This window comes from Pinus tabuliformis, chromosome 4_2, assembly GCF_031772625.1.
Source record: "Pinus tabuliformis cultivar Carrire ecotype Pingquan chromosome 4_2, CPIR1, whole genome shotgun sequence".
Taxonomy (NCBI): domain Eukaryota; kingdom Viridiplantae; phylum Streptophyta; class Pinopsida; order Pinales; family Pinaceae; genus Pinus; species Pinus tabuliformis.
The window spans coordinates 1,150,688,117-1,150,832,295 of NC_142304.1; positions in this window are offsets into that span (position 1 = coordinate 1,150,688,117).

Genomic DNA, 144,179 nt, shown 5'->3' on the forward strand with positions numbered 1-144,179 from the left:
AGTGTCTCAAACCACTCATACTGATCCTAGATCAGTTTCCATCAATGGAGGTCATCCTAGCATAGGGAGTACGGTAGATACAACGATGCATACATTGATAGTACTACTATGATCCCTAACCCCATTTCCTTGCTCATTGGCTAGATGAGAGGTACTTCCCATGAGTCCTAGACTGCATGGGTAGGATGCCTTGACAGGGGAACCACTCATCCTGTCCCTAAAGTCGCCATGGGGTGTCAGAGGGGAAGGTTGAGCCATTCACCCTATACACAACACACAATTAGGGGAGGGTGAGTCACCCTATGGTTGCTTGTTGCTCCAGTAAGTATCCCAAGCCCCCCGGAGCTCCCAAAGCTCAATGCGTGCAACATGCAGGACCCTCATAAGAGGGTCTCTCAACGACTCCAAGTCGTTCGGGAAAGTCACAAATTTGACCTTTCCCCGGGGCATTGACAGAATGTTTGCGACCTATACATCAGTCTCAATGCGATGGAGCCTCCTCGCTCATTGACGTACCATATCCCAGATAAGGTAGTATCTTGATCCAAAAATGGATCTTGGATAAACCTCTAAGTCTAAAAGACTTCATGCAAGAGGTAAAAGGTGCCAAATGGCACAAATCCTTTATAAATCAAAGGAAAAAGAAAATCACACGCTGCTCTCAGAAATAGTCTCATTGTAGGGATCCCTCTGTTCTGAATCCAATGCAATTTGAACGGACCAAAACGGACTCCAGATGAAGGAGTTATTGTAAAATGAAAATTGCCCAATGTCCTTAGAAAAGGAGGCAATTTCATTAAATTTTGAACTATATTGAAAATTTTGATTTTTAGTATAGGCTCACGGGCCAATCCATAGCTGACACATGGCAGGCTGGGATTGGGCCATATGGCCCTGTTTGATTGGTCAAAGAGGAAATATCGCATCGGCGGATAACACTATCGGAGGCTGAAAACATGAAGAAAAACCATGAAATAGAGCTATCAGAGGCTTAAACAATGGTTGAACAGGGGTCGTCGAATCTGGCCGATCAATGGTCTAGATCCGATCGGCATATCGCATTGGCGGTGATAGGCGGATTGGCAATCGCAATCGGTGTTGGCATGAACCATGTATATGGGGAGGCCTCAGACTTGTGCGATCTGCGATTGCGACTTGTCACATTGCAGTATCGCGTCAACACAACACATTGGAGCGGGGCCACATATGATATATACGGGCGATCCGATGGACCAGACCCAATAACATTATAAACCATATTGTATGGATCGTGAGGTCTGTCAAATGCCATTTTTTTATTGTATTTACACATGTTTCATTATTTAACGAAATACAAAGGGGCATAGCCATTGCGATAAGCGACATCGATTATGGGCGGACCTGATGGGAGTTTGGGACGCGATTATGAATATTTGAAGTCTGGGAACTGTGTTTTCTGCGGACTTTCCGATGTTTTCACAGCGTTCTCTGTGTAAACAGAGAATGACTGTTACTAAGGATTCCAAGCGCCGATTGCCCCTTACGTTACAGAAATGGTGGCCACCTCCCCTTTTGGTGTTAAGCAATGATTGTATAACGCCTGGAAGAGGGATTCGAAGTAGACAGAGGTCGAGGAGACTGAGAGACAAGAATCTGAAATGAACAGGCAACGCGATTTGGCTTTTAAGCCATGAATGTAAAAGACTGTTGGCTGCTGAGTTGTTGAATGGTGGCCAAGTTGTTGTGTGTTGCTGCTGAATTGTTGGTGGCCGAGTTGCTGTGGAAGGTTGCTATTGGGGTTTTGTTGTGAAGCAGAAGCCAAAGAGGTAGCATAAGAAGAAAAAGAGCAGCTGAGGGATCCTTTGGGGTCACTTGAAGTTCAAGTGAAAATCCAGAGAGCATGAAGAGCCAAAGAGCCAGAACCAGAGCCAAAGAGCCAGAGTCAGAGCCAAGAGCCAAAGAGCCAGAGCCAAGAGCCAGGAGCCAAGAGCCAGAGATTTAAGAGCCAGAGGGGATTAAATGGTGTCTGAACCCACTGTTTTTGGACAAAACAACAGGAGTTGGGCCAAGAGCTTGTAAAAAAAAGACTTACACCATAATCCCAGAGAGCCTAGTTGAGTTGAATAGAGCTCACGGAGACGTAGCCCAAGATTTGTGGGTGAACTCCTAATTTATTTGCTGTCTTATGTGTTTGTTTTTACTGCTGCATTATTCACTGTTATATGCATTTATATATCAGTTTAAGCACATTCACATATTAGCACAAACAACAATCTTTAAAACATATAATCAGTTTAAAACAATTATCAACATACACTATATTATCAAGCATCTCTCAATTTCGCATTGGTTAATTGTTAAAGACTTGGGAATATTCAAGCTTTGGAAGTGGGAGATGTTCTTGTAAGCTAGACAAGAAGCCTAAGTGCCCCATTTTTAGATCATATCTGATGTCTATATGCTAGAGCAATCATAGAATATGGGATTCTTCAACAATCGAATCCCCCCTTGGTTGACACAAAGGATCATGGTGGTATCCACCATGTGTACAAACGGCTCGCTGAAGAGCTTTCACAACCAGGCAGCTTCACACGAGATCATACTCGTAGCTATTTATTCGGTCTCAGCAGTGCTTATAGCAACCGACTTATGCTTCCTGTTCATCCATGATATTGAAGCAAAATCTAAAGAGAACCAACACTCAGAAGTGCTCTTGTGATTCTCCACATTGCCTGCCTAGTCAGCATTCGAATAATCATGCAGCTTCACATTTCTGACAGTGTATTTCAATTCATGAGAGATTGTGCCTCGAAGATATCTTAGAATATTCTTGGCACCAATCTAGTGAGGCTCAACCATATATGAGCTCATGAGGCTAACTGCAAAACATATGTCTGGACGGAAGTTCACCAAGAACATCAACATGAATGAGTTTATGAAACTCAGAGGCATTTCCCAAATCTGGTCTGACAACACTACCATATAAATTCTGAAAGTTAAGATCCTAGAGGTAGTCACGGGCTTGCAGTTTACCATTCCACATTCGGAATCCAACTCCCTCTTACTTCTACAAATGAGAGGGTTTGCACCTGTCAGAAATAGGTCGTGGTCAGAAGGTGCTGGTATGAGAGGTCTATCATCCATAACCTTCGAGCAATGGTTTGGATCTGTTTCACTCCTAGTGAATCTCAACTTCATCAGATAGCTATCAATCCTCTCATACTATGCCCGGGGTGTTTTGCTTCAAGCCATAGAGGGCTTTCTTCCAATTGTACACATGAGATTCCCGATCATGAATCTCAAACTCCTCGGGTTGTTCATGACCTGTGGACCTGCTATATGAGGGGAATGGTCCCCTTGTAAGATTTTCCTTTGGTACATCTCAAACATGTACCTTCATGCTCTTCTTGAATTTAGGCATTCCTGTCACCATCTGACTCACATTGGGTAGGGCCCCATAAGTAAACCTCCAGTGGTATAGATGAGATATGTTAATTGACATGATCCCCAATGGACCATCCTGCAACTTGATACAAATTTCCAACCCTGAACCCATGAGAAAAAGTATCTTTGAAAATTCTATTTTCAAACACGTACCTTTCCATCAATGAATGCCGCCCTGATTGACTTTCATTGTCAAAATGGACGCCAGGTTCTTCTTGTGATCAGGTACATAAAAGAGATTTTGTAAATGAATCGAGTTACCCTCATTCAATTGAGGGGTAACATTCCTTACACCCTTTCCAGGATAGGTGGCATCAACTCCAAGTATAATCCCATGATTGTTTCCATCTCTACCAAATTAGAGAGAGCACCCTTCTATCTGATGAAGTGCCTGGGGTTCCTTGCTTTCTTGAAGAGTTTGCGATTTCCTTGATGACCTGTATTACCTGCCATTCCTCTGATCATCGAAGATGTCCCTAGAATGATTGTCATCTTCATCAAGTGATGTGTCCCTACCTCAGACACTTCTTCGAATAATGACTGAACTATCTGCCTTTCCTTTTACCCTTAGATCCAAACTTCCCATTGAATTGATCTTTAGGTAGGCCATCAGAAGCTTCCGCTGCGCCACTTTAATAATATTGTCTGCTTTGACTTCACCCTTGGTGAATTTGAAGAGTGATGACGAATCCATTGATCCTTTTGTCCTTTCCCAACTGTCTTCGGTGATTTCTCTTTCACTCTTGCTTGGGTTTTGTCTTCACCTCAGCTCTGATTCCATGTTTATTTTAGGTATGTTCTATGCTTAGAGCAATTCATTTCAATTTTCACAGTTATCTCAATATCTTTTCCAGATTAGTAATCACATTAGCATTCAAGTACACTGCAGATAGAACATAAACATAAATCGCAGAAGACAAGCCAAGACAAGGGGACACAAGATGTGGCACTAGCCATGGACAAACCCCAATGTGGGGAAACCCTTGATCAATTCTTCTTATATTTTTTTCAATAGTTCAGCGGAGAGAGAGAGAGATAGTACATATACAACAGAAGCCAACACTTTGACTTATCTAAATAAGAGCATAGATCATCTCTAAGAAGATGATACATGAGATAACTGAACTCAGTTGAAGACATGCTGCTTTCACTCATTCTCCAAGGTGACTCCTTCACCTATCATTGTGCTACACCTCGTCATCATGCTGCACCTCACCGTGTTGCACCATGTTGCACCCATCATCACTAAGCTGGACCTCATGACTATGCTGCACACATCATACTGCTGCACCTGATGTTTCCATTATTGTCCCATGTGCCATTGTTGCACCATGTTGCCACAGTTGTCCCATGTGCCATAGCTACATCATGTTGCCACACTGCTGTCCCATGTGGTATAATGAACCATGTTGTCATACAACATGTCTCATGTGCTTGCCATGCTGTCCATGCTTTCCATGCTATCCATGCTTGCTATGTTGTCATGCTTGCCATGCTGTCCATGCTTGCCATGTTGCCCATGCTTGCTATTCTATCATGCTTGCTATGCTGTCATGCTTTCCATGTTTTCCATGCCTGCCATGCTGTCATGCTTGCATGCTTGCCATGCTTGCTATGCTGTCATGCTTGCCATGTTGTCCATGCTTGCTATGCTGTCATGCTTGCCATGCTATCCATGCTTGCCATGTTGTCCATGCTTGTTATGCTGTCATGCTTGTTGCTGTCCCATGTTTGCCTTAGCATTCCTTTGCTGTCCCATTTACTATGCAGCTGTCCCATGCAACTCCATGCTTGCTGCTGCCTAGTTATATTGTTGTAGCTGCTGTCCCTAACAGTCAACCCCATAAGGACTGCAACCAACTTTCCTTGACCAGCAGTTAGGGTGAGGCTAGAATTAGGACTGCGGCAGTTGATCTCCACTTATTGACTGCGGCTAGGGATCTTTAGAACAACAACATAGGACCTGTGTTTAGGCCTCTCCATATAGCGTCATAAGCAGCCCTTTCTTGCACTCAAGACACCTCTACGCAGCCCTGAAACAGTCTGCCCTACCTCGGCCTCTTTTACAGCAACTCGGCCCTCCATTTACTGCGGCTAAGACCTTCTTGTTTGACTGCGGTTAGGGCTGGATTAGATCAATGTTTAGGGCTAGATTAGACCAGCGTTTAGGGTTGGATTAGACCAACGTTTAGGACACCATATGCTTGCGGCTAGGGCACCATAGGTATGTTTAGGATAGCATTAGGATATCTTCTAAGACTGCGTTAGGGATGCCTTCTAGGATTGCGTTAGGGTTGCCTTAGGATAGTGTTAGGGCTACCTTAGGATAGCGTTAGGTTTCTTCCTTGAGCTCCTTTAGGTCAACGCATAGAACCCTTCCATCGCTTCGTTGGCTTGCCTTCTTTGCTGCGGCGAGGGCAACCTCTTTTCCTCCAACGTCTAGGGCTTCCACTCCTATATTTCTCTTCCACTAAAACCCAAGACAAGTGGAGAGAAATCAAGATAGAAGTGTGTGTAGAAATGACTATCAAGTCACCTCTTTTTATACTAAAACGTTGAGCACATGTGAGGGTTATTTGGTTGCTGGCCGACCTTGACGAATTGTCTTATAATGCAAATAAATTCATAACTCCATGAATACTTATCGGAATCGGATGATATTTAGATCAATCCTACACCTCTCGATGAGAGGGATCCAAGAAAAGTATCAACTACCACAAATAAGATGACCCACATAGAGTTTGGCCCTAGTTGCAAATTTTAACACTTATCCTTCATTGGCGACTCCATACAGACCGGGTCTCCTCCCACTGGTGAAAGTCGATAAATAGAAGAGAGCCTAGCATTTTCCCTTTAGGGATCCCCCTTTAGGTCCCCTACTAGTTTGAGCGGTAACATTTTGGCATCTTTGCCGAGAAGGGAGTCGGTCTACCTCCCTAGTGAATCATTGAGGAATTGATTCATTAACAACATTTATAAAATATTCCTCTGGAAACTCCACTCATTGTCTAAACCCCTAGTTTACTTGAAGGTGACAACATTCCTCCTTTCTAGGGCTGCTGCAAAAATGGGAAAGCGAACCCCATCACCCGTTGGAACCTCTCTTTTCCACGAATTCAAGAAAGTCAGTGATACATCTCCAAAGAGGCATCTACTTCAAGTACTGACTCCGAAAGATGACTATACCTATTCCCTTAAAGGAGATTGCTAAGGTTCCCGAGCAACAACAACAACTTAAGAAGTCCCTGGGGATTCAAGATGAAGAATTACTTGAAGAATTGCAAAACATTCATATTCATGACAGAAACCTCGGGCACGATCCTTTCTTTCTTACTTTGACTATCAACGACCTCTTCTTACACAATTGTATGTTAGACTCGGGGGAAACTGGTAATATCATGCCTTTGACTGTTATGAAGCAATTGGGTCTCAGCATCATTCGACCATATAAAAGGGTTTGTGGTTTTAATTCCAAACCTGTGGAAGTAGAAGGCATCATCAAATACCTTAAGGCCTCTTTAGCTAGTATTCTCGATATATCCCTCCTCATGGATGTTATTGTTATTGATATTCCTAATGTGTGGGGGATGTTGTTTTCGGAAATGGGGAGCTACCGTTGGGGGGCATGTTCAAATGGACCTATCATATGCAACCATCCCGCAATCCGATGGCACCCCTTTTATCCTTTATAGGGAGCCTACTTATTTTCCACATGTGATCAAGCCTGGACCATACTATGAGACATGCAAGGCCGAGAAACCTTCCCATATCCTTCCTACCCAGGAAATCCAAATCCTCAAGCGACCAATCTCTCAAACAAGCAAGAAGTGGAAGCCTAAGAAATAATATAAGGTTGGAGATTTAGTCTTGGTAGATAAGGATCCCGTACCTGTCAGGATTCATGGAAGGGTTGGGGATGATTATTACTACATTGCTAAACTTAACGATGAACTTTGGCCTGAGCTGGTCAAATTAAGTCGTATCACCTCCTTCCTTGAGACTTGACATTGTATCATATGCATGGTAGAGTAGGATGCATTGCACATTGATTTTTGCATTAGAAATAACATCATATGATTTCTCTCATGGTAGATAGATATTTGCATATTCTATATTATGTTGATTTTATGGCCTAACATATTAGCATGTGTGATCATTAGACGCTGCGAAAGCATGTTGCCCCGTTTTTTTTCTCCATCTGGTATATGTGTAGGTGACAGGTCTACAGTAACCAAGAGATTGTTGGAGTTCTAGTGACCTCCCGTTCGAATAATGTTGCCCACTTCTTCGAGAGATTATGTCCCAGTTGGAGCTAGATTTTACCCACCATTTTATGGGTAATATTTTTAGGAGAATTTTTTCTCCAAGATGGTCCTCAGCCGACAGCCAACAATCCCTTGCAGCCACCAGCTAGCCCATTGTGCCATTTTCTCTTCCACTTGAGCTAGCCATGCGGTCCTTTTCCCATCTGCCATGATCGTATGTTTGAAGGTGGGCCCCTCGAATCTAAAGGTATGCCTTGTCATTTGGAAATTGAGTATTGTAATTTGCTTATCATGGAAACTTCTGGGTGTGGATTAATGGGGGGATTTGGTGGAAAGAATGGGCTAGGTCTGTGCTTCTGCCCCCTAGACCCCTTTTAGGAATTAACCTTGGATTCTAGTCCCGTGGGATCTCTTTTACTGACCATTTGGTTCCAGGGATGGTATTTCACGGGAAACTGTGATTCTGTTGCATGGTCTCGCTCCCTTATCCGCTTATATTACCCTATTTCCATTCATTATTACCCCATCCATCATTTTTCTCGCTTGGGTCCACATTCCTCCATTGGTTCCACATAGGGTTAGCTTGCCCTTTCCCCCTGCCCACGCCTTGGGTCATGACCTGGAATGAAACTCAGAGGTTGATGTAGCTGAAAAGAAATTTAAAAGCATGTATGGCCACATTCAATAGGAAAAGTACCACAAAATGCAAAAGATGGCTGGGACAAAAACATTTAGCACGTGGGAAAAATCCAATACATGAGCTCTACCCCATCACCATGGCCTTCACTTTGGTTCCTGTTACCACTCAAACCAGTAGGGGACCTAAAAGGGGTTCCTAAGAGGGCAACTGCTAGGTTAAGGGCAACGGTGGAGGCTTAGCCCACTGTCACCATAGCTAAGTCTCCCTGCTCTTTACGGACTTTCACTAATGGGAGGAGTCCCGATAGTGTAGGGATCAAAGTATATGCCAATGGATAGGTGGAAAGTGACCCTGGAAACCCTTTCCCAAGGATGGAGTGAAGCATGGAACTTGCTTGCTCTTTAAGCAAAGGACTTGGTCCTCCAGGGGCAAGGGGTGAGGATTGGAGGGTTGAAGGAGAAGGAATAGGCCTATAGACGAGGTTCTCAATCCCTATAATCCTTGGGAAACTTGGATTCCCAAATGGTGCTTGACAAATAATCTTTATTGAGAAGTGGGACCACACGGGGCCAAGTGGACCCAGTTTAGGTTCAGGGATGGAATGTAGCAACCAATGATGTTCCTATCCTAGACAAAGTGAAAGGAAAGGACCAAACACGAATATTTACTTCAAAATGTTGAATTGATCCTATTGAGGTCTAACCTTGGGGATGCCTAGGCAAAATTCGATTCTAGAGCTAGGGCTTGGGATTCTCGGAGGTTCCACCACTAGAATTGCCTCAAATTTGGAGGAGAGGGAGGTGACCCGCCAGTGAAATAGCATGTAGGAGATCAAAATTTTTCCTTGGTCAATTCCCGGGAAATTGATGCCCTAGGTGACCTAATGGGGCTAGACCTAGGGAAAAAGGGTAAAAGGGTAACAAGAGGGTTAAAATGATCACCCTTTTTTAGGGATCAATGCCTAATTCACTTGGGGATATGCAGTCGACGATGATGATTTGTAAGAACTTGGTTTCTTGATCAAGGAGGGCTGGAAAGTCAGCTTCATCCAATGTTGAGAGAAAGAAACAAAAAGTGACTTTCAAGCATTTACACTTCAAAGCAAATGATGCAAGCTTATCGAGACAAATAATCTCTAAGGCATTTCATTCATATAACGTTGGCCCATACATTAAATTAGCTAAAACATGCTTAATTCCACATTTCAATTATGCAACTATTAGCCCTAATTTTAGCAGTATGCAATAACAAGAATAACAATGTCAAAATTTACTTACAACATTATAGAATATATCCAACCACATTTCTTTTGCAAGACAAAGCTTCAAGACAAGAAAAATAGCCCAAATCCATACATCAAAATTCATCCATCTCCAAAAAATATCCTCCGAGGAAAAAATGTGAAGTTTCTCTATGATTAGAGAGATCCCAAGTCAAATGATGATCCAAATGAATATATCTAACATCAATATATAGCCTTCTAAGGAGTTCGAATTAGTAGTATGGGCCCACATTATCCCCTAATGATAAAATAGTGTGCAAATAAAACCCTTATTGGTGACAGGCCCACTAAATTAGCTCACGAGCATAAAAATAAGCCTAACAAGGGGCCAAATAATAATATGTACATGTCGTGGGGCCCTCCAACGGCCTAATAATTTCCTGGAGTACCATACTGAGGACCAAATTCCTCGGAATATGATGGACAAGGGGGTGGCTCCTTGTTCTCCAAGTAGTAGAGCTATGGTGCTCCTAGTGGGTCTGAGGGCACATAAATGACCCCATGGGTCTCTGTTATGAAACCAGTGCAAGAAAAGATAGAAAAGATAGATCAACGCCTTAGAATTCAGCCTCTTCGAGGGGGCAACCTCCTTTACATTACATAAATGAACAATTATTGGATGATACAAATGACAAAAACTCCTTTCTATATATAGGAGTCTAAGGAGTCACAATATAATCCAACCGACCTAACAATAATAATATAAAGCCACAAAAATAACAATAGAGGGATTCTATGGGGCACAGAAATAACAATATGGGGGTAATAGGGGCACAACAATATAAATAAGGGGTATAACTACAATAGTAATGGGGTAATCACTAGTATTATAGGGACCCAACATGCCCCTCTCCTTCAAAAAAGTGTTGTCCTCAACGCTTGAGTAGTTCTGGATACTTCTGCATAAAATTCTCATCCTCCCATGTGGAATCTTCAGCGGATAAGTTCTTCCACTTGATAAGATACTCTGAAATTGATCGATTTCGTAGCTGTCGAGTTCTTGTTTCTGTGACTGCTTCCGGTTCCAATATAATTTTTCCTTCCTCGTCAAGTTCTGGCAATATTGTTTGAATTGGGAGCTTGTCGCCTATAACCTTCTTTAAACATGAAACATGGAAAACTGGGTGCAATCGAGAAGCTGCAGGAAGCTCCAATTTGTATGCCATAGTACCAATCTTTTGCAACACCTTGTACGGACCATAATACTTTGGTGATAATTTATTATCCTTCTTAGCTTGCTTTAGGGACATTTGCTTATATGGTTGTAGCCGTAGGAATACCCAATCACCTACATCAAAACTTCTTTCACTGCGATGTTGATCTGCCTGTTGTTTCATTCTATTTTGTGCCAACACGAGGTTATCCTTTAAGAGTTGGAGGACTTGTTGTTGATGTTCGATGTGATGTTCCACTGCCTGAACCTTAGAATTTTCTCTTAAATATGATGTGATGGATGGTGGTTGATACCCATAAAGTGCCATAAATGGGGTCATTTTTGTTGCTGTATGGAAGGAAGTGTTATACCACCATTCAGCCAGAGGCAACCATTTGACCCATTGTGTCTGTTTATCAGATACAAAGCAACGAAGATATCCTTCCAAACATTTGTTTACTATCTCAGTTTGCCCATCAGATTGAGGATGATAAGATGAGCTATGAGCTAACTGAGTACCAAGACAAGAAAATAATTCTGTCCAAAAATTTCCAGTGAAAATGGGATCTCTGTCACTTACAATAATCTTTGGGTTTCCATGTAGCTTTTGAACTGTTTCCATAAATGCAGTAGAAACTGTACTGGCTTTAAATGGATGTGATAATGCACAAAAGTGTGCATACTTGGTAAGTCTGTCAACTACCACCATGATGACACTCTTTCCCTCAGACTTGGGTAAACCTGTGATAAAATCCATTGAAACCTCCTCCCAACGTTGGCTTGGAATGGATAAAGGTTGTAATAGACCCGGTGTCTTAATTGTTTCAACTTTATTTTGTTGGCAAACCAAACATTCCGCCACAAACTTTTGAATATCTGATTTAAGGCCATCCCAAAAAAATTCCTTCTTAACCCTGTGGTAAGTTTTTAAAAATCCTGAGTGCCCTCCTAAGGGAGAAGTGTGCAATTCCATAAGAATCTTTTGTTTTAGCTGGGAATTCTTACAGAGGTATAAGCGATCTTTGTACCATAACGAATCATTTTGCCAGCTAAATGTATCAGAAGTACTGGAATCTTGTTGTAGCTTTCGAATAAGTGCCCACACTTCTTCGTCATTCTTCCATTCCTCCCTTGCTTCGTTTATCCAATCTGGTTGGATAATAGAAATGGCACACAACAATGCTTCCACATCCTCATCCTTTCTTGAGAGTGCATCTGCCACCACATTTTGCTTCCCTTTTTTGTAGATGATTTCAAAGTCATAACCCAACATCTTTGTGACCCACTTTTGTTGCTCTTCAGAGGATAATCTTTGTTCTAAAAAGTATTTAAGGCTATCATGATCCGTTTTTACCTTGAAGTGTCTTCCCATTAGGTAGGGTCGCCATTTCTTAAGTGCATGGAGTATTGCCAACATTTCCTTCTCATAAATAGCTTTGCTTAAAAACTTTCCCTTGATTGGACGACTTTCAAAAGCAATGGGTCTTTCATCTTGCATTAGAACAACACCAATTCCATTTCCTGAAGCATCACATTCCACAATAAAGGTTTTTGTGAAGTCCGGTGTAGCTAAGACCGGTGCTTGGCACATTGCCTCTTTAAGATGTTCAAAGGCCTTTGTTGCTTCCGGAGTCCATGAAAATGAATCTTTCTTCAATAATGTTGTTAGAGGTGCTGCTATTCTCCCATAATTCTTAACAAACTTGCGATAATACCCTGTCAACCCAAGAAATCCTCGCAGATGCTTTATGGATGTGGGGATTTTCCATTCCTTAATGGCTTTAATTTTGCTAGGGTCTACCTTAACTCCTTCATGAGATACAATATGACCCAAATATTCCACCTCCTGGACTCCAAAGAAACATTTGGATCTTTTTGCATATAATTGTTTCTCCTCCAATAGTTGTAGCACCCTGTCAACATGTTCAACATGATCCTTCCAAGACTTGCTGTAGATTAGTATATCATCAAAAAATACTAACACAAATTTTCTAAGGAATGGTTTGAAAATTGAATTCATCAAACCTTGAAATGTTGAAGGTGCATTGGTAAGGCCAAAAGGCATGACCAAAAATTCATAATGACCCTCATGAGTTCTAAATGCCGTTTTCGGAATGTCTTCAATCTTCATTCTGATTTGATGATATCCCGAACGAAGATCCAACTTGGTGAAGTAAATTGATCCATGCAATTCATCCAGTAATTCATCAATGACAGGAATGGGGAACTTATCTTTAATAGTGAGCTTGTTGAGCTCCCTATAATCCGGACACATGCGCCATGATCCATCCTTCTTGTGCACCAATACTACTGGAGCTGAGAAAGAACTTTGACTCGGTTGAATTATACCAGCCTCTAGCATTTCTGCAACCATACGTTCAATTTCACTTTTTTGGACATAGGGATATCTGTACGGCCTGATGTTTGGAGGAACACTTCCTGGAATCAGATGAATAGCATGATCATGATCACGCATAGGTGGGAGACCTTTGGGAGTCTCAAATACCTTGGAATGATTGTCCAGGACTTTTTGGAGATCTGGAGAAATAGATGATTCCAATGTGGAAACATCTAGCGAACATAATTGTGCAATTACACCTCTTTGCTCCTTTTTTAGAAGCTTTGTCATGCCATTAGAGCTGATTATCTTTCCTGGTTTCCCTGCAATACCCCTTAATTCAACTTCCTTTCCTTCCATAGAAAATTTGATGAAAAGTTCTTGAAAATTAAAAGCTATTGTACCCAAGGATTGTAGCCATTGGACTCCTAGTACAACATCAGCACCTCCCATTGGAATGGAAAGCATTGGGCTAGTCAATACATATTCTCCCATGGATAGCTTGATATTATGGCACTTTCCAGAGCAATTTATTGTTCCTCCATTTGCAATCATCACTTGACACTCTGGTGCTGGATATAGGAAGCAATTCAATTCTTTTGCTACCCTACAATGAATAAAATTGTGGGTGCTTCCTGAATCAATCAACACTATTACCTTTTTCTTCTTGATTTGTCCTTCTATCTTGATGGTTTGAGGAGTGGTAATTCCCGCCAATGCATTACAAGATATGGTCGGATTTATTTGTTCTTCATCTAGGCTTTGTTCCTGGAGTATATCCTCTTCTTTTGACCTTTCTTGCTCCTTTTCTTCTTCCTCTTCACAATCTATGTAGAATAATTTCTTCTCAGCACACTTATGACCTTTTGTGTATTTGCTATCACAATTGTAACAAAGCCCTTTTGCTCTTTTTTCTTCCAATTGTTGTGGTGTCAACCTTGTAGGTTGTGGAAGACTAGGGGCAACAACACTTCCGTCTTTATAGTTGTGAGTGGTATGCTTCCTAGTTGCCATAATTTTGCTTTCCATTTTTCTTGCTAACCTGAATGCCTTCTCTAATGAATCAGGTTCCCAAAGGCGAACATCATGTTGGATATTATCCTTTAAAGACCCTATGAACACATCAATCCTATGCTCCTCTGGAATATCTTTTACCCTTATGTTCAATTTTTGGAACTCCTCAATGTGCTCCATTATTGAACCCTTTTGTTTGAGACTTATCAATTGGCTAAAAAAAGTGTTGCTTTTTGTATCCTCATAATGTGCTATCAATTCTTCCGTAAAAATTGCCCAAGTGATAAATTGTTTACGAGAACAAAGCCATTGATACCATACAAACTGATTTGGTTCCAAATATACAGTTGCCATACGTACCTTTTGTGTGTTTTGCACATTATTGAGATCGAAGAATTGCTCCATCTGTAATATCCATGTGGCGGGATCCTTGCCATCAAACTTCCTCATATCGATTTTTGGAATATGGTGATTCTTCGATCCAACATTAAGTCTATGGAATCATGATTAACATTTCTTTTGTTCTCATCATGAGTTTCTTTTACTACCTTTTCACCATTAGTAAGTATTTCTTGTAGAAAATTTGTCAAATCTTTCTTCAAATCTGCCATGCCTGTCTTCAAATTTGTGTTAAAATCTATCTTCAAGTCCATCTTAGCTTCCATGCCATTCATCTTAGCTTCCACGCCATTTATCTTAGCTTCTGTTAACTTTTGTGAGCGTGACATTTGTTGCACTTGTTCTTGTAATTTTGATATATCATGTAGCATTTCTTCCTCTTCTTCATGAGTCATGCTAGAGCTTTCAGGTTCCTTACTAGGTGTTTGCATTTTCTTTCCTCGGGGCATCAGTTACCGATAATAATGCTCTACTATGCCCTTTGAATTCCTTCAAAATAAATTTTCAAACCAAGCTTAAGAAAAAATTTAAAAAAATCTACACATTTTTTCACTTTGTACGAGCTTGATATTGGCTCTGATGTATCTCTGTACTTTCCAATCATCTAGTTCTGAATTTGTGACCTGTAGTAGCTCTCTGTGTCCTCTTTCCAATGCCACCAGTCTAATCCAAATTGCATTCTCCAAGAAAGAGTTATGTACAATCTCCCAAGTGACCTGATTATAGACCTTTCAGTAGAGCGAACTTGTATGAAGTGCCACGTGTACAATTTTCGATCTTTGGTTCTGAAAAATATAGAAAAGAAACTATAGTCCGTCCTATTTTTTTACCTTCTTACGAAATTTCAATCTGATTCTTAGAGAGAAAGTTATGACGATTTTCCCCAGGTCACCTGTTTTGAATGTAATTCAGGAGTCTGCAAAAAGACCAACTTCCTCAGATCATATCTCCGCAAATATTGCGCGAAAAGCTCTGAAATTTGGACCCAAGGTTCAGCGAAATTTCTTCTCAAATGGGTTTTTTTTGCGAATTTTGAAATGTCACAGAAAAAAAGTTATAGCGAAAATTCCACGATGACCTGTTTGGAGCAGCGAAACCCTAGAATCCAAAGCTCTGATACCAAATGTTATGAAACCAGCTCAAGAAAAGATAGAAAAGATAGATCAACGCCTTAGAATTCAGCCTCTTCGAGGGGGCATCTCCTTTACATTACATAAATGAACAATTATTGGATGATACAAATGACAAAACCTCCTTTCTATATATAGGAGTCTAAGGAGTCACAATATAATCCAGCCGACCTAACAATAATAATATAAAGCCACAAAAATAACAATAGAGGGATTCTATGGGGCACATAAATAACAATATGGGGGTAATAGGGGCACAACAATATAAATAAGGGGTATAAATACAATAGTAATGGGGTAATCACTAGTATTATAGGGACCCAACACATATGAATCAGAGATGCCTGTAGATCCTCTGCAAGGGTCCGAGTGGTGGAATGAATGCTGCCATGACATTATACAAGTCCTGGGACACTTACCAAGAGTGTGGGGCTCCTGTGGGGGCTTGTTGGGCATAATGAACCAAGCATATCACCATCATCCAAAAGTGGATTGCTCGTAGTCTATGAGCATAAATGAAGATCCGTGGAGTGTTGTTTATTGCTGTGGAGGCCAATGGCTTTCTATGCACACCCTATATGTGCCAATGTAGACCTCTAGGGGTTAGGATCACGTATAGGGAGACCAAACCCAAATGGAAACCACATGTAATCCTGCATAAGATCCTAAGCGCCCCTAGGCTAACCAGTCATTAAAATGATCAGGTAAAAGAGTTTACAAATCATGGATAACAAAGTGGGAAGTTCATAATGGCATGCCCTTTCATAGTGGGCTTTGGCATGTGCTAATGTCTCCAAGCTCTAAAGGGGGTTAACCAAGTACCTTATTAGGTTGTTTCAGCCGTTAAAGGGGATAGTGTGTCCAAGGTACATCCCTCTAATGGATGTGGCAAGTGATAAATAAGTGGAATGGAATAAGGAATGAGAGGGACAACCCTGCGCCACATATTGACGCATAGGGGTAGTTGGATAAGGGGAAGCCCACACCTGGGTATGTAATGTGTAGGAGGGAGAAATCGTGGTACACGAGGTGCCCCAACCTTGATTTTTCCACCCTTCTTTATATGCCTTTTTCCTTTTATGAATTTTCTTTCATTAATTGCTTGGGGCTCAAAGGACAAAAGCATGATGTGTATGATATAACAATGATTACCCCCTTTAGGTAGGGCACTTCATTGCCCTCCAGGGGTTGGTACAATCATGGTTTCCTAAATGATAAAGGAGGCTCATCTAGGGCCTATGGAACCAGGGTGATGACCATGGATTGGGATTGAGCTCATGTATTGGCTTTTGCCCTGGCCATCTTTTGCATTTTGTGGTACAATTTCTTGTTAAATGTGGCCAATTATGCTTTTTTCTTTTATTTTAGCTGCTTCAACCTCTGGGGCATTATTCTAGGCCTGACCCAAGGTGGGGGTAAGGGGATAGGGAGGCTGGCCCTATGTAGACCCAGAATGGAAATGTGGACCCAAGTGGAAGAAATGATGAATGGGGGTATAGTGAGTGGAAAGGGAGTAATATATGCAGATAAAGGAGTGGGACCACACACCCAAAGTCAGGTTTTCCCAAGTAGTACCACTTTAGAACCAAATGGTCGATAAAGGAGATTCCATGGGATTAAGATCCAAGGGTAACATCCAAAAGAGATCAACAGGACAAGAGCACAAACTAAGCCCACTCTTTCTGCCAAATCCCCCCATCAATCCATACCCAAAAGTATCCATGAGAAGTAAACCCAATACTCAATTACCAAATGACAAGACATACCTTTAGATTCAGGAGGCCCACCTTCAAACATATGATCAATACAGGTGGGTGAGGGACCACATGGCTGGCTCAGGTGGCAGAGAAATGGCACAACGAGCTAGCAAGAGGCTGCTAGATGCTGACTTAGGTCCATCATGGAGAAAAAATTCTCCTGGGGATATCGACCACGAAGTAGTGAGTAACAGTTCCTATAGGTTCTATGAGCCTTTTTCATCATAAAGGAACCCATGACTATCCCAAACCTTGGTGGGCGACGAAGTGCTCCACCTTAAAAGGGGGAATTCACTACTATATCTTATGCATCATGCTCTAGCCGCTTTGAACCCCGAGCAGTTAATTAAAGAGAATCATAAGGCCTAAAGAAGGGTGGAAAAATCAAGATTGGGGCACCTCATGTACCATGATTGCTCCCTCCTATACATTATAAACCTAAGTGTGGGCTTCCCACTTATTAGCTACCCTTGTACTCTAGCATGTGACCCAGGGTTTCCCCTTCTCATCCACTACTTCATTCACCATGTTTGTCACGTGCCACCACCTCTTGAAGGACGTACCTTGAATACTATCCCCTCTAGAAGTAGGGACCACCTAATAAGGTACTTGGTTAACCCCATTGGAGTGTAGGAGACATTGGCACATCCCAAAGCCCATTATGGAAGGGCAGGCCATTATGAAGTCCCCACCTGTGGTCCATGACTAGGTAAGTTCATTTACTCAATTTCTCTAATGACTTGTTGTATTGGAACGCTAGGGGATGCATTGAATCTTATGTAGAATTGCAGATGGTTTCCATTTGGGCTTTGGTCTCCATATACGGGGTCCTAATCCTCCAGAGGGCTACATTGGCACATGTAGGGTGAGTGTTGAGAGCCATGGGCCTCCACAACAACAAATTGCACTCCATGGATCCCCACAGACACTCAGAGATTGATCGTGGTTCACTTATTAGACGAGGAAGGTGCACCTGATCCATCATGCCCACCAACCCCAGATTTATACCATACACTTGGCAGATGATCCAAGACTTGCACAATGATGTGGCATCACCTAAACCATCATCCTAGCCCTTGGCAACCTACAAGCATCTTCGATTTGTTTGGAGACCCACGAGAACACTTGTGTGCCCCCACATGTCATTTGGAGCACCACAAATTATTACAAGGGGCCAACCCCTTGTCCATTGCTTTTGAAGGCCCTATTCTTCATTATGGCACCCATGGACCCCATTAGGTCTCTTAGAGGGCCCTACAACATGCATATATTATTATTTGATCTCTTGTGAGGCTTATCTTTTCATTTATGAGCTAGTTTGGTGGGCTTGTGACCAAAAGTTGTATTATTAGAACATTATTTTACTTTTAGGGCTTATGTAGGCCAAGGAGGCTAATTTGATCTTCTAAGTTGTGTATAAATACAAGTGAGATGAGTTCATTTCTCATCATCACTTTGGTTTTGGATCTCTTATCTCTCTCTTGAGAATTTTACACTTTTTTTAAGGATGAATTGGAGCCTTATGGATGAGCTTTGATGTGTGGATATTGATCTATCTTCTTTTGGAGCTTCTTTATTATCAATTGTGAATGGTTGGATATACTCTGTTACATGCAAGTACACACTTTTTGATGTTATTCGTGTTTAATTTTGTCATATATGTTGGATTGGGATTTTTGTTGTTCTAGGGCTAATTGCTGCATGCATTTACTGCTTAATATTGTTGAATTTGTCTCTATTATAACATCCTTCAATGTATGAGCCATTTAATAGGAGCGAAATCTCCTAGGGGTAAAATTTGACCTTGAAAAGCCATTCCTATTGCACATCAAAGTATAAAAGCTGCAAGGTTGTTTTTCCTTGACCTTGAAGGCAATTGAAGTAATCTTGAGGCCTCCTTGACTAAGAACCAAGAAATCCTACTCTTACTCAACATAGACTCCATTCTCCCAGATATAAAGGCACTAATCTACCTAGGGTGGTCACTGAAATCCATATTTTCTCACATCCTTCCAGGACTAGCCACATTGGGGTACCTAGGGCATCAATTTCCCGACAAGATAGCTATAAAAAAAATTCGATCTCCTAGGGTCTTCTGCTCTGGCCTTTCTTCTATCTCTCCTCCATTTTGAAGCTATTCCGGTGGTGGAGTTGGGAGAAAAGTCAAGCCCTAGTTCAAGATCAAAACTTGCCCTGCCATCCCCAGGGCTAGTACCTCATACGGTCAAGACAACATCTTCAAGTGAAATTCTTTCCTTGATCCTTTCCCCACCTTGTCTAGTGTAAGAATATCATTGGTTGCCTCATACTTTTCTCATACCCTAGACCGGGTCCAGTTGGCCCTGTGTGGTTCCGCTCCTTTAAAGGACCATTCTTCAAGAACCATCCAAGATACCAATTCTAACAAGGTGTTGGTCAAGGTTGTCATTGATGTCAATATGGCATTGTTGGAGATGGAAAATATTCTTGTGATGCATGATGTTGCCCTAGATGCCCATGAAACCCTAGCTCTGGATAACTCTTGATTATTGATCATAATGCCCTAGTCCTAAATTCTTGTTGCAAGCCCTAGAACTAATGCTTGCTATATGATGTTCTAGCCTAGGTGAGAATGCCAATAGCCCTCTCAAATAAACAACCCATGTAAAAGAGCCTTTACCTTGTATGCCATATCGTTAACCATATTCATTAATGAAACCCTAGCTATATGATATCCTTGTTCTTGATGAAGAAGCCCCAAAGCCTAAATGCCTTGACTCATGATAATGATGATTTTTGAAGGTCATGAAGAAGCCCTAATCCTAATAAGCTTAATGGCCTAAGTCTATGATGAAGGAGCCCTAAAAATTGAATGCCTAAAACATAAAGATAAAATCCTAAAGGCTGCCATTGAAAAATAATGATGACAGTTCACAAAAATAATTTTATTGATGATAAAATGATCTTATTCAAGGATGAACTTGGCTTAAGCTTGTAGACTTTTCCCTCTTTCCAACGAGCTATCACTCGTCCTCTAACTCTTGCTAGTTTGTGAGAAAATGATTTTTTAAGATAAAATAATATATTTTATCCCAACCGACCTAAGCTAACTTGTGTAGGCTCATACTTCACGACCAAGGGATGCGTCTCTTCATCAAAAGAGAAAAATGTGTATAAATATGATGTTAAAACCTTCATTCTTGCATCAAAATTTCAGTGATCTATTTGTAGAAGAAGCACAAAGATAATAAGAGGCCGAAAATGACAAGAAATGATTGTTTGGGCAATTCTTTTAAGTTCGAATCACTGTTTAAGTCCTTGGAGGAATATTTAGGAGCTCCGAAACAATGTTACTGCCTAGAAGCTCAGACTATGGGCTAAACAGGACTGTGAAAAACATAGTTAAAGAGGACGGGGACATTAATATACCTGTGGAGGAGACTGCAGACAGTTTCTTGTGGCAGAGTTATATTTAGGACTATGAGAAGTTTCAGTTCTACAACTCGGTGCACCTCAAATTACCTTAAAAACTATGGTTAACCTGCTGTGGTGGGCTAAGGATATGTGCTTTTGAAACTTGGATAGTCACCCTGAGTTGGTGCTTGAAAAACAATCTCAGAGACACACCTACAATCACATTAGTTTGCAACCCAGTAATAGACATCTCGAACAGGTGTGGAAGCTACCTAGTGCAGTAAGCTCGGACAACCACCTTTGAGATAGCTCGGATCATAGTTTAAATAACATAGGAGTCTTGGTATATTGACTCAGTTTGAGAACCCTTAGACTTGCTTACAACTGTGTCTTGGACAACTACATTTGGAGGCTGGAACTATGACATATGTCCAATTTGGACAGTCACCATAGAAGCTTAGGTTTGGACTTCAGAAGTAACTCCAATATGCGGAGTGTTGGACTTGGACAGTCAGCCATTAGGCTGACCTTGGAGGCACGGTCTTAGAGTTCAGTATAATCTCAAACCAAGAAGTATTTGGAGTCTTGGACAGTGGAAGTTTGGAAAGGAATACAAGCTTGTGGGCCTTGAATAGTTTGAAGGCTTGAACAGTGGAGTGAAGAATTGAAGGCTCAGAACTTCAGAATTTGAAGATTAGTTTTGAAGACACTAGGATCACTTGTGAAGTGACCTCGAAGACTTGCTTGTGAAAACTCTTTTGGAGCAGTCCTAGAGCATACATCCTTGCTCTTGAAGCCATTTGAAGACCTCTTGAAGTATTGAAGGCCTTCATGATGCAACCTTGAAGAATTTTGGGTAACTTGAAGAGCAGTTGGAGCTGATCTTGAGCATACCTTGGAGAGTCATCTAGAAGCCTATTGGAGACATTATTGGAGACCATGATGCATTGTTGATGTCATCATGAGGTGACCTTGGAGAAATTGTTTGGGTAATATGAAGAGCTATGGAGACACCTTCATGAGAAGACAAAGTTTTCATTGATGAGCTAACTACTTTGGAGATCATTTGAGGGTAGTGTTGAAGGTGTAGATATTGTCAGGTCTCGTTGCAAAAGATATTGGGAGTCGTGAAGAATTACTAAACTTATCTTGAAGAATTGAAACTGTGGGTTGGAGCCCTAAAGGGCTCGTTGCAGAGGATATTGGGAGCCGTGAAGAATTACTAAACTTATCTTGAAGAATTGAAGTTGTGGGTTGGAGCCCTAAAGGATAGGAGTCCTCAAGAAGACCAGGTTGGAGCTTGTACCCGAGATAGGGTTGGAGCCCTAGAGGTTGGAGCCACATAAAGATGAGGTTGGTGCCTCAAAGTGGCAAGGTTGGAGCCCTAGAGGTCAGAGCCTCGTGAAGTCCAAGTCGGTGCTTGGAAAAATACAAGTTGGAGCCTAGTGGATTGAATATTGGTGTCTTCATTTAGGGTTGGAGCCCTAATTATTATTGTACTTGATTCATTTTAAATAGGATTGGGGTCCTCGTCATTGAATAATAAAACTATGATTTTATCATTGTTCTTTTTGTGTTCTAATTATAAGTGATCTTAACTGGTAAAAATAACAATTGAAAAGAAATACTGATTCACCTCCCCTCTCAGTGTTTCCAACAGAAGGGTCCATCTAAGGGAAAGCTTGATTGGGTTTTCCCCTTTGTGGGGTTTTGTCCTGGTCTCTGACCTAAACTCTGGTGTCTCTTCTTATCGTGCTCTATGATCTCCACTTTCTTTTAATTGCTATTTGTTGGATTTCTGAAGTATGATTATTTGATGAAGAAAAATGAATTAAAGAACCTCTAAATTCAGAAATAATTATCGATAGTTCAAAATTGTTCTTGTACACATTTTACTTGGATTTTTCAACATGGTATTAGAACATTGGTGAAGGTAGAAAGTTGTAGATCACATCTTAATAGAAGCTTCTCTTCATCTCTATTATCTTGATTGGAAATCATTCGTTTATTGCCCATGTATAAGAACAATGAAATTATGGCTCACTCTTGCAAAGAAGGAAACAAGCTTAATGGATTAGGAAATTTTAAGGCTTGGAAGAAAATAATCGATTTGGTCTTAGACGAACATGATGTTATTCAGTATGTCAAAGAAAAGGTTGATATTGGAAAGGCTAAGTTCAAAAAGGTGAAGTCAAAGCTCAGAGGATTATCTTTGAATCTCTCAAGGATCATCTAATCCCTTATGTTTCAAAATTACACACTGCTAAGGAAGTATATGAGAAATTGGTCAATTTGTTTTCATCCAGTACCACTAGGCAAATGATTTCATTAAGAAATCAATTTTGTGATTTGAAGCCAGCGAAGGGAGAATCTATGGCTGCCTTCTTCATGAAGATATCTAACATAAGGGATGAACTGTAATACATGGGAGAAAAGATCTTTGAATCAGACTTGGTGACTACTGCAATCAATGGTCTACCTGAACAATATGATTCTTTTACCGGAGGAATCTGTTCCATAAAGGAGAGACCAACATTTGATGAATTTTGGGCTGCACGTATGGAAGAAGAGTCAAGACTCAAAGCTAAAGGAAAGATTCAATAAACTGATTCTCAAGCATTCACTGCCATATCAAAGAAGTTTAATGGTAATAAGAAGTTTGGATTTCAAAGGAAGAACACCAGTAAAAGACCTGCCCCTATAGGGAACAAAGATATGTCAAAAGTTCAATGCTATGACTATCATGAGTATGGGTACTATAAAAATCACTGTCCTAAAGATCAAATGACAAGAAGAAGAAAGGAAGATACCAGGGCTCAACGATTGAAGAAGTGGGACATTCTAAGAAAATAAAGAATGAAGAAGATAATGACTTCTTCTACTTCTCTACTCTTTCAGATTCCTTTGATGATGACGACATGTGGGTCATTGACAGTGGTGCCTCAGGGCACATGACTAGGGATCATGATAATTTTTCAAAGCTATCAAGAACAAAGACATCTCACAAATTCAAGCTTGGAGACGATAGTTTCTATCTCGTGGAAGGTGTTGGATCTTCAACTATCACACTGGAATCTAGTGGGAATGTACATCTCAACAACATCCTCTATGTACCAGGTTTGAAAAAGAACTTGGTTTCTATTTCATGTCTAGAAGATAAAGGTGATAGGATAACTTTCATTGACGGTAAAGAAATGGTTTGGTCGAAGGGCTCTAGTATAGAAAATGCTAGAACCATTGGAGTTCGTGAAGGAAGACTATATAGACTTCTAAGCCAACCTCTTCAAGCTCTTGTCCATCATGATATTAATCCATGTGAACTTTGGCATAGAAGGTATGCTCACCTTAATTACAAAGAATTACCCTCCTTGAGTAATATGGTAACAGGCATGCCCAAACTACAAGTTGATCATGAAGGTATCTGCAAAGGACGTGCCCTAGGAAAGAACGTCAAGAAATATTTTCCTAGCAATGAAAATAGGGCTAAAGAAATTCTAGACTTGATTCATTTTGATGTTTGTGGTCCAATGTCTATAAAGTCTCTTGGAGGTGCTCTTTACTATGTACATTTTATTGATGATTACTCACAAAAGACCTAGGTATATCTTATGAAGGCAAGGATGAAGTGTTTCAGGAATTCAGGGCTCAAGTCAAGAATTAATCTGGAAAGAAGATCAAGATCCTTAGATCTGACAGTGGAGGAGAATTCACATCTAAGGAGATGATTGCCTTTTGTAAAGAAGCATGGATTAAGAGGGAACTGATAGTTCCCTATAATCCCCAACAAAATGGAGTGGCAAAACTGAAGAATAGACCAATTGAAGAATCCTCCAGGGCTATGCTTCATGACCAAGATATCCCCATGTTCTTATGGGGTGAAGCTATTATGGATGCTGTCTACATTCAAAATAGAAGTCCTTACCAATTTTTGAACAATATGACTCCTGAAGAAGCCTTCTTTGGTCAAAATCCTTTAGTGGATCACTTGAGAAATTTTGGTTGTCTTGTCTACATTCACATTCCTAAGGAAAACAAAAAGAAGTTGGATCCTTCATGCAAGAAGGGAATCTTGGTTGGATATAGTGAATCTTCAAAGGCTTATAGAATATACATCAGGGAGCAAAGAAATATTGAACTTAGCTGAGATGTCACCTTTGACAAAAGTGTTGCATTCAAAAGGTCCATTGAAGTTCCCATAGATGCTAATGAAGAGTTAGAACCTGAGGCTTCCAAGGAAGAAAACTTGGAACCTCTTGTTGATCACTTGAAAGTACTAGAAGAACCTTCTGAACTTGTGGATTTTGTCCTTGTTGCAGAAATCAAGAAGAGACCAGCTTGGTTGAAAACAACATTGAATGAAGCAGAAGGACATACAACTCCTCTTGGCACATTCAGAGAAAGTAAAAGGCCTAAAAGATACTTCGGGTATGCAACATTCATGACTAAGCTAATCAATTCTGAACCTTCTACATACGAAGAAGCATCTAGCCAACAAATTTGGAAGAACGCTATAATGGAGGAATATTAGTCAATCGCGAAAAATGATGTATGGGAAATTGTTCCAAGACTAGAGAAAAAGTTTGTTGTAACTTCAAAATGGATCTACAAGATCAAACATGCAACAAATGGAAGCATTGAAAAATATAAGGCAATATTTTTGGCTAGAGGATTCTCCCAAAAAGAGGGAGAAGATTACGATGAAACATTTTGCTCTAATTTCCAGGTATACAACAATCAGGTTCTTGTTCCCCTTGCAGCATATATGGGATGGGATATTCATCAAATGGACGTGAAGACTACTTTCTTCAATGGTGTATTTGAGGAAGAGGTATATATAGAACAACCTCAAGGGTTTGAGGTTCATGGGAAATAATCTCACATATGCAGGTTGAAGAAATCTCTCTATGGATTAAAGCAAGCCCCTACAACTTGGTACTCCCGCATTGATGCCTCCTTGTCAAGGATTGGTTTTATGAAGAATGAAGTTGATCCAAATCTCTATATCAAAGCGGTGAAGAATGAACCTGTGATCTTATTGCTTTATGTAGATGACTTGCTTCTAATAGGTGTAGAGCACCTCATTCTTTAGACTAAGAGGGATTTGGCTGCAGAATTCGACATGAAGGATCTTGGATTGATGTGCTATTAATTAGGTTTGGAAGTCTGGTAGAAACCCGGTGAAATTCTTCTTGGACAAGGGAAGTACGTAATCAAGATCCTGCAAAAGTTTGGAATGATGGAATGCAAGCCCATGGAAACTCCCATGATAAAAAACATAAGGAAGCTCAAGGAATCTAATTCTCACTCTATTGATCCATCCATGTACAGGCAACTAATTGGTATGTTAATGTACTTGGTCCATACTTGACTAGTCATTTGCTTTGCAGTAAACACATTGAGTCAATTTCAAATGGAGCCCAAGGATGATCACTGGATAGTAGCAAAGCATGTGCTCAAATATCTTTGTGGTATTGTTGATTACTTTCTAAAGCATGTTGTAGGTGATGAGATCAAGTTGCAGGGATTCTTTGATTTTGACTAGGTTGGATGTACTGATGATGGAAAAAGTACAACTGGTGGATGTTTTTATTTGGGCTCGACAATAGTTTCTTGGATGAGCGGAAAATGGTCTTCTGTAGCACTTAGTTCTACTGAAGCCGAATACATAGCTGTGTCTACTGTGAATCAAGAAGCAATTTGGCTTAGGAAAGTACTTTCCAGTATATTTGATCAGATACTGGAAGCTACAATAATATTCTGTGATAATCAAAGCTGTATGAAGCTATCAGAGTATTCAATTTTCCATGGCAAGTCAAAACATATTGGCATCAGGTATCACTATATTTGTGACATGGTGCAGAAGGGAGTAGTGAAGCTCCAGTACATCTCCACTAATGAGCAAGCAACTGATATTCTGACAAAGCCTCTCCCCAAAGGAAAGTTCATGTATTTCAGAGATAAGCTGGGACTTGTGGAGAATGCCTCTCTGGCTGAGAGAGAGCAGTGATCTACCTAGATCATGTTATTCTTCTTGAGTCACTTTGACTAGTATAGGGACATTATCCTTGTGTCAATGTGACCAATATAGGAAGAATGATTTGACATATTAGACAACATCTTGGACAATCATTCTCTTTGTGTCTTGTACTTTGACCAGTATAGGGATATTATCCCTGTGTCTTGTACCTTGACCAGTATAGGGAGAATGGTCCTGTGAGCATCTTCCTGTGTCTTGTACTTTGACTAGTATAGGGATATCATCCCTGTGTCAAGCACATTGACCAATATAGGAAGATGGACATTTTCCTGTGTCTTGTACTGAGACTAGTATAGGGTTGTTGTCCCTGTGTCTAGTACAACGACCAGTATAGGAAAATGAGTTTAGAGGCTACCTAGTTGGATAGGAGCCTCCCAGCATCTAGCTCAGATCTCATCTTAGAGAGAGCTTATTGATGGAAATCATGCATGGATTTGATTAATGTCTCTTTAGTAGACTATGTATGGATATGATTGGTACCATGATTATGAGACACTGGTTGATTGATGTCTCTTGGGGAGACCATGCATGGATATGATAGTACCATGGTGATTTGGTACTGGATGATTAATGATGTTGGTGATGATGAACTATTAATGATGTTGATCTAATCTTGACTCTTCCTTAAAGAACCTTTCAACTTGTTTGACATCTTGACTGTGATTATGAATACCTCCCTAGCTAAGAGGGAGTGTTGAAATTGTAGCTATGGTCGGTCTTTATAAAATTATTTATTTTCATTAGCATGTTATTCATATTTTTTGTTTTTGTCAAAATTGTATTTTGTAAAGAAGAAAAATATTATTTTATTTGTAATTACAAGTGGCTCCACATGTGCTAAGTCGACCCTTCTAGATGGTTGAGTTGGCTTGCCTAGAAACTCACTCATTCGGATCAGATCAACCTTTCTAGATGGTCGAGTTGGCTTGCCTAGAAACTAACTCATTCGAATCAGATCAACCTTTCTAGATGGTCGAGTTGGCTTGCCTAGAAACTAACTCATCTCCATTAGATCAACCCTTCTAGATGGTCAAGTTAGTTTGCCTAGAAAGGCACCCATTCAGATCTCATGATGGATATAAGAAGAGCTCCATTCATCCTCCTTCAAGGGAAATTGGAACACACAAACATTACTCATCTGTTCTCCTATGTGAAGTAGTTTGAGATCTGCTCATTATTTTTGTGATCTGAAGTCCGGTAGTCCAAGATCTACTTCCTATTCTTGTGATCTGAAATCAGGTACTAGGCCAAGATCTAAAAGGATACTTCTATTAGCTCTCAAAAATTCCTCTTGGCTGTGAGAGAGAAATTTCTAAGGTAACCCTTTCAAACAATCTTGTATATTGAAGGCTAGCCACTTCAATCCAGAGAGGGCTCTCTCTGACAACCTAATCACTAAGCTTAGCAACTGGCTGTAACTTCAAATAATGGCTAGATATTTAGTAGGCTTGTGTCGAAATAGGGTTTGGTTGGGTATGAGGCAATTAATCCATTGGGAAATGGAGTCAACAAACTAGGTTTTAGATCCAATTACCAAGACATTGGCTGCATGATCAAGATGGATAGAGGCAGGGTAGATGGCAGACCTTAGACCTATCAAAATATCATTTGAGATGGCAGTAGAATATAGAAATAACAATCCACTACAGGGGCATGAAACATGAATCCTAGTAGCTTTAGAAGAAAGAGTGCAGATGTTTAGAATAGATGAAACAGAGCATTAAATCAATGAATTTTGTCACATTACCTTTATTCAAACATTAGAAGATAAACATTAAATGAGCATCACATAGAAAGGAAACTATAACTTGAAGGAACATAGACTAAGAAAATAATCACAATAATATTTGTATGAATAATCACAATCTTATGGTCTTGGCACTGTAAAAATCATATAATTTGACCAACGCACAACAAAATAGACTTCTTTTGCTCAGAATCCCACCTTTTTTCCTCTTTTCTGATGTATTATATAGGAAATTACATAAAGTTTTCAAGATCCACTAATTCTAGAAGTTTAACTGTTAAATATTACAAAACTTGATAATAGAATTTACAAAATGTCATAAAACCTATTACAAAATGTACTGAAATTTACTATCCTAGCTATCTAAGCTATTCGAATTTCTACTTGACATATAAACATTGGTCAAAGAATTTTGAAACTGTTGTACGCATCCTCTGCTATTCTTTTGGGAAAGGATGAGTCATAACTATAATGTAGGATCTGGAACTGCTCACACCTTTGTAGGCTTCATATCTGGAACTATAACTCTCACTCCTCTCTTGTAGAAAAACTGATACATGAACCTGTGAAATCTGCTGAAACTGTGCAACTGTCTTGTGTAACTGTTTACACCTTTTAAGGTCCTTTTCTCTTGTGTTGACTCGTATTCTCTGCTCCTCTTCATTTACAAAAATTTATTGACATATTACCATAATATATTGAAGATAAACCAACTGTCAAAAAGATAAAATGGAGCATACCAAAATGTTGAGGTAAAACTAGGTGTTTTTAGCAAAATTAGGGTTTCATACATTGCTCTGCCAACGAGGTAAGCTGATCATTCTTCCATAGCTTTTGTAGCCTGAGCAAGGAGGTTTAACTTGTCTTGGCTTCTTGTCATCCTTCTATTACCTTTCTGTATGGTTCTGCTAGCTTCTAGGGTTTCTTTCCCTTTTCTGCCTACATACTCTATTTTCTTCTGTTTGGTGGCCTTCTTTCTGCTCTTTGAAACCTTCACAATTTCTTCTTCTTCATCAACAATCACCACCTCCTTTAACTTAGGGTTGATCTTTGCCTTTAACCTTAGTCTTAATTTATTTGTAGGACGAGTATGGGGTTTTCTATAGTAAACCCTAGGCTCTGTTTCTATTTCTTCATCCCTTGTTTCCATACACTAATTCCTTGTTTCACTTTTTTCTATTTTATGTTTTGCCTCTTCTTATAGCATTTGCTTCTGATGTCTTCTCGTTCTCCTCTCATAGGCCCTAACATTTGCTTTATTTACAAGGCTTTCAGTGTGTTCTTCAATAGGGATATGACTAGGTTCTCCCTTTGTTTCCTGAGCTAGGGTTTTGACAAAAAATTTAGTTTGACCTCTCTTTTGCCTTCTAGGTGTAGGGTTTCTCATATTTCTTTGTCTCAGTTGTTCCACCTGCTTGTTCAACTCATGAGTGTATAGTATCTTTATCAGGCCATGATGACATATGTCATGAGGTAATAGCTCAGGTCTAGTTCTAGCTTTGGTAGACATTTTCAGCAGACTTTGATGAAGAAAATAAGGCAAATTCATTTTACTGAAACCTGCTAAATGACACAAAAACCTCATGTGATATAAATAAGCTTTAGAGTACCTTCCTTCACAGGTAAAGAAGAGATGCACAATCCTTAGAGCGTTAGACCATTCAGGTTTCAACATGTTCTGGAGGACTCCTACATTCCAATCTTGGTCTTGACAGTCTTCCTTCAAGAAGAAGTTTAGGTCCACGTTCTGTAGTCTCTACTTTTTAAACCATCTTTTGCCCTCAGTAGGAAAACCCGTGGCCTTTGCAATGGATTCCTCGGTGACTAGAAATTGTAGGAATCTTATTCATGCTGTGCTGCCATCAAAGGAATGTATAAAGTCATGACACCAACTCAAGTTATATCCATTGAAGCGATGAAAGACTGATTCCCAGCCTGCATTTCGGAATAGTGACAACATTTCTGGATAAACCTCAAAATACATTCCATTCGGCTCAAATCGTTTTACATGGCTTGATCTTCCCATCTTGCAAATGCTCTGACACTGTAAATGCTTCCACCACCTTCAATCCTCTTGGACAGATGCTGTAAACCCTTCCACAACCTTCTTGCATGCTGCAAATGGTTTTCTGGAAATGCTGGAAATTACCATTTAGGGAAAACTATGTGTTTTTAGGGTTTGATTTTAAACTTCTTTATTAGGCCTCAAAATGCTGCTAAGTGTCATATCAAGGATAACAAGGGATAAAACTTTGTGAAAAACCACTTAGGCATTTGAAATGATAAGGATAGCAGCTTGAAAACATAAGTTTTAATTTTTCCTGTGAGCGCTACGAAAATATTTCGTAGCGCCAACTATAGGCTTGCAATAGGCTGATTTCGTTACAAAAACTTAGGGAATGCTTAGGATGAAGTGAAATAACTTGTTTGGACATGTTCCTAAGCTTATATTGCAATTTCCATTTTTTTTTAATAGGCCCTTACACCCCTTGCACAATTAACTGAAAATCATAACCTGTGAACCTTTAGGAAAGGTACAAACTTGGTGCTAACAACTTTAAGCAAATTTTCAGTGGTTCGGGAGCCTACTTATTCAAGATCTTTTGTCTCTTGAAGGTGATCTCTAGGCCGAGCTCTCGAAGGATATTATAACTCTATCTGAGATCTTTAATTGGTCCGAGTTTGTAGCTACTTCAGGCCTGTAACTAGGCCGAGATCTAAGATCTATATCCAGGACTGTAACTAGTCCAAGATCTGAGATCTATCTCCAGGACTGTAACTAGGCTGAGATCTAACTCAGATCTATCTCCAAGATTGTGAACTAGGCTGAGATCTAACTCAGATCTATCTTTTTTCAGAGATCTAAACCAATCCATGATTGTGAATTGGTTCAATTTTTTCGTACCTCCACAGATCTGCATCTTTTCCAAAGTCAGAGCTTCAGAATGAACAAGATCCAAGCCTAGTTTCTGTGGTATGATGAGAGGATTAGCCTCTTGTTTGTGATCTTGATTGGAAGACTTTGTGAAGAAGACCCTTAGCACTTGTGAAAGCCATCTTGTGGTCAGTATTATCTATGTCTTGATGTATTGTTGAAGGATCTCTCTAAGGAAAGCTTGATTGGGCTTTCCCCTTTGTGGGGTTTTTCCTTGGTCTTTGACCTAAACTATTGTGTATCTTATTATTGTGCTCTGTGATCTCCACTTTCTTGTCATTGCTATGTGTTGGATTTCTGAAGTATAATTATTTGATGAAGAAAAATGAATTAAAGAAGCTCTAAATTCACAAATAATTATTAGTAGTTCAGAAGTGCTCTTGTACACATTTTACTTGGCTTTTTCAACATATCCAACATTGAAGGGTTTGCTCTCATTGCATGGTCCTTCAAGTATGGAATATCCTTGCTGATCCTGTTGGAAGTGATCTCCAATCTCAAAAACTTTTAGGTTTTTCAAGACAACGTTTTTGGGTGTCTGTATTTTCTTCGTCCACTTCCCTACGGACCTGCTGCAGATGTATATTTGGAATTGAAACTTTCAACTGCCTTCTAGTCTGAAATCCAGGGAGTCGGGACTCGTGGCCCCTAGCTGTCATCTTCCTTTACCGATTGTCAGAAACCCTTGTTGTCTACAAAATATCCTCCCTTTAGGTTCAATCTCTTACAAAGATATAATAAAGCTTGAAGATGCTAGTATTCTTGATTATGAACACATTTGGTTAAAAGCGACAATCTAGGATAGAAGTCAACTAGTTGAATTTGAAGGCAATTAGCAAGGATTAAAATATCAATTTTAAGGAATGTGATCATATGATAATTAATTGAGCCTAAAAAGTGTCAGAGATCCACAAAATCCATGACTGGAGTCGTCACCCTAAAGAGAAGTTCAGCCTAAGAATTGTCTGAGTGTGCATATTTTGTCACTGTATCAGAGGTGCAAATGTGTGCAAAAATCAGTGCGGGATGTACCTTGCAATGGTCACATCTAGGCGGATCTGAGTGATGATGTGTCTATGTCTATGACATGGATGTACTTATATCTTCTCATATGTAGTTTTGGTGCCATGATTTGGTTGCTCTATCTCAGAATTTGGTTGCACTTAGACTTTGTTGTGCTACCTAGGTGCATGCTTTTGGTTGTATTCTCTTGCAACTTAGCTTGGCATAGGTACACGGTTGTAGATGAACAACCCAAAAAATGATTATGAGTGGAAACCTTTAAGTCAAAACAAATAGTCCTTCTTTGTCTCTTCATCTTCTTGACACGTACACTAATTCAATTGTAAATATCTATGTATGGGATACCAATCACTGCTTTGTATTTCCTCTAGCTATATTATTTATAACCATTTTTGTGATGGTAAACGGTTCATTAGTTGTTGGTAGCTTGGCAATTTTATTATAAAACTTCATGTTGGTCTTAAAATGTACAGATTTATTTCTTCAATGAGAGTTTGGTGTTGATTTTTTTCCATATTAAAGGACTAATGTGTATGGATATTCCTAGAATTCATTTATGTTCCTGTTTGATTAGCTTCATTATTCTTGCCATTTTATGTATTCAAGCATCTGTGATCCATAATGAATTAAATAAAGTCTTTTGGTAGAAATCACATGAGAGAATTTTTTGGCCGACGCGTTTCGAACCAACAAGTGTGGTTCATCATCAGGACTAGATGAAGAGGCAAACCATGGCAAAGGCTTAAATAGAGAGCAATGTAGAGACATAATTTCAAGTATATTTGAACAGTAATGTTTAAATTATAATATTAATTTATTAATATATTAAAAAAAATATTATTATGTAACGACTATAATAAACAACTAGTTTTTGGTAAAAATATTTAAATAATGATATTATTTCATTAATTTATTCAAAATATTAATAGGTAACGACTATATTAAACAGATAATTTTTTATAAATAATATTTAAATTAATTTATTAAAACCAAATATTACTAGTTCTTGAAAAATAATATTTAAATAATGATATTAGTTTATTAATTTATTAAAATATTAATATGTAACGACTACTTTTTGAAAAAATATTTAAATAATATTAATAGGTAACGACTATATTAAATGGCTAGTTTTTGAAAAACAAGATTTAAAATTATTTATTAAAACCAAATATTACTAGCTCTTGAAAAAAATATTTTAATAATGATATTAGTTTATTAATTTATTAAAATATTAATATGTAACGACTATATTAAACGGCTAGTTTTTAAAAAAATAATATTTAAGTTAATTTATTAAAACCAAATATTACTAGTTTTTGAAAAATAATATTTAAACTGTGATATTAGTTCATTAATTTATTAAAAACAAATATTAATAAGTAACTGCTATATTAAATAACTAGTTTTTAAAATGAATAAATAAATAATCAAAGTCAAAATTTAAAGAAGGGGAGTAAAAAATTATAAAAACGAGTGAAAACCCTAATTGAGACAAGATCATTTGATAAATAAAATAGTTAATGGAAATAAAATACAATAAATTAAAAATAATTAATGGAAAAATAAATAAAATAAAACAAAATATACAAAAGTCAATATATATATATATATATATATATATATATATATATATATATATATAGAAGTAAATAAATAAATAAAAACAGAAACACACACACACACACACACATATCCAAAAGATGCCAATATCTACAGGACAAGGCAAGGACCCAACTTCTACTAATATTCCAACCATCATCTCTATTCAAATTATTGGGTCTTTTTTCAATTTCTAGGGCCTCCCTCAATTTACGATGATGAAAATGACTAACCTTAGCAACGACTTGGGCCTCCTCAATGCAGATGTGATGCTTAGATTTATCTGCATGCTCCGCCAAAGCAGAGGAGCAGGTCCTGCCATGCTTGATGTCAGCAGCATGCTCACGAATCCTTTGATTAATCGAGCGACCAGTCTCACCAATGTAGGGAGTCCCACAAGAGCATGGGATAACGTAAACACCCTTCATATTCTTGGGGTCCACTAGGTCTTTTATAGATCTAAGGGAGCTCCGTATGGTATTTAAAGGCCGAAAGGTTGAAGCCACCTTATGCTTCCTTAGGATCCTTGCAATCTTGTTAGTGGTCCCTTGGATAAAAGGAAGATGAACACCAGAAAATCGATCCTTGGTATCTTTCTTAGCACTAGGACCTTTTTCAGCTCTGAGGAAAGCCTTAGTACATTGGTGTCTACTATACCCATTATTAAAGAAAACACTTTGGATATGTGCTTTCTCTTCCTTGAGATGGTTCTCATCAGAAACTCTTAAAGCTCTAGTTGCTAAGGTGTTGAGAACACCAAGCTTTTGAGCTGGGAAATGATGAAAATTAGCATGAAGATATTGTTCCGTATGAGTTTTCATGCGATATATCTGATGAGAGAAAGAGCCATTATCATTCCTTGAGAGGAGGACGTCAAGGGAAGACTACCATTACATTCAAATTCTATGGTGAACTTTACAGAACTAGATTGACTGTTAAGATGGAGGAAAAATAGTTCCAACTTTTCTTTACCATGGGACTAGATGACAAAAGTGTCATCCACAAACCTCTTCCACAACTTAGGCAGAAGAGGAGAGGAGGCTAAGGCCTTTGATTCAAAATCCTCCATGAATATATTGGTTACAACAAGGGAGAGGGGGCGAACCCATGGCGACACTGCAAGTTTGTTCATAGAATTCCCCATCGAATGAAAAGAAAGTAGAAGACAAATACCAACTAAATAAGCCATATCAGGATCTGTGATGCACTTGATGACTTCGATGGCCTCGTTGATAGGGATATTAGTGTAGAGAGAGACCACATCGAAGCTTACAAGCTTGTGGATCAAGCTTGAAACTCTTTAACTCATTAACAAACGATGCAGAGTCCTTGATGAAGGATTCTGTATGGCCAACAAGGGGCTTAAGCTTCCGGGCTAAATATTTAGTAAGAAGATAAGTTGGCCCTCCTATCGTGTTGACAATGGGTCTCAGAGGAGTCCCTTCCTTATGAATCTTTGGCAAACCATAGATTTTGGGAAAAAGAGGACAACTTTCAATAAGCTTATGACTGAATGAGCTGACCGAGCTACTATCATTTATAGCAAGAGCCACACTTTTGGAAATATTCTTTAGAGGATCCTTGTTGAGTTTCCTATAGCTCTCGCCATTATGGAGGTGGTCCAACATCTTTCGATGGTAATCATATTTATAAAGAATAACCACAGAACCGCCTTTGTCGGCTTTGAGAACAACAATATTCTTATTATCGTTCAACGATTTGAGAGTATCAAATTCAGGTTTGCTTATGTTATTCTTGGGGGGCTTTGCCTTTCTAAGGACAACTGCACAGTCTTGACGAATGATATCTTTAGTGACGTCTGGTAAGTCTCTAATACCATATTCAATGTTACAGATGACATCATCGATCGGGATCTGAAATGGGGACCTAAAGGCTTCTTGTCAGCTTATAAGAACCTCTCCCACTCCAAAGCTCAAACAATTTCCAAGATCCATGCTTATATTGATAATTTGTGGAATTAAAAGAACTAGAAATGGGTGTATGCTTGTGTTTGCATTTAACTGACCAAATGCCTTAAGTTTATTCGCTTAAACTGATATATAAACACACATAATAGTAAATGCAACAAATAAACAAACCATAAAGACAACAACTTTAATTAGGAGTTCACCCTGATATCTTGGGCTACGTCTCCATGAGCTCTAGTCAACTCAACTAGGCTCTTTGGGATTATGGTAAACTTTTTTTACAAGTTCCACACACAACTCCATTGGTTTACAACTAAACCTATGGGTTTAGAATACCATCTTATATTTCTGGCTGTCCATACTCTGTAGACAGATCTAGGCTTCTCTCGACTAGATTCCTTCAATCAGCGCTCTGGGCTATCTTGAGCTCCTAGCTTGCACCAACTCCCTCAGAATTCTTTTACTGTCTCTAAAATTCCTTCTTCTGTATTCAACACTCATCAGACACCAACAACAGCTTGATCACTTGATATCTTTGCTGCTCTGTAACTTCATTACAGCCTCATGGCTCTTAGAAGTCTATCTTGAGCCCTCTTGCTCTACGGCTCTGCCTCTAACTTTTGGTGGCTATGCCTATGTCAAGCCTCCAACCTCTGGTGGCTCTTTCACTTTCCTCTCAACCTTTGGTGGCTCTCTGCGAATCCTTGGCTCTACGGCTCTCTGTAGCTATCACTCTCTGGCTCTCTACAACTATCGACCCTTTGGTTCTATGCAACTATCTTGCTCTCTGGCTCTGCGCAACTATCTTAAGCTCTAGATGTCTGGCTTTGCCTCCAACCTCTGGTGGCTCTACCTTTGCTCGATCTTGTTAGCCTTGTTGGAAAATGGCCCAAAAATGGATCCAAATATGCCTCAAAGTCTCCAAATTTGCTTAAAATCATGCCAATGGATCCATATATGCTCTTGAAGTCTTCAAATATTACTTAAGATAATCCAAAGATCGAAATAAGCGCAAGAGGAGAGCCCTTGCAAGGGCGGAAATACACTATTGGGAGGCTAAAACACTGAAAAATCAGTGAAAAACCAAGTATTGTAGTCTTAACAGTCCAAACACACAACATCCATTAGATCTAGCCAATCAACGACCCAGATCTAAGTAGCAAATCACAATCGGCAAATCTAATCGGTGGGCAGTGGCAATCGGCGCAAGACATCGCTGATCAACGATCTCCGATGATCGGATTGGCGGGTTGCATCGATGGAGCTTTCAATGATTACAGTATGGGCATTGTGATTGTGATCGGCGATTAAACATGGACCATTAATCGCGCACGCAGATTGATAGCCCACATCGCATCAATGGATCGTAATCGAAGAAACCTTAAGGAGTGGTGCGGATGCGATAAGTCCCAGACAAGACGGCATTATAAGTGTTATTTTATAATATTTTAGGTCCGCGGGTAAGCCTTTTTCAATGTATTTTTGTGTACATTCGTTATATAAAGAAATACAAAGGGAAGCCTGGCAGCACCGATAGCGATGAGTCTCGGACCCGAAAGGGTTCGGGAATGAAATCTATAATATTTGAAGTCCGCCAATGGCCAATTTGCATGTGTTTTTAAAGCGTATTTCAAAATACAAAGGGAGCAAGGGACCAAGCCACTTGCGATAGGCGACAATGACCCAAAGGGTGGACCCGATAGATATATATATGCCATGTTTAAGGACTTTTGAAGTCCGAAAGGAACAAATATGGGCGGGATTTTATAGTATTGTAGTGTTTTATGTGTAAAATAGAAAATGCTCATTATTAAGCATTCTAAAGGGAAAACAGTGGCCCAAAGACCCATTCTATCACATAACATAGGCTAAGAAGTGGTCATGGAGCAGCACAGCACAACACATCCAAACAAACAGAATTGTCATGGAGCAGACAATGCCGCTTGCCCAAAACAAAAAGAAACATCATGGGGCATCGACAACACTTAGCCCAAAAAAAATAGAATCGATTATGGGGCATCTCTTGCATGAAAGAGCTCCCTGCTAGCATAGAAAACCACCTGAATGTGGTTACTCTTTTGTCAGAAGAAGGAACCTCCGAAGCCCATGCTTGCCTAGTCAGGGCATCAGTCAGTTAACAAGACAGATAAGATAGATTAAGACTCCGAGCCTTTGAGAGCTCAAGAGCATTGTAAAAGGCCTATAAAAGGCTGAAAACTAAATGTAACAAGGGTTCAACTTTTGGAGACTGTGGAGACTCTACTCCTCTAGCTTCTCATCTTCAGTCCAACAATATAAGCTTCTTTTTCTGTTACATGTTCAATTCCCATTTTCTCTGCTATTCTATGCTTGCACTTGAATAGGTTATTCATGTTTTCTGTTGTGTCTAATGCCAGATAACTGTCATCTTATCTCTGCATTGATAAATTAGATTTTCAAGTTTCATTTACTTCCTGTACCTGGCCATTCATATGTGTTTATGTATGCATCTACTGGTATAGTAAGTATTCTCCATCTATCCATTGATTCCATAAACTATTAAGCATTAGCGGTCTAAAGCCTTGTATTGTTGAGGGTGTTCAGGGATGTCTTGAGTGAGAATAGAGCTGAAATGGTTATCTGAATTGATCCAAATCATCATCCACTCCAATATTTCAGAGAACAACATTGAATATTATATGTTACCAGGCATCTCCGAGCTACAACCTAGGAGAGTTTCCTGGAGTGATAACATAATGGCGCCGTTGCTGGGGAGAGGAAACTGAAGCTTAGCTTTCCTGGGAAACGATAGAGATCCAACTTTGATGATAGACAAATTCTGGGCACATTTTTGGTTGTAATCATCTATCTGGCGACTCTATTGAAGGACAAACCTCTTGGCGACTCCACTTCATAATTCTAGCTCAGTTTGTGAGGCATACTCAGAGAAATCCTTAAAAGCCACAAGATGACCCAATACCCGATCCTGAAAAATTCATCAAAGAAAGAAAGGTATTGCAGAAAGGAGCAACAGGTTCAGGTAAACCTAAACAATATTCTATATCTCTTCAAGAAAGGCCTATAATAGTACAAATACATGTTGAGAGTATAGCATTTAATACTAACAGTGAAGAAAAAATCTTAGAAATTCATAAAGCTCCTTATTATTTAGGTTCTCCTTTAGTTGTAAGCCCAAAGGAAACCTCACCTCCTATCCATCATACTCCTTTAGTCTTATCAGTCACTCCTCAGCCCTATATCATTCAGACTGCCAATACTCTTTTATCCACCACAGCTATGGCAGGTCCACAAGCACCTACCAAAATGGAAAGAATCATAGCTGCTAGGTATGGACCTCCAATACTGCCCACTCCTTTGAATGCCATGCCTACTGGAGAATATAAAAAATATAGGCCTAAGTTCACTAGGACTGAAGGTGTTACAGCTGAAGAACATCTTGAGTCATTCTATAGCTATGCTGATACCCTGGAAATTAGTGAAGATGATGTGTGGATGGGAGTCTTTGCTCAAAGCCTAGATGGAGAGGCTAGAAAATGGTTCAGAGAACTAACCCCAAGATATATAGCAGATATTGAGGCTTTAGATGATGCATTTCTAAAGCATTGGGGGGATAAGAAGGATCTCCTCTACTACCACACTGAGTTTGGGAACTTAAAGAGGGAAAATGGTGAGTTGTTGTCTGATTTTAATAAGAGGTTTAACCATATGTACAACAAGATACCAGCTGAAGTAAAACCCACTACTACCTCTGCTAAACTCACCTATGCCAGTGCTTTTGATTCTGACTTCTGCCTACTGTTGAGGGAGAGGCGATGTGCTACTTTGGCTGACATGCAGGATGCAACCTTGGAAGTGGAATCAAACATCATGGCTGCAGAGAAGCTCAAGGGAAATGTTGATAGAAGAAGACAGAGGGGCGAGTCTTCATCATCTTTAGATCCCAAGATAGATAAAATGACCAAAATGATAGAGTCATTAGCCTCTGAAATCTCCAATTTAAAAGTTGAGCAGCACCCTGGGAAAGGAAGAGTTCCTAATACCTTTGCTCCTGGAAATACAAATCCAAATCCATATAGAAGAACTAATGGGCAGTTGCAGATTTTGCAAAGAAGCAAAGATGCCAATGAAGACCAAAGGGTGAAGATCCCTTTCCAGAATATATTCATGGAAGAAGAGCAGTTTGAAGAGGATGATGAGATCCATTGTTTGGAAGACAAAGGCAATGCCTCCTTTTTGACCTCAGTTGCCTATGAAAATTCATTATTTAATGACTAGATTAACCAAGAATGGGATGGTGAAGCTGTTCTACAAGCTGAAGATCAACAAAGATATAATCTGAGGTCGAAGATCAATAATGCCAAGGAAACCCCTGTTCAAAGAGCTGTTGTCCCTACAATACAACAAGCTAATAAGTAGAAGCAATCGACAGTTGATCCCATCATCCTCAAAGCTCCAACTCATGAGGTAAGAGGCCTTGACAAGTCTCCTTATCCTTTTAGTTTTCAATTAGAAATTCAGAAACTAAGAATACCTATGCCTCTGATTGAACTAGTGAAGAATGAGTCCTTCAAAAGATCCATCCTCGAGGCCCTTGAGCCTAAATCCATCCTGATCTTGATTTAAACAGGAACACAACAAATTACAGATATAACCATAAACACAGAGATGCAACGGAAATAATACTTCATTTCATTAATGGAAAACACTCACATATGCTTATAACCAGAAATGGAAATAAACCAGCTAGGGCGATGGTAGCTTATCTCTAATAAGAGATGTGGTGGCTACATGCCTCTGAACTGTGTTACGATGAGGCTCGAAGGCGTATTTATTGTTGAGAAACAATGAAAAACCCTTCACATCCCGAAACCTAACCCTATAAGATGAAACACCAAATTATGGGCCCCGTTTGGGTAAATTGGCACATCAATTTCCCGGGGTCGTAACTTTGGCATATGATCTTTGTTTGACGCATACAATAGCTCGTTAGAAAGATCTCTCCAAGCACTACAAATTTGGGAAGGGAAGCATCAGTCCATGGATCCATGGTGCCCCCATATTTCCCAAAAAATGTCGTTTAGGGCCTCAAAACGGCTCCAGAGTTCAGGACCCGAAAAACTGCTAAAAATAGTAAATTGTGCTACAATTAAGGAAACTGAAAAACTGAAAGAGACAGTTGTGGGGGTCCAAATGGGATAGGTGGGTGGCCACCAACATCCACCTGGATCATTCCTCCCCCCTTAGGAAGCAATGGTCCCCATTGCGTTGAGTTCCTCCATCTGCTGAACTTGTTCCCGGGTGAGCTGTTCTGCAATCTCTGATGTGTCCAGTAATGGTGGGAAGCATGGTCGACGACGATCCACATTGAACACTTGGTGCAAGCGAAGGAATGGAGGAATGCTGTGCTCCAAAGCATTGTTTCCCATAGCCTTGGTAATGTTGTAAGGAACATGTCGGAGTGGTCGGAACTTCTGATGGGCTCTTGTAAGGCGTTCTTTCTGCAGATGCAACCAGAATTTGTTGCCAACTTGAAGCTTTTGTGGTACCCTTGTGGGTGAGGAGAAGTTGTTCCTGTGTTTTGTCATGATCGTATCCCTTTGCTGCTGCTGCTGCATGGAGGAACCCTTCACGGGGGTCATGGATGTGGTGACGATCTTCCCCTTACTTCGGGAGTGAACCAGACAGATGAATTTCATGGTCTGGGAGATGAGCTTGCTGCCTTTCTTAGCAGTGATCAAAGAGGTGGCGGTAGGTGGGGCTACCTCCAGTGTCCTGTATAATGAATCATCTAAAGAAATAATGACAGCGCGAGGCCTTGACTCATACACAGTGTGTCACCTCCACAAGTATGGCTGGCCTAGTAGTACATCGCAAACATCCAGAGGTGTAACATCACACAATACCTCATCTGTGAAAGGCTTGATGCTGTAGGGAAGGCGGCACTGCTGGCGAACTTTGAGATCTCGTCCTTCATGAAGCCACCCGATACTGTATGGCTGTGGGTGTGGTGTAGTTGGTAGGCTCATCCGCTTCATGACCTCTGCTGAAACGAGGTTCTTTTGGCTGCCATTGTCGACAATGAATTGTAGCAGTGAACCCTTCACCCACATCTGTGAGTGGAAAAGATGCTTCCCTTCCTCTGGATTTTCAAGCTCATTTTCCTGGATCTTTGTGGTGGCAACAGTGGCATTGGGATCTGCATCAATGATCTGCTTCCCTTTTCCATTCCCATTGTCGGGTTCTGGCTTAGGGTCGGAACATGCATTTGATTTAGAAGCCTTCAACTCAGCCACCAACGACTGCTTCGTCCGACACTCACTTGTGTTGTGAGTGGGGCTCTTGTGGAACTCACACCACTTTCCTGTGTCCTTCTTCGACTTCATGGTGTTTTTCTTTTCTTGCGGCTTTGACGGGTTATCTTGGGTCACCTCGCCTTGGCTTTGTCCTTTAGTCTTCGGATTTGTAGATCTAAAGTTTCGCTTCTGTTTGAACTTTTGCTCAATTTTGACAGCGTATCGGTACGTCGTGCCGAGTGAGGAGATGTTCAGGAACTCCATCTCTTCTTGGATGTATCTGTGTAGGCAGCCGTAGTATTTGAGTACCAAATGCAGTTCAGAGTCCTTCAACTATGTGTGAAGGGTATGAAAAATGTTTGTGAACTCCGGCACAACTTGGTCCCTTCCCTGCTGCAGTGTGGTCCATTTGATGTATATGTCCTCATAGCTTTTGACAGGGTAGTACTGCTCCTTGATGGCATCTAGGAATGAATCCCAAGTGGGTGCAGCTGAAAATAGTGAGCCCGTACTTTCATTCTTCTGCTCGCAGTAGGTTTCCCACCAGCCCTTAACGTGGGGGGCTACTTTGAGAAGAGCGAAAACAATCTTTTCTTGACTTGAAAATTCATGAACAGAAAAATACCCATCTAGCAGATTTAACCATTTATCTACGACATCTGCATCTATTTGATCCTCAAATATGGGGATTTCAAAATTAACTTGTACCTTAAACAGTGTGGTGTTTTCGGAGTAGCTGTTGGAAGCCGATGCATCACCTTTGGGTAGCCGCTGAAGGATCTGCGCAAAACTATCCATCATCGCATTCCTTTGCCGCTCAAGGGCTTCTTTGAGCAATATTTTGATAGGTTCTCCTGCCCCCACGTCTTTCTTTTCATCTGCCATGGGAGGCCGTCGGGATTTGCGAGGCTGGTCTTGCAAAGGTTCGACCAGTTCAAGCCCTAACTCCTTATATCCCGACCTCGTTGGGGACATGCAAAGAAAAATAGAGAAAAAACAGACCGCTCTGATACCATTGATCCAGATTTAAACAGGAATGCAACAAATTACATAGATAACCATAAACAAAGAGATGTATTGGAAATAATACTTCATTTCATTAATGGAAAATACTGACATATGCTTACAACCAGAAATGGAAATAAACCAGCTAGGGCGATGGTAGCTTATTTCTGAGAAGAGATGTAGCGGCTACATGCCTCTGAACTATGTTACAATGAGGCTCAAAGGCCTATTTATTGTTGAGAAACAATGGAAAACCCTTCACATCCCGAAACATAACCTTAGAAGATGAAACGCCAAATTGTGGGCCTCGTTTGGGTAAATTGGTATATCAATTTCCTGGGGTCGTAACTTTGACATACAATCTTCATTTGAAACGTACAATAGCTCGCTAGAAAGATCTCTCCGAGCACTACAACTTCGGGAAGGGAAACATTGGTCCATGAACCCATGTTGCCCCCAGATTTCCCAAAAAAACGTAGTTTACGGCCTCAAAATGGCTCCAGAAGTTCAGGACTCGAAAAACTGCTAAAAATAGTATGTTGTGCTACAATTAAGGAAACTGAAAAATTGAAAGAGACAGTTGTGGGGGTCCAAATGGGATAGGTGGGTGGCCACCAACATCCACCTGGATCACATCCAAGCCTCCACTGACTATGTAAATCTGCAAGATGACAAGCCAACTGTTATTCTCAGCCCAATGATTGAAAATTGTGAAGACAACTCCCCATCATTCTATGTCTCTCTGACTATTCATGATAAAATCCTTCACAACTGCCTTCTAGACACTGGAGCCAACCATAATCTAATGCCCAAGGTTGTCATGGATGAGTTGGGTCTTGACATTACCAAGCCTTATCATGACCTATTTTCTTTTGACTCTAGAAAAGTGAAATGTCTGGGATTAATCAAGGACCTAGCCATCACTTTGTCTCAACTGCCCATGAAGAGCATGACGATGGATATTGTGGTAGAAGATGTGCCCCCAAAGTTTGGCATGTAACATTCCAGAGGTTGGATCAAGAGATTAGGTGGATCATTGCAAAATGATCTGTCCTATGCTACTGTCCCAGTTTTTGGAGGTGAAAATAGGAGATTGTACAAAGAAGCTCAGTTGGCTTATATCATCAGTGATGAGAAGAATCCCACTAATCATCCCATCTATGCTGTCGACACTAATTTTGGAGCTTGTATTCTTCAGATTGAAGAATCTCAGATGCCCTCCACGCAGCTTAAGAAACCAGTTTGCCAGATCACAGAGGAAGAAGGCCCACAGATTTGGGACATGTTCTTTGATGGAGCTTGCTCTAAGGAAGCTACAGGGGTAGGCGTAGTCCTTGTGTCCCCCACACATGAAAAAATTCATTTATCTTTCAAATTAACCTTTCAGGTCACAAATAATATAGCAGAGTACGAAGCCTTGATTTTGGGCTTAAGCACCGCTAAAGAAATGGGTATCAAAGGCCTGAACGTGTTTGGAGATGGAGACCTCATCAACAACAAGTCAATAAAACATTCCAAGTAAAGCATCCAAGGCTGAAAGAATACATAGATGAGGTATGGAGGCTCAAGGATTCTTTTAATAATTTCAACTTTTCTTATATTTCAAGAATGAAGAACCAACTTGCCGACTCCCTTACTGTGTCTGCTAGCACGTTTATTCCTCATTGTCCTCCTAAATTGACGTATGAAGTTCAGGTAAAATATAGACCGTCTCTGCCTAACAATATCAAATACTGGAAAGTTTTTGAAGATGATGAGGAAATTAAAAGCTTTTTACAAGTCGTTGAAGAATTTTCTGAAACACACATCGACCAAGAAAATGAAACCATGGAAGAATACGGCCAGTCCAAGCTAAAGGACGAGATCGGTAGAGGAAGCATTGTCCAGCTGCCTAGTAACCATATACCCAAGGGATTGGTGCCTCTAGAGAAGCTGTTCGATCATAACGATGTGCCTTATAAGCCTGCCAATAAAGGAAATGAGTCTACTGTTTGTAAACATAATATAGGAAGCCCATCCCATCCGAAATACATCAATTTGTCCACTCATTTGTTTTCTGCCCAGAATTCCGAGTATTCCACCCTCATGAAGCAATTCGCTGATATTTTTGCTTGGGAATACAATGATCTTAAAACCTATAACACAAACATAATTCAGCATAAGATTCCACTGGAAAAGAACAGCATACCTTTTAAGCAGAAATTAAGACCTAACAGCCCTCTCTTATTGCCTTTGATTGAGAAAGAAATCAAGAAGCTGTTGGATGCCAAAATCATAGTTCCCCTAAGGTATTCAAAGTGGATAGCTAACCTTGTGGTAGTAAGAAAGAAAAATGGAGAAATCAGGCTTTGTGTTGACTTCAGAAATCTGAACAAGTGCTCTAAAAAAGATAACTACCCCCTGCCTAAGATGGAACACTTGCTGCAAAGAGTTTCAGGGGCTAGAGTCATGTCTTTCTTAGATGGATTTTTAGGTTACAATCAGGTTGCTGTACATCTAGAAGATCAGGAAAAAGACCGCCTTCACTACTCCTTGGGGAACCTTCATGTACTCCAAGATGCCTTTTGGATTGATGAATGCTGGGGCTACTTTTTAGAGGGCCATGGACATAGCCTTTATGGGAGAGAAGGACAATTTTGTCCTTATTTACCTTGATGACATAACAGTCTTCTCCAGTAGCCACAAGGACCATTTATAGCATTTGAAGAAGGTCTTTCTAAAGTGCAGATAGTTTGGAATTTCGGTTAACCCAAAGAAGTCACAGTTTGCTCTAGAAGAAGGCAAACTTCTAGGACATATTGTTTCTGCTGAAGGTGTGAAGATTGATCCAACAAGAGTTCAAGCAATTCAGACATTGTCCATCCCAAGGTCAAAAAGGGACATTCAATCCTTCCTGGGTAAGATTAACTTTGTAAGGAGGTTCATTCCAAACTTTGCAGAGCTAGTAAAGCACATCACTTCCATGCTGAAGAAAGGATCAAAAATAAAATGGACAGATGCTTCAAGAAACTCTTTTGAAGCCATCAAGCAAGCTATCATGGAAGCTCCCACTCTAATCAACCTAGATTACACTAAGGAGTTTTGTATCTTCTCTTTTGCCTCTTATGATACACTTGCAACAGTTCTGTTGCAGAAAAATGATGAAGGCATAGAGCACCCCGTGGCCTTTTTCAACAAAACTCTAAGGGATGCTGAACTAAGGTATGACCTTATTGAAAAAAAAGCTTATGCTCTCATAAAATCTTTAAAGGCATTCAAAATTTATATTCTGCATTCCAAAGTGGTTGCATATGTACCTTTAGCCTCAGTAAAAGATGTCTTAAATCAGCCAAATATTGATGGAAAGAGAACTAAATGGATTGCAAAATTCATAGAGTTTAACATAGAGGTGAAACCCACCAAGCTTTTCAAAGGCCAGGGCTTGGTTAAACTTATGGCTGAAGAAAATTGCAGCTTGTTAGACATAAATTGCATGGGTCTAAATTCAGATGATGAGCAGACAGAGGGAGCAGCAGAAGAGCAAAATCAGAATTAGTCTATGGCTGAAAATCTAGCCACATGTGAATGGTATTCCAACATTGTTCATTTTTTGCAGAAGCTAAAAGTCTCTCCAAGGATTAGCTCAAGTCAAGCCCGGGCCATTAAACTCAGATCAATCGAATTCTACATTAATAAAAATCTGCTTTATTGGAAAGACCCATCAGGAATCCTCTTGAGATTTCTAGATAAAGAACAATCTATGGAAGTCATACACCAATTCCATTCTAGCATCTGTGGAGGGCATTGTTATTGGAAAACCATAGCCCACAAAATCCTGAGGGCTGGGTATTATTGGCCTATTCTGTTCTTTGATGTGTTTTCTTTTGTTAAATCTTGTGACAAGTGTCAGAGGTTTGGAGGAAGACAACAACTAAAATCTCTGACCTTGAAGCCAGTACATGTCAAGGGTCCCTTCCAGCAGTGGGGCTAGGACTTCATAGGAGAGATCAACCCACATTCCAGTGGCCAAAATAAATGGATCTTAGTAGCCACTGATTATTTCACCAAGTGGATTGAGGCTATACCCACTAAGAATGCCAATCACCAAGTTGTCATAAAGTTCTTGAATGAGAATATTTTCACTAGATTTGGTTGCCCAACCAAACTAGTCACTGATAATGCAACAAATTTCAAGGAAAAAGAATTGGTGGACATGATTGAATCCATGGGAATTCAAGTGGTGCATTCTACCTCATATTAACCTCAAGGCAATGGCATGGCAGAATCATCTAAGAAGAGTCTGGTAAGGGTAATAAAAAAAACTGTTAGAGGACAACAAACAAGGTAATAAAAAAAATGTTAGAGGACAACAAAAAGAGCTGGGATTCCAAGTTGAAGTTTGCGCTATGGGCTGATAGAGTTACCATCAAAAAGTCCATAGGGAATTCTCCATTTAAGTTGGTTTATGGCGCTGATGCTGTTTTCCCTATCCAGCTGATTCTCCCCGTGGCTAAATTCTTGCAAGAAGAACAAGATGAAGAGAATGACATGGTAAGAAGAATGAATAACTTGGTTGAACTACAACAGATCAAAGAGCAGCTGGTTGAGAAGTCAAAGGCTCATCAGAAGAAAATCAAAGAAACCTTTGACAAGAAGACAAAAGTGGACAATTTCCAAGTTGGTGATTGGGTCCTCAAATGGGGTGCATTTAAAGAAAAGGAAGGTAATCATGACAAGTTTGATTCCTTATGGACAGGCCCATTTGTCATCGTTCAAATTCAGAAAAACAATACATTTATTCTGCACAGTCTGGAAGGAGGAGATACTTTTGGTAGCCCAGTAAATAGGCCGTTTTTGAAACTTTATTTCATTTAAGGCTTTAAAGCCTTGTTATTGTAAATATGTTTTTTCTAGTTTTTATTTCATTGCAAAATAGACTCCATACCCAATGGAACACTAGAAGGAAGATTTGATTTTGGTTTTATAAGAAAGGCATTGTTCTGTGGTTCTTGAAATGTCACAAGGAGGATTTCATCCCCAGAAGGAGCCAATGTTAGCCTTGTTGGAAAATGGCCCAAAAATGGATTCAAATATTCCCCAAAGTCTCCAAATTTGCTTAAAATCATGCCAATGGATTCATATATGCTCTTGAATTCTTCAAATAGTGCTTAAGATCATCCAAAGATCAAAATAAGCACAAGAGAATAGCCTTTGGAAAGGCGGAAATACACTATCGGAAGGCTAAAACACTGAAAAATCAGTGAAAAACCAAGTATCGTAGGCTTAACAGTCCAAACACACAGCAGCCTTTAAATCTGGCCAATCAACGGCCCAGATCTAAGTGGAAAATCGCAATCGATGGATCTGATCGGCGGGCAGTGGCAATCGGCGCCAGACATCTTTGATCGACGATCTTTGATGATCGGATCAGCGGGTCACATCGGCGGAGGTATTGATGACTACAGTATGGGCATTACAATTGCGATCGACGATTAAACGTGGATCGTCAATCGTGAGTGCAGATCGACGGCCCACATCGCATTGATGGATCGCAATTGGAGAAACCTTAAGGAGCGGCGTCGATGTGATGAGTCTCGGACCTGACGACATTACAAGAGTTATTTTATAATATTTCAGGTCCGTGAGTAAGCATTTTTCAATGTATTTTCGTGTATTTTTGTTATATAATGAAATACAAAGGGAAGCTTGGTAGTGTTGATAGCAATGAGTCCCGAACCCGAAAGGGTTCGGGAATGAAATCTATAATATTTGAAGTCTGCCAAAGGCCAATTTTCATGTGTTTTCAGTGTTTTTAAAGCGTATTTCAAAATACAAAGGGAGCAAGGGACCAGGCCACTTGTGATAGGCAACAACAACCCAAAGGGCGGACCCGATAGATATATATGCCATGTTTAAGGACTTTTGAAGTCCGAAAGGAACAAATATTGGCGGGATTTTACAATATTGCAGTGTTTTCTGTGTAAAATAGAAAACGCTCATTATTAAGCATTTTAAAGGGAAAACAGTGGCTCGAAGACCCATTCTATCACATAACAGAGGCCGGGAATAACTACTGGGGAACAGAGGCTAAGAAGCCGTCATGGAACAGCACAATGAAACACAACACGCACATCACATAAAAACAAACAGAATGGTCATGGAGTAGACGACGCAGTTTTCCCAAAACAAACATAAACATCATGGGGCATCGACAATGCTCAGCCCAAAAAAAACAGAATCGAGTATGGGGCATCTCTGGCACGAGAGAGCTCCCTGCTAGCACAACAAACCACTTGAATGTGGTTACTCTTCTGTTAGAAGAAGGAACCTCCGAAGCCCATGCTTGCCTAGTCAGGGCATCAGTCAGTTAACAAGACAAATAAGATAGATTAAGACTCCGAGCCTTTGAGAGCTCAGGAGCATTGTAAAAGGCCTATAAAAGGCTGAAAACTAAATGCAACAAGGGTTCAACCTTTGGAGACTGTGGAGACTCTACTTCTCTAGCTTTTCATCTTCAGTCCAACAATATAAGATTCTTTTGCTGTTACAAGTTCAATTCCCATTTTCTCTGTTGTTCTATGCTTGCACTTGAATAGGTTATTCATGTTTTCCACTGTGTCTAATGCCAGATAACTATCATCTTATTTCTGCATTGATAAATTAGATTTGAAAGTTTCATTTACTTCTTGTAGCTAGCCATTCATGTGTGTTTATGTACGCATCTGCTGGTATAGTCAGTATTCTCCATCTATCCATTGAATCTATAAACTATTGAGCATTAGTGGTCTAAAGCTTTGTATTGTTGAGGGTGTTCATGCATGTATTGAGTGATAATAGAGCTAAAATGGTTATTTGAATTGATCCAAATCATCATCCATTCCAATAGTTCAGAGAAAAATATTAAAGATTATATGTTACCAGGCATCTCTGAACTGCAACTTGGGAGAGTTTCCTGGAGTGATAACAAGTCCTCTGGCTCTAAATCTCTCGGCTTTCTGGCTCTCGACTCTCTGGCTCAATTCACGGGCTCTCTGTCCCTTCCTCATCCTGAGGACGCATCCTTTGCAATCGCCCCAACCTCTGGTGGCTTCTGCTTCTACTCGGCTCTCTGGCTCTGAAGCTCTCAGGATTTCTGGCTCTCGGTGCTCAAGTTCTCGGGCTCTCTATCCGTTCCTCATCCTAAGGACACATCCTTTGCAATCGCCCCAACCTCTGGTGGCTTCTGCTTCTACTCGGCTCTCTGGCTCTGAAGCTCTCAGGCTTTCTGGCTCTCGGTGCTCAAGTTCTCGGGCTCTCTGTCCCTTCCTCATCCTGAGGAATCATCCCTGGGCAATTTGCCCCCAACCTCTGGTGGCTCTATGCCTCTATCAGCTCTGTGGCTATGGGATGTTATAGCGTGAGCTCTCGGGCTCTGCTTTCGGTCCAGCACTCCGGTCGCTACATTTTTTTCAGCCTCTTGCTCTCTGAATTGCTGGCTCTCGGCCTTAGAGTTCTCTATTAAACTCTGTAGATGATCAAAATACCTTGGCTCTTGCTTTCGCGTGGCTCTCTGGCTTTTGTGAGGCATCCTCCTGGCTCTGCGACTTCCATGTCCGTTCCTCTCTATGCAATCATTCCTTTGTGGCTCTGTGGTTTCTTTTGCTCCCTGTCTCTTCGACTGGCCCTCTGGCTTACTGGCTTTGTGGCTTTGTGTCTGGCCCTTTGGCTCTATGGCTCTGTGGCTCTGCGCATTACATAACGTATTCCTGTTACAAACGCATGATTGTTTCAAAATGCCCGCTTACAACATGGCACAATGATTTTAGAACATGGACAGTTACAAAGGAATCGACGAGGACAGTTACAAAGGAATCGACGGCATTTCTTTGTATAAAATCCCGAAATGACCATACTTCTAATACACAGAGGTATTCAGATTTACACAGGAAAACATGAGCGAAGCGACTTACATCGGAACTCAAATAATATCAAGTCACATCTATAATCCCTTTTGGGTCTGCGCTTTATCGCATATCGCATTGGCATGGCTCCTTTGTGTTGCGATCCGATCGTCGATCGCATATCGCAAGTCACATGTGCATTGGCCCTTATATCGGGGATTCACTGATCACCGATCACCGAGCACCAATTGCACTATCGCAATCGCATGTTGGCGATGTTGCATATCGGTGCCATTACATTGGCATATGTGACATGTAATGGCCCTTTGCAATGCTATGGGTCCTTCCCCTTGGGTTATGTGCGATGCGATATTGCGATGCGATAATTGCAATTTCATACCATTGCGTCCTTCGGCCTACTGTCCGCTCCTTTGCTTTTCTCTGATGCGATTTCCTTAAGGACCCCTTAAGTCTCATTTTGACAAGAAAATGCCTCATTTTCTAAGGACATTGGGTAATTTTCTTTTTACAATAACTCCTTCATCCGGAGTCCGTTTTGGTCCATTCAAATTGCATTAGATTCAGAATGAAGAGATCTATGCAATGAGACTATTTTCAGGATCATGCTTTGATTTTCATTTTTGAGCATTTAGAAAGTCCTTGAGGATCATTTTTTGATCACGCCTCCCCACTGAGAATCTTTTGGACTGCACAAGACTGATATACTGATCTGCATAGTAGATGAGAGTAACAACACCCTCTTCTTTCAACCTTCATACACTTGCCTTGCATAACTAGTGCCTCTAAACCAAAACCTTTAAACACTTCCTTCCTAGATGTGCTGGTCCTCCGATTAAGAAGTCTTCCTCCTTGACTTCATGCGGAACTCCTGCTGAGAAGGTTACAAAAGGTAGTTTGAACTTCTCTTCCTTGATCATTGATCCAAGGTGGCTCAAACAAATGTGAAGTTACATCTTCTTCACAAAATTTTTCATTTGTATCTGTTTGACATATTGTCAACAACAACAGAATTACAGACAATAACTGGATGGCCTAAACTACTGCTTTAACAAAAGAAATAGATTTTACATTTTGTGAACACCTCCATGTATTTACATCTGCATTTACAAATGATGGACTAGATAACAAGCCTGATATTACATGCATGTTTAAAAACAAAGCAATCAACCCTTCAAGTTAATCACACATACATGTTCAAATACAAGGAAATCATCAACAACCCTGTGTTCATGCACATCATTCTCATGCATGCATTTCATCCTTAAACTTTCGCTTAAGCACACTGTACTTTTGAAGCTGAAATGAAATATAATGTTTCATCCTTCAACTTTTGCTTAAGTACACTGTACTTTTGAAGCTGAAATGAACATAATGTTTTTAGCAATAAAGTGAGTCTGCCTAGTCAACTTTTTCCACCCTGCAACTTTCATCTCATTAGCAAAGAAATGCAATAAATCAAAAGACAAGCATACTTTTGCAACAAACCTCTTGTGTTTCAATGATTGTCTTGGAGTCCTTCAGGATAAGGAGAATGCCTTCAACCCTTCTTCCTTCTTGTCCACTCCTGGAATTAGCTATCAGTAGCTTTCCCTTCACCTTTGCAAACTCAAACAATAGTCAGTTTACAAACAATCAAACACTGTTCAAGTCAACCAAGCATATGGATTGCTATGTCAATCAAGCATTTTGATCTGCTACTTCTTGCATCATGATACAACCTACTTCATGATACAACCTACTATGGTATAACTTAGCTCTGATATAACCTTCTTTGAAGGTGGGGTTAATCAACTTGATGCTCTGATATAACTAACTCTGATACCACCTGATATGAAATGGGGACCTAAACGCTTCTTGTCAGCTTACAAGAACCTCTCCCACTCCAAAGCTTAAACAATTTCCAAGATCTATGCTCATATTGATATTTTGCGGAATTAAAAGAACTGGAAATGGGTGTATGCTTGTGTTTGCCTTTAACTAACCAAATGCCTTAAGTTTATTCTCTTAAACTGATATATAAACACACATAACAGTAAATGCAACAAATAAACAAACCATAAAGACAACAACTTTAATTAGGAGTTCAGCCTGATATCTTGGGCTACGTCTCCATGAGCTCTAGTCAAATCAAATAGGCTCTTTGGGATTATGGTAAACTTCTTTTACAAGTTCTACACTCAAATCTATTAATTTACAACTGGACCTATGGGTTTAGAATACCGTCTTATCCCACTGGCTATCCATACTCTGCAGACAGATCTAGGCTTCTCTGGACTAGATTCCTTCAATCAACGCTTCGGGCTATCTTGAGCTCTTAGCTTGCACCAACTCCCTCATAATTATTTTACTGTCTCTGGAATTCCTTCTTCTATCTTCAACACACATCAAACACTAGCAACAACTTGATCATTGGATATCTTTGCTGCTTTGAAACTTCATTACAGCCTCATGGCTCTTAGAAGTCTGTTTTGAGCCCTCTGGCTCTGCGGCTCTGCCTCCAACTTTTGGTGGTTATGCCTCTGTCAAGCCTCCAACCTCTGGTGGCTCTTTTGCTGTCCTCCCAACCTCTGGTGGCTCTTTGCTAATCCTCAGCTCTACGACTCTTTGTAGCTATCACTCTATGGCTCTGCGCAACTATCTCGAGCTCTAGTTGTCGAGCTATGCCTCCAGCCTCTGGTGGCTCTGCCTTTGCTTGGTCCTCTGTCTCTGAAGCTCTCAACTTTCTGGATCTCGACTCTCTGGCTCAATTCACGGGCTCTCTGTCCCTTCCTCATCTTGAGGACGCATCCTTTGCAATTGCCCCAACCTCTAGTGGCTTTTGCTTCTACTCGACTCTCTGGCTCTGAAGCTCTCAGGATTTCTGGCTCTCGGTGCTCAAGTTCTCAGGCTCTCTATCCCTTCCTCATCCTGAGGACACATCCTTTGCAATCGCCCCAACCACTGGTGGCTTTTACTTCTCCTCGACCCTCTGGCTCTGAAGCTCTCAGGATTTTTGGCTCTCGGTGCTCATGTTCTCGGGCTCTCTGTCCCTTCCTCATCCCAAGGAATCATCCCTGGGCAATTCGCCCTCAACCTCTAGTGGCTTTATGCCTCTATTAGCTTTGCGGTTATGGGATGTTACAGCGTGAGCTCTCGGGCTCCACTTTCGGTCCAGCACTCCAGTTGCTACATTTTTTCAGCCTCTTGCTCTCCGCACTGCTGGCTCTCGGCCTTGGAGTTCTCTATTAAACTCCGCAGATTATCAAAATCCCTCGGCTCTTGCTTTCGTGTGGCTCTCTGGCTTTTGTGAGGCATCCCCTTGGCTTTGCGGCTTCCATGTCCGTTCCTCTTTGTGCAATCATTCCTTTGCAACTTTGCGACTTCTTCTACTCCCTGTCTCTTCAACTAGCCCTCTGGCTTACTGGCTCTGTGGCTTTACATTTGGCCCTCTAGCTCTCTGGCTCTGTGGGTTTGCGCATTACATAACATATTCCTGTTACAAACGCATCATTGTTTCAAAACGCCCTCTTACAGCGTGGCACAATGATTTTAGAATAGGGACAGTTACAAAGGAATCGGCGGCCTTTCTTTGGACAAAATCCCGAAACGACCATACTTCCAATACACAGAGGTATTCAGATTTACATAGGAAAACATGAGCGAAACAACTTACATCGGAACTCAAATAATATCAAGTCGCATCTATAATCCCTTTCAGGTTCGTGCTTTATCGCATATCGTATTGGCATGGCTCCTTTGTGTTGCGATCCGATCGCCAATCACATATCGTAAGTCGCATGTGCGTTGGCCCTTGTATCAAGGATTCACCGATTGTCGATCGCCGATCGCCGATCGCGCTATCGCAATTGCATGTTGATGCTATCGCATATCGACGCCATCACATCGGCGTATGTCGCATGTAACGGCCCTTCGCAATGCTACGGGTCCTTACCCTTGGGTTATGTGCAATGCGATAATCGCAATCGTATACCACTGCGTCCTTCGGCCTCCTGTCCACTCTGCTTTTCTCCGATGCGATTTCCTTAAGGACCCCTTAAGTCCCATTTTGACAAGAAAATGCCTAATTTTTTAAGGACATTGGGCAATTTTCTTTTTACAATAACTCCTTCATCCAGAGTTTGTTTTGGTCAATTCAAATTGCATTAAATTCAGAATGAAGAGATCTATGCAATGAGATTATTTTCAGGAACATCCTTTGACTTTCATTTTTGAGCATCTAGAAAGTCCTTGAGAATCATTTTCTGATCACTATATTTTGTTTTTTATTTTTTATTTTTTTAATTTCCATTAGTTATTTTATTTATCAAATGATCTTGTCTCGATTAGAGTCTTCACACGTTTTTATAATTTTTTACTCCCCTCTTTTAAAGTTTGACTTTGATTATATATTTATTTATTTTAAAAACTAGCGGTTTAATATAGCGGTTACTTATTAATATTTATTTTTAATAAATTAATAAACTAATATCATAGTTTAAACATTATTTTTCAAAAAATAGTAATATTTGGTTTTAATAAATTAATTTAAATATTATTTTTTAAACAACTAACCATTTAATATAGCCGTTACATATTAATATTTTAATAAATTAATAAACTAATATCATTATTTAAATATTATTTATCAAGAACTAGTAATATTTGGTTTTAATAATTATTTTAAATATTATTTTTCAAAAACTAACAGTTTAATATAGCCCTTACCTATTAATATTATTTAAATATTTTTTCAAAAACTAGCTGTTTAATATAGCCGTTACATATTAATATTTTAGTAAATTAACAAACCAATATCATTATTTAAATATTATTTTTCAAAAACTAGTAATATTTGGTTTTAATAAATTAATTTAAGTATTATTTTTCAAAAACTAGCCATTTAATATAGCTGTTACTTATTAATATTTTTAATAAATTAATGAAATAATATCATTATTTTTCAAAAGCTAGACATTACATAATAATATTTTTTTAAATATATTAATAAATTAATATTATAATTTAAACATTATTGTTCAAATATAACCGCCACTTGAAATTATGTCTTTACATTGCTCTCTATTTAAGCGTTTGCCATAGTTTGCCTCTTCATCTAGCGCTGATGATGAACCACACTTGTTGGTTCAAAACACGCCGGCCAAAAAATTCTCTCATATACTTTCTACCGAAAGACTTTGTTTAACCTTGCTACATTACATTGTGTTATATTATGTATGTAAGTTAAGATTTTAATGAAAAATATCTTTGGAATCCACACATATATTATTAGTTGGTCTGAAACGTCTATTTACAAATAAATTAATAACCTACGGAAGATATTTCTCACCCATTCATTATATTTCCGTAATGGGAGCTCTGATGATTATTGTTGTTGCCGTGGAGTGTCTTCAGTAAATTTCTATTACTATATTTTAGATCTTGCTGTTTGTCGTTTTGTTGGACCATACACTGACTTGAAACTATCATTTATATTAAGTAGCATAAGTTCTACGTCATAGGAATTGGTTGACCGTAATTAAATAAATTTGTTTTAAATGGTAGGGAAGTTTAGCCTCTCAAAATAGGCAAGATCACCCCTCTGGAAAGTTTTAATAATTGTTTAGTTAAGTCTTTTCTTTGAGCTGCGTGACAGGTACAAATTCTGAAGTTGTGGTTGTTGTGACCTTTTGGTATGCTCATGTTGTAAAATAATTAGCATAGATCCATCTTAAATAACAATCTAACATGAGTGGAGAGGGATCCAATTTCTTCATGTGCAATTTTTTTTAATGAGTCGACATTATTTAAATGTTTTGTATAGCTATTTATTTATTTAATTTTTTTTTCGCTGACATGAACAAAATTTCAACTTTAATGATGTACAGAGAGCGTTATACATCATGTTGGGCTATAGAATGAGCCTCTCGGCTCAATCACCTACAAATGTGATTGTACCTAGGCAAATGAATCTGGTTTGATCAATGGTAAATGATTATCAAGTGCAGTCTATGTGGTTACTATTCGTGGATAATCGTTTTGTATGTTATGTAAGGTTCCTTGGATCTACTCACTAAAAAAATGAGTTGCTTCCACCAAAAAACTGAATGCATCATTCCCGTTGATTTGTAGTTTTTTTAAGGCATGTTGGCAACATAGTATCAAGAAACAAGCTTGTTGATTAACTTCTATTCTTAAGGATCATACTTGCCAAGTTAGAGTTTGATATCTCTGTCAAGCGATGCTTTATATTATGCTTTTTTAGGGCTTGCTTATTAAATCTGTCAATTGGAATTTGAAGCTTAATGCTAATGACCAATTCTCTCTATTGCTCCCTAGGTTCCTTTTTGATTAATGAATAAAGTTACTATTACCACCTCTTGATGTTTCAGCTTGCCAGCCAACAACCCTATATGATCCATAGATAACTATCCTCAAATGCTTCTCATCCATTCTCTTATAAATAATGCTTTCTTCATATAGCTTGCTCATCCAATGAATGTGGGTCGTAAAATTTGAGGTACATTAATGTTGAAGGGAATTCTAGTATGGATCACAAGTTGAATTGGGTGATAGACCACATTTGACTATACACTTGTTCCCTTGCTTCACGTTGGTGGTTATCACTTGCCCCTAGTCCAATGTGCTTTGAGGCTTTTCTTTCACTGTCTAGGAGGGGCACAAATAAGAGGTTGTAATTGATGTTGTGTGTCCATGGTAATCCATACTTAATCCTGTCCCTCTACCCCATGTATTTACACCTCGTCTGTGGGTTGATTGCTATTTGTCACTAGAATTTGTTCCTTGTTTTCCTCATCCTTGAGTAGGGGCTAGAAAAATTTGCTTTAAGAGGCCGATGAAACAAAAAGAAAGGAAAGAACGTGAGCCATATGTTAAAATGCAAAAAATTGGAAGGGATAAATGAAAGTGCGCGGACAAGAGCCTAACTTGAGCTTCACTTCCCTCATTAGCCCTCACCTAGTTCCTGGCTAATGCATGAGTTATATAAATGAAAATAACTTTGAATATCCCAACCATAATGAGCAAGGAAATGCTTCATCTTTAAAGGGTCAATGATGAATCAATGAAAGCTTTTAATTTAAGCTCTATATGTGAAAATTAGTCATGAAAAAGGTTCACAAGAGGGTTGGTAAGAATAGGCCAAGGGAAGGGGTAATTCGAGTTCCACAATTGCTCCCTCTTCAGATCATAATGCTCAAGGATGTTGTGAAGTTCATAGATGGTACAAGATAGTGGCATCCTCCATTAAGCCCTACATATGTCATTGATCATTTTCACTCATTGATTGATGGGTTGACTTAGGAATGGTTCCTCCCCTTAGGGTTGGAAGCACCTAATAGGGCCTTATGATGACCTTCCCATACATAAGCAATGTAACTTGTTTACAAGTAAAAAGTTAGAAAGACATTTGAAGATGATGCTTGTGTGGAGTACATTGATGCCTTTAACATTAATATGGCCCATTTTGATACTCTTATGGTTTGTGAAGCTGTGATGTTGTTCTCACTTGATTTTGTGAGTATGTTGCTAGATCTTCGCTCCTGGGTACAATTTCCATCCCTTGATAGATTTTTTGATGCTTCTTTTACACTTCATGGAGGATGTTCAACTCCATGTGATGAATCCATTGGGAAATTTGACTTGGGACATTGACCACTTATTGAGGAGCATTGACCTTGGGATGTTTTCAACACAATTGATGACACTCTTCTCTCCCTCCATAACCTAGAAGGTTACAGTCTACAGCCAGGACATTGTCTTGAGTGTTGAGGTACTCAGAGTTCTTAGGATGCCCCCAGGCTGACATTGCACCTACTTGATGGACATTGACTTGTTTTTGAGGAGATTTGATGATGATAACTTGGAACCTCTCTAGAGGGGATAATACATGGTCCTATGTGATGATGCCATGCCCTAACTCTATAATCTCCCTTTTATGGTGCTTAGATTGATGAGGTGGGCAGGCTTGAGGATGAATTGTTGACGAGGGAGTCTTGCGTGATGATTGGACACCATTGATGAGATGTGACCTTTGGGATGAGATGTGACCCCTTGAGGTATCCATGGCACCTTTTGATGAGAGGCACCTTTTGGAGGATGACATCACCCTTAGAGGGATTTCAGCTCACAAGTGGGTTAAATGAGGCTTATTTTTATGTTTTATCATTGAGTTAGTTATCTTTAGGGTTTGGTTTGTGATCTATCCAACTTATAATCATAATTAAATATTATTTTAGGGGTTTTAAACTAATTCTAGAGAAAATAGACTTGGTTGCCCTCATATAAATAGAGGGAGGTTGCTTTCTCTTGAGATTGTTGTAACACACTTGGAGATCAATTCACACTACTTGTCTATCTCTCTTGTGCTATATGGAGCACTAATGTAGCAACTTCTTGGGGAGGATATCGTGTTGGATGGTTCTCTCTCTTGGATGATTATGGGTGATTTTGTGATGATATGTGCTATTTTTCTATAAGTATCTTCTTCCATCTTGTATTGATTGAAGAATTAGGGTTTAATGAGATTTTTGTCAAACGTTGTTGATATTTTATGGCTTTAACATCTCCATGAACAACATTTTCATCAAGTTTCTCGCGAGGAACCTAAGTGGAGCTTCCCTTTTAATCTCCTAAGAAGATAAAAGTGTTGGAAAATACAATATAACAACTATTAATTCTTATTTTCTTCAATCCTAATAATTGCTTGTGAACTTTATTTATCGTTTTTTTCTTTATTAGATCTTCTTCATCAAACAATTGTCAAAAGAAAAATAATAAAGACAATGGACATAAAAATTAGGCTCCAAGCGAGGGAAAAACCCCTTAAGGGGAAAACCTAGAAAATCTCTTCTCTTATTATATAATCTGCTTCAAGTGAGACAACCAAGACCCAAACCCTAGACCAAGTCCTCCAAGTACCAAGTCAGCCCTTCAAGAAAAACTTGCATCACCCAACTTCCAACTACACCTTCGACCCACAACTTTGATTTTGCAATTTCAACTTGTTGCTTCACCCTGCAACTTTGACTTTGTCTTTGTTGCAGAAACCTAAAGACAATTATTAAAGAGGTCTTTCTTGAGTAAGATGACGTTTCCCAAGAGCAACGAAGTCAAATTAAAATATTCGCTCTTCCAACAACTCGATCCTGTAATTCAGACCTGCAATTCCAACCTTCTTTGAAGCTGCAGAAACCCTAGTTTTCACATGTGTTAGAGAGATAAAGCCCAAAAACAAACTTTTCTTCTTCTTCTTCTTGGATTCTCCTTGTCTTCTAGACCTTCGCTCTTCTTTTCTTGCCTTTCCTAGGTTTAGATTGAACTTCCTCTTGAGAGATCGAACTTGTAAGTGAGTGACCGTCGAATGAGGTCGAATATACATCTATTTATAGCCTTTCCAAGGGGTCGAATTCCCTCCTTTAGGCCGACTTGTAGCTGCCAGGGCCGACTTTGGCGGTTTCCAGGACTTCTAGACTACGAATAAATTCTTTTACAAGGTACATCTTTCCCGAAAGGGTCTTATAATCATGATGTTGAATCTTTTGATTCATGACAATATATCCTATGACCTAACAAACCCTAGAAGCATGAAGAACATTCTTTTACCTAGAAGATCATCAATAAGGAGCATGAAACCCATGCTTTAAAATAAAAATTTTTTCTTTTCTTTTTTTGTTTGTTATATAAGATACATATTGAAATGAGTACAATAACAATTATGAAGATCGAAACTAGTTACATTTCCAACACTTGCTCTTAACTAGGGAGGTATTCATAATTGCACAACTAGTACAACATCATTCTCAGACTGAAGAGTTCTCATAAGTAGAGTCGAATTGATAAGCTAACTGTAAGCATCAACATTATAACCAGCGATGTCATTGAGGCCTAACTTTACAAGCTCAACTTCACTCGAGAGCATTAGGCTGGCAGGCTTTATGTGTGATACCGCACTACCTCTAAGGCACATACCTCGGTCCCCATCTGAATGTTCACTAGGTATGTCCTTGTAGGATTATTCTTATCTTGGATTTCCAATCCTAAATCCTCAAAGAATATCCATCCCCTTCGACTACCCTTATCATGGATACCTGTGTTATCCTCAAAGAGTGTTGGTACTTTTCCTTTCTTGGATTATCTATGATCCGGATTTAAACAGGAACACAACAAATTACAGAGATAACCATAAACACAAAGATGCAGCGGAAATAATACTTCATTTCATTAATGTAAAATACTGAAAAATGTTTACAAACAGAAATGGAAATAAATCATCTAGGGCGATGGTAGCTTATCTCTGAGAAGAGATGTGGCAGCTACATGCCTCTGAACTATGTTACAATGAGGCTCAAAGGCCTATTTATTGTTGAGAAATAATGGAAAACCTTAAACATCTAAAAATCTAACCCTAGAAGATGAAACGCCAAACTGTGGGCCTCGTTTGGGTAAATTGGTACATCAACTTCCCGGGGTCGTAACCTTGGCATACGATCTTTGTTTGATGTGCACAATATCTCGTTACAAAGATATATCAGAGAACTACAACTTTGGGAAGAGCAACATCGGTCCATGGACCCATGTTGCTCCTAGTTTTCCCAAAAAACGTCGTTTAGGGCCTCAAAACGGCTCCAGAAATCCACAACCCAAAAAATTGTTAAAAATAGTAAATTGTGCTACAATTAAGGAAACTGAAAAGCTGAAAGAAAAAATGGTGGGGGTCCAAGTGGACTTGGTGGGTGGCCACCAATGTTGTAGCTCTGATACCAATTGTTGTAGATCTAACCCAGAAATAATATGAAATGATACTTTATTGATCAAAACCCTTATGGTAGGGCAACACCATACATTCACTCCTTAAGGAAGGAGAACACTCCACAAGCCATATGCCTGTTCATACAAGAATACTTCTCTTCATCTTCATATCTCTCCATGTGGAGTCTCTAGCCTTTATATAGGCCTCATACATACAATACCATGCATCATTACCATGGTTCCCTCATACCATCAACTAATACCATGGGCCCATTACATTATTATTAACTACTTGTGGTCCCTTACATGACATGGGTTAACCACCTTATTTATTACTATGGCCCATCCCATTATTACATTATTACCTTGGGTACCTCCCTTGGTACCCCATATTATCCCCCCTAGGTACATAACATTCCACCCCCCTAAACATGTTTCGTCCCCGAAACATGGGAAGAACATAAATAATAAGATCTACTCAAAAGAGTAGTCCACTGATACCATGCACGTGCATCTAGCCATCCAAGAGAAAGGTGAACCCTCGATCTCCCTGGTGCCTCGCTCACTTGAGATGGAAGTTGACCGTGGCAGCTCTTCTGTGTTGATGTGTAGTGGGTGGATCTTCTCTCCTCGCTATCCGTCATGTGACTACTTGGTTTCCATCTTGATTGTCTTGCGGGGTGATGATATGCTGAAGTTTTAACCCACGATGACTTTTGCTTGACTTCACCCTGCTGTGGTGCCTGTTGTGGTGTCTTTTTTGTCAATATGACTTCAACCACTGAACCGTCCTCAGATGTATCAGCACCTGTAGCCTTTTCTGCTTCAGCCTCTGTTTGTGTTTGATTATCTATCATTACTAGCTCATCATCAGACTCTGGAACATCTTCTGCTTCAGCCTCCTTGGACTCTACCTGCTTATTAATGGAAATATCCTGTAATGTAATTTTCTTCTTTTTATACCAAAGCTTCAGGAATTTCTTCTGCACATTAATATTTATGGTACCCACTGATTCCATCCAAGGGTATCCCAAAACAATATCCATGTTATCCATTTCTGAAGCATAAAAATCACCATGCAACACATATTTATCCATAGAAATCTTCAAATCCTTATACACTTGAACATCCTCATTATCAACTTGTGCCGTTTCAATGTGTTTTAATGGAACTTGCAATCTTTTTGCCAAATTAACACTTATAAGATTTTTCTTGCAACTAGGATTTATAGTCACAACGATTTTCTCCTTCTGAATCAATCCATGAACCTGCAATAAGGAGACACCCGTAGAAATTAACCCCTTATGTGTCTCATTCTCCTTTTTTCTAGCACGAGACCATTTGTCTAAAAGGACTTTTTCAAATTCTGCATCTGAGAGTTTGGTCAACTGTTTGTCATCAAGTGAGAGACACCATTTGTAAGCCTCATCTTTGAAACCCCTCCGCCAATAATCCCTCCCAATGTTTTTCCATACCCACTTATGTTGTTTTATGTATTCTTCAATAGTAGGACCATCATCTTTTCCAGTAAAGTATAGAACCTTGCTAGAAGCCATGAATGGTTTGGAAAAAATTCACTTACTTGGCGAAAATGTGAAAATGTCACAGTTTCGTCAATATTGCTCAGAATCTCTATTATAACCTGTTTTTAGAAATGGAACCACCATTCTGCATCTGCCCATGTGGTAGAAATCTTGATCCAGGTACTTGAAATTTCAGATCTGCGCTGCTACTCTCCCGGCGTCACCCAAAATTTCTACAAAAAGAGCTGATTTTAAATCAGCGATATCTCCCTCATCCGGACTCCGATTCGACTGATTTTTTTTTTGAAATCATGTGTTTTTTCACAAAGATTCCAGATCTACAATTAGATCTTACAGATCTAGCACCAGGACGTCCAGATCTGCGCCGCAAATTCGCTGGCCCTAAAAATTCTCTGCAACCCCACTGATTTTTAGATCAGCGATATCTCCTTCATCCGGACTCCGATTCAACTGATTTTTTTTTTGAATTCGGCTATTTTTGCACAAGGAATACAGATCTGCAATTAGTTTCTGCATATCTTGCACCAAAATGTACAGATCTGACCTGCAAAGTCGCCGCCCCAGAAACCTTGCAAAAAATAAAAAAAAAATTTCCACGGTTTGCCCAAGAAAGTGCTCTGATACCACTTGTTGTAGATCTAACCCAGAAATAATATGAAATGATACTTTATTGATCAAAACCCTTATGGTAGGGCAACACCATACATTCACTCCTTAAGGAAGGAGAGCACTCCACAAGCCATATGCTTGTTCATACAATAATACTTCACTTCATCTTCATATTTCTCCATGTGGAGTCTCTAGCCTTTATATAGGCCTCATACATACAATACCATGCATCATTACCATGGTTCCCTCATACCATCAACTAATACCATGGGCCCATTACATTATTATTAACTACTTATGGTCCCTTACATGACATGGGTTAACCACCTTATTTATTACTATGGCCCATCTCATTATTACATTATTACCTTGGGTACCTCCCTTGGTACCCCATATTATCCCCCCTAGGTACATAACAACCAATATCCACCTAGATCATTCCTCCCCCCTTAGGAAGTAATGGTCCCCATTGCATTGAGTTCCTCCATGAGATGAGGAAACTTCTACTGAACTTGGTGCTTGGTGAGCCACTTGCCCTGGTGAAAGAGTTGGCCTGCTTTGACAACTCGATACAGTTGGATATTCTACTGGCAAGTGTGCTTTATCTGTGTGTCCATGATCCGATCAGTCGCAACTTGTTCCATGCAATCTAGATTTAACTCTGTGGGTGTGAGCTGTTCTGCAATGTCAGATGTGTCTAGTAATGGTGGATAGTATGGCCGAATGCGGTCCACATTAAACACTGGGTGCAGGCCAAGGAATGGGGGAATGCTGAGCTCAAATGCATTGTCTCCCATAGCCTTCGTAATGGTGTAAGGACCATATCAAAGTGATCTGAGTTTCCAATAGGCTCCGATAAGGCGTTCCTTTTGAAAATGCAACCAGACTTTGTCGCCCACCTGAAACTTGTGTGGCACCTGATGTTGATCATGTCGCTGCTCGTACTTGGCATTTGATTTCTCCAGAATGTCATGTACCTGCTGGAGAATACGTTGGATGTGCTTAATGAGGCTGTTTTCCTTATCTGTTTCGGATTGGACATGAGCTGAATCTACGTGAGTAGTTGCAAATGGCATGGCCACATCAATGGGACATAGTGGATGGAATCCCAAGCCCTCCTGAAAAGGGCTGTGGCTAGTCGAGCTGTGGAGAGCCTGGTTGTAGCTGTGCTGAACATAGGGGAGGCTCTCGTCCCATGTGCGTGGATGCTTTGAGATGTACATGCACAAAATGTGTGCGATCCCTGTTGAAAACCTCTGTCTGGCCATCAGTTTGAGGATGGAAGGCTATGGACTTAGTGAGTTTGTTGTCCAGCATTGACTAGAGACTGGACCAAAATGTACTAAGGAACCTGCTGTCCTGATCTGAGATGATAGATTGTGGGATCCCAAAGTGTACCCACACTCGTTCAAAGAAGAGTTTAGTAGTGGCTTCTGCTGTGATATTCTTCTTGCAGGCCGCCATAATGGCCATCTTCGAGAACCTGTCGACGACCACAAAAACACAATCGTTTCCATGCTTAGTGGAAGGAAGGCCTGACATGTAATCCATGGAGATGGATTCCCAAGGTCGACTTGGGGTAGGCAGCGGGGTATAAAGGCCTTGCTTCTTGATGGTTGGTTTTGCAATGGCAGAGGCAGTGCATGATCTGATGTACTTCCCGACATCATGTCGAAGATTCGGCCAATAGAAATACATCTGCAGTACTGCCACCGTTTTCTCGACCCTGAAATGCCCAGCAACCCGACTGTAGTGTGCTTCCCAAATCATCTTGGCATGCTCACTTGAAGGAACACAAAGGTGACCTAGGTGGCATAACAGGGCATCTTGGAGGTGAAAATCTGGAACATGTTGACCCTCCAAGAGTGTCTGGTATGTGGCCGAATTCTGGGTCGCTTTTATAGAGAAGTGGCCAATCAGAAGTCTCATGCCCAAAAGAGTTAAGCACGATGGTTAATGCCATGATCAGTGGTTGACTGAGGCAATCTGCAACATTATTAGTTCTTCCCTTCTTATACTTGATATTCAAATGGAACTGCTGCAGGTATGTGGACCACTTATGATGCGATCATTCTGCAATTACCCTTGCGTCCATATGAATTGCAGGGGTTGGTGGTCTATGTGGATGACCATTTCCTTCCTCAAAATGTAATGCTCCCATTGTTGGCAAGCCTGCACAATGGAATACATCTCTTTTTCATAAGTGGGATACTTCCAGACTGTGTCTGAAAGTGTCTCACTGTGATATGCCACTAGATGCTCACGTTTGAGTAAGGACTGCCCCAATAGCATAGTCAAAGGCATTTGTCTCGACCTCAAATGGTTGTTGCAAGTTTGGTAATGCGAGCACTGGTACCGAGTAGAGGTGATCTTTCAACTCTGTGAATGCCTTCTATTGAGATTCAAACCAAAAGAATTTTGCTTTCGCTCCTCCCTTGGTGACTTGACTCAAGGGCCGAGTGATATGAGAAAATACCAATACGAACTTGCGGTAGAAGTTGGCAAGACCTAGAAAGCTGCAGAGCTCTGTCAGAGTGGTTGGAGATGGCCAATCCTAAATGACTTGGATCTCAGCTGGATCCACATGCACTCCCTTTTCATCAATGATGTATCCCAGATACTGAACCTGGGTCATGCCAAAAGTGCATTTCTCCAAATTAGCACATAACTTGTGTTGCCGCAGTGTTTGGAGAACTTGTCGGATGTGGTGGAGTTGCTCTTCCCAACTCTGGCTGAAGATCAGGATGTCATCCAAGTTTACCACTACAAATGAGTTGGTGAATGGCCACAAGATGTCATCCATTAGCCTCGTGAAGGTTGCAGGAGCATTCGTCAATCTGAAAGGCATAACCAAACATTCTAAAAGGCCCTCCTTGGCTTTGAAGGCAGTTTTCCACACATCGGAGGGTTCGATTGGTACCTGGTGATATCCTGACTTCAAATCGATCTTGCTGAAATAATTTGCCCCCTTTAGTTGGTCCAAGAGGTCATCAATCCATGGGATCGGGTACCTATTACAGACAGTGATCTTGTTCAGTGCCCGATAGTCAATATAGAGTCTCCAAGTCCCATCATTCTTCTGTAACAATATGATCGGGCTCCCACAGGGTGATGAACTCGGACGGATCTGACCTTTCTGCAACAGCTCCTGAATTTGCCTCTTTATTTCATTGTTCTTCAGAACAGAGTGCCGATAGATTGGCCCATTGGGCAACGATGCACCTGGGGTCAGATCGATGGAGTGCTTGACCTGACAGTGTAGAGGAACCCCTGCGGGGGAGGTGAAGATGTTCTCATACTCCTTCACGACCTTGTCCATCTATATTTGTTGTGCAGAGGGGCCCTGTCTGGAGGTCGTGGCCACCGCCTTTTTCTTTCTTTGAGGGCGTATCATCAGGAAAACAAATTTCCCGGTTTTGGAAATGAGCTTACTACATTGTTTTGTAGTAACCAAAGAGATGGCGGTAGGCGGTGCTACCTATGGTATCCTGTACAAATTATTTCCCAAAGTAACAATAACAACACTGGGCCTTTATTCATACACGACATGTCACTTCCACAAGTATGGTTGTCCTAATAATACATCACAAACTTCAAGGAGAGCAATGTCACACAATACCTCATCCATGAAGGGCTTGATGTTGTATGGAAGGTGACACTACTGGCTCATGCGAAGATCCCGTCCTTGGTGAAGCCACCTGATGGTGTACGTTGTGGATGTGCTGTGGTCAATAAGCCCAGCCGCTTCATGACCTCTGTCGAAATGAGGTTCTTTTGGCTCCTATTGTCAGCAATGAACTGTAGTGGGGAGCCCTTTACCCACATCTGGGAGTGGAAGAGACACTCCTCCTCCTCTAGATCTTCGGGTTCCTCCTTCTGGATCTTCGTGGTGGCAATGGTGGTGTTGGGCTCCACATCGATAATCTGCTTCCCTTTATCATTCCCCTTTTCGGGTTCTGACTCAGAGTCGGAACATGCATCTGATTCTGAAACCTTTAGCTCAACCACTTGTGACTGCTTGGCCTAACACTCACTTGTGTTGTGAGTGGAGCTCTTATGGAACTCACACCACTTTCCCGTGTCCCTTTTTGGCTTCGCGGAACTGTTCTTTACCTGCATCTTTGACAGGTTGTCTTGGGCCACCCTGCCTTGGCTTTGTCCTTTATTCTGCGGTTTGGGGGCACCTTTCACTTGCTTCAGATTCGCAGATCCAAAGTCTTGCTTCTTCTGTTTAAACTTTTGTTCGACCTTGACGACATATCAGTATGTCGTGCCGAGCAATGAGATGTTCAAGAATTCTATTTCTTCCTGGATGTAATTGTGCAGGCAGTCGCGGTATTTGGGTACCAAATGCTGCTCCAAATCCTTGATACCCAACTTTGTGCAAAGGGTATGGAAAATGGTAAACTCTGGCATGTCTTGGTCCCTTCCCTACTGCAGCGTGGTCCACTTTATGTATTGATCCTCATAGCTTTCGACAGGGTAGTATTGCTCCTTGATGGCATCCCGGAATGAAGTCCAAGTGGGTGTGGTTGAAAATAGTGAGCCTGTAATTTCATCCTTCTACTTGTAGTGGGTTTCCCACTAGTCCTTGACGTGGGGGGCTGCTTTGAGAAGAGCGAAAATAATCTTTTCCCGACTGGAAAAATCATGAACAAAAAAATAACCCTCTAGCAGATTTAACCATTTATCGACGGCATCTGTGTCTATCTGACCCTCAAATATGGGGATTTCAAAATTAACTTGTACCTTAAATGGTGTGGCGTTTCCAGAGTAGCTGTTGGAAGCTGATGCGTCGCCCCTGGGTAGCCGCTGAAGGATTTGGGAAAAGTTGTCCATCATCGCATTCCTTTGTCGCTCGAGGGCTTCTTCGAGCAAGATTTTGATAGGATCTCCTGCCCCCTCGTCTTTCTTTCCATCTGCCATGGGAGGTCGTCAGGATTTGCGAGGCTGGTCTTGGAAAGATTCGACTAGTTCAAGCCCTAACTCCTTATCTCCCGACCTCGTTGGGGACATGCAAAGAAAAATAGAGAAAAAGCATACTGTTTTAATACCACTAATCCGAATTTAAACAAGAATGCAACAAATTACAGAGATAACCATAAACACAAATATGTAGTGGAAATAATACTTCAATTCATTAATGTAAAATACTAAAAAATTCTTACAAATAAAAATGGAAATAAACCAGCTAGGGCGATGGTAGCTTATCTCTAAGAAGAGATGTGGTGGCTACATGCCTCTGAACTGTGTTAAAGTGAGGCTCGAAGGCCTATTTATTGTTTAGAAACAATGGAAAACTCTAAACATCCAAAAACCTAACCCTAGAAGATGAAACACCAAACTGTGGGCCCCGTTTGGGTAAATTGGTACATCAACTTCTCGGGGTCGTAACTTTGGCATATGATCTCTGTTTGACGCACACAATATCTTGTTAGAAAGATCTATACGAGAAATACAACTTTGGGAAGAGAAACATTGATCCATGGACCCATGTTGCTCCCAGTTTTCCCAAAAAATGTCTTTTAGGGCCTCAAAACAGCTCCAAAAATTCAGGGCCTGAAAAACTGCTAAAAATAGTAAACTGTGCTACAATTAAGGAAACTGAAAAGCTGAACGAAACAATGATGGGTTTCCAAGTGGACTTGGCGGGTGGCCACCAATATCCACCTAGATCAATATATCCTCAAGGAAACCACAAATTCTTATCCAATCCTTCACCAATCTCTCTTTATGGCCTTCACTTAGAATTATGGTTGTTAGTCTTGGTCAAGTGCATGACACATGAAGAAGAGAATACACATGTGATGTTCATCATCACTCCCTCTCAACTAGAGAGGATATCCCTATTCCCTCTTGATTAGGGAATAGATCCTTGCTCCTGTTCAAGGAGACTCCTTTGCTCCCTCTCAAATATAGAGGAGATCCCTGACTTCTTTCTAATATGAGAAGTCATAACCACAAGCTCTCTAGCTTGTTTCCATAAGAATATCAACTACCTGTTCTTTTTGGAGATAGCTACATGGCTCCCTCTTTCCTTTGTATCTCATTATATGAAGATTTCTTCTTTCTTGGGTATCATTTCGTGACAGGATCAAACTTTCCCATCACTTTCATCTTGTCATCATCAATGAATGCATTATGTTGAGCCTTACCGATCTTCAAGCTAATCATAGCTCCCTCATGAAAGTGATATTCTTTGTACGAGCTTGAACTTCAGGTTGTTTTCTCACACTGCTACCTTTTAATTCCAAGATGAAGACATCTTGACTTCATGATTTCCAAAATCATATGTTGAGCCTACCTCAGCATTCATCATACATTCCTGCAATATCTTTCCAAGTAGCAAAACAATATGTTAACCAAATAACCAATAACAAAAAATATTAAACTTACCTCATCATGATGGCCTTTTCATCATATCAACATCCTCATGGTCCATCTTCACAAGAAGCTTCCTTCATGCATTAGAGTGCCCACGAATCAAACTTAATTACCAAGTTACGATATTTTTTCGAAGACTAGATGTTGATCATCATTCTATATATTCTAGCAAGAAAGTCTTAATCCTTTTATTCATTCTAGAGTAAGTCAAATTCATCTTTTAGGAATCATACAACCAAATGAAATATTTACCAGGCATGTTTTATGGCTGACTTCTTTTATAGGATTCTGTACATATGAATCCTACACAAGAGTTGCGTTCATATTCTTTCATACAATCATCTAGCTATTTGCTTTGCAACTTGACCAACTCCATTCCTTCATCCTTCAAGAGTATTGTTTCCATACCATATGGAATATATACTAACCTTGTCATAATTCTTCTTTCAAGAACCTTTCAAAATGATGGTTCTTATAGGATCTTGATGATCCATCTTAGCAAAATGACTACCTCTAACATAATGTTAGAGAATGTTTGGATGAACAATAATATGCAAAATGGTCCAATCTTCTCAATTTTGAAAGACTAGATGATTCCTACAAAACAACTCAATCAAGTAGGCTCCAAATCTTATGTTACTATCTATGATGTCATGATTTTACAACGAAACTCTTCTAGAGTAAATAACAATGCATGCTATTCTAAATGAAAGACAATCTTCATAAAGAACCTGACAGAGAGGATGCCTTCTTCAATAGTAAATATCTTTGACATCTTCTTTCTTCGACTTCTTCTCAGGTTCTCCCTTCTCTTCAGCTGTGTGAGCTTCACTTCTTTCCTTTCTTTTGTTGTTCTGCTTGTTTGGATAGTCCCTCTTAAAGTGTCCAAATTCATTGCATCCAAAGCATTGAACCTTGGACATATCTGGCTTCTTCTTGGACTTTCCAAACTTTCCCTTCTTTAGCTTCTTGGTTCTTGCAATAAAGGCTTGAGATTGTTCATTTGATTAAAGGTCATCCTTTGCCTTGATCTTAGTCTTTTCCAAGATGCATTGAGCCCAAAACTCATCAAAAGGAGTATAATATTTCTTAGAGTAGATGCTAGTTGCAAAACTGCTCCATTCTGGTGGCAAGGCATTCAATACACAAATGGTCATTTCAGAGTTAGAAATTGTCTCTCCAAGCCCATGCAACTGATCTCTTATCTGTGAAATCTTCATTAGGTAGGAGGCCATGTCTTCATCCTTCGATTTCTTTATTTTGTATAGTTGGTTTCTCAAAGAAATATTTTGACCTGATGTACTTATAGAGTACAAATTTACTAGCTTGTCATACATAGCCTTAGAAGTCTTCAAATTAGCAACAAATGGAACAAGATGATCCTTAATGGATTCCACAATGATCCTTTGTGCCCTTACTTCTCCTTTCTTGTATTTTTCTAGCTCTTGAGTCTTGTCTTTGCTAGGTTCAACAACTTCACTGAGGACATATTCCATTACTTCATGTTCTATAAGTGCCAGATCAATCCTTTTCTTCCATGTCAAGAAATTTGCTGAGCCAACGAGCTTATTTCTTTCCTTGTAGAAAGAACCCATATGACCTATGGATTCAGACATACAGTAATAATATGATACTTGTCAACCAAGAGTCTTCCTTATTTGATGATGTCTCCAACTATCTTGATGCTTTCAAGATATTCAAAGAGACTTCAATGATGTCCTAGAAAGATGTCTTATAGGATAAATTTAGTAACAACTTCAAAAAGTGATGAATGATATGAAGATTCCTTGATGCTTTCTTCAAATATGTCCACAAGATGATCTTCTCAGCTGCCTTCTCTTGTTCACCTTAGCTTTGATACCATGTTGGAAAATAAAATATGGTAGCTATTAATTTAGATTTTCTTTAACCTTAATAATTGCTTGTGAAATTTATTTATCTTCTTGTGTTTTTCTTTATTAGATCTTCTTCATCAAACAATTATCAAGAGAAAAATAATAAAGATGACGGGAATTGGGCTCCTAGCTAGGGAAAAACCCCTCCAAGGGGAAAACCCATAAAATATCCTCTTCTTATAGAATTTTCTTCAAATGAGACAACCAAGACCCAAACCCTAGACCAAGTCCTCCCCTAAGTACCAAGTCAACCCTTCAATAAAATGTTGCATCACCCAACTTTCAGCAACACCTTAAACCCCCAGCTTCCATCTTGCAATTTTGACCTACCACTTTGACTTTGTAGCTGCATCAGAAACCTTAAGACAATTCTAAAGAGGTCTTTCTTGAGCAAGATGATGTTTCCAAAGAGCAACAAAGCCAAATCAGAATATTCGTTCTTCTAGCAACTCGATCCTACAACATGATCTCTTGCAAATTAGACCTGCAATTTTGGCCTTCTTTGAAGCTGTAGAAACCCTAGTTTTCACACGTGTGAGAGGGATAGAGCCCAAAAATGAACTTTTCTTCTTTTTCTTGGATTCTCCTTGTCTTTTAGACCTTCGCTTTTCTTTTCTTGCCTTTCCTAGCTTTAGATCAAACTTCTTCTTGAGAGATCAAACTTGTGAGTGAGTGAGTACCAAATGAGGTCGAATCTGCTTCTATTTATAACCTTTCCAAGGGGTCAAATTCCTTCCTTTAGGTCGACTTATAGTTTCCAGGGCCAACTTGTACTTTGGAGGTTTCCAAGACATTCTAGACTTAAAATAAATTCTTTTACAAGGTCTTATAATCACGATGTTGATTCTCTTGACTCATGGCAATATATCCTATGACCTAACAAACCCTAGAAGCATGAAGAACATGCTTTTACCTAGAAGACCATCAATAAGGAGCATGAAACCCATGCTTTAAAATAATAACTTTTTCTTTTCTTATTTTGTTTGTTACATAACATACATATTGAAATGAGTACAATCACAATTATGAAGGCCAAAACTAGTTACATTTCCAACAAGAAGAGCGCAAGGTTTAAGGGAGTGAGAAAGATGAATTTGTCTCTCTCCCCTTAAAAATGCTTCCATTGGTCCTCTTCCATATATTTATTTGCTCTTAGGTTCCATTATCCCTTGGTTGAGAAAATTCACTAGTCCCACCTCTTGTGTCAATCCCATAAAATAAAAATAAAATCCCTACTTTTTATTTTTTTAATGGTAAATTAGGAATTAGGTTATAGTAAATGTATAATTTCTTTGAAATTCTGCAACTATTGTAATGAAAAAATCTAAAACTAATCATTGCACCAAGACACAAAATTTATCTACCAATTTACAATGGAATAAAAATAGAGATAAAAAAATCTCTGAATATGACATTTTTTCTTGGGAAACCCAACTGGGAAAACCCTCTCCTTGATGTCGTATTTATTGATTGAGCAAATAGATCAAATACATATTAAGTTGTCTCTTGAGAACAAAGTTGTTCTCTTGCTGATCTAGCCTAGACTTTTCCTGCCAACCCTTGATCCCAACTCCTAAATCTCAGTGCACTTGTGATCTCCTATTACTTAGGACACAAGCTCTCCGCACTCTCCACAAACAAGGATCTCTCACAAGCTCATGAGCTCTATCTTGTCACAAAAAACTTTGTGCACAAAACTTGTCCTTTCCTTGTGTCTTTGTCCTCTCTTTATAGATTCAATCCATGCTAAATTAGGCTCATTCATATTTAGAACTCGAGTTGTTGATTGCCAAGTTAACTGAGAGTTAGCTCTTTCTCTCTCCAATCAACACTGGAGTCACAACTCATCCTACCTTCAATCAATAACTGAAGTCCCAACTTGTTCTAAATTGAACTTGAACTGCCACCCAATCCTGTAGTTAAACTAAAGAAGGCTCCTCATAACTGAAGCTCCAACACTACACATGAACTTGTGATGATTATTCCAATAAACTGGAAATTAACTCACCACAACAGAAGTCTATCCTATGAGCTTGCACTCAAACTGAGAAGAATGACAAATTAGGGTCTTCACTATCTAAGGCACAAGCCAAAAGACCTTGCTCTCTACATTTTCAACAATCCCTCTAAGTGAGGAAGGTACTTTTGGAAGAACCTTGTCCACTTGGATCTCATCTTCATCACTACCACTTTCTTCGCTGCTGCAACTGTTCCCTTTGAACTAGAAGACTTCCTACCTTTCTCCTGTGCAATATGATCTAAAGACATTTTCTTACCAACCATGCTCTGTGAGTCTATCACCTCAGTTATAAGTGCCATGTACGCCATGTATCTTTGTGGCTGCTTACTCTGGCTGAAGATGGAACTAGGAGGTCTGACTCTCTTTTGATTCTGCCCAAACAACTCTTCTACCCACTTGGCTCGTACTTTCCCTATAATGGGAGTCATTGACTTAGTGGCAACCTCCACTAGCCTTGGGCACTACTCCTCATCATCTTGCTAGTCAACCCAACTGCCAACTAATCGAGACTCAAACTGAGACACTGATTGAGGCTCCATCTTGAGTAACTTCTTCTTAGGAACTATAACTTGCTCTTGCTCTAAAGACTCTCTCAGAGCTATGCCCTCCTCACCCATCACTTCTCTACTCTCCACACTTCCTACCTTGTTGCTCAAGGTTGTTCCCGTTTCTACTTGGAATTTGTAGAGATTCTTCATCCTCACACCGATCTGCTTCTTACATCCATAAGTTAAGTGCTGGAGGTAAGCCTTACCTCTATTGAAGATGACATCATAACCTTTGTCCTCAAGGGTAGTTTTGATGGTGCTGGACCCACCAACATTCAGGGGATCTCCTCGATATGAAGTCCCAACTAGACCTCACACTGTTTGGAGTAGGAGTCCCAGCAGTGGGTGGTAATGATATGCCTTGACTGTGGAAACACATAGAGGGAAGTATGATAACTTTAGGTGAGAGCAAGTGAGTGACCCTGCGGAGAGTCAAGTGGGATGCATGGAGGTTCCAACACACGAAGGGAAAATGAAGTGTGCCCTTGGAAGCCTGTAATTGTTGGAAACACTGAGAGGGGGGGGGGGTGAATCAGTATTCCTTTTCAATTTTTATTTTTACCAGTTAAATCATTTATATTTAGAACACAAATGAACCATAGGAATAAATGATTTTATTAATATAATCTTTACAATAAATCAGGTACAATATATATAGAGCTCCAACCTATTGCCAAGCACCAACTTGGAATTTTTGTGAGGCTCCAACCTATAGGGCACCAACCTTGTCTTGTCAAGGCACCAACCTTGGATTTAGGAGCACCAACTCCAAGGACACCAATCCTTCCAATTCTGAGGCACCATCCCCAAGGGCTTTCACCCTATCTTGTCAAGGCACCAACCTTGGATTTAGGAGCACCAACTCCAAGGACACCAATCCTTCCAATTCTGAGGCATCAACCCTAAGGGATCCAACCCTCTGCTATATATTGTCTAGATATGTTTGGTAGTAATTCTCTGCTCCCAAAATCTTCTTCACTGAATTCTGTCTATCTACAGCTTCACTGTTACATCAATGACAACCTTTCTTCATATGAAGGAGTTTTCACAACTCTTCATATTTCCCTAATAGAGCTTGAAAAGTTACCTCATGATGATTTCAAACAGTCATCATGATCTCCAATAATGTTTCTAAGATTTCTTGAAGATTTCCAACAAGTTATCCGCGCTAAGCCACAATGTATGCACAAAATCAATTCTTTGTTTTCAAGCCTCTGTTCTTTACTGTTGCGGTAACTGTTTCGGGAGTGACTGCTCCTTATTGTTGCGATATCTTACTTCCAAGAAACAAACTTGAAAACACCTCAATGCTGGTGCAGTCTAATGCTCCTGTCAAACGATGATAGATGAAACTTTATTTCATTTCACAGAACTTTTCTTCAAATTTGCATTTTGTATTTCTACCATCGATTTATTTATCACAGGTCTGAGCCTTTCAATAAATAACCTAGTCAGCATAATGCTTTTACCTTCGTCTTCTGTTGGCCGTTCGGCTTCCTCTGTGCTCACTCGACCTTCGACTTTATTTCTACTATTCCTTCAGCTTCCTCTGTCTCTTCAAGTTCACTACTTGTGAACTGCTACTTCTTCTCTCTGTTAGATGCCCGAGATCGATTCGCCTAAATCAAGTGAAGCGCTTCGACTTTTATATGTATATATGTATGAGTTTTGCCAATGAATCGAAATGACATGTTCAATGGGAGGAGAGGATGAGTTAAAATATATCGAAGGGTCTTTCATCCACAGACTTAATTATTCACGGAAATCGCGTCATAAGAGAGGTTATACCCATACTGGAGGTCCCACATGCCATGTCATTCCTTTAATCCCACAATCGCAACTTTCATGAAAATCAGAGGTTTTACAAGTGTGCACATGCTCTGTCCTTCGATTTCAACATCATCAATATTCACATATAAATATAGTTAAAACCATATAATGGGTGGTCCCACCTGTCACATCATCACCTTAACTGCAATCACAACTTTTGGATGTCTTCTCATATCATAGTTGACCCCCCTACTGTCAATGGAGCGGATGCGATATGATATTAAAAAGTTGTTAATAAATCCATCGGGTTCAGAGCCTTATCGAAATCGACAGTTTGACATCCCTTTGAAACTTGTGATTATTGCGGATGCGATATTTTATAAAGTCATGTTATAATGGTGCAGTGGGTCCACAATGTTATTGCAATCGGAGGATTTGGATATACATCCCTTTATGACATGTGATATGATCGTTCCGATAGGCGGATGTGATATTACATTAGGATTGTTTTCATAAACAGATCAGGTTTGCAGCTCAAATCGCAATCATGGGTTTCAACATGATAAGGCTTTAAAGAGACTTGCGATGTGGTAGATGCGATATCATATTAAGGCATATGTAATGGAACTATCGGGTCTGTACTACATATTGCAATCAGAGGTTTTGAGTGGTGGCATAAAATAGAACTGCTGATATGATTTCTGCCAATATTATATATTGTCGAAAGGGTTCCCATGGTTTATTACTTCCTCCGTATTACATATCTCAATTGGAGGTTTTGAGTGGTAGCATAAAATAGAACTGCCGATATGATTTCTGCTTAATTCCTTCGATATGGCTCTTACTCTTGGGTTATCGCTCCTGTGACTTCTCTTCACTCTTTCACTCTTCCGATAGCTCTTCTTTCCATGACGTGTTCCTCTTTTTGGCTCTTTCTTCACTGCGTGTTCCTCTTTGCTCCTTCCAATGAATTTCTTCCTCTTACTCTTTAGCTTCATGATGGATCTCGATAAACTTCTTCCGATAGCTCTTCTTTGACTGCTCCTGTTCTTGACTTCCAATGGATTCCAATGTCTTTCCAATGGCTTGCTCTTGTTTCTTCACAGATCTGATCTGTTTCTCCTTGGCTTCATATCATCATTTACTATCCTAGAATATTGCCATATTGACATCAATGACAATCTAGATCAACAATCTCCCCCTTTGTCATTGATGGAAATATTGTTCTTCTCTCCCCCTTTGACATCAATGGCAAAGGAGTGCTCAAGGACTTCCCCTGTCGTGGTGCTCTTCTTTTTACTCAAGATAGAAGGATTGTTGTCTCATAACTTACTGAGCTATATTCAATTGTGCAACATTCTTCTTTCTATAGTCCTTTTGATGATCCATCTTTCCTTGTGTTCTTGTAAAAGTATCTGCAAGTTATCTCCACTAGCAGATTTTGACATCCAATCTGTGACTATATTTTAAATTCTTTTTATTGATTGGAATATTTTTGCAATGCTTCAGTTTTGTTAGATGCTGCCAACTGCTCTTGCTTCAAGCTCCATTCCCAGATGTATATGTTTGTTTCAAGGTTGCCTCTATTACTGTCCTTGATTTACCTGTTCTCACATCATATCCCTGAGTTGAGATATTCAAATTCTATAATACCAACAACATAGTTATTTGCCCTATTTCTCTAGCATGGGATGGCCTTCTCTGCTGCTCCAATTTATCCTTAGTGATCAAGTGGAAAAAATCTTCAACAACAGTCCAAAGAGTGGTTACAAGATCATGTTCTTCAATGTAGTGCTCCTGAGAAATGATCTTTATCAAAGAATGATTATTAATATAACTCATCAAGGATTACATAAGGCCCATTCATAGATGGCTTCTACAAGAATGCTTAATCATCATAAGCTCCCCCTAACTGTATGCATGATCTTCCTTTTGGCAGAGTCTCCCCATCAAATGCTTAGATTGTCGAAGATCAGGTCAACAACATGTGTTGTTGGCTGGAGAGTTCAAGGGACTTTCGAATTGTATTTGCTTCCTTCTCCATACTTGTGTAACTTTCTTATCTGGCATAGTTCTAGCTTGAGTAGGTGCCCAAATCAAGTTACAATTATGTGCCATATGACCAATGTTATGACACTTGAAGCATTCTATGTTGTTCATGAATAAGAATTCATGACTTCTTCTTGCAAAATTGTTCCTCGAAGATTGTTGGGGACCATAATATCTATCTTTATGATATGCCCTACAATCTTTTGCCATGTGTCCAAAGTTTGTACAAGCATAACAATAACCAAGAAATAAAATTTGGTACCTGGGAGATGGAGATTTCCTTGATGTACTTCTGAAGTATTTCTGCCTTGAGATCCTTTGATGATAACCATTGCTTCTTGCATCCTTGACATCATCTACATTTCTTCTTGGAGCAGGATTTCTTCCATTGTTGCCTTGACTCTTCTCCTTGCCTTTGTTGGAACTGGGAGCATCAACATTTCTTTCTAGCTTCCTCATATCCTTTTTGTTTGAAGCATTATCATTCTTGCTTAAGGATTCACCTGCATACCTGAGACCTGATTTATCAAATGGACATCTTTGATGGCTAAGCATGTCATCCAAGGCTTGAGAGCTCTTCAAGGTTTTGTCCATCCCTTCAACCTTTTTCCTGAGGGAGACAATCTCTTCTTCCAATATTTCACAATCATTATTCTTCTTAGCAAGCTGTTTCTCAATCTCTTCCTTAATACATATTGCTTCATTTGCTTCTAATTTAAGGGAGATGATATCTGATTTCATTTTAAAGATTTCTTCATTTTCCTTTACTTGAATGCTCTCTATTTCTTCCTTGATCCTTTTAGCTTTACATGTTTCGGCCTTGAGAAGGTTTATGTTAGATTTTAATTTGATGATTTCTCCATCCTTTGCTTTTAGTTGATATATCATGGTGTTTCTCTCCTTTTCTACTTCATCAACCCGTCCTTCTATGATTGCCAATGCTTCCATTGTCTTCTCAGCTCCTTGTGCTCGTTTCCTTGCTTCTTCTAGTTGTGATATAAGGGAGGAGACCTCTTCCTTGTATTGACCAATCTTCGCTTCAAGTTTATTCAAGCTCTGGTGCCTTTGTTCAAGGTGGCTTGACAAGTTATCTTCCCTTTTATTTGCTTTATCCAATTGATTTGTCATGGATATGACTTCTTCATGATGCTTTCTTTTGCTTTGATGAAATTCCTTCTTAAGCTTGGCAAGCTCTTCATCCCTTTCTTGTACTTGAAGCTTGACAAGGTCAACTTTATTCCTTGTTTGGTCTTGGTCACCAGCGAGTGCTTTCTTATTAAGTTCCTAGTTTTCTTTTTCAAATTGATAATCTCTTCCATGGAAACCATAAGTTTAGTGAGGAGATCTTCTTCAAAATCTTTTTCATTCTCTTCATTTCTAGGTCTTCTTTAGCCTTGATGTCATCATTCTCATTTTCAGCTTCTATGATGGGTTTTGGATTTCCTTCTTGGTTTCCATCATCTTCTTGACCAATGGTCATGGTCAATGCTCCTCTTGAGTGAAGGCCATGAAGTTTGTCCCATATACCCTTCGCTGACAAACATTTTCCTAAATTTTTCTTTATAGAATCTGGTAGCCCATTCAAGATTTACTTCATTGCTTTTGCATTGTACTCCTTGGATTCTCTATCCATCATGCTATCAGCAATCACTGATTTCAAGATTTCAATGCCTTGAGTCTTTAAGAAATTCCTCAATCTTGCTTCCCATATATCAAAGTTTCCATTGAACCATGGAGCCTCCACAAATTGATTGTCTTCTATTTTAGTGGTAGAGGGAGACACATCTTTAGGAGGATTGGAGACTTTCTTCCTTAGCTTCACTATTTGTGTTCTAATGATCAACCTTAAGCTGTTAGGTTTTGAGTGAAGGTACTAGATCTGATACCAATTGTTGGAAATATTGAGGGGGGGGGGGGGGGGTGAATCAATATTCCTTTCCAATTGTTATTTTGCTAGTTAAATCATTTATATTTAGAACACAAAATGACAATAATAATAAATGCTTTTATTAATATAATCTTTACAATAAATCAGGTAAAATATATATAGAGCTCCAACCATTTTCCAAGCACGAACTTGGACTTTTTGTGAAGCTCCAACCTCTAGGGCACCAACCCTATCTTGTCAAGGCATCAACCTTGGATTTAGGAGCACCAACTGCAAGGACACCAATCCTTCCAATTCTGAGGCACTAACCCCAAGGGCTTCAACCCTATCTTGTCAAGGCACCAACCTTGGATTTAGGAGCACCAACACCAAGGACACCAATCCTTCCAATTCTAAGGCACCAACCCCAAGGGCTCCAATCCTCTACTATATATTGTCTAGATATGTTTGGTAGTAATTCTTTGCTCCCAAAATCTTCTTCACTAAATTCTGTCTATCTACAGCTTCACTGTTACATCAATGACAACCTATCTTCATATGAAGGAGTCTTCACAACTCTTCGTATTGCCCTATCAGAGTCTACAAATTTACCTCATGATGATTTCAAATAGGCATCATGATATCCAATAATGTTTCCAAGATTTGTTGAAGCTTTCCAACAAGATATTTGCACTAAGCCACAATGTATGCACAAAAGCAATTCTCTGTTTTCAAGTCTCTCTTCTTTACTGTTGTGGTAACTATTTCGGGAGTGACTGCTCCTTATTGTTGCGATATCTTACTTCCAAGAAACAAACTCGCAAAAACCTCAATGCTGGTGCAGTCTACTGCTCCCTTCAAATGATGACATATGAAACTTTATTTCCTTTCATAGAACTGTTCTTCAAATTTGCGTCTGTAATTCTACCATCGAATTATTTATCACAAGTCTGAGCCTTTTAATAAATAACCCAGTCAGCATAATGCTTTTACCTTCGTCTTCCGCTGGCCGTTCGACTTCCTCTACGCTCACTCGATCTTCGGCTTCCTCTATCTCTTCAAATTCACGAGTTATGAACTGTTACTTCTTCTCTCTGTTAGATGCCCGAGATCGATTCGCCTAACTCAAGTGAAGCATTTCAACTTTTATATGTATATATGTATGAGTTTTGCCAATGAATCGAAATGACACGTTCAATGGGAGGAGAGGCCGACTTATGAGTTAAAATATATCGAAGGGTATTTCATCCATAGACTTAATTATTCACGGAAATCACGTCATAAGAGAGGTTATACCCATATTGGAGGTCCCACGTGCCACGTCATTCCTTTAATCCCACAATCGCAACTTTCATGAAAATCAGAGGTTTTACAAGTGTGCACATGCTCTGTCCTCCAATATCAACATCATCGATATTCACATATCAACATAGTTAAAACCATATAATGGGTGGTCCCACCTGCCACATCATCACCTTAATCGCAATTGCAACTTTCGGAGGTCTTCTCATAACATAGTCGATCCCCCTACTGTCGATGGAGCGGATGCGATATGATATTAAATAGTTGTTAATAAATCCGTCGGGTCCACAACCTCATCGCAATCGATGGTTTGACATCCCTTTGAAACTTGCGATTACTGCGGATGTGATATTTTATAAAGTCATGTTATAATGGTGCACGTGGTCCACAATGTTATCGTAATCAGAGGATTTGGATATACATTCCTTTATGACATGCGATATGATCGTTCTGATAAGCAAATGTGATATTACATTAGGATTATTTTCATAAACAGATCGGGTCTGCAGCTCAAATCACAATCGTGGGTTTCAACATGATAAGGCTTTAAAGAGACTTGCGATGTGGCAGACGTGATATCATATTAAGGCGTATGTAATGGAACTATCCAGTCTGTACTACATATCGCAATCAGAGGTTTTGAGTGGTGGCATAAAATAGAACTTTCGATATGATTTCTGCCGATATATATACTGTCGAAAGGGTTCCCATGGTTTATTACTTCCTCCATATTACATATCGCAATCAGAGGTTTTGAGTGGTGGCATAAAATAGAACTGCCGATATGATTTCTGCTTAATTCCTTTGATATGGCTCTTACTCTTAGGTTCTCGCTCCGGTGACTTCTCTTCACTCTTCTACTCTTCCAATAGCTCTTCTTTCGATGATGTGTTCCTCTTTTTGGCTCTTTCTTCACTGCATGTTCCTCTTTGCTCCTTTTGATGAATTTCTTCCTCTTACTCTTTGGCTTCATGATGGCTTCCGATAAACTGCTTCCGATGAACTCTTTTGATAGCTCTTCTTTCACTGCTCCTGTTCTTGACTTCCAATGGCTTCTAATGTCTTTCCAATGGCTTTGCTCCTTGGTTTCCCTAATGGCTTGCTCCTGTTTCTTCACAGATTTGCTCTGCTTCTCCTTGGCTTTATATCATCATTTAGTATCCTAGAATATTTCCATATTGACATCAAAGACAATCTAGATCAACAGTAATAGTACACAATTTGAAAGGAACGCACGAGCGAAATGACATCACAAGCTAAGATGCAGAATAGTCCACAAGTTAAAGTGATGAGTTAATACAACAAAATGCATTCAACAAAATTCATACAAATTCAAATGAAATAGTTCATAAGCATAAGCGTAAGTTAAATAACATACATTACAAATACAACAAGAATAGTCCTACTATATTCATAACATATGCATGAAAGCATGCCGACTATGATTTTATTATTATAAGTGAAAGTTCCATCCATACATACACCATTGACGATCACTATCCCCCATAGTGGAACATTACAGTCAAGAACACCTGCTCCTCCAAAAAATTATACTCTCTCTACGCTACAGAGAAGCCAAGGCTCTTCACAATATGCCCAAGCTCTTTCTAAGCCTAAGCCTAGCCAAAATCTTGGCTCCCAAAAGCCCATTACATGAGTTATGAAGTTCTATTTATAACAAGAGGGCTTGAATCTTCAACTCCCCTTTGTGACCTTTGAACTACCCTCACGACTCTTCAACTTCTTTACAAAATGACACATTAAATTACATGATGACTCTTCATATTCTAGTATTGACACTTAGAATTTCACTTACAACATAATTATAAATAATATTACATTTTACACTTGTACCCATATAAGACAAAATAGGATAGAGACAACTTGACAACCTAACAAGACACAACACTATGATGCTTGAGTTTGGGTGAAGTCTAGCTCAACAACCTCCACTCGCTGCTTCTCAGTCATGTATTGGTGCCAAGCTTGGTACAATGTGATGGTGTCTGGATAGAAGCGGAATCTAGCCTCAATGGCATCTGGGTACACTATCTTGGAACCTGTGTCAACTCATTCTAAAGCATGAGAAACATTGTTCTGACTTTGATAGGACCACCGATGAAATTCTACATGTTATGTCTGTTGAGCTCTAAGTCTTCCCTGGTGGCATTCTATCTCATTTGCTCCAAGCACTTTTCAACCTCCTGCCGGACTTGGTTCTTAGGTTTAGCTTTGGTAACCGAACTAATTGATGGGATTTGGTGTATTCTCACCAAGACATCCAAATTGTTGAATAACCGTACACATGAGGCCTGAATGTTGCCAATGGATGAGGTGCTGCTTGTTGTTCTGAATCAACATTCGAACCTTTGCCTTCTCCAACTCTGCCTGTGGATTCATCTTCTTGAGTAAGTCAAGCAGTGCCCCTTTGTATCACATTGTCCATTCTTGCACATAAGAAATGGTAAATTGTATGTTCTTGATAGTTTTAACAAACTCTTTACTCTGCTAGTGTAGGCCATGCAAATAGACAACTATTTTATGTACGGTGACAAACCCCTCATACAGATTCCACATTGTTACTCTAAGTGTTGATACTTCAACAAGTATTGTTGCTCTCATCTCCTCCAAGTAAACTTCTGCGAAATTTGCATTTTGTGCTGCTGCGCCGAGTTGTTTTGCCTCTTTCCTAGCAGCCCGCAAGTTCTGTGCCAGTTGCTCATTCTTGGTTGTTAAATACTAAATGTTTGATCTTGTTGCTCCTGCATAGGCCAAGTTGGCTTCGACAATGGCATTTGGATGATTCACGCTGTTCGACACTATCACCCTTTCTCTAATGCATGCAAGTGATGCATGATCATCCAGAATGTGCTTTCTTCGTGCTTGTACAATCCTGTTGAAGTTTCTAGGTTTACTTAGTTAGAAAATCTCCATGCACATTATTTGATTTATTCCTACCTACTTGTTATTTTCCTTAACAAGTTATTTACAATGTAAATACTGAAAATAAATACTACTGCATGCTCAACATATTATAGATCAACAACTAAAATAAATAGAAACAAACACACCATATGACTCCATTATTTTTGGACTAATGTCCCCGAAAAAACCTAATGTGGGAAAATCGGTGTAGCTATCTGAGGGTTTTCTTATTAAGAAATATTAGAGTAGAATCTGGGTGTTGAAACTGGCCTACCCAATAGATAATTTCCTTGGCAGTAATACCTATCAGTTTCTGACAAATCTCCTGACTAAAACCCCGGATAAACCTTCCGGTAGCTACTCAGCACAAATCTACCCCAGAAACTCCAGCGTTAGCCCCTATCTACCTCACGTTGACCTTGCGTCACCCTGGATGGGTCTGCGTCAGCCCTGGGAGGTCCTGCATCAGACCTCTGGCCCTCTGCGTCAGCAACACTAGCCTCTCTGAGGCTCTGCGCAACTCTCGACTGCCTCTATGTGGCCTTGCGTGAGCTCTGGCTAGCTCTGTGTCACTCTCCTTGGCTATTGCGCTACTCTCCCGACACTATCTCTGCCTCTTTGTCTCTCTGTACTCAAATTCCCCTCAGCTGCATCTCCCGATCACTAATTCTATCTCTCTTAGCAAACCCCACTCTAGAGAATAGAATGACTGATCAATTTGGTGTCTTCTCCAAGTGACCCTCAAGCCTCCTTTTATACTTTTCTCGTTGACATATCAACGGCCGAGATTAAGTCCCTAATCAATGGCTAAGATTAGATCTAGCTTGATCCATGTCTTTTGGACCATTCTAACATAGATTCATATTGATAAACATTAATATTTTATTTCCCCTAAGTTTAGACTTAGGGACTCCATTAAAAATATTAATTATTTTAATATCTTCTGATCTGTTTAGAATCTTCCCAAACCCTTTCTGGGTATTGGAGATCTCATGCCCCAACCTCTCCACCAAATTTCCTTGATAGAGCACATCCGATGCTACCCAAAATCAATACTCCCTCTTAGCGAGGATTGTGCTCTAGCAATACTCTTTACTGAGTATTACTCTGATCATCCGACATCGATACCTGTGCTGATGCTAGGCCTTCCTTCCCAAAATCCTTTGCACTACTGCATCCTGTACTGCTACCCATGGTTTTGCCACTGCCACTATTGCATCTGTACGACAACCCCCTCTGCATCCGTGCTGCTACTGGTCCTTTCTCCCAGCACTGTATCCGCACTGCACCTCCTCTCATCATGTTGCATCGTGATGCCCACTGCTGCAGTGCAACTCAGTTACTGAGAAGTAAGTAACTGATCTCCTAATATGACCTCCTATTGGGCTAGAGACACCCACTGATGATGAAGCTCCCTCTATCGCTGGCAAGTGCTCCCTCTCTGACCTCTGCGTTGCTACAACAATTCCTTGCATCTCGCACCGTTGCACACCTCTTTGTGCCATCCTTCACTGGTGCAACTCTCCCGTCCCTCTCGCACTACTGTAGCCTGCTAGCCTCACACTGTCTCGGGACTCCTGCACTGTAGCTCTCTCTGCCGCTCCATCCGCATCCGTCTCCACCAGACTCAGCCAGTCCTGCTACTCCTCTTCGGGGCTCCCGTAGCAAGGTCTAATCCAAGAGGTTGGGTACCTTAAGGACCCTGCCCCTCTTCGCCTGTAGTCCATCTAACTACAACTTGATGTCTCTCGACTTCTACTCAAGTGGTGTGTGTGCACTCATGGCATAGTCATCGTCTGTCAAAACTTCCTTCTCTGCTTGTGCTAGCGCTGCCTTAGTCTCCAAAGAATCTCCCTTACTCTTCTTCCTTAGACACTAGGTCGCCTAATGACCCAACTCCCCATAGTGGAAGCACTTGAGCTTGGAGAGATCTTTCTTCTTCTACTTTTCCTCCTGTTGCTTGAATTTGATCCCCTTGCTACTGCTAACCATCTTCGACTACCGTATGATCTCTTCCTGGCGAAGAGCTACGGCATCTTGTCCCAAGGTGGGAGAGTCCCTCTGCCCATTATACTCTAGACAAACACCTCCCAGTCTTCTAAGACAACATTCAGGGTTGTCCTCACCATCAGCTCTTGATCCGATGTCGCCTTTATAGTAGTCAACTGATCTCAGATCTCATTCAGTCCTCTCAGGAAGGTGTCAATCGGTTCTCCCTTCTTCATTTGATACGACCTCAATCGATTCTCAAGCATCATTCTTCTCTACATAGAAGTATGCTGGTACAACTTCTTGAGAGCCTCCCACATATCAAATGCTGTTTTCTTCTCGGGTATGTGTGGTACTACATGATCCTTGACCCCATCAAGGATAATGCTTTTGGCCCTTGCCATTGCCTCCTCGTACTTATCATTATCATTGGGGTTGACTGTGATAGCTATTACCTTCAAGGTGAAGTTCTTGACATGATTCCTGTCAATTAGAGATAAGAATTTGGCCTTCCAGACTACGAAGTTTGATGCTCTGTCCAGTATATTCTGGTCTCTTACTCTGTCTAGTGCCATGATGCTCCTTTACTTCCCTCCTGGAAGTTCTCTGTTTGACTCCTCCGAGTCTCTACTTCCCATCTGGAAGTTCTCTTCTGGACTCCCTCTGAGTCCTGATTTCCCTCCTGGAAATTATTCTGCCGCTATCGAGATGCTCCCTACTCTGATCGTCTTGTGCAACCACAATACTGATCCAGGTTGCTTGGCTAGAACCCCTCAGTAGCAATTGCTCAGGCCTTGCTCTATCAGGTACTGTTCTGACTACAGTGCCTCACCAACTCCACTCTGAAATATTCTCGCAGCCTTCTAAACACCAGCAACTTGAAGGTGAGAGCTCCTAGGCTCTGCACAATCCCAACACTAGTAACCTGACCTCCTCGGCCAACTGCGTCGACCCTCTCAGCTACTGCGTGGCTCTGTGTGAGGCTTCTTTTGCCTTCCTTAGCCTCTATGTTGCCTCTTCCCGGCTCACCCTTGATGACACAGGTACTGTGTCACCCTTCCTTGTTGCTGCTTTGCTAGAAGCAACTTCTGTCACCCAAGGACAGTTGTTTTCTGCTGCTATTGCTCGGCTCGACTTATGTCCTTTGCTCCTCCTATGATCTGCAATGATGCTCTGATACCATGTTGAAGTTTCTAAGTTTACTTAGTTAGAAACCCTCCATGCACTTTATCTGATTTATTCCTACCTACTTGTTATTTTCCTTAACAAGTTATTTAAAATGTAAATACTGAAAATAAACACTAGTGCATGCTCAACATATTACAGATCAGCAACTAAAAGAAACATAAACAAACACACCATATGACACCATTATTTTTGGAGTAATGTCCCCGGAAAAACCCAATATGGGAAAACCAGTGCAACTATCTGAGGGTTTTCTTATTATGCAATATCATAGTACAATCTAGGTGCTGAAACTGGCCTAACCAGCATAGAATTTCCTTGGCAGTAATACCTCTCAGTTTCTGAAAAATCTCTTGGCTGAAACCCTGGATAAACCTTCTGGTAGCTACTCAGCACAAATATGCCCCAGAAACCATAGCGTCAGCCTCTCTCTAAGCTGCGTCAGCCCCTCTCTGCCTCAGGCTGGCCCTATGTCACCTCGGATGGGTCTGCGTCAGACCTCTGCATCAACAACGCTATCTTCTTTGAGGCTCTGCACAACTCCTGACTGCCTCCGCGTGGCCCTGCGTGAGCCCTAGCTGGCTCTGCATCACTCTCCTTGGCTACTGTGCTACTCTACTAGCACTATCTTTGCCTCTCTGTCTCTCTGTACTCAAATTCCCCTCAGTTGCCTCTCCCGACTAATTCGATCTCTCTTAGCAAATCTCGCTCTAGAGAATAGAATGACTGATCACTCTGGTGTTTTCTCTAAGTGACCCTCAAGCCTTCTCTTACAATTTTCTCGTTGACATATCAACGACTAAGATTAAGTCCCTAATCAATTGCTAAGATTAGATCTGTCTTGATCCATGTCTTTTGGACCATTCTAACACAGATTCATATTAATACACATTAATATTTTATTTTCCCTAAGTCTAGACTTAAGGACTCCATTAAAAATATTAATTATTTTAATATCTCCTGATCTGTTTAGAATATACCCAAACCCTTTCTGGGTATTGGATATCTCATGTGCCCCAACCTCTCCACCAAATTTCGTGGCTAGAGCACATCTGATGCTACCCAAAATCAACAAATCCTCCTTCAGAACTCACTGAATGATAGATTGTACACATCCATTACTGGATCATCATCAAGGGAAGGAACATCCCCTTGCTTTCTCGGGGATGAATTTGCTGCTAGAGGTGGTGGAGACTGAGGGATGACCCATGGTGCTCTTGGCATCAGATCAACATCTTCATTCTGTGACTCATGTTCCATCTCCATGTTTGTCACTTCAATCAATTTCTCAATCTACTGAGCAAGCTCTTGATCTTGCATTTTTTCACCTTCCTCTCCAGCTGTTGGTTGGTTAAGCTCCTGCTCTTCAACCTGTATTTATGCTGTTTCCTTTGTAATCATACCTTGCCTTTGTTATTCTTCTTGCTTCTGCTTCTCTTCTCGTTCTATCCTCCTCAACTCCTGTTCTTACTTCAACTTCTGCTCTATCTCTTGCAGTTTCAGTTCTGCTTCTTACAACCTATTCTTTTCTCGCTTCCTGCACTGTGCTCCCTGTATCCTCTGCTTCCTCTTAGCTTCTGCCACCAAAGTTTCTTTCATGACAATGGGATCTTCCTTCATCTTGCAACTTTGTTCTCCCTCTGAACTGTCAACAATCTTCCTCTTTCCCTTGTCCTGCACGAGATTGCTACCTTTTGCTCTTATTGCTTTCAGAGTTACTACTGTCTGTGGAGCAGCCTATGAAGTCCTTGCTAAACTGGCCAGCTCACAGAGTATTTAGGCATTGTAGCAGTACCTCCAAGGATCCTCCTTTGGCCAATGGAATGCCCCGCTGATCCACGAAAAGTAAACTCTCACACAATGGTCTTTACAAATACTGCGAGGATCATACAGATTGAATTCTCAAATGTCGAATTCAAATCTCACTCTCTTTTGCCTCGGCATCCATGAATTTCAAGTTCCCTATCTCGAATAATCGAATTTGCAAAGGAAGAGTGGGCCATAGTGCTTTCTTCTTCTTGTGTAGTGTTGCCGACAACCTTGCGGCGAGATGGTATGATACTTCTTGCATGATAACTTTGTTAGTGGCATACCTTGGTAAGATATGCTTACGATTCTCTTTGCCAAACACTCTAATGAAGGTGCCACCTAGTGAGGCTTACCAATCTGCGATGTCTGCTATCACCTCCATTTCTTCTCGTGACATGCAAGGTGGTTCTTCTTCAAATATAATCTTGTATAGCGGGATGATGAAATGGTCAGTTAGCCGTGCCATTACTCCTTGATAAATGCATTCCGAAAGCAACTTGTGATAGATGTGCATGACAGTTTCTTGTTGTGTCCATGTCCAGTTCATGCTAGAGAAATGCTGTTGTGCACAAATTGCATCTAGTAAGTATGCAGGAATATATTGCCCACTCACCCTTGGGAGGATTCCGAGCCTGTGCTACATGGGCCTTCAACTGTCGAGCTAACAGATTTGACCAGTTGAGTGACCTCCCATCATTCACCACCTGGTCCAATAAGACTGCCCACTCTTCAGGAAAGGTTTACGTGCTCTATTGACCATGGATCCTACAAGCGAAGATAACTAAGAGCTGGTGGGCCTTCCTGAGGCACTTTGTCTTGTGCACATGGGTGGGTATTTGTCGAAATTTTGATGGCTCTTTCACCCAACCTTTGACAATGTCTCTTGTGTTCACATGGCTATGGGTGCCATAGAAGAGTGAGTCCATGCTCTCTACTAGCTCGGGCAAGTGATACATTTGCTGAAAATCTCTTGCCTGAAAGGTGGCAAGCTTCTGTCTGCTGGCACTGCTCAATGTCATCGTCTTCTCATCAATGTGTGAGATAATCTAGCTAATTTCATCTACACACGAGAAGGATGGATACCTGCATGCAACCTTGTATAACCTTGACTGCTGGATGCTGAGATAAACTTGCCGGTCCTCTAAGTTTGCCTCAAAGTCCTTTGCAAAAGCATATTTGACTTGCTTCCATAGCAGTGATGGTCCCTTTTCTATAAACAACTAAGTATATGAATACACTGGAAAATCAACTGATGTTTGCTTAACTGCTTCCCCAATATTTTTCTTAGTGGTTTCCTTTGAAGCAACTCTCTTAGGTGCCATGGTAACAATGACTGCTGGAGAGGTGCTCAACAAATCCTGTACCCCTGGGACAAAAATGACACTCATGGCAAGAAAATGCGAGTCTTAAGAAAACCTACTTACAAGGCAAGTTCAAGCAGAAAATCGGGCATTTGATGGGGAGGATTGTGCAAATTTCTCTGGCAAAAGGGAGTTGTTGCCTATGGGAACTGCACATTGCTCAGTACCAACACCCAAGATGGAAGCTTGTGGCTTGCAACGACGAATGCGTAGTTCATTGTGGGAAGAGGCTTGGGAGAGACTACGCATTGTGCAGTCTCTACGGCCAAGGATGGAAAGATGTCTCCTGGACCTATGTATTGCGCAATTCCAGAGGCCAATCTTGTGGCTTGAGCCTTACGATTGCATAGTGCCAGTTGGGCAAAGTGAAAACCGACAAAGGGGAATGCAGATCTGCCCAAGGGAAGTGTGGAAAATGAGTAGATCTGAGAGATAGTGTGAAGCTGAGCACAGTTATGACTAAGTGAAAGCAGATGCATGTGAATCAAGTGCAACAATTAATGAAATGAAAGGAAAATGAAGTATGTGAGGAGAGTTGCCGCAACAATGACCATTAGTAATGCGACACTTGGGAAAGAAAATCTAAAACTTAGAACAACACTTCTACAAGTTAAAACAAGTTAAAACGCCAACAACCATGAAGAGAAACAAGTGAAATAACACTCACACAAGCCAAACGAGAAGAAGCGACAGTAAAAGTGGAAAAATATGACAAAATCAAACTCACTTGAAAAAGCGACGATGATCACACCGAAGGTTCCTTGATATTCTTGGGAATGCTATAGCTCCAAGATCAAATGTGAAAATGAGCTCTAGAAGCATCAATTAAATATATTTGGTGAATTAGGTTTTATGACATGCATGCCTAAAATCAAGGAAAAAAACAACACTTGGCAGAAGTTTCTAAAAATAGCGCAAGTGCCTCCTTTGAGATACTAAGATTAGATCCTTATTTTTAGGGATGTTTTTTGCTTTTTTCTGTGTTCAATGTTGGGCTGCCTTCCATGGTTGTGTAGTTTTTGAGCTCAAGGATGTTTGTCAGTTAGGATTGTGTATTTCCTATCATCAAGGTTTCTTTCCCTCCAAGACTGCGCAGTTTCTGGAGGCAAGCCAAGAACTGCTGTGAGACGAAGTTGGGAGATCAACTTGTGACTTATAACTAAGTGAGAAAACACAAGAAAAATGAAAAGATAAGTCTCAGTCAAAGCATGAATACCTGGATCAGTGCAAGATGAGCTTTTGTGTATAGGAAGGGAGGCTAAAAAATCGAAGCATATGCAAAATTTTGGAGGGTGGTTGTAGTCGCTACAACATGTAGCTACTGAAACAAGATTCTGCATTAGTCTTGGAACATAGAGGACATCTATGAGATGGATAGGATTACCTGACTCCTTGTGAAAACTGACAGTGCCAACTCCTCTATTCACATACATGCCATCATCTCCTTGCTCAATCTAAAACTGCATGTCCTTCTCCTTCAGGTGGCTGAAATTCTTCTTGTTCCCGATCATGTGGAAGGATGCTCATAAATAAATATACCATAAGCTGTTTTTTGCTAAGCTTTCCATGCAAGCTATCAATGAGAATTATTTCTCGAACTAGGTAGAAAACACATCTACCTTTGCTGATACAATTACATGATCCTTACTGAACTTCTTCCTATCAGGACACTTAGTGGCAATGTCTAAACTCATGGAAATGGAATCACTTGATCTTACTTAGATCCTTCTTCTTATTCTTGCCCTTTTGATGGGAATCTGCCTCTCCTTGGCCCTTCATTCTATTGGCTCTACCACCTTTTCCTACCAAGGAAAATTTCTCCTCGTTCTTTATCTTCGATGATCTACCATCTCTCTTCCCTCTCCAGATTTCTTCTTGAATGAAATCACTCTATAACCTTTCCCAACTGGGAAAATTTTCTATGCCACTCACTGCATCCTGGAAACTATACCAAGACTTATGGAGTCCTAGAAGTGCAAGACTCACAAGGTCAATGTTTGCTATAGTCATGCCCACCCCACCTAGCTCATCCCAAACCTGAGTGAACTTAGAAATATATGCGATTATGGGTTCTCCTTTGCTCATCTAGATACTTAACTTCTCCTTGAGAGAAAGCTTCCAAACATCACTAGAGCCCTAATACAGATCTAAGATGGATTCAAAAATATCATATTATGTATTCTTATCATGTAGATGAGGGATAATATGGTCTCTGATCCCCTCAAGAATGATCCTCCTTGCCTTGGTGTCATTCTTGTTATGTTGGAACAATTGTTGGGCATCTTTAGGTTGAGCTATTTCCTGCTTACCTACTCGAGCACTCCATTATCTTCCAACACCACTGAGATCCGCTCCTTCTATGAGAAGAATTTAAAGGCTCCCTCTAAACAATGATATACCCTTAGTCCTTGTAATACCATCTTGATATCCAAAGAACTACTTTTCTCTTCAAACTCTAGCGCAAGCTTTCTGCTTGATTTGCGTTGTCCACTAACTAGTCAATCTGGTGTTGGTCTTTATACTGATCTTTACTCTGATACCATGTTGAAATTATTTTAAATTATGCAACTGCTCTAGTGAACAAATATGAAACTAATTGTTGCACCAAGACACAAAACTTATATACTAATTTTTAGCGGAAGAAAAATAGAGATAGAAACACGGTCACACAATAAGACACAATTTTTCTTGTGAAACCCAACTAAGAAAACCCTCTCCTTGATGTGGTATTTATTGATAGAGAAAATGGATCAAATACTAAGCAATATGTCCCTTGAGAACAAAGTTGTTCTCCTGCTAATCTAGCCTAGACTTGCCCTGCCAACCCTTGATCCCAGATCCTAAATCCTAGCGCACTTGTGATCTGTTAGGTCCCTATAATACTAGTGATTCCCCCATTACTATTGTCATTGTAGCCCTTATTTTTATTGTTGTGCCCCTGTTGTCCCCATATATTTGTTATTGTGCCCCATAGAAGCCCACTATTGTTATTTTTGTGCCCTTATATTATTATTGTTATGTGGGCTTTGATTATATTGTGACCCCTTAGACTCCTATATATAGAAAGGAGGTTTTGTCATTTGTATCATCCAATAATTGTTCATTTTTGTAATGTAAAGGAGGTTTCCCCCTCGAAGAGACTAATTTCTAAGTCGTTGATCTATATTTTCTATCTTTTTGTGAGATGGTTTCATAACATTTGGCATCAGAGCTTTGGATTCTAGAGTTTCACTGCTCCAAAACAGGTCATCACGACATTTTCACTATATATATATATATATATATATATATATATATTTGCGACATTTTAGAAGCTAAAACAAAACCCATTTGAGCCTAAATCTTGATGATCCTTGGGTCTGAATTCCAGATCTTTTATTGCTATATTTTTGGAGATATGATCAAAGGAAGTTATGATTTTTGCAGGATCTCGAATTACATCCCAAACATGTGACCTTGGGAAAATCGTCATAACTTTCGCTTTGAGTGTCAGATTGAAATTTCGTAAGAAGTTACAGAAATTGGACGGACTGCAGTTTTCTGTGCATTGTTTTCAGGTTCGAAGGTTGAAATAGTGACACGTGGCACTTGTTAAAAGTTCGTGCTACTGAAAAAGTGTATAATCAGGTAATATTGGGAGATTGGGCATAACACTTTATTGGAGAATCCAATTTCGATCATACTGGTGGCATTGGAAAGAGAACTAAGAGGGCTACGCAGTTCGCAATTTCAGACCTTGGAGATCAGAAATTTTAGAGATACATTAGATACAATATTGAGCTCCTACAAAGTGAAAAAAGTGTGTAGTTTTTTTAAAATTTTTGCATAAGTTTGGTTTGAAAAATTAGTTTGAATGAATTCAAAGGGCATAGTGAAGCATAATTATCATTAATTGATGCCCCGAAGAAAGAAAATGGAAACACCTAGTAAGCAACCTAAAATCTCTAGCATGAATCATGAAGAAGAGGAAGAAATGCAACATCATATATCAAAATTACGAGACTAAGTGCAACAAAATTCACTCTCACAAAAAGTAACATAAGTTAAGATGGATGGTTTAAAGAAAGACATGGAAGCTAAGATGGATGGCATGGAAACTAAGATGGATGGTTTAAAAAAAGGTGTGGAAGCTATAAGATGGATGGTTTAAGGAAAGACATAGAAGCTAAGATGGAATGTGGAAGCTAAGATGGATGGTTTAAATAAATACGTGGAAGCTAAGATAGATGGTTTAGAAGAAAAACTTAAAGGCAACATGGAAGATTTGAAGACCGATTTGATAAAGTTTCTACAAGAAATGCTTACTAATGGCGAAAGGGTAGTAAAGGAAACTCATGATGAGAAAAAAATAAATGTTAATCATGATTTCATAGACTCTAACATTGGATCGAAGACCCACCATGTTCCAAAGATCGATATGAGGAAGTTTGATGGCAAGGATCCCGTAACATGGATACTACAGATGGAGCAATATTTCGATCTCCATAATGTGAAAAACACACAAAAGGTACACATTGAAACTTTATATTTGGAACCAAATAAGTTTGTATGGTATTGATGGCTTTGCTCTCGTAAACAAATTATCACTTGGGAAATTTTTACGGATGAAATGATAACACATTATGAGGATACAAAAAACAACACCTTTTTTAGCCAATTGATAAATCTCAAACAAAAGGTTTCAATGATGGAGCACATTGAGGACTTCCAAAAATTGAATATAAGGGTAAAAGATATTCCAGAGGAGAATAGGATTGATATGTTCATAGGAACTTTAAAGGATAATATCCAACATGAGGTTCGCCTTTGGGAACCTGATTCATTGGAGAAGGCATTCAGGTTGACAATAAAAATGGAAAGAAAAATTATGGCAATAAGGAAACCTACCACTCACAATTATAAAGATGGAAGTGTTGCTGCCCCTAGCCTTCCACAACCTACAAGGTTGACACCACAACAATTGGAATAAAAAAGAGCAAAAGGGCTTTGTTATAGTTGTGATAGCAAATACACTAAAGGTCATAAGTGTGTTGAGAAGAAATTATTTTACATAGATTGTGAAGAGGAGGAATAAAATGAACAAGAAATGTCAAAAAAGAGGATATACACCAGGAATAAAACCTAGAGAAAGAATAAATGAATCTGACAATATCTTGTAATGCATTGGCTGAAATTACCATTCCTCAAACTATCAAGATAGAAGGACATATAAAGAAAAAAAAGGTAATAGTGTTGACTGATTCGGGCAATACCCATAATTTTATTCATTGTAAGATAACCAAGGAATTGAATTGTTTCCTATATCCAGCACTAGAGTGTCAAGTGATGGTTGCAAGTGGAGGAACCATTATTTTCTTTGGAAAGTTCCATAATATCAAGCTATCCATGGGAAAATATGTATTGAATAGCCCAACACTCTCCATTCCAATGGGTGGTGTTGATGTTGTACTAGGATTCCAATGGCTACAATCCTTGGGTGCAATAGCTTTTAATTTTCAATAACTTTTCATGAAATTTTCTTCAGAAGGAAAGGAAGTTGAATTAAGGGGTATTGCATGGAAATCGGGAAAGATAATATGCTCTAACGGAATGACAAAGCTTCTAAATAAAGAACAACAGGGCGTAATTGCACAATTATGTTCACTAGAGGTTCCCACATCAAAATCATCTATTTCTCCAGATCTCTAAAAAGTCTTGGACAATAATTCGAAGGTAATTGAGACTCCCAAAGGCCTCCCACCTATTTGTGATCATGATCATGCTATTCATTTGATTCCAGGAAGTGTTCCTCCAAACATCAGGCCTTACAGATATCCCTATGCCCAAAAGAGTGAAATTGAATGTATGGTTGCAGAAATGCTATAGGTTGGTATAATTCAACCTAGTCAAAGTTATTTCTCTGTTCCAGTTGTATTGGTTCACAAGAAGGATGGATCATGGTGCATGTGTCTGAATATAGGGAGCTCAAGAAGCTCACTATTAAAGATAAATTTCCCATTCCTGTCATTGATGAATTATTGGATAAATTGTATGGATCAATTTACTTCACCAAGTTGGATCTTTGTTCAGGATATCATCAAATCAGAATGAAGAGTAAAGACATTCTGAAAACAACATTTAGAATTCATGAGGGTCATTATGAATTTTTTGTCATGCCTTTTGGCTTTACGAATGCACCTTCTACATTTGAAGGTTTGATGAATTCCATTTTCAAACCCTTCCTTAGAAAATTTGTGTTAGTATTTTTTTATGATATACTAATCTATAACAAGTCTTGGAAGGATCATGTTCAACATGTTGACAGGGTGCTCAAACTATTGGAGGAGAAACAATTATATGCAAAAAGCTCCAAATGTTACTTTGGAGTACAAGAGGTGGAATATCTGGGTCATATTGTATCTCATGAAGGTGTTAAGGTAGACCTTAGAAAAATTAACACCATTAAGGAATGGAAAATCCCCACATCCGTAAAGCATCTGCAAGGATTTCTCAGGTTGACAGGGTATTATCACAAGTTTGTTAAGAATTATGGGAGAATCGCATCACATCTAACAACATTATTGAAGAAAAATGCATTTTCATGGACTCTAGAAGCAACAAAGGCCTTTGAACATCTTAAAGAGGCAATGTGCCAAGCACCAGTCTTAGCTATGATGGACTTCACAAAAACCTTTATTGTGGAATGTGATGCCTTAGGAAATGGAATTGGTGCTGTTTTAATGCAAGAAGAAAGACCCATTGCTTCCGAAATTCATCCAATCAAAGGAAATTATTTACAAAAATCTATTTATGAGAAGGAAATGTTGGCAATACTACACGCACTTAACAAATGTTGACCCTGCCTAATGGGAAGACACTTTAAGGTAAAAACAGAACATGATATGAGTGCTGAATGAACAATTCAAAAATCATGAGAAATTAGTCAGTTACGACTACCTCTCATGGAAATGGTCATACGTTAATGACTTACTTAACGCAGTTGAATCCCAAAATGATATCTAATATAATACACTGCGTAAACCCCTAATACTTAAATTCAAAAAGAGTGAAGGGATCTCTACTTGAATGGTTCATGAGGCACAATACTTGCTAAGGTTTTGCAAATGGGGTAGCAAGCTAAGTGGGCTTGATTGTGGGGAAAACTCCACAGTTAAGCGCGCTTGAGCCAGAGGAGATCTGGGATGGGTGACCTCCCGGGAAGTCCTGGTTATCGGGTGCAAGCCCCGGAAGTGATGATTGACGCTATGTGATTCATTTCACTAGTTTAAATCCCACTTCTTCACCCCTGTGAGCATCACCCGATGCAATGAGTGCTAAATGAACAATTCAAAAATCATGAGAAATTAGTCAGTTACGACTACCTCTCATGGAAATGGTCATATGTTAATGACTTACTTAACGCAGTTGAATCTCAAAATGATATCTAATATAATGCACTGCGTAAACCCCTAATACTTAAATTCAAAAAGAGTGAAGGGATCTCTACTTGAATGGTTCATGAGGCACAATACTTGCTAAGGTTTTGCAAATGGGGTAGCAAGCTAAGTGGGCTTGATTATGGGGAAAACTCCACAGTTAAGCGCGCTTGAGCCAGAGGAGATCTGGGTTGGGTGACCTCCTGGGAAGTCCTGGTTACCGGGTGCAAGCCCCGGAAGTGATGATTGAAGCTATGTGATTCATTTCACTAGTTTCAATCCCACTTCTTCACCCCTGTGAGCATCACTCGATGCAATGAGTGCTAAATGAACAATTCAAAAATCATGAGAAATTAGTCAGTTACGACTACCTCTCATGGAAATGGTCATACGTTAATGACTTACTTAACGTAGTTGAAACCCAAAATGATATCTAATATAATGCACTGCGTAAACCCCTAATACTTAAATTCAAAAAGAGTGAAGGGATCTCTACTTGAATGGTTCATGAGGCACAATACTTGCTAAGGTTTTGCAAATGGGGTAGCAAGCTAAGTGGGCTTGATTGTGGGGAAAACTCCACAGTTAAGCGCGCTTGAGCCAGAGGAGATCTGGGATGGGTGACCTCCCGGGAAGTCCTGGTTACCGGGTGCAAGCCTCGGAAGTGATGATTGACGCTATATGATTCATTTCACTAGTTTCAATCCCACTTCTTCACCCCTGTGAGCATCACCCGATGCAATGAGTGCTAAATGAACAATTCAAAAATCATGAGAAATTAGTCAGTTACGACTACCTCTCATGGAAATGGTCATACGTTAATGACTTACTTAACGCAGTTGAATCCCAAAATGATATCTAATATAATGCACTGCGTAAACCCCTAATACTTAAGAACATGATAGTCTTAAATACTTTTTAGAACAAATATTATGTTAAGAAGAACAACAAAAATGGGTCACAAAGATGTTGGGTTATGCCTTTGAAATCATCAACAAAAATGGGAAGCAAAATGTTGTGGCAGATGCACTCTCAAGAAAGGATGATGATGTGGAAGCATTTCTTTGCGCCATTTCTATTATCCAACTAGATTGGATAAACAAAGCAAGGGATAAATGGAAGAATGACGAAGACGTGTGGGAAATCATTCAAAAGATACAACAATATCCTAGTACATCTGATACATTTAGCTGGAAAAATGATTCGTTATGGTACAAATATCACTTATACCTATGTAAGAATTCCCAACTCAAACAAAATATTCTTGTGGAATTGCACACTTCTCCCTTAGGAGGGAACTTAGGATTTCTAAAAACTTACCATAGGGTTAAGAAGGATTTTTTTGGGATGGCCTTAAATAGGATATTCAAATGTTTGTGGTGGAATGTTTGGTTTGCCAACAAAATAAAGTTGAAAGAATTAAGACCCTAGATTCATTACAACCTTTATCCATTCCAAGCCAACGTTGGGGGGAGGTTTCAATGGATTTTATCACAGATTTACCCAAGTTCGAAGGAAACAGTGTTATTATGGTGGTAGTTGACAAACTTACTAAGTATGCACACTTTTGTGCATTATCTCATGCATTTAAAGTGAGTACAATTTCTACTGCATTTATGGAAACAATTCAAAAGGTACATGGAAACCCAAAGATTATTGTAAGCGACGGAGATCCAATTTTCACTAGAAATTTTCGGACATAATTATTTTCTTGTCTTGGTACTTAGTTAGCCCATAGCTCATCTTATCATCCCCAATCTAATGGGAAAACTGAGATATCAAAAAAATGTTTGGAAGGATATCTTCGTTGCTTTGTATATGATAAACAGACACAATGGGTCAAATGGTTGCCTCTTACTAAATGGTGGTATAACACTTCCTTCCATATTGCAACGAAAATGATCCCATTTATGGCACTTTATGGATATCATCTACCATCCATCACATAATATTTAAGATAAAATTTTAAGGTTCAAGCAATGGAATATCACATCGAGCATCAACAACAAGTTCTCCAACTCTTAAAGGATAACCTCACTTTGGCGCATAATAGAATGAAACGATAGGTAGATCAATATCTCAACGAAAGAAGTTTTGATGTAGGAGATTGGGAATTCCTACGACTACAACCATACAAACAAATGTACCTCAAGCAAGATAAGAAGGATAATAAATTATCACCAAAGTATATGGTCCATACAAGGTGTTGCAAAAGATAGGTACTCTGGCATACAAATTGGAGCTTCCCGCAGCTTCCCGAGTGCACCTAGTTCTCCATATTTCATGCCTAAAGAAGCTTATAGGTGACAAGCTCCCAGTTTAAACAATATTGCCAGAACTTGATAAGTAAGGAAAAATCATAGTGGAACCTGGAGTAGTCACAAAAACAAGAACTCGACAACTACGAAATCGATCAATTTCAGAGTATCCCATCAATTGGAAGAACTTACTCACTGAAGATTCCACATGGGAGGATGAAAATTTTAAAGTGTTGAGGATAACAATGTTTTGAAGGAGAGGGGCATGTTAGGTCCCTATAATACTAGTGATTCCCCCATTACTGTTGTCATTGTAGCCCTTATTGTTTTTGTTATGCCCCTATTGTCCTGATATTGTTATTATTGTACCCCATAGAAGCCCACTATTGTTATTTTTGTACCCTTATATTATTATTGTTATGTCGGCTTTGATTATATTATGACCCCTTAGACTCCTATATATAGAAAGGAGGTTTTTTCATTTGTATCATCCAAGAATTGTTCATTTGTGTAATGTAAAGGAGGTTTCCCCCTTAAAGAGGCTGATTTCTAAGTCGTTGATCTATTACTTAGGACACAAGCTCTATGCACTTTCCACAAACAAGGTTCTCTCACAATCTCGTGAGATCTCTCTTGTCACACAAACGTTTGTGCACAAAACTTTTCCTTGTGTCTTCATCCTCTCTTTATATATTCGATCCATGCTAAATTAGGCTCGTTCAGTTTTAGAACTTGAGTTTTTGATTGACAAGTTAACTGAGAGATAAATCTTTCTTTATGTAATCAACATTGGAGTCAAAAATAGTCCTTCCTTCAATCAATGGCTAAAGTCCAAACTCATTCTAAATTGAACTCGAACTGCCACCCCCTTCTGTAGTTAAACAGAAGAAGGCTCCAAAAATTGCTTCCTTCCTTTTCCTTGATGCTTCCTAGTTTTGTCTCTCTTTCTCTTCCTTCTTCATTTCTTCCTCTTGCTGCCTCTTCTGAGCCTCTTATTCTTCTCTCTTTTTATTCTCTTCTTTTTCTTGCTTCTTTTCCTCTTTATCCACTATGAGTTTCTTTATTATTTCTCTTTTTCCCTCTTGTTCTTGTTTCTTTTTAAGCTCGACCCTTTCTTTTGTATCCATGATTTCTTGGGAGTCTTCTTCTGAATCTTCTGGGTTATTCGTAGCCTTGGAAGGGCCTATCCATTTAGAAACTTCAAGTGCTTTAGAAGTGTTAAATCAACTTTTTTATATTTTCTTCCTTTTGCCCAAGCCACTGGAGCATACATCCAACTCTATCTTATCCTTGCATAGTGCTGAGTGGCAACACCTACAGAATCATATATGTGATAACCCAACTCACAAAACTTGAGGCACTCTAACTCTAGTGTCTCAAATTCTGCTTCCTTGAGATTCTTTATGCTATATGCTCCTATGCATAATGGGAAAATTAGCCAAGGAGAGTTATTTTCCTTTTGTAATGAATTGGATAACCCTATAGAAATTTGGTATGTAAATCTTCCATTACCACTTTATCAGTCACAAATAACAACAGATGGTGGGGACTTCTATATGCACTAAATACCCTTATGAATGTTCCATCAATAGGAGTAAACCAATCAACAACTTTAGGCAATGATTCTCCTACAATTTCAGACATGCAAGGTGGTTTACTCTCGGAAAATGTTTGTGATAGAAATGAGATGAATTGATCTATAATTTTGGCATAAGTCCCTCTGTAACATGTTTCCCATAATAGTTTACAATAGATATGCATAGGTGGTACATCATTGGGAAAAGTCCATATCCATCCTAACTCTAGAAACTCCATCTTGGCACAAAAACCATATTTTAAGTAGGAGGCCTTGTAGAATTTAGGTTGCTATCCTTTTGTTGGAGTTTTGGCTCTCCTAACACAGGTTTTGAGTGAGGATTCTATGACATCTTACCAATTGAATATGGTTCCTTTCGTAGCATGAAAATGTATCATAGGGACCCACGTTTCTTCAAAGAACTTAGCATCTTCTCTTCCATAAATTATGTAACACATAACCATCAAATATTGATATACTTTTCTAAGCATCTTGGTTTTGTATATTCGACTAGCCTTTGGTGTAAACTTCTGGTTCTTGCCACCACGATTTAATATTTTCTTTAGAATAACTATTGAAGTCACAATACCACCTTAGGCTAAGATAACATTGAGGTGGAGGTATTTTATATTACAAAACAATATCTCTTGGTTGATATGAGGCTAATGGTGCACCTTGATTACTTATGACTATCATATTCTTCTGTTTGCAGTAAAATACATTCCATAGTTTCAACACAAGGGAAAACATGTGTGCGAGCATCCAACTTGTGGAATCAAGACCTTTTGATATTAAAATATACTTCCTAGTCTTCTTCATATTTTGGAATATCCTTTTGGGTGAATTCCCTGTATATCTCTAGCCATGATAGAGGTATTGATTTATCAAGGTAGCAGGCAGTGTCTTTGAGGATTTACACTCTGGATTTCGGATTGTCAACTACATCTTCATTGTTGCTTTTTGTTATTTCTCCCACATGCCCTTTCCTTATTGTTAGTGCCATACTTTCTATGGATGATGCTATACTAAGGCACAACATATCAACTATCCTTGAAACTTCAAATGTGTTCATTGAAATACAATATGTCAATTAAAAAATATTATCCAACTCACTATTCGATTATGTGGTGCAATTTAGAAAAACACAATGTGCTGGGCTTGGATATAGTTTAAGATGGTAGAGTGCGAATGAGAAAAGAACAAGAAGGTATTTAGTCAGAATCATGATTCATAGGCCTAGGTTGAACGCTTTGATCGCAGTCGTGGATTATAAGAGAAAAATGCAACATGGAAGATTCAAAAGTTGAATTGCACTAGTGCAATAATAATAAAAGTCACAATCGAGGATCTTAAAGATAGTTCACGATGAAGAGGATCCATAGGCTAAAATGTATGGGTGTGATAATGAGGTAAATCACAATAAAAACCTATAAGGATGTTATTTTTAGCATCCATAGACTCCAAGTACACGATGCATCCATCGGCAGTGCTATTTATTTCATCTGCTGCACCCATCCTTGCTTGATTCTTGATGCTCTAGTAAAGGGTCTTCTAGGCTTTAACTTTGGCTCCTCCTCTTCCTCTACATCAATCACTTGCTTTCCTTTATCCAACACAATAGGCTTAAGAGGTGTCTTTGGTTCTTCTTTTACCTTAGTTGAATGTGCATCAATATCTCGAAACTCTTTATCTTTCTTCTTTAGAAAATCCATCTTTAGCTGTACTTTTGCGAGGGCATCCTTCAACCTGTCAACCTCATCATCTACTTCCTTCATTTGAAAATATATTTCTTCCTTGACATTTTGTTCTTGTTTGTTTTCTGAGACATCATCAACTTCCACTATACCTTCCACTACTTTCCTAATACTTTGTTTGGCCTTTGACCTGGTTCTAGGTCTTGACACAAACTTAGTATCCTCCTTTTCTTGTTTATTTTCATCACTTGATTTCAGAAATGACTCCTTGACCACCTGTTTAACCTTAGCCTGTAAAGTAGGCTTTGGGCTTTGCTGAGCTGCTTGTGTATCTGACTCTTTGAGCTCTTGTTTTTGTCTTTTAAAAAATTCTATTTCCATTTGTGACTTAGCTGATTCATCTTTCATTTGAGTTATCTTTGGATCCTCTTCATCTGCATGGGTTGTTTCAGTTTCTTTCACAATTTCTTCTTGCTTGTTCTCTAGGGTAACATCAACTGTCTGAGGAATTGAATCCTCAACCATCTTCTTCACCTTCGACCTAGTTCTAGGCTTTAGCAAGAACTTTTCATCCTTCACTGTCTCCTCTGCTGTCAACTAAACCTCGGCTACTTGGAGTTATGCTTCACGGGCCTCTACTACATGAAACTCTGCTACATAAACCTCTGGAACCTGGTCCTTCTTCTTTCCTCTTGCTCTTTGCTTCTTGCTTAACCTTTTGCTAGATTTCTTTCTTGGTTTCTTATTAAGCTTCTCATATTCATTTAACTCTTCCACTATTTCTGTTACTGGTTCATCATGCTGCTCTTATTTTTCCTCACACAATTCCATTGGTGAAGAATCCACTTGAGGCAATAAACTGAGATTTGTCAAAAAACTAGGCCAAGAAACATTTCTTTTCTCCAGTCCAAACATGACCCAAATTTTAATCAAAGAAAAATGAAACAAACTTGACATGTGGTTGTCTCTCTTGAGCTAGACCTTCTCATACATCCTTCCCAAACTCTTAAGAAAATAGTAAGGTAGGTTCATGGTTTTCTTGGATGTAAAATGAACCAAAAGTTTGAGGTGATACTGATAAACTCAACTGTATCTACCCTCACAAGTAAAGTACCTTTGTATGACCTTTAGGAGCTGGCTATAGTGATCTTGGAGGTATGTATTTGGGAAGGTTGTGTCATACTGATTTCTAAACCGTGGTTTCACAAATTCCTTGAAAAATGAAGCATTTAGATAATCTCATTTAAACCATTTTTCCCCATATGAAGAAATGCATGTGGGATCAGAAATGAGTTCTTCTATGATGGCTATCTCCAACTTTCCCAATTGGGCCTTTCCATCTTTTAAACTCAAGGCAAAAATACTAGCTAACTGAACATGATGACCTATTGATTGTATCCTTTCATAGAAGGGGATGTGCCCAACATTTTCTAAAGCAACTCTAATTGGTGGACTAGAGTTTATGAGAGCCAAATTTTTAGGTTCTGTATGCACAATTTCCCCTCCCTTTCTATTTACGTTAGGAGCCATTGGTCACTTTTATACACATGGAAAACTTATAGGTTTTTGGGAGACCATGTGGGCCCTTGTAATTGCAATAACAAGCACTCTTTTTGACAACAATAAATAGAGGTTTATAAGGCCAACACACTGTGCAATGAAGACATGGTAAGTTTATAGCTTGAAAGATGAGTAATGAGTTTCAAGGATTTACAATTTTCAACCCTAGGCCAAGTCAACGTTCAATATCAGCTGTTATTTACCTTCTACCCTTACTCAAATTTTTAAAAGGAAAATGGGGTTTGCGTGGCATAGAGTATGTGAAACAAGCTTAAATTAAAAGACAAACACAATTCCACATTCGAGAAAGGAAATAAAAGGATTCTAAATGCTGAGTGGCATGACCCTAACTCTGGAAAACCAAGGACGAGTTATGACGATGTTGGATGGTGTTGGAAATAAGCTGCGCAACAATTTGCATAACATCTTATGTGAAACAACCCAATGCACAATGCTTCGTGTATCAACCCACTCTAGCAAACAACCTCTGCATACTACATCCTTCAACTCATGGCTCAAAAAATCTGCAATTGAAACTTCATTCAATCAACTACATTGATAATCAATATCGTAGGAAACTTATGTGAAGAAAAATGGCGGTCTGTCCATTTCATTTCAAATTGTTACTATTTTTTCCTATTGTGTGATGTCATACAACACCTCCCTTTGCAAAACATGATAACTTGTGCTTTATAATCATTAGGAGATTTGATTTAGAATAGGATTTGGAGTGGTGGGAGGATTATATGGGTAATGCCATTTTTAATGTGCAATCATAGCTCTTGAAGGTGAAAATGAAAAAGGGAATAGTGATAATTTCATGTTTAGGAGTGAAGAATGATTAGATGTATAGGGGAGTAGGGTAGGGGATTTGATACATGAATGATGAGAAATTGGAAAATATAGCATGTAAGTTATAGTGTTTTTGGGAAAGAATGAATAGACTAGAAGGGGAAAAGAAAGTTGATGTTTTCAACAACTATCTTGCTTTGAGTAGTGGTATTTTCAACTGTCTTTGACTCATGTAAATCTCATGATAGACCCACTATTTATGCTCATGACTCGATTATTCCAGACTTTGAAAATTTTCCCAATAACTCACAACAACTTCATGTTTTCGACCGGACCTCTTGATGACCACACCTATGGTGATGTTTTGGATAGTAGCATTCAAACTTAAAACAACGACAACGACATTAATTTCGATTAATTCAAACTAACCATTAAGTAATTTGTAGACATTTGACAAATACAAACCTACTGACCCTAACACCCACTACAAGGGAATACTTATACAAAAGTTTGGTGACCCTTCACCTTACCTCTTGACTCTTCAACTACCTTGGTGACCTTTCATCTTCCGTTTTACTTTTCATTTTCATTTTTCATATTTTTAATTCCAAAATATTTTATTTACAAAATTACAATTGAAATCAAGAAAATAAAGTGCATTCATTTTTGATATGCATGATAGGCATTTTTAGTACTTCAATGTGAAGTTCCCAAGTCACATATGTGTGCAACTCTTTGTATTCAAAAACTACCTCTCTCACTTTCCATGAAAATTCACGATCATATGTCACTCTACATTCTAAGGCATCGGGAAGCAATGTCTTCGACTATGTTTGGAACAAACTAAAAAACATTGAAATTTTAGTATGTAGCTTCATAGGCTCCACAACATACTGCATGATAGCATCCTTTGTGACCTCTATATCATTTTGCATAGTATCTTGCTTCATGGGATCCAATGCTTCCCGAATCTCTCAGCTAATCTCTTCTCCTTGCGTCACTTCCCCTGGTGCACCACTAGAAGGTATTTTATGTACTTTGACTAGGGATTCAAATCCATTATGAAGTTTATGGTAAGTAGACATTGTCATAGACATGCTTACTCAACCTCTCATGTGATTGCACAAACGTCCTTAACTTGACCCTATTTAATTCGACATCCAATCTATTTTCTTGGGTAGTTCTGTTGGTGAATTAGGATATTTCATGCTCCAATCCTGAATGTAATCCATGACTGAGAGTGTTAATATGATCAACTTTCCTCTTCCTTGTAATTCCCTTTGCATTTTGGTGCATTAGGATATTTCATGCTCCACTCCTGAATGTAATCTATGACCGAGAGTGTTAATCTGATCAAATTTCCTCTTCCTTGCAATTCCCTTTGCATTTCTATTAGCAGAGCTACTACTTTATGCAAGATTATAGTTTCATCATATACTTTCTTTATGACCTCCTCCAACACTTTGACCTCCTCAAGAATTGCTGCTTGTAGATTTTCTCGGCTAAATTTTGCACAGGACATATTTTGATTTTCCACATGAAGCTTCTCTTTTTACTACTGTGTAGTGGCTATTTATTTCTTTAATATTTCATGCTAATTTAATAAATGATCCACATTCTTTTCGGTTTTGGCCACAAATGCAGTGCCAGTGTCTACAAAAAGTTCCCTTTCTAGGGTGAGTGATATCGACTTCTCTGGTTCATTGGGAAAATACTTTCACCTTTCCTGACTAATCTTGAACTTCAATTGATCAAATGTAAAGTTTGAGATATCCAATATCTTGTTTGCTTCTTGAAATGTGATTCCCATTTCATTGGTCGTAGAGTGCCCTCTAGTAATGGGTGGGTGAGGCCGGATATTTAAGGTAGGAACTATTTTTTTAACAGCTAAATCATTTAACCTGGCTTATTTTACTACTTTATTAACCAATTATTTAGCATTCAATTCCTCTTCTATCTATTTGGCCAGTGCCTATTCTTCTTTCTTCTTTTTCAGCTTGTTTCTTTGTCATATCCTCTTTTTATTTCATTTTCTCCTCTTATTTCCTTTTCTTTCTACTTCTTCTTCTTTCCCTTGCTTTGCTGCTTCCTTCCTTTTCCTTGATGCTTCCCACTTTTGTCTCTCTTGCTCTTCCTTCTTCATTTCTTCCTCTTGCTGTCTCTTCCAAGCCTATTCTTCTCTATTTTCATTCTCTTCTTTTGCTTGCTTCTTTTCCTCTTTATCCGCTCTGAGTTTCTTTATTATTTATCTTTTGGCATCTTTTTCTTCTTTCTTTTTAAACTCGACCCTTTCTTCTGTATCGATGCTTTCTTAGGAATATTCTTCTAAATCTTCTAGGTTATTCGTAGTCTTGGAAGGGCCTATCCATTTAGAAACTTCAAGTGCTTTAGTAGTGTTGAATCAACTTCTTTATACTTTCTCCCTTTGGCCCAAGTCACTGGAGCATACATCCAACTATATATTATCCTTGCATAGTGGTGAGTGGAAACACCTCCGAATTATATCTGTGATAACCCAACTCACAAAACTTGAGGCGCTCTAACTCTTATGTCTCAACTTATGCTCCCTTTAGATTCTTTATGCTATATGCTCCTATGCATAATGGGAAAATTGGCCAAGGAGAGTTCTTTTCCTTTTGTAATGAATTGGACAACCTCTTCCATTACCACTTTGTTAGTCACAAATAACAATAGATGGTGGGGACTTCTATATGCACTAAATAACTTTATGAATGTTCCATCAATAGGAGTAAACCAATCAACAACTTCAAGCAATGATTCTCTTTCCCTTTCAGACATTCAAGGTGGTTCACTCTCGGAAAAAATTTGTGATAGAACTAAGATGAATTGCTCTATAATTTTGGCATAAGTTCCTCTGTAACATGTTTCCCATAATAGTTTACAATAGATATGCATAGGTGGTACATCATTGGAAAAATTCCATTTCCATCCTAACTCTAGAAACTCCATCTTGGCACAAAATACATATATTAAGTAGGAGGCCTTGTAGAATTCAGGTTGCTCTCCTTCTGTTGGAGTTTCGGCTCTCCTAACACAGATTTTGAGTGAGGATTCTATGACATCTCTCCAATTGAATATGGTTCCTTTGGTAGCATGAATATGTATCATAAGACCCAAGTTTCTTCAAAGAACTTAGCATCTTATCTTCCATAAATTATGTAACACATTTTCATCAAATATTGATATACTTTTCTAAGCATCTTGGTTTTGTATATTCAACTAGCCTTTTGTCTGAACTTGCTAGTTCTTGCCACCACGATTGAATATTTTCTTTAGAATAACTATTGAAGTCACAATACCACCTTAGGCTAAGATAATATTGAGGGGTAGGTAGTTTATAATACACAACAATATCTCCTTGTTGATATGAGGCTAGTGGTGCACCTTGATTACTTATGACTATCATATTCTTCTGTCTGCAGTAAAATACATTCCATAGTTTCAACACAAGGGAAAACATGTGTGCGAGCAACCAACTTGTGGAATCAAGACCTTTTGATATTAAAATATACCTCCTGGTCTTCTTCATCTTTTGGAATATCTTTTTGGGTGAATTCCTGGTATATCTCTAGCCATGATAGAGGTACTGATTTATCAATGTAGTAGGCCATGTCTTTGAGGATTGACACTTTGGTGTTACACAAAATATTGTCACCATGACTTTCTGCAGTCAGTGTGAGTCTATCACCACTCATACTATCCTACTTTGCAAGTCTCAAGCCTCAGCTCTTCATGTCAAGCTTTAAAAATGAGAGAAAGTCTTTGAAAATCTATAAAACTCTAGTTCCACACTTTCTCTTACCATTACTTGCGGTCCCACACCCCTTGGTCATGTTACCTCTGAACCTGCTCGCTCTGTCTCAAAAGGAGTGGGTGCGGACCCCTGTGAAAGTCAAAAAGGTGCAAGTTTATTCTTAAAAACTCACTTTGGATTAATTCTGGACGCTTCTAGAAGGAATCTTGACGTGGTTGGTTCGCTCCTAGGTGGTTCATGCATCCCATAACTAAAGGAGCTAACCCCTTGATGAGAGGAGCTTATCCCTTTGAAGGAGGACTCTATCCCTTTGAAGGTGGACCTGGTAACTTCCCTCCTCTGCACTATAAATTGAGGCATTGGGCTGGTTGCTAGGGAGGTTGAAAGCTAAACATTTTTGAGGGTAAATGCTGTTGGAATTTAGACTTCCTATTTGAGCTTGAGAGGAGAGATTACATACCTTTTGGATTCTTTGGGAAGAGAGTGAAACTTGTCAAAGTAGAGGAGATTCTTGCTAGACCCTGGGAGGAGCTTGTACAACATCAAGGCACCAAGGTTGTAAAGTTCTTCTTTGTTTAAAGTTAATACAATCAGATTCATTTTTCTCAATAAATTGTCTTCTATGGTTTATTTCATGAATTCCTTGATCATCATGATAAATATGGTTTATTATATTGGCTATGTAGGCGTTATTTGATGTGTGTGCTTGTTTGTGTTTGCAGATTCTTTAAAAATGAGCTCATTTGGAAAAACAGAATGTGGCTTCCACAAACTAGCATTGGACCTGAGGTAGGCCTAAAACATCTGTTGGCCTTTATTTATAAATCTCATTTTAGAGAAGGATAGAATTTGTTTGGTTTGCTTGTCGCTAGATATCATTAGATACTAGGGAGATCGGTCTTGTCCGCAAGAACGATTTATCTGCCTGACATTTGGATTTGGGACTGTCAGTTACATCTTCAATGCTGCTTTCTGTTATTTCTCCCATAGTCCCTTTCCTTCTTGTTAGTGCCATACTTTCTATGGATGATGCTATACTAAGGCACTGCAGATCAACTATCCTTGAAACTTCAAAGGTATTGATTACAACACAATATGTCAATCAAAAAAATTTATCCAACTCACTATTCTATTATGTGGTGCAATTTAGAAAAACACAATGTGTTGGGCTTGGATGCAGTTTAGGATAACAAAGAAAAACTGAGAAAATAACAAGAAGGTATTTAATCAGAATCACGATTCATAGGCCTAGGTTGAACGCTTTGATTGCAGTTGAGGATTATAAGAGAAAAATGCAACGTGGAAGATTCAAAAGTTGAATTGCACTAGTGCAATAACAATACAAGTCACTATAGAGGATCTTAAAGATAGTTCATGATGAAGAGGATCCATAGACTAAAATGTATGGGTGTGATAATGAGGTAAATCACAATATAAAACTATAACAATAAAATGTGATTCAAAGGGATTGGTAACCAGGTTATGCAAATGCGACTAAGAAGGTTAAGGCATGCTTGGGGAAAGCAAAGGATTAATGTAATCGTGATCGCAAGTTGCAAGGGGAAGGTTAAAACTGTACTTTACTAGTATGCAATTACGCGATTATGTGAAGTAGGGAAAAAGTCTAAGTGTTTGAACATGATAAGATAGGAAGTGATACTTACCTAGATCCAACACTTGGTCATAGTTGCAACTCACAGTTAAAACTGTACTTTACTAGTATGCGATTACGCAATTATGTCAATTAGGGAAAAAGAATAAGTGTTGAACATGATAAGATAGGAAGTGATATTTACCTAGATCCAACATGTTGACACCTAATCCTTTGCGGTTGGGTGAATTTGGAATGTGAACAGTCATTAGAAGATGAACTGAGCAGTCACATTCTTTGTATATAACAATAGCTACCTAATGAAATAAATCGAATAAGTTTTATGCCAAACTGGAGTTACTCCTGGCCTGACATGGTATCAGAGCCAACTCCTTGTTTTAGCTATTATGCTCCTGTAACTCCTCTGTCCTGGCCTGACATGATACAGTTCTGAGTTACCTTCCAGCGCTGCTCTGCCTCTGTCCTGAAATAATTTGCCTCTGCCATATTCCCCTCTGTCCTGACATAACCTGTGCTCTGCTCCATATTCCATTACCTGCCCAGATATGCGTTGGTGCCTCTACGTATGTTTTTCATTGTTTAACGCTCTATGCATAACCGTCCGAGCTCATTCCGCCATGTTCTAGCTGTTTGGGGGGCGGCAGGCCTGTCGGGGAAACTGTTTCTGGAGCGTTTGACAACGTTATTTTTTCACCTTTTCGTGTATCAACAGATACACAAAACCAATCCCTTGTAATAACTTCGCTCTCTGCGCTTCTATGAATGTTGCCAGAATGAGTGTTAAGTCCAAGTCGGAGGCAATACGCTAAACTGCGTTGGAGATTTACGAGCCCAGGTGTTAAGTAAATGGTGTGGCTGAAACTGCGTTGGAGATTTACGAGCCCAGGTGTTAAGTAAATGGTGTGGCGTCCCTACATCTCAGCTTATATAGTTTAGAGCAGAAAATTTATTCTTTTCCTCAGCGTGCTATCTCATCACCGCCCAGCGTATTTACGGTTTTAGCTACTGCTAACTCTTCACGCTGTCCCATTTTAACACTGTTCCATAATTTTTAAACGCTGTCCCATATGTTTCCTTGTCTGTCTGTATTTTTTAAAGCGTTGTCTCATTGTCTCTTGAACGCTTAAGCTGGTCTGCCTACCCGCATCTGGGCCTTCTTTGGATGCCTATTTCTGCTGCTTTTCTGAGCAGTGGAAGCTCAGAGAGAACGAGATCTCGAGTTGAGCTGAGCTGCGAACAATGGGTGAAAGCAAGGCTTCCACATACTCCTGATCATTGTTTTCATCATCGATGTCATTGCATCTGGGCTAGCTGTTGCTGCAAAACCGAGTTGACAAGTATTGAAATTTAAATTACGACAGTATATGCTTGTGGATAGCATTGAAATTTTGATAACAGTTATTTGTATATAATGTTTAGTAAAGATCTTTGGCGCAACAAAGTTCTATTCACAGTATATGAATAGCGTTTGATGGTCTTAGTGCACTTTGTATGTAATGTCTGGTGAAGATCTTTAGCGCAATAGAATTTTGTTGCTGGGATATCTCTCTCTCTCTCTCTCTCTCTCTCTATATATATATATATATATCACGCTGTTAGGCTACCATAGTGGTGTTTTTTTAAAGCTGTTCTCAAAAGTGATTAACATAGTTAAGGCCATAATACATTTTTGATATCAGAATAAAATTTCTTTTAGCAGCGGAAGTTTCTTTCTTCTCTCCACAAAAGCACATTTTTTCCAGCAAAAGTATTTTTATAGCTCTCGGATTTTTACAGAATGCATTCAATCATATCCATGGTAGGAATAGTTCTCACTGGCAAGGAGAACTATCCTGAATGGTCCTGGATGATAAAACACACCCTCATCTTCAATGAGTTGTGGAAAGGAGTGTGTGTCGGAGAAGGAGACAATGACCCAGTACAACCTACCTCAGACAAAGAGCTCGTCATTTGGGAAAACAAGAACAGCAAAGCTTATGCATTAATTGCAACATCTTTAAATGAAGAGGTGAGTCGCCATATTTCATCATATTCCACTGCCTTTGAAGCCTTACAAAAGCTGAAAGAACTTTATGACTCACATTCTACACTTGAAGTTGTTCAGCTCATGATTAAACTCTTCACTCTTGAACTGCAAAATAATGATCCTCTTGCTCTTGCATCTGAAGTAAAGTCTATAATGCATGATATCAAATCCACTAAGGTTGAGCTGAATATCCCTCTTATTACTTTTCTCAAGGCACTCTATCCTACTTACTCCAATTATCTTGAGTCTTTACAAGCAAATGGAAATCTTAAATATATAACCTTTGACTCTCTTGTGAAAAAGTTTGCTGAAAGAGAGAAAGCCTTTGGAAAGAAGATAGCCCCTGAATCTTCTGAAGAGATTGTGTGCCTTGCTCATAAAGAAAAGCATCCTGCTCAAGATTCTACAAGAGGAAGAGGTGGACGAAGAGGAAGAGGAAGATATTTCAGAGGCAAGGGGGGCAGACATTCTCAAGGAGAAAATACAGACTTACACTGCATTCGCTGCAAAAGAAATGGATCACATGATGCTTCTACATGCAAGCTACCATGGGACAAAATTGAGCAGAAAAGAAACCAGCAGAAAGGTAAAACTGATGATACAGACAAAGGTAAAGCACCTGAATCCGCTCACTATATTGAGGCACAATGTAACATTGGAGTAAATGAAGATTTGTTTAATGCTTCACTTGCTTCTTCGAAAAATGATTGGTTGCTTGATTTAGGAGCAACTTGTCACATGACTCATAGAAAAGATTTTTTTGAAGATTTCACTGACAATGTTGATGGAGCAGTATACTTTGCAGATCAGTCAAAAATCAAGCCATCAGGGCTTGGCACAATCAACCTTAAACTGCCTAGTCTTCCAGACTTTCTTCTGGATCATGTTCTATATCTCCCACAGCTCAAAAGAAACTTGCTGTTCTTGGTCCACATCCGCCAGCAAGGTCACTCCATTCATATGTTTGATGGCAAGCTTGAGGTAAGAAAAGCATCTGACGACTCACTTGTCATGAGGGGAATAGAAGAAGAAAGGCTTCTTAAACTGCAAGGAACCCCTGCTCATGCACAACATTTCTCATATATTTCTCATCATGAAGAAGGTACACTTCCATCAAGTTTATTATGGCATGCTATATTTGGACATTTAAACTATGACAGTCTCCGCTTATTGAAGAAAAATGGTGTTGCTGGTTTGCCTACAATTCCTAGGAAACATAAGCAATGTGATGCTTGCATTCTAGGAAAGCATAGCAAAGAGTATTTTCATGATTCACATTCAAGAGAATATAGGAAGCTTGAACTCATTCATTCAGATTTATGTGGTCCAATGCCTATTCCTTCTGTAAATGGAAATAAATATATCATGACGTTTATTGATGATTACACCAGAATGTGTTGGGTTTATTTATTGAAGAACAAATCTGATGCTTTTCAAACATTCAAGAATTTTCATAAATGGATTGAAAATGATGCACAACCTCATGTTGGGTCTATTCGCACTGATAATGGAAAAGAATATACATCAAATGAATTTGAAAAATTTCTTCGCCAAAATGGGATCAAACATCAAACAACTGTGCCTTATAATCCCCAACATAATGGTGTAGCTGAAAGAATGAATAGAACAATCTTGAATATGGTACGATCCATGCTTTTCTTCAAAAATGTAAAGATAATGTTTTGGGCTGATGCTATTCTATGTGCTGCATATATAAAGAATAGATGTCCATCTAATGCTATAAGAAACAAGACTCCTTATGAATTTTTGTATGGACATGTTCCTTCAGTAAAATATCTCAGGATCTTTGGTTCCACCTGTTATGCTTTGATACCAAAGGTACATAGAAACAAACTTGGTGCTAGAAGTCGTAAGTGTATCTTCCTGGGGTATTCAAACACCTCCAAAGCATACCGCCTCTATGATGAAGTAAATAAAAAGTTTGTTGTATCTAGAGATGTAATTTTTCTTGAATCATCCAAATCTGACAATGTTGTTGAGAGGCAACTTGATCACTTGGATAGATTTGCAAAAACAAAATCATTTCAAGAATTTGATAATCAGATTCCACATCTTGAAGGGGGGATTCCTATACTAGATCAACATGTGGAATCTTCTTCTGAAGAACACTCTCCCTCGATTGAAACTCCAACAACAGATGATGCTTTAAGTGATGTAATTGATAGAATTGGGAGACTCAATCTTGATTCAGTCCCAACTCAATCAACAGAGCAGCCTGGACCATCTCAGAAAGGTCCCCCAAAGTGGCTGACAAAGACACTTGAAAGTGTTCATCCTGATGAAATTGGAAAAACAGGAACCAGAAATTCAAACCGACAAAATGGAGGTGATGTAGATAACTCTAATTCACCTGTTGATATGGATGTTTCTTATGATTGTGAATTGAACTTGTCTACAGATTTTGAACCAACTTCCTTCAAAGAAGCTTCTTCTCATGATGAATGGAAAGAAGCGATGCAAAATGAGTATGATGCCCTCATAAAGAACGACACTTGGAAGCTGGTTGATCCTCCATTTGGAACCAAACCAATTGGCTGCAAGTGGGTCTACAAGAACAAGTACAAAGCTGACGGCTCACTTGACAAGCACAAAGCTACGCTTGTGGCAAAAGGTTTTGCACAGAAGGAAGGGGTCGATTATGAGGAAACTTTTGCCCCCACAGCAAAATGGGCCACCATCCGGACACTCTTTGCACTAGCAGCTCAGAACGGTTGGAAAGTCCATCAAATGGATGTAAAAACTGCCTTCTTGAATGGAGATCTAAAAGAGAATGTTTTTATGTCCCAGCCTGAAGGATTTGCTGTGAAAGGACATGAACATAAAGTATGCAAACTTGTGAAGTCCTTGTATGGCCTCAAACAAGCACCGTGAGCCTGGTATGAAAAACTAACTGAGCATCTTCTGAAACTCAACTTCAATCTTTTTGATCTTGATGATGCAACTTTATTTGTCAAGGAAGTTGGAAAAACAGTTGTATATCTTGTGGTATATGTAGATGATCTTTTAATGATAGGGAACAATGAAAGCTACATTGCATCCATAAAGAAGGAATTGGGGAAAAGTTTTGAAATGACTGATTTGGGCTATGTTCATTACTATCTTGGCATTGAAGTAACCCAACATCCAAAATCCATATTTCTTTCTCAAAAGAAATACATTGGAGATTTTTTAAACAGATTTGGCATGACAGAGTGCAATCCTCTTTCTACTCCAATGGAACAAAACCTAAAGCTCACATCTATTGAAGGAAAGGAGTTTGAGGATGCAACAAAGTATAGATAGCTTGTAGGAAGTATCATCTACCTCACTACTACCAGACCAGACATTTCATTTGCTGTTGGAATCCTCTCCAGGTTTATGCAAAAGCCTTGTGAGGGACATTGGTCTACTGCAAAAAGAGTTCTAAGGTACTTGAAGGGAACTCAAGACCTTGGAATCAAGTATACACAGGTGGACGACTTCAGCTTGATTGGATACTCTGATTCAGACTTCGATGGAGACAAAGAAACTGGGGTATCTACTTCAGGATATGCTACGAGTCTTGGATTAGGAGCTGTCTCTTGGAGATCACGCAAACAATCAGTTCTAGCAGATTCCACAACAGAAGCAGAATACATGGCAGCAGCTGAAGCAACGAAAGAAATTGTGTGGCTCAGGAAAATTCTTGAAGATTTGCAGGTAAAACAAGTACAATCAACTCCACTCATGATTGCCAACACCTCTGCAATAAAGTTGGCCAAGAACCCAAAGTTCCATGATTGTACAAAGCACATCAATACTAAATATCATCTGATCCAACATCATGTTGAGGCCAAAACAATCCATCTCCGTCATTGTTCCACAAATGAGCAAATTGCAGACATCTTCACCAAAGCGCTTGGAAGAGAAAAGCTTGAAAGATTTAGAACGATGCTTGGACTCACCGACATCCCTTCAGATTAAGGGGGGGAATGTTGACACCTAATCCTTTGCGGTTGGGTGAATTTGGAATGTGAACAGTCATCAGAAGATGAACTGAGCAGTCACATTCTTTGTATATAACAATAGCTACCTAATGAAATAAATCGAATAGTTTTATGCCAAACTGGAGTTACTCCTGGCCTGACACAACACTTGGTCACAGTCGCAACTCACAGTTGCAGGGGAGAGCTCTCTAGGAAGATCTTGCATAGAGCATTAAAAGCTCAATGATATAATGAAAGTGAATATGGGGGGGCTACATAAATATATTTTTCCCACACATGAGAAGATAGGAACAATAAGTTTTCACTCGTGAGATGAAATACAACTTGGGTTAAGGCGATGCGAGGGATTTATATAACATAAGTTAGCTTTGCAGAATGCAATTATGTTGTAAAAGTGCGTCAACTAAGTTGTGAATGAAAAATGTGATTGCGATTGGTCACAAATTTTTGAGGCAAAGTGAAATAATTATTTTATACAAGATTTTTCTAAGTGAAAGAGACTTAGAAAATTTAAGAAATTCATTCCTTTGAAAGTTCAACATGGGGGGCATCCAAATATTTAGGATGTCGAAAAATTGGTGGGCAGCTACAACATGCGGATTTCAACAGCACTGATGAGGATGATGGATTTCCTCCTAGCAAGGATTTCAAAGGCATTGATGAGAATGGTGTATGAGTGAGGATTTCAATGGTAATGATGAGGATGGTGGATTTTATCCAATCAAGGATTTCAAATGCACAAATGAGGATGGCGAAGAATTTCCTCCAAGTGAGGATTTTAAAGGAATCAATAAGGGTGTTAAATAATTACCTCCAAGTGAGGATTTTTGAGACGCTGATGATGCTGGTGAAGAATTTCCTTCGAGCAAGTATTTATGAGGCATTGATGGGGATGGTGAAGAATGTCATATGAGCAAGGATTTTGTAGACACTGATGAGTACGGTGCAGGGAAAATTTTAAGAACCCCCCCTAAATTTATAAATATAATAAATGGGCGAATCTCCATGGTATATAGGAAAAATGGAAGGCGATTTTATCAATAATATAATATGTATATATAATTTTTTGGCGAATCTCTCACCAGGCATGGCGAATATTTTACTCAATTATAAAATCTTGTAAGATCTTGGTGAGTCTTTCACTAAATAATAAAACTTTGTAAAGTCTTGGTGAATCTTAGCATAGGCTACATGCTGGTTTAATTCCCCCATTTAAATAGGCTACATTCCAGGTGAATACCATGGGTCAATACCATGTGCCATTTTGGTGAATACCATGGGTCAATACCATGTGCCATTTTTATTTTTATTAATTCTAATATTAGGGTTAATAATGGTTTTTTGCATGGTATTAATAACAATCTAGTCCATGGTATTTGTCCCATAGTATTTTGGCCATAGGTTTCACCTAAATATAACCCATTTTTTGAGTGTTAGTAAATATAAGGTGACTTATGGAGTAAATATAAAAAAATGTTTTATTTGTTTACCATACCTCTCGTTTATTTATATGTTTATTAATTTACCATACCTCTTTTACAAATATGGTATTTGGCCCATAGGATTCACTTAAATAAAATCTCTTTCTTGAGCCTTCATAAATAGAACGAGGGTTATGGACTAAATATAAAAAGAGGTTTTATTTATTTACGATACGTCTAGTTTATTTATATTTTTATTTATTTACCATACCTTTTGAGTAAGTATAAAAAGACATTTTATTACCTCCACTTATATTTTTATTTGTTTACACCCTTACATGTATATAAGGTGACTTATGGAGTAAATATAAAAAATGTTTTATTTATTTACCATACCTCTCATTTATTTATATTTTTATTAATTTACCATACCTCTTTTTAAATATGGTATATGGCCCATAGGATTCACTCAAATAAAACCTATTCTTGAAAATGGGCGAATGGATTCACTTAAATAAAACCTATTCTTGAAAATGGGCGAATGGAAGGTTGTAAGTCCTAATTTCAAGGGCTAAATTTACCTTTTTTACCCTCTCCCTTAAAATAAGGTGGGCTATTTGAGGTGATTTGTAAAAATGTACTATGATACAAAATATTCGCCCACTAAAAACTTAAAACCCCTTAATTTCGCCAAAGGGCGAACATTCGCCCCTACAATTATCCTTGGTACGGTGAAGAATTTCTTGATAATGTTGAGTATGATCATAGTGAGGATAATATTCCTCCTAATGAGGAGGAAAATGATTATATAGAGGATGATGAAATGGTGCAGACATTGCAAGAAAATATTGTATCTAGGACTAGAACTAGACATTTTTATATCAATCCAAATCATTTCAGTTATAAAGTCTAGGAATTTTTTTCTCTCCAGAACAATTCTATCACTAATTTGATTTCAACTGAATGTTGTCAAAATGATTGCTTGAAATATATAGACTTCAAGTATGTCATGGAGAAAAGGAAGACATATTTGTCACTGAATAAAAACATGCAAAATTCATATTTAGTGAGGTGCATGATATCTACAAAGACTAATTATGATTATCACATTAATAATTTTTTACTCTATAGAAAGGTTTTCAAAAAATTTCATTTAATTGGTAATCTTTGTCTATCAAGAATCCTAACAAGATTGGAAAAAAAACCTACACTTGGACATGACGAGAGATTGAGCCATTAACAAACACTACATTGTCATGGATGCAAGGATTGTTTTTTGAAACATGAAGAGTTTATGCTAGATAGGGACACAATACATATTCCGAATGATTTCTTGAGACGAGAAATATACTACTTATATAAAGAACATGCAAAAGGCATTGAAGGAAATGTAATTTTTATTACATTTTCACATTTTACAAGGATATGGCAAAAACAATTCGACAATGTACGTATTCCTAAGAAGTCAAGGATGGGGCCTTGTAGTTTTTCTGCTTCTATTAAATAAAAAAGAGATAATGTCAAGGGGCAGAAAGAGTGTTAAATTTAGTTAACAATGGTATGTTCTATGCTTAGAAAAATTACTTCAGTTTAGATTAAGCAACCCAATGAAAATTTCCAAATTAGTTTCCAATAGCAATCACATTAACCATAAATCACATTGATAGAAACTGTAGATAAAACATAAAATAAAATGCAGAAGACAAGCCAAGACAAGAGGAGACCAGATTTGGTGGATGCTCAGGAAAAACCCCAATGTGGGGAAAACCATTTGATCAATTCTTATTATTATTATATCGAATGTTCAACAAAGAGAGAGAGTACAAAAGTCAAAATTGACATGCCAAATGAAAGTCAAAACAACCCTGTCAAATCTGTAGTCAACTGTAGTCAAACATAGCCCTAACAAAAAAGTCAAAGATGGTCAATGCAAAAATCAAACTTCTCCTTTGAATATTGGTCAAAGGAAATCAAACTCGACCTCCAACAGTGGTTAAAGTCAGCCCAAAACAATCATAAAATCTGTGGTCAAACTTGATCAGCCTAAAGCCAACCCTATGGTCAGACAGGTATGTGCTCAACACAGGTTAAAGTCCTCCTTTTTTCCCTGGTTATATGCCCAAAAATGCAGCCCGTTGAGATAGAAATTTACCCTAAAAATTGAAGTCAAAGGATGCCTAAAAAGTCAAATTCAACGTTGGTCAAACTACAGAAAATTCTGAGATTTTCAGCGTTGTAATCATGTCCAGAAATTCGACCTCCTTTTCCACACGTGAGAGAGAGAGAGAGAGAGAGAATGACCAATAGTTGTAAAAACCAATGAGAGAAGGAGAGAGAAGAATATGTGAGTGATGATGATGCCAAATGAGGTGAGAGGTCACTTGTATACAAGTCGATTAGGGTGAAGTGACACATCCACTAGGCTTCATGAGCCTACATAATGACGTGGCTGGCCTGATCAAATTGCACATGTGTGGGCATAAATTCAAAAACACACTTATGCTTGTCCAAATTAGATGATCTTTATATCAATTTTGGTCCTCTCGAAAAGAGGAATTCAATGCAATTATCATCTCCATAAAATGAGTTGTCACAAGGTGGAATTTGGCCCTAGTTTCCAATTTTAACACTCCCTCTTGTTACACTAAAAAATGTCACCATGACTATTTACAGTTAGTATGGCTCTATCAACAGTCATGCTATCCTCTTAGGCAAGTCTTATACCTCTGCTCTCCATGTCAAACTCCAAAAAAGAGAGAAAGTCTTTATAAATGTATTTATCTCTGGGTACGCAGGTTCTCTCAACCTTACCTGCGGGGACGCACCCAATGTTCACAAAATCTGCGTCTTTGTACGCTCTGTAAGTAAAGGGGCAGGTGCGTCCCCCTGTAAAGGTTAAAATGCGCAAGTTTCATCTTTAAAAAGTTACTTGTGGTCATTTCTAGAGCATTCTAGAAGGTTGTTCGACGTGTATTGAGCGCCTCCAGATGGTTCATGCACCCCTACCAAAGAGGAACTTATCCCATCAATAAGGGAGCTATCCCATCCAAAGAGGAGATTATCCCATTGATGGTGGACCTGATTAACCTCCTCTTGAACACTATAAATACAGGCATTGGGTCAGAAGGAGGGGAGGTTGGAAGCTATACATTTCTAAGGGTAAATGCTGCAGGAATTAGGACTCCCATTTAGAAGCTTGTGAGGAGAGATTGCCATCTTTGCTTGTTCTATTTGGAAGTGGGTGAGCTTTGTTAAAGTAAAGGAGAACTCTTGATGGACCCTGGGAGGGACTTGCACAACACCAAGGCTCAGGTTGTATTTGTTCCTTTTGTTACCTATTAATGCAAATGAGTCCATTCTTCTCAATAACTTGTTATTTATGAGTTGTTTCATGTACTCCTTGGTCTATGTGTTAAATATGTTTTATTCTATGAGATTATCAAGTGCTATTTAATCGTTTGATTGTCAGTGTATGCAGGTTTCAAAGTGAAGGAGGAGCTCATCCGGATCAGCGGAGCTGGACTGCTACAACAGCATTGGATTACAGGTAGGATCTAAACACTTGATTTCCCATATAGTAAATGCATGTTTAGAGAAGGATTGCTCTTGTTTGTCTTGTTTGTCACTAGAGAGTCTTAGGCTCCTAGGGAGGTTGATTTGTGTCCGCACTATCGACTCTTTCCGCTTGACAAATTGGCGACTCCGCTGGGGAATCCGTTGATGTGAAAGTCTTTTCCTTTGTATGAACTTTGCTCTGAGAAAATTGGTTTATTTTTCTGGTTTTTGGCTCTGTGACTTTGTTTTTGGGTGGGTTAGCTTAGGGTTAGATTCATTTTGGTTTTTCTTGAATTTTCCAGTAGGAAGCACCCTCTGAGTATTGCACAGTGCGTCCCTGGACGCACTGTCGCTGTGTGCACAGAGCGGGCCCGCACCTGTCTTAACGGGTTGCCTGCGTCCCCTGCTAAAATTTAAGAAAATTTCATTTTTTTCATTTTTGCTCTTAGATTTTGCTTTTTCTTAGTTTTTACTGCCCAGATCCATTAGTCTCCTGTCAAAGATCTTCACCTAAGCTTGTTTCATCGGCATTCCTACTCTAAGCTTTCATCAATTGGGTGTTTTGAGTTTCTTTTTGAGAAATTCTTGATTTGTTTTCATTTTGTCATTACTTGGAGGTTTCTCTCAGTCTTTTCACAATTTTGCATCTTTTTGCTTTTGTTTTTGCAAAAAAAATTCCCCCTCATTCGCCGGGGGGCGCTAAATTGCGTATGAGTGTTAATCGCCTTTGAGTGTTTTTATGTTTTGATCTTTGGAACTCTCACCCAATTTTCTCGACTTGCACTTGATTGGTTCTTAGATCACATTAGAATCGTCTTGTGTTTGAGAATTCTCTTGCATAGATCACATTTGCATAATTAGAATTCTCATTTTCAGAATATGAATGAAAAATGTGCATAGATTACATTTGCATACTTTTCAAGTGAATTGTGCTTAGATTACCATTGCATAGTTTACATTCTGAAAAATCAATTGTAGATTTAGATCAGCTTTCTTTGATTTGAATTTACACAAAAAATAAAAATAAAAAAAAATGGTTTGGAATTGATTTGCATTAGTTTTTCTTGATGAAATTAGTGCATTAGAGAATTTGTTATATTTTCTCTTAGTGATCAGTTTTTTGCATTGTTGGAAGTGGATGGAAACTCTCTCCTTACTTTAGTTAGGATTCATCGAATTGAAAAGATTACATTATCATATTCGATTGCATTCAGTTGAGTCGGGTCATAACACCATTGGTTTCATCTCCATTTACCCATTTGAGTAATAACAGCCTTAATAACACAGCGCTTAATTAAAATTCATCTAGTAATTTTTACATTTCTAGGGCTCTGATACACCAACATAGCTTAGGCTAGTGTCTTGGAGTAGGAGAGTAATTAACTCTCCAAGACAACAAAACCAAACAAGTAGCTCATCTTGTGGTAGGATAAATCCGACTGTTTCATTTGTACTCTGGGAAAGCTCCTCTTAAAGGAGAAGCACGAGCTCGTGTCCGAACCAGTGAGGGGATCAATCCTCCCTCGTTGGGAACGACGCCAGACACGCACGTATTACAAACGGTAAACCTCGGATTATTGTCGAGGAGCCTGGGGTCACTTGTCGGTAAACCTTGGATTATTGTCAAGGAGCCGGCAAGGGGATTGAGCTTGATACTCTGCCCTTGCGTGCTGTCGGAGTGTAGACTGTTCCCCCAGGTGCATTTGTTGCTGTTGGTGATCTTAGTGACCATTATATTTAGGGTTCTACCCAAGGTGACGGTGGAGGGAAGATCCCACTGTACCTGGAGCAGACGTCGGCTAGACTCACTTGGATTTTCTGGGGGGTTCACTTCACTCGAGACGGTTAAAGTGGAGGAACTTGGTCCAGTCTATTCATTAAGCAGGTTGTCGGGGTAACTGTTCCACCCACCACTTCTGTACTGAATTCGGCGATGTTGGGCTTCATCACCAACTAGTGTTTTCGGTCCGGAAGGCTACTGTTTGTGTATGGTTTGACTCCTAGATTTCATAGCGCGTGTTAATTTGTTTGTTTTTACTTTTAGAGACCATAGGTGTGAACTGTGAATTTTAATTGTTAGGTGTGAATTGTGAATTGTTAATTTTAGTTATAAATTGTTAATAAAATTCACTGAAGTTGAATATAATGGCAAATCTTTCGGAATTTACCAACCTAGGAACCCCTCCTAATGAGAATCCTAGTACTTTTCCTTACTTTGGAAATGTTGGTCCTCCTTATATGGCTACTTTGTCATTACCTGGATTTACAATAGGTTTACCGATATGGTTATTTTCAACTTCGTTGGCCCAAAATACTCCATTTGTTCCATCTCAACCAGATGCTTCACCTCAACAGAGTTCACCATCTCAACATCACCAACCTTCTGTTGACCCTTTACCTTCTTCGCCTAATTTTTCTTCCTCCATTTCTTCCTCTTCGCCTGGTAAAAGCCTTGATGCTAGTAACCAGGAGGCTAAGAAGAAGAAGAAAGGGAAGAAGAAGAAGAAGAAGAAGAAGCAAGATAAGAAAGAAGTCAACCAACCAACCATGGCTGTAAGTGTTAGTTGTGTTGAGGAAAATTCCGACATGCACAGTAAACCCAAATACCCTTGCAGGCTTTGTAAGGGTGACCACTTCCTTGTCAATTGTCCTGGTATTCCAAAGGTCTTGGAAGTATGGTCAGAAAAATCTAATCAACTTTCCGTTGATCCATCAACCAGTGATAGTCAGGTTCCTGGGAAAAAGGGTAAAGTTAGGTTTCCTTGTAAGTTATGCAAAGGGAGTCATCAAACTCACATTTGCCCTCACATGGATGAAGCCTCAACATTGTTGGAAAAACTTACTGTTCCACAGCAAGAATTTCCAACTGGTTACCGTAAACTTTCTCCCAACCTACCGTCAACTGACGGAGTGATTGATCTAAATTCAAGTACAGTCAATCACACTCTTCCATTGGAGAGTGAAACTCATGTCACTCAGGTTGATGATCAATTAGTTGATCAAGTGGTCGATTCAATTTCACATTCGGTCGATTTCGCTTTCCCTTTAGAGAGTGAACTTCATACCGCTCAGGTTCTTCTTGTTACATCAGATTCTTCTATGCCGGGGGGCATTTCACCTGTTTCAACAGAACCCCCTCCAAGTACTGAGGTCTTTTCCTTTGATTGGAATAGACTGATAGAACCTCGTCTTCCTTCCTCCATCCCTTTCCAAATCATTGTCAAGGCTGGTGGTAGGGACATACATCGTACTCAGGTAGATGAAGGTGCTTCTGTTAGTATTTTATCCTCAACTGTTTGGAAAGCTTTGGGTTCCCCTCATCTTGCGCCTATTACGCAGAATCTGAAAGCTTTTAACAGAACCATTAGTGAACCTTTAGGGATCCTTCCTAAGTTTTCTATTACCTTGGAAGGTAAAACTGTCTGTATTGATCTTATGGTAGTTCGAGGTCCCTTGGATTTCAATTTACTCCTTGGGCGAGACTATGTTTATGCAATGAAAGTTGTCGTATCAACACTCTTTCGCGTGATGTCTTTCCCTCACAATGGCAATATTGTGACTGTAGACCAGCTTTCGTTCCCTAGTCTTGTTTCAACTACCAATAATATGACACCCCTAAATGTTTCTGATTCTAAAGTGGTATCTACCCCGCCACGGGTTAATTATGTGGCAACTGGTCCCATGTTTTCAGTTACCGATGTAAGTGAGCCTCTCACTGTTGATGTAGATCCGGTAATTGACATGGAAAACTCTATGGGATTACTTGAACACGATGTTCTTATCCCTTTTGAGTCCCTTGACATGTGTTCCTTCCAGAGAAGTATTCTTCCTTCTGATGAAGACCTCTTGGAAGCCATGATCAAGGTGTGTCCATTGACATGTCTTTCTTCTAGTTGGAAGCCATGATCAATGTGTGTGAGGATAGTTTTGTTCCTGTGTCAACCTCGTTAAAAAATGAAACTGGATGTAGTGAGGAAAGTTCCTTTTACTGTGTCAACCTCGTTAAAAAATGAATCAGTGTGCGAGGAAAGTTCTTTTTACTGAGTCAACCTCGTTAAAAAATGAATCAGGGGTGAGGAAAGTTCCTTTTACTGTGTCAACCTCGTTAAAAAATGAATCAGTGTGTACGAGGATAGTTTTTTCCTGTATCAACCTCGTTAAAAAATGAAATAGGCTGGTGAGGAAAGTTCCTTTTACTGTGTCAACCTCGTTAAAAAATGAATCAGTTGTACGAGGATAGTTTTATCTTGTATCAACCTCGTTAAAAAATGAAACAGCCTGTAACGAGGATAGTTTTTTTCCTGTATCAACCTCGTTAAAAAATGAAACAGGCTAGTATGAGGATAGTTATTTTACTGAGTCAACCTCATTAAAAAATGAATCAGCTAGTTTTTAGGATATGTAGGTAGATTGTAGAAAATAGGATTTTGCGAGGACAGTTCCTGTTACTGAGTCAACCTAATTAAAAAATGAATCAGGTGCGAGGACAGTTCCTGTTACTGATTCAACCTCGTTAAAAAATGAATCAGGTTCGAGGACAGTTCCTGTTACTGAGACAACCTCGTTAAAAAATGAATCAGGTATGAGGATAGTTCTTTTCTTGTGTCAACCTCCTTAAAAATGAAACAACTCCCTTTTCAAGTTAAATATTGAAAGTTAACCTTCATTCCATCCATCTGGTTGAATGCAATGAAGCTTGGGGGGCATGTACCTTGATTTGCGTCATTATGCTGGGGGCATGTGAACTTATAACAAGCATAGTTTTTCGTTTCAAGCTTGCGTAAACATGAAACCGAATCCGAGCATAGTTCTTTTCCTGTGTCAAGCTCGTTAAAAAATGAAACAAATCCTCCTCTAATTAAGTCGAGAGTTTGACTAGATCTCATAGATGTTAAGTTGTATATTTAGGTTAGTTATTTCAGTTTTTTGTTTTAGGTCCAGTCTTTCAAATGATCTCGTAACTCAACCTTCATTTCATCCAACTGGTTGAATGAAATGAAGCTGGGGGGGCATGCGCTCTAGCAGTTACGCTTAGGGGGCATCAAGCAGAGTTTTCTCTCTATTTCAAGCTTTTGTAAAAATGAAACCTATCTCGAGTCAATTTCAGTTATTTTCAAGACTCGTTAAACTCATGAAAATACCGAGATTATTTTGCTATCTTTCATTCTCGTAAAACAAATGAAAATGCTGAGTTCTTTCCGTCTTTTCTTGCTCATAAAATAAATTGAAAGTCGGCCATATGAGTATATTTTTATCATTTTTTCGAACTCATTAAAACTTACGAAAGAATGAAAACCATGAGTACATTTTTATCCCTTTTTCGAACTCGTTAAAATTTACGAAAAAGTGAAACCTCAGAGTCATCTTTTAAGCCCTTTTATGACTCCTAAAACATGAAAAGATCGCCGAGCGTTTCTTTTACACTCGTTAAAATGGAATTAAAAGACGGTCCTCTTATAGCCCTTTTCTGACCTTAAAAACAAGAGAAGATTGCCGGATTTTTGTCGTTTCAAACTCGATACTGGAAATAAAACGACGTATCCTTGATCGCTTTTTACTTTTCAGGTCAGTGGCTCTAATTATGAAAGTACTCCTTGGTCGCAAGATCAAGCGGTTCCCCCAGGTATTATTTTATACTTTTTCGGGCTTGAGGGACACAAATCTACGAAAAAGTTCAACTTGGAGTCTTCTTAAGTTTTTTCAGACTCTCTAAAATTGAAAAACGCCGAGTTTCTCCTATACTGGGCTCGTTAAACATTTCACAGTAAAGGACCTGTTCAATTACAAACAGGAACGAACCACTCCTTCCTAGGGTTCGAATCAAAACTAGGTTGGACTCATCCGAAGGATGAGCTTATAATCAAGCATATGTTATCCTCCTCAAGCTTGTTACAAATAAAGAGGTACTTGCCAGAAATGGTGGGGGAAAAGAGAGAAGAATGAGCCTATTTGTTATCTTTTGTCTCAGAAGAAACTTTATTACCACTCTTGGACACGACACTTTTCATTCACCTGGGTTGGGAAATCCTTTAACTCACAGTTAATCAAACCACTTTGAAAGTCTTCAGCCGGGTTCCGGGGATTAACTTTGAGTCGTTTATCACCAAGCCATCTATCGTGTCGTTATGTGTTCAAGAGGTCTGCAAGCAAAACTTTCATCTGCAAAATACTTGTCATCCATTTGATCATCCCTGGGTCAGTCCTTACAGCAACATTTCTTCAACTTGAACAATGATTTCGTGTTGCGGGCTTGCCTGCAACGAGTCGCTTTCTATCGACATCAGCACATTATCTAGAGAGATGACTTAGAAATCGTCAGTACCTTGAAGTCTGCATGCATCAATGGCAGGTTTCTCGCCTTTGACGTCAGTTTACATCATTGATTTTCGATCAAAGGATTCCGTGAAATGTTCGACATCAACTCATTTATTCACATCTCATGGATTGTACTGGGTACTTTGAGAACCATTGACATTACTGGTGGTCTCTCTCACGCTTGTTAACAGTTTACATCATCGACTGGTAATCAAGTGGTTTCTACCATGTTCGACATCAACTCATTTATTCGCATGGCTAGAATCGTACCAATTCGGGAAGTAGAAATGAAGACCCTGGATCTAGTTTCCACCATCCAGGCTGCGAGGAGTTTTGTATTCATTATCTAAGTAGACTAATCATAAACAGATGGCTGCGCCCATACTATGTCTACAAAAGTCTATGATTATGATGTACTGCAAGATCATCCCTGTATCAGAGTAGTTAGTCTGTTAGTTAAAAGTTTTAATCTTGAGTATGGGAATGCCTACCTCAGTGATGATATAATCTTATACATGTATTTTGTGTTGAAAATTGCAGGTTCTGACCAGGCTCTCCGCGAGATAATCCTTGAAATGATAAAGCGCTTCACCCTTCCTAGATAATACAAAACCCTAATCTATTACAGGCTTCACACTTTAGGGGGCAATCTGTTACACTAAAAAATGTCACCATGACTATTTACAGTTAGTATGGCTCTATCAACAGTCATGCTATCCTCTTAGGCAAGTCTTATACCTCTGCTCTCCATGTCAAACTCCAAAAAAGAGAGAAAGTCTTTATAAATGTATTTATCTCTGGGTACGCAGGTTCTCTCAACCTTACCTGCGGGGACGCACCCAATGTTCACAAAATCTGCGTCTTTGGACGCTCTGTAAGTAAAGGGGCAGGTGCGTCCCCCTGTAAAGGTTAAAATGCGCAAGTTTCATCTTTAAAAAGTTACTTGTGGTCATTTCTAGAGCATTCTAGAAGGTTGTTCGACATGTATTGAGCGCCTCCAGATGGTTCATGCACCCCTACCAAAGAGGAACTTATCCCATCAATAAGGGAGCTATCCCATCCAAAGAGGGGATTATCCCATTGATGGTGGACCTGATTAACCTTCTCTTGAACACTATAAATACAGGCATTGGGTCAGAAGGAGGGGAGGTTGGAAGCTATACATTTCTAAGGGTAAATGCTGCAGGAATTAGGACTCCCATTTAGAAGCTTGTGAGGAGAGATTGCCATCTTTGCTTGTTCTATTTGGAAGTGGGTGAGCTTTGTTAAAGTAAAGGAGAACTCTTGATGGACCCTGGGAGGGACTTGCACAACACCAAGGCTCAGGTTGTATTTGTTCCTTTTGTTACCTATTAATGCAAATGAGTCCATTCTTCTCAATAACTTGTTATTTATGAGTTGTTTCATGTACTCCTTGGTCTATGTGTTAAATATGTTTTATTCTATGAGATTATCAAGTGCTATTTAATCGTTTGATTGTCAGTGTATGCAGGTTTCAAAGTGAAGGAGGAGCTCATCCGGATCAGCGGAGCTGGACTGCTACAACAACGTTGGATTACAGGTAGGATCTAAACACTTGATTTCCCATATAGTAAATGCATGTTTAGAGAAGGATTGCTCTTGTTTGTCTTGTTTGTCACTAGAGAGTCTTAAGCTCCTAGGGAGGTTGATTTGTGTCCGCACTATCGACTCTTTCCGACTGACACCTCTCAACTAGGGATAATTCCACCTTCCAATCCATCCATCATCATCGATCATCATGCCATCCTGTCGTCATGTATCATCATCTCATCTTTTCTCTGCTAAACATTGATATGAATAATGAAGAAGAATCGATCGAGAGTGAGTCACAAGACCTTACCACTCTCCATTGACAAAGTCAGTCCAGAGGTAGAACCTCAATCAAACTTGATCCCAAATCAAGTTGTTGAACACCATGCATCCTAGACACAGGGAAAATGAGAGGTACTTCCCATGAGTGCCAGACTACATGGGTAGGATGTATGCTGGGGCATTAGTAGAAGAAGGTGAACCACTCAGCCTGCTCATATGCCATAGGATAAGGTGAACCACTCATCCTGCTCATATGCCATAGGATAAGGTGAACCACTCATCCTATTCATATGTTGATTGTAAGGGAAGGTGAACCACTCACCCTACACACATGTGTCATCAATCACAGGGGAAGGTGAACTAATCACCTGACACACATGTCAACCATCATGGGGTATCAGAGGGGAAGGTGAACCACTCACCTTGTATACAAAGCACCAATAGGGGAAGGTTAACCACTCACCTATGGTCACTCATAGCTCCAAGAAGTACCCCAAGCCCCCAGGAGCTCCCAAAGCTCAATGTCCAACTCAAGAGGGACCCTCATGGGAGGGTCTTTCAAGGACTCCAAGTCTCTCTCGGAAGGCCAAGAATTTGACCCTACCTAAGGGATTCATGAGGATGTTTGTGACTTTATCATTAGTCTTGATGTGTTGGAGCCTTATTTCTCCCCGCTGTACCATATACTAGATAAAGTGGCCCTAATACCAATGTTATTGGAGTAGTCGTGGAACACGAGATTCTCTGAAAGGAAAATCCCACTCTAGTTGTCACAAAATATCATGGTGGTATTCAAAACATGCTCAAATATCTCACTAAAGAGCTTCCTTAATAAAATTTCCTCACAACAGGCCATACTAGCTACAATGTATTTGGTGGTGCTTAAAGCAACTGATTTATGCTTCCTTCTCATCCATGAAATTGAAGTATACCCCAATGAGAAGCAACATCCTTGTGCGCTCTTTCAATCCACCACACTGCCAACCCAGTCAACATCAATATATCCATGTAGCCTCAAATTCTTAGCAATGTATCTCAGTCCATAGTTGATTGTGCTATGGAGATATCTCAAGATATTCTTAGCAGTAATCCAAAGTGTGTGATGAGGTTGGACCATAAATTGACTCAATGTATTCACAACGAAGCATATGTCTAGACGTGAGTTTACCAAGAACATTGGGTGTTGGGCATGGAATCCCCCCACAACATGTTTTGGGGCTCAAAGCCTAAGTTTTGAGTTGTTATTGTTGTAAAGACTCTGCGAATTGCAGACATGAAGCACGAATTGTATGTTAGAGTCATAGGGCTGCCCGCCCTAAGTTTTGAATGTAGTGTCGGCCTACCCATGATCCGTGAGCCATGGGATTGTATAAATAGAGCGAGGCTCTAAGTTATAAAGTAACCAATGGAAAAGGATGGATAGAGGAAGATAGAGAAGCATAGAGCAAGAGTCTAAGTGTCTTGGATCGTAGTAGTAGGAAGAGGCTTTGCAGCTGAGTGCGTAGAGGCCTAGTAGAGTCCGTAGCTGAGTGCGTGGACCCCTGCAGCTGAGTGCGTAGGCTAGAGTTGAGTCTATAATAGAAGGAAGAAAATAATAAAGAGAAGTTTTATTTGAATCCTGTGAATATGTTCTGAGTTATTACATGTTTGGTGTTACTTGCAATTATACTATTTATTTACTGCGCGCACTTATATGAATTGTGAATATTGTTAAGTATAACTAAAAGTGTATAAATAAGTTCAGTTAATCACCTAATATCGGGTTGCGAGTAAGGACTAGGGTAATAACACTGATCAAGCCCCGAGTAGGGTTGCGTGAAGGCAGCATCTCAGGCTACGAGGTACGGGTAAGTACGCGTAGGGTTGAACTGCATACCACTTGAAACCCTCAGACTTCTCTAGGGTGCAGAAACCTGGTTCTAGCACCCTCCCATACTACTTTGGGTGAGTCATAGTTTGCGCTCTGCAGACTGTTGTCGAAAGGGCTAGTAGTACCGGGATTTGTTTGGGTAAATCACCTCTAAACCTGGGTCAGGCCCCAACAAGCCAACAAATGGTTCTGTTGTCGGGACCGAGATCTACATAAGGGATGTCTGATGTCATGTCACTGGAATCCAACAAAGAAAGAAATTGAAGGGTGGTTGGACAGGAAGATTCACGAGTTCACGACGCAGGAAAATAGGGATCCGCAAGTGTCAAAGGAACAATGGTTAGAGCACTACTTATATACAAAAATCCACGAAATTTTCTTTCCATCCTCCCCCTCTGAGTTGTACGAGTGGATAGCGAAGCTAGTAGATAATCAGGGAAGGTGTAGGTCAACAAACCGATTGTGTGGACTCTGGAATTGGTGTGCAGACTAGAAGTGTCAGAAGATAATATCGCGCACATTGTGGACCATTGGCTTGATTGAATTATAGGAGGATTTATCATCGAGTTTGCGGTAGATATGATCGTCAGCTATAGTGAGGTGGAACATCATTTCCTCAAGGGACCGCAAGGTAAGTACATTAAATCATTGAACACTTGGATCAAAATGCTATTGTGTGAAAAGCAGGTTATACGAATAAATTGATGTTTGGGACTACGCGAAGTGGGAGGATCTACAAAAATGAAAGTAGCACAGAGTTAGAAAATAGCTAGGTTGCGTGATAAAGGAGTACTCCAGCCTCCCCTGACTCAGAACCTACAAATGATAAGGTTTGAGCCGCGTCAAGAGGACCCGAATGTAAACATAGTGCTTCGAAGCAATATCACAACTGGGGATGACAAAGGTAAGCGGTTAGAAGAAAGTGTATGGGTTCGCAAGGTTCCTACAAAGGAACCTGAATTTGATTTGGATCATGCGAAGGAGACATTCTGGAAGCTAAGAAGAGCTTCACGGAGGCCTCCACTTCAGGTAGAAAGGATCAACTAGAACCAGGGATGGATCCTTCAGTGCTCACTACCTTTTTGGAGACATGCATGAAACTGCTATGTGACAGCAAGGCTGTAAACGGACTACAAGAACTTATCATTAGGTGTGTTGGGTTAGGAGAACCATGCGTAGTCTGGAAACTTGGAAAGCATGCATTGTGAATAGGAAGGGAAATGAGATTAACTGCGCAAATCGGAGAGTACGAAATGGATCAAGTAATTCTGGATCTTGGATCGGACGCGAATGTACTGCCAAAAGAAACATGGGAATGCATGGGTAGACTCGCACTACAATGGTCTCCTATTCAATTACGAATGGCGAACCAACAAAAGATCCTACCGATGGGAAGATTGCAGGGGATAACAGTAGATATCGAAGGTGCTAGTGCGCTGGTAGATTTCGAAGTGATAGATATTGTCGATGACAACAATCCCTATCCCGTGCTACTGGGAATAGATTGGGCCACTGATATGAATGGAGTAATAAATCTAAAGAAGCGCAAAATGATTTTTGAGAAAAAGTCACTACGCGTAGTGGTACCTTTAGACCCTGCGGAAGGAGCGCACTACACAGAACTGGTGTGCGACGATGATAGTGATGATGATCTCGACTATATCTACAAGATAACCGCTCGAGAGTAGGATTGGGTGAATCCAACAGCAGATGGTAGGATTTCGTGGGAGCGCGAAAGCTCCTGCACTTCAGATTTAGATGAAGAAATAGAATGATGGAATAATCGGTTACACGAAGTAACCACACTCAATTGCAACATGATGGTAAGATCACTACGCTGCGTGACAACAGAGATAAGGGATTTGCCTAGGTACAACAGGTTGACAGTGGTGGATAAATTCCTGAACGAATTTGAGAGCGAAATGCCAGAAAAATAGCGGTTCGATGCTCTGAAATGGGCACTGCATGCTACGCCTGCAAGGTGGTGGGATGGGGATTGGTGTGAATGCAGAAGGGGGGTGCTTATATGATTTGGAAAACCTCAGCTATGGATGGGAGCCAGTTATGAGGGGTGAAATAGCTTTCTCTCCCACCTTTCTATATGGGTACAGACATATGGCACGTAGCCCGCACAAAAGCACACTGCTCCCATGATAGAAAACAGGAACAAAACGCAGTAGTAGGAAAGACGAAGTGCACCAAATATTATTCGTAGGGAAGCATTTGACAAGGTGTGCGAAGTGCTGGACAAGGTCCACCATGTGAAACACATTGAATGGGACCCACGCGTACCAGTGGTTCGATGGGCCTATAGGACAATGTGAAAAACCCTGACCACGAGAGCAATTCTAAAGCTACGGGATGAAGCAAGGATTGTAATCTTTGAGGAGCATGTAAAGCTGAATCCGCAGGTAACAACACCCGCAGATCTGACCATGCGTGAAGCCTGAAATGAAGAGATCACATAGCCACGCGAAGCAGAACATATAAGACTTCAGGAAGAAATTCGACGGGGAAACTTTAGACTTCGCGAACTTGAAAAAAACTGGGTACAACTAAGAGAGAAAAGTGCTTTAATGGATGCAGAGGTCAAGAGGCTAGAAAACAAAATAAAGGAGGCATTTATTGTTGATAAACCAAGGATGGAAAGGCAAGGTGCATACGATCATAGTGACGAATTGGAGGACTATCGCAGTTGGTTAGTCTGTTGCCATGGTTGGGACCGCATATTGCCAAATGCAGTAACCAGGGTAGCACATTGCAAATAGTAGAGTGCGTGGTGCCGATTACCACAATGGCAGATGAGGATTCTCCGCGAACCACAAAAAAGGACGAGATGGAGCCCCGCACAGGTGGTGTGACCACCTGACTAGCCGTAGGAAGGACAATCTTAACGATCCAGGCAGTTGAAAGGGAGTGTGGGACTATAAATTATTCTGCCTCGGAGGTGTGCGCAGAATCAGAAAGTCACGGGGTTCGTGCCCGTGCATGGAGGGCTGCGGTGCCGCGCAAGTTGGATGGGAAGTAACCGTTGGTGTCACTATTCATGATGAGATGTCCGATTTGAGGCCAAATGGAGCGGGCAGTAGGCATTTAAGATGCGATTTATGAGCAAGATTTGGGAAAATTTGCCGCCAAGAAAGCATTGGTGGCCCGAAATGGGGGGGAGTGGTTGAATTTAAATTCGAAAGGGGATATAAAACTCAAAGGGCTAGCCAACAAACAACACTTGGTCATTTGAGAACTGAGTGTTTGAGCAGAGCATAGAGTGTTGAGAATCGAGCGATAAGTAAGCCCCTAAGTTCGTGAGAAACATAATACGATATAGAGATAATGATGGCCACTAAGGATGGCTTGGGAGTTGAAGAGGGAACTGTCGGTGAGGCCGCGTAGACCCCCATGGTATAGGATGTTCGCGAGGGCACTGGGGTGGTCACAACAACTCCCAAATCACTGTGGACGCTGTGGCCGAAGAAGGATAAACAGGCAATGGGTCTAGTGTGCACGTCCCCGAGGAATCCGCGACACAAAAAATTATCAATGGATGAAATGGGGAAGGTAGTCACAATTGAAACAGATCAGGAAGAAGAAGACTTGCAGGCCCTGATTGTTGCCGTATAAGAAGAAGAAGACGTGGAGGAGGATATCCAACCGTTGCACTCTGTAGCAAAACTACTCGCGTATGTCCCTCTGTGGAAAGGGAGGACCAAAGTACCAAAGGATCTGGATGCAACGAAGAGTTCACTCTAGACCCCGCTCCTCCCCAACGATATCATATTCGAGGGCACGCACCTAGGTCACGTGCCAAGCATGAAATTCGAAGACTGGGATATCGCTGACAGCGAGAAGTTCCCACACCTAGAGACGTCGAATCTGATGAAGCAGAATACTGAGGGGGTGATGATCGCGTTAGAGTCGCGAAAATGGATGCTCGGTGTGGAAAAGGCCGAGTTACTGCACTTGTTATGGATACCACATTTCCACCGTGCGCCCATCACTATTTTCGTCATTAGGCAGCTGCTCTCCCTGGTGCATGATCGGTATCTATGGCTGGAGGAGCATATTCCCATCATGACAAACCTCATCCACCATATTTCTCGGCTTCCCTATAAGGGAAATGACCCCATGTCTATAGCTGGAAAAAGTAGCGATTTGGCTCTTGCAGAAGCCATGAAAGCGAAATATAAGCTGGAGAAAAAGAAGCGGGGCTACGCCATCACCAGCATCAAGAAAAAAGGGGTGCGCGTAGCCACCCAACTCCTGGCCGGAAAAGTGATGAGGAAGTGCCATGTCGATGAGCTATTGGCACTAGTGATCGCATTGGCCGAGCAGTGTGCGGAGGGGCTTCAGCTCAACTGGGCCGAATTCGTCTGCGAGGAATTTTTGTTAAACTGTCACGAAGCCCAGGAGTAGGGTAAGACCTTCCACTACGCGTGGTTGCTCTTATCCATCTTGCTAGTAGTGGGAGAACTGCCAGAGGATAGTCAGTTTCCCAACATTGACCGAGACTTACCAGAGGCCATGAAGTACGCTTCACTCTGGGCTACCAAGGATGCGAAACAGATTTGTGATACAAAAATTTTCTGGGTGCTCATGGAGGTGAGCATCTGAATGTGGATCAATAGAAGGCCTCACCTATCACATACGGTACACAATAGTCTGCATAGTTTTGTAGACTTCAAGGCGGATATGCAAAAAATATATATTAGGGCGCAGAAGGATCCAACGAAGTAGTGGACAAAGCTACCATTTATAGCCATTGACGACGCGATCTTTACTGTATTGGAGACATGGCCTCCCGAGTGGTGCACCCTAGATTTGGTGGAACTGGAGAAAGTGGAAACATAGAAAAAGAAGGATGATGCCAAGTTGCGCGTCACCCAACTGGCCGAGAGAAGGCAGAACAAAAAAGCAACATTTGAGGTAAGGGCATTACGTGAAGAGGCACAGGAAGCTGCGGAGTAGAAGAAGGCCGCAGAAGCAGCAACAGTAGCGTAGACAGTAGAGGAATCAATGATACATGTAGAGGAGGGCCAAGTAATGTCCTTAGGGCAGAAGGTAGAGGACACAGAGATAGTAGAAGGGAGCCTGGACCTATGGACCTTGTCCACACAGCTCAAACGACTGCACATCGCAGAGAGATCGGGTCCAAGAAAGAAGATTAAGGCTTCGAAGCTGTCCATTGACCCGATCACATTAACCGAAGGTGATCTCCATGACATCGGCGAGACTGTTCATGATGTCACCAGTGAAGCACTTCAAGAGTTTATGAAGGAGCACCAAACTGTGGTGGGGGACCTCAGGGCACAGCTGCAGGAGCTACAGGTGTAGCATCCTCAAGAAGGTACCTTGTCTACCCACGTCGCAGCAGGCACTTCAGTAGCAGAGTAGATGTTGTGCACACAGATGGCCAACAAAATAGTGTTTCTAGAGGGAGCATTAGTCTCGCCAAATGCGATGGATAGGATGTCACTTAGCACGATGAAAAACCTTGGCCTTAACTTGGCTGCCCTTCCCTGGGAAACACTATATCAGTTACAGGATAGGACAACAACAGAGTTGCAGGCCAACATGGCCAGGTTCTCAGTGAGCAGAAAATTAACATCGAACAGCTCATCTTGCAGCACCATGAGTTGGTGTCACAGAATCAACATTTGGTGCACATGGTAGATGATGCTTGCTGGCACGTCTTAGAGTTGGCTATGGCATCAGATCTATCGGTAGAAGTGCGGATCCATAGTTTGGCAAGTGGAGTCCGCGAAGCGAGAGAAGAGACAACAAGGGTGCAGCTGGAGCTAAATCTCTAGATTGTTGAGCTGCGGTTGAAGGCACAACATTCCACTCCCCCAGATATCAGAGAAGAATGTGCTAGCGCTATTGAAGTAGGGTTGGAAGATATTGGCAGTTCAGTGTGCGAATGTACAAATATGTTGGAACAGGTGTTGGAGGTCCTCACGACTTTGCAGGAGGATCCCAATATCCAGCAGCTGGAGATAGAGTCACGCGAACTCCAGTAGCAATATGATAGCATTAGAGGGACTGTGCAGACAATATTCCTCACTCAACGGCTTGTGAGGATGCAACAAACCAAGGCAATAAAGGAGCAGGTGGATGCGGCGCGCCATAAGGAAGCAGTTCTCAAAGCACGGGTCCAGCGATGGATTGACGAAGCCTTCACAATCACTGCAGATATTGAAGGAAAGCTTGCGCAGATTCAGGGGATGCATGCACAGATGTAGTGCAGCACAGCAGAAACAGAGGTCTCAAAAGAGAGAATGCAATAGGTTCAGCAAGCAGCAACTCAGTGCACTGCAGACATCACGACTGTTCGGGACCAGCTAGAGGGACTCTGTGCCAAGATTTCCGCACTGACAGAGTGACTCTAGGGTGAGTCACGATGTTTTTGTTGGGGGCCTATTGGGCATGGAATCACCCCACAACATGTTTTGTGGCTCAAAGCCCAAGTTTTGAGTTGTTATTCTTGTAAAGACTTTGCGAATTGCGGGCGCGAAGCACGAATTGTATGTTAGAGTTATAGGGCTGTCCACCCTAAGGTTTGAATGTAGTGTCAGCCTACCCATGGTCTACAAACCATGGGATTGTATAAATTGAGCGAGGCTCTAAGTTGTAAAGTGAACAATGGAAAAGGATGGATAGAAGAAGATAGTGAAGCATAGAGCAAGCGTCTAAGTGTCTTGGGTTGTAGTGGTAGGAAGAGGCTCTGTAGCTGAGTGTGCAGAGGCCTAGTAGAGTCCGCAGTTGAGTGCGTAGAGGCCTAGTAGAGTCCGCATCTTAGTGCATAGGGTAGAGTTGAGTCTGTAACAAAAGGAAGAAAATAATAAAGAGAATTTTTATCTGAATCTTGTGAATCTGTTTTGAGTTATTACATGTTTGATATTACTTGCAATTATACTATTTATTTACCGCACGCACTTATATGAATCGTGAATATTGTTAAGTATAACTAAAAGTGTATAAATAAGTTCAGTTAATCACCTAATATTGGGCTACAAGGACTTGGGTAATAGCACCGATCGAGCCCCGAGTGGGGTTGCGCGAAGGCAACATCTCAGGCTGCGAGATACAGGTAAGTGCGCGTAGCGACGTGTGCGTAGGGTCGAACCACAGACCACTTGAAACCCTCAAACATCTCCAAGGTGCAGAAACCTAGTTCTAGCACCCTCCCATACTACTTCGGGTGAGACCTCAGTCCGTGCTCCGCGGACTGTTGCCGAAAGAGCCAGTAGTACCGGGATTTGTTTGGCTAAATCACCTCTGAACCTAGGTTAGGCCCCAACAAGCCAACATCGGGGCCCCCACAAGTTGTCTATATTAAGAAGGGTTTGCCAATTCGGGCCCAACAACACTTCCATATAGCTTCTTGAAGTTGAGTTCCATCAAATTAGACACAAACTTGCAATCCACCATCCCACATCTCTCAAGCAACTTCACAATGTATTTTACTCGAGAAAGGAAAATCTCACCTGGATTTTTCCAGACCTCTAGGACTAGGAAGTAGTGTATCAGTCCTAGGTCCTTCATCTCGAATTCAGAAGCCAACTCCCTCTTGCATTGATAAATGAGAGGGTATACACCCGTCATAAAGAGATCATCTACTTGAAGGACCAAAATGAGAGGCATTTCCTTTTAAACCTTGAAGAATAGGTTAGGATCAACATCGCTCCTTGTAAATCCTAGCTTCATGAGATAGATATTAATCCTCTCATACCAATCCCTAGGGTCTTGCTTCAACCCATAGAGGGCTTTCTTCAACCTGCATACGTGTGTCCTTCAATCTTGTACTTCGAATCCCAGAGTTTGTTCCAAGTAGAATTCCTCCTTAAGTGAGCCATGCAAGAAAGCAATATTAACGTCCATTTGATGTAAGCTCCATCCTTGAGTGACAGAAAAAGAAGTAATATATTGGATAGTGGTATATGGGGAAATTGGTGCAAATATTTTGTCATAGTCCACTCCTTCCTTTTGAGATAAGCCTCGAGAAACATGCCCGACCTTGTATTTCTCACCACTCCCATATGCTCCATGTTTGATTTTGTATAGCCATTTTGAGGTGACAACGAACTTGTCCTTTGGTATAGGCACCACATACCAGACATCATTCTTCATGATCGATTCATATTCCTCATTCATCACATCCTTCTATGCTTGGTGCTTTATGACTTCTTCAATCGTACATGGCTCAGTTTGAACAATAGTACTCATAGCAGCTAATTACCCTTGATACCTGTTCGACTTCTTACTTTCATGGAATGTCCCTCTTAGAGAAACATGTATTTAAAAATCTTTGAGAGTATATTTGAGCCACAAATCTCTTTTCCTTGAGGTAGAGGGATCACTAGGAGGTGGATCAGTGGGATCCATCGGACCTTCAACATTGGGCATAGGCTCATCTATCAGAGGTTCATGTTGTTTTTCTGCAGCATCATCATTATCCTTCCTTGGAATGGGGAGATCTCTGGCTTTCCTAAGGGAAATGTCTTCATTGAAGGTAACATCATGGCTTATTTCCACTTCTCTTTGACCAAGCACATAAATTATATATGCCTTTGAATTTTCATTGTATCCCACAAATATACCTTTCTTACCAGATGCTTCCAAATTGTTTCCTTTCTCTTTAGGCACATGAAAATACATGGGACAACCAAATATTCTAAAATGAGAGACATCAGGTTTCTTACCAGTGAAAAATTATTTGGGTGTCTTGAAATCCAGTGCTTGATGTAGGCTCCTATTTTAAACATACACGACAGTGTTGGAAGATTCTCCCCATAAGAACTTTGGTAGACCTTGGTCATGGAGCATGGCACGAGTGGCTTCCATGCTTGTTCGATTCTTCCTTTCAACAAATCCATTTTTATTAGGACTGTATGGAATGGTTGTCTCCCTCTTAATTCCAACTCTTTGAAAAATTTATTAAATTCATTTGATTCATATTCGGTTCCATTGCTCACCCTCAATATTTTGATTTTCCACCAAGGATTTTAAAGAACAGAACCATTTGAACACTTCATCCTTCTTCTTCAAGAAATAGATCCATGTTTTGTAAGAGAATTCATCCAAAAAAATTGCATAGTATAAGCATCCTCCCAATGATGTTATGGGAAACATACCAGATAGGTCAGAATGGACCAATTGAAGAATATCGATAGTTTGGATTTCACTTGAAGGGAATTTCCCCCTTGTAAGTTTCCTAGTTGCACAACCCTGACAAACTCCTTTGTGATTCATGTTGAAATTGGGCATACTTGTGACCATCTTCCTTACCCTAGTAAGGCTTTTTAATGAAGGTGGGAAAATATTCGATGCCATAATTCAGATTAAAGTGAAGCATCACAAGTCAAGGCTCCGAAAGGACTTCCTCCAACTTGATAGAGACCATCAACCCTAAATCCAAGTGTAAATGCATCTTTAAGGTTTATTTTCCAAATACATACCTTTCCATCAATGAAAGCTACCTTGAGGCCTTTATCTTCCATTACAGAAATAGACACCAGGTTCTTCTTCAAATCAGGTACATATAATACTTCTTGTGGATGAATGGTTTGACCTTGATTCAAGTAAAGAGTGAGATAACCTATCCCTTTCACATGGTAGGTGGCATTGTCTCCAAGTATGATCTCCAAATTAGTCTTCTTTTGAATCAAGTTTGAGAGGTCCTCTTTGTACCCAGTGAAGTTCCTTGAGGTTCCACTATATCTTGATCTTTTAGGAGGCCGACCATTTCCATATTGAGAAGTGGGAACATTCCTTTTTCCTTTATTGTTTAACCTATTATTCCTTTGATTACCATTTCCTTTGAAATTGTAGTTGTTGTTGTCATCATCCCTTGGAGAATTCTTCTTGTGAGGACACTCTCTAGTGTAGGGACCAAACCTGTTACAATTGGAGCACCTTCCTGTCCCTCCTCCTTTGAATCCTTGCTTGAATCCTTGACCTTGTCTCCTTGGACCAACATTATTTTTCTTCTTTTCATGAGCGAAGAAGGTAGTAGGTTCATTTCCATTTGAAAGCTTGTCTCTCTCCATCATCCTAGTCTCCTCTTGAGTGCATCTAGCCAATAATTCATTAAAACTAGGAATCCTGTCATTGTTGAGAATGGTGGTGTTAAACACATCCCAAGATTTTGAAAGACCCACAAGTGCAATGAGAGTGAGTTCCTTGTCAACAATAAATCTCTAATAGATTGAAGGTCATTCTTAATTTGAGTGATCCCCATAAAGTAGGATCGGATAGAATCCCCTTTTGTTAGCCTCACTCTCTTAAAAACAATTATAAATCCAAATAAAATAATTAATTAAATTAAATCATGAGAGTTAGTTTCTCAAGCTAAGGAGTTTAGTTAGGAGGAGAGATTCTCTCCAACTATTTCTCCTAAATTAGTGTGTAAGTTGAGAAATTATCTCAACCAAGTGAGTCTAAGATAGACACACTATCTTAAGACCACTTGCTCATGTATTTAAATGTATTATTAAATTATTTGAATAAGAGAGATTTACATGAGCATGAGAGACCACATGATGGCTCTTTGTCTTTTCCGCCAGTTTGTCTTTTGTGTGTTGTTGGTTTGATTATTGTGTGTTAATTTGCTGTGTGTGTTTAATATGGCTGAGTGGTTTCAACATGTGGTATTAGAGCTAAGACTGAAAAAGTTGCAGTGTGTGTGCACTGTTGGGTGATTACAAGTTATGTGGACATATCTATTTTTGAGGTTGCAACTGTGTGAAAGGACTTGTGCACCAAAGCGTTGTTGTTGAGGAGATTTGTATCTTTTGAAATGGAACATGAAATTGCTGAGGAAAATTGAAGGCACAGAAGGGTTAGAGGTTGCAAGGGAAAAGCTACGTGGGGAGATCCTGCTTGGTTTTACCTCCACGAATTTTGTCAAATTTCGGGCTATGTTCTTGGTGTGGCTGGTTGGGCCACTGGTCTTAAGCTAGGAAGCTACTCTTAGGGAACTGTGCATATAGTACATAGAAACTTGGGATGGGCAATTTTTGCATTCGCAACATCGTAGGTCTTTGCATTACTTCTGAGGCCACGAAAAGACCAGAAGATTTGAAAGTAATGGAATATATATCATTACTCTCTTGGGTATGCAACCGTTGTTTTAGGCATACTGAACATTTTCGAAGGATTTGATATTCTGAAACCTGATAACAAGTGGAAGCGGGCTTTTATCGTTGTGATCGCTACATTGGGAGGAATTGGTGTGGTCTTGGAAAT